General features: G+C 42.2%; 1 protein-coding gene across 1 annotated transcript; it reads right to left on the reverse strand.

Moving 5' to 3' along the window:
• Positions 1-20,593: 20,593 nt before the first annotated feature.
• On the reverse strand, positions 20,594-118,770 carry LOC134333195 (teashirt homolog 2). Its single transcript, XM_063015058.1, has 2 exons — positions 118,449-118,770; positions 20,594-24,376 (listed from the first exon to the last, which is right to left on the reverse strand). Exons 1-2 carry the CDS (start codon positions 118,486-118,488, stop codon positions 21,351-21,353), a joined length of 3,066 nt encoding a protein of 1,021 aa, XP_062871128.1. The 5' UTR covers positions 118,489-118,770; the 3' UTR covers positions 20,594-21,350.
• Between the last annotated feature and the right edge of the window lie 25,409 nt (positions 118,771-144,179).

Here is a 144,179-nt window from a genome sequence, read left to right on the forward strand (position 1 = left end):
ATGATTGACCGTGTCTGAGGGTGGTGGTGGTGGTGGTGGTGGTGGTGGGGGGGGGGGGGGGGGTCGAGTTGCATCAAGGGGAACAACATGAACAAGAGAAACTGAGAAAAAAAGATATCACCAAAATCAGACACTAAAGAAACATTTATAATAACAGAAATGATTAATTCAGATTGAGAAAGTATAAAATCACCAGTGTACTAGTTTTGTGCACATGGGTTTAAAAAAAAATAACAAAAAAATGTAAAACCTACTCTAAAGATGCTTTAAAATGATGTATTTTCCCTTCCCTTAGCAATAATACACAAACCCCCACCCTGAGATCATTTCTGGTTTTTATTTAAGAAAGATTAATGTTCGGTAATGGTCTCTGAAAATGAAACCATTACACAAGCATTGCGTACTACAATAATCCCTGTACGGAGTATGCACAGTTTGACGATGGCTAATATTGGGAAAATACACTGCTGTGAAATAATCCACTTGGTCTGCAGGAAGCGGCCAATCAAAAAAGAAAAATGAAGACGTGTGTCTGCGTTTGAAATGTATTCCGTGGCCTAGGTTTGAACTTGCTGACCATGTGACACGTGATTTACACACAAAAGGCTACAGATTTTTTCCAGTGACATATGTCAGCTTTAGTCCAGTCTGACCGTGTCCTGACATCTAATCTTTCTCTTTAAATGCTGATATAGAGACAGATAATCAAAAGCTATAGTGATTTCCCTCTTATTGCACATCCATTATTTTCTCTGCCTTTTATCTGAGCGTAGATGAAATGGATCAGAAGTGCAAGTAGTCAGAATGTACATTTTATATTCATTTATGATTTTTTTTTACTAAAGCTGCAGTGTGTCCAGTAATATTTGTAAAAACATGCACGAGGCGGGGATATGCTCTGATGATTAAAACCAGGTCCCCAGAGCTTATGCTGTTGTATGAACATATCTTACCAGCTGTGCTTTAGTCCTGTGTAGTCCTGTGTATATATAGTATTAGTAGTAGTAGAAGTATGGATATACATACATACATATATATTGTAGCGTCGGCGTCGAAGAGGACGTTAGGAAACAGATCTTTTAGTGAACATGTGGACAAACACCCATTCACACACATAGACATTCATACCACATTCACACAGCTGGTTATGTATTTCTCAGCATAGCCAACCCATTCCCAGCGCTGAGCAACCTGGTCACGGTAGATCTTGATACCACAGCCGCAAGTCCTTCTGGGTAAAGCTCCGGCCCCTTCTAGTCCACAGCAGCGGGTCGCTACAATATATATACTTCTACTTCTACTTCTACTACTACTACTACTACCCGCCTTAATTACTTAATTATATATATATATATATATATATATATATACGGTATAAAAAAAACATATATATAAATATATATATATATATATATATATATATATATATACTTCTACTACTACTAACACTACTACTACTACTACTACTAATAACAATAATAATAATAACAGTAATAATGATAATAGTAATATTAATAATAATAACAACAACAACAACAATAATAATAAAAATAATAATTCAGGTAATAATAATTCAGGTACTACTACTACTATTAATAATAATAAAAAAATACTATTAATAATAACAATAACAATAATAATATAAAAATAATAACAATAATAATAATTAACATACTACTACTACTACTATACTACTACTAATAATAATAAAAACAATAATAACAATACTGTTAATAATAATGATAACAATAATAATAAAACAATAATAATAATTAATGTACTATTACTACTATTATTAATAATAACAATATTAGTAATAACAATAATAACAACAATAATAATAATTAAGGTACTATTACTACTATTATTAATAATAATAATAATAATAATGATTACGGCACTACTACTACTATTATTAATAATAACAATATTAGTAATAATAATTAAGGTACTACTAATACTACTATTATTAATAATAACAATAATAAGAATGATTAAGGCACTACTACTACTACTACTATTATTATTAATAATAACAATAATAGTAATAATAATTAAGGTACTACTACTACTACTATTATTAATAATAACAATAATAGTAATAATAATTAAGGTATTACTTCTACTACTACTACTGTTAATAATAATAATAACAATAATAATAATAATTAAGGTACTACTACTACTATTAATAATGATAATAAAATAATAATAATAACAATAATAATAATAATAATAATAATAACAATAATAATATGTACTACCTCAGCACATTTATCAAACCATTTATCAAGAGATTTATGTTTGTTCAATTTAGCTGCTTTCATATTAATATAGTTAATCTAATATCAACATGCCCGCCTTAATTACAGCCTTTCTCCTCCTTTCTCTTGTCTGCAGCTGGGTGCACTGAGCAGAAGCAACATAAAATAAGTGCCTTTAATTCACCCACCCATGGTGAAACAAAAATAATCATTCACAATAAAAAGATTTACAACAGTTACAAATAATGTAATTTTCACAAATTACAGATGAAAATACCTGATTGGGCACAATTTTTAGCACTGAGAGTGCTAAAACAAAGCTAGGCTGTTCGGCCATGGTCGTGTCTGTGTACATGCCTGACAGGCTGTTCGGCCTTGGTCATGTCTATGTAGATGCCTGACAGGCTGATAGTGGGTTAGCATGATTTTACAGCTGTGCCGCCCAAGTGCTTATACAACCCCAAATCAGAAAAAAGTTGGAACATAATAAAATAAACACTTACATTTACTTTGACTTTTATTTCGTTGCAGGACTGCAGGCAGGCCAGTCCAGTACCGTACCCTCTTCTTCCACAGCCATGATTTTGTAATGTGTGCAGTATGTGGTTTTGCATCGTCTTATTGAAAAATGCATGGACGTCCCTGGAAAAGATGACGTCTTAAAGGCAGCACATGTTGCTCTAAGATCTCAATGTACTTTTCTGCATTAATGCTGCCATCACAGAAGTGTAAATGACCTTTGCCAAGGGCACTGACACAGCTCCATACCATGACAGACCCTGGCTTTTGGACTTGTTGCTGGTAACAGTCTAGATGGTCCTTTTGGTCTTTGTTCCATTTTTTCCAAAAAAAAACAAAAAACCTGGAATGCTGATTCATCTGACCACAATGCACGTTTCCACTGTGTAATGGTCCAGCCCAGAGAAGTCGACGCCGCTTCTGGACATGGTTAACATAAGGCTTCTTTTTTGCACAGTAAAGTTTTAGGGGGTATTTGTGCATGTAACTCTGTATTGTAGTGCTTGACAAAGGTTTGCCAAAGTAATCCCTCGTCCATGTGTTTATATCAGCTATTGTTGAGTGGTGGTTCTTGATGCAGTGCCGTCTGAAGGATGGAAGATCACGAGCGTTCAGCTTAAGCTTGCACCCTTGGCCTTTACGCACTGAAATTCCTCCCGATTCCTTGAATGGTTTAATGATATTATGCACTGTAGAGGGAGAAATATGCAAATCCATTCTAATCTTTCTTTGAGGTTCATTGTTTTTAAACATTTAGATAATTTTCTCACGCATTTGTCGACAATATGGAGATCCTCTGATCATCTTTGCTCATCAAAGACTCAGCCTTTCCTGGATGCTGCACCTGTTGACGTCACCTGTTTGGAATCGCATCATTATTTAGTTTTGCACCTCTTTACTAGCCCTAAATTGCCCCAGTCTCAACTTTTTTTGGAATGTGTTGCAGGCCTGAAATGCAGGAATGGAGGTATATTAACAAACGAAATGACGGTGACCAGGCAAAACATGAAATATCTCAGGTTCATCCTGTCTGCAGTCAAATAAAAGTCAAAGTAAATGTAAAAATATATGTTAGGAAAGCACATTACAATTTAATTCATTTATTTAAGTGGTCTTGTGCAAGAAATTGTTGCAGGAAAATGTTTAAAAGCATTTTAATTTTGTAAATCTGCCTGTGACATTATTCCTGTTATTCATTGTCCACTGCGTGTAAGACTTTCAAATAGCTCATGTCAGTCTTCTTTCCTTAAAAAGGAAAATCACAGTTTCATTGCTAAATTAGAGAACGCTTACATTACTGATTACCCCAGTTAGCAACACTGATGCCAAAATGCATTTGCAAATCATGTCAATCTATTATTAAACCTAGTCTTTAATAAGGATATGTCCAGCTTCTCGCTGTTCCGTCTGACGCTGATGTGCTATAATGGGCCAAATGAGCATTGAAATTTGCCTGCTTCAATACATTCGAAACATCCTCTGTCTGCTTCGCTGTTTGTTGTAAAGCTTGATGAGAATGCACTGTCGTAAACTAACATTCAGACTGGCACACTGTTTTGTCGAAAGTATCTGGACACCTCTGCTAATTACTTTCAATTCATTTCATGTTTTCTGGAACAGAAATGGACCATAGGTTTCTGGAATCCCTTCTTTTAGACATAGGGTGTGTTCGAAAACCTAGGGAGCTACCTTGCCTACATAATAATATAGCATCTGCCTCAGTAGAAAGAATTCTAATAAGTCATGGACTTATAATTCAGGTTATTATGGGATTGCCTTCGCCGCTAAGGCAGCATCGGATGCTCACTCGTTCTACAGGTATTTTAAGGTATCTTACTAGACAGCATATTAAGGCATCTAGGATTTCAAACAGCCTCCTTCTCGGGGTCACGCATAGAATGACATAAAATGCTGTCTATGTAGAGAGCGCACTAGGTTTTTGAACACACCCATAGTCAATTACGTCCGTATGTAGATGCCCAACTGGCTGATAGCACCATTGGTAACAGCTTAGGTTAAAATGCCTTAGAAGGTCCATAACAACATGTATTGCTGAGCCTTGACCTCAACACCTTTGGGATCAGTTGGGGCATTGATTGTAAGCCAAGGTTTGATTCACTGTGTGTTGAAAATGATCTGCAATTTGAGCTACAGTATTTGAGGCCTTCTGTTGGTCAGTACCAGGTGCCATAGTTAAGGCTGTCTGAAAACCTAGTGAGCTGCCTACTGCCTACCTAGTGGAGAGGATTCTAATAAGACATTGAACTTATATGGTAGGTTATTTAGACGCACTACTTAGACAGCTTACTATCCTTACTAAGCTAACACAGTTAGCCTCAAGCCATTCAAACCAATGGGCTGCGGTGGCACAACCCACTAGCATACCAGCTAACATCTTCCTCTGTGTACCATTATTGGTTAAATTGTCTCTCACATGCTCGAATTTGGTAATAAATGACACTTGTACACCTTTATACAAAATGAAAATCAAAACTTTATTCACCCTGTAAAAGAATTTGTTCGTTGCTCTGTAATCAAAAATTTTGAAAATTTGTGCCGCAATGAATGCTGGGATTGCCTTCACCGCTAAGAAAGCATTGGAGGCTCCCTTGTTATTTAGTCAGATTATCTCATTAAGGCACCTCAGTAGGCAACATTTGATGGTATCTAAGAATGCCATTGTTTATGCATTTCCTCCTTTTTTCTCCCGACTTCAGCATATCCAGTTACCCAATTGCATTATGCTTTCTCTCTACTGATGACAATCCCCGCCCTGATTGAGGAGAGCGAGACTGACATGCCCCCTCCGACATGTGTGCAGTAGCCAACTGCATCTTTTCACCTGCACAAGCTTATATGTGGATCAGCTTTGTGTACGGAGAGCCACACCCTGATCAATGCATTATCTCTTGACTCTGTGCAGGCGCCATCAATCAGCCAGCAGAGGTCGCAATTGCCTCAGCCATGAGGATACCCTATCCGGCTCTCACTCTGTATGAACAACAGCCAATCGTTGTTCATGTAGCCGCCCAGCCCAGCAAGATGGCAGAGCTGAGTTTCGAACAGGCGAGTTTGAAATGTCAGCTCTGGTGTGCTAGTGTGCTGCCTTCTTCTCAGAAGTGCATAGGATGACGTCTACTCAGGAGTGCATAAGATGACGTCTATGTGTAATGTTGTCTATGTAGAGGGCTCACTAGGTTTTCAGACAGACCCTAGACCCTAGAGTCTTGGTCATCAAACATCCTGTCTGTGATTTGTAGCTTGTCCCTCCTCAGATCACTGTCTGTGGGTACTCACAACGACTGCCTGTGAGCACCCCTTGCTGTTTGATGCCAGACAACTTCAACTCAGTCGTCTGGCATCATTGATTTGGTCCGAATCAGAATCACTCAGGTTTTAATTCCTGATCAAACTATGAGTAATTACCATGAGTTCAGTATTTAATGTATCTCAACTGTCACATGTACAGCTGTTAAGGAATATTACCATTTTTGATGGTGGTTACAATGTTTTGGCTCATCAGTGTACAATATATGGCTAAAAGTATGTGAACACCTGACTATGAGCTTGCTGGACTTTCTAGTCCAAAATGATGTTGCCTTATTCAATATCCCCTTTGCTGTTTTAACAGCTTCCACTCTTCTAAGAAGAGTTTTGCACCCATCATTTGCATGCCACTGAAGTTCCTCCATAACAAACTTGTCAAACTATGTCTATGTAGACCATACACAACCATACAAGAACCTAAAACCTAGAATTTACTATATCATTTATTTAGACACTTCTTAGCAATGTGTGTGGCTGTAAAACTCTAAAGCCAGTAATGGTGTTTTGGCCACATAGTTTAACCATCAACGTCCAACCCACCTTACTCATCCAATAAAGTGTTTTTCTAACAGCTCTTCTCGATGCTAAGTGTTCGTGTTGTTAAACTTACCCACAGCGTCATCATTTTTTGCTGTTTTCCTCTTTTCCGTCTCCCTTCTGGTGAGCTCTGTGTGTAATGGCCATCTTTAATTATTCATCGTGTTTCATTTCTACGTTCTTCTTTGGGCTGCCTGAGAGAAGACAAGCTCAATGTATTTTACCTTCAAGAGCGTTTAAAAGACATCAGTCAATTTGAGTCATCTTTCAAGCATAGGGCACGGAAAGCGTTTTGCACTGTCAGCAACGGAACAAAACGCCAAGCAGCACAAACAGCAACAACATAAGAGATGCTAGTGGTTTCTAAAATAGTTAGTAGAGTTTATTTTATTATTATTGTCGGGAACAACATGGCAACCTGGTGTCTATATGGATGGTGATTGGCTTGTCTGCAGGTGGGATTGCCAGGTTGAGGGGAAGTGCAATTCCAATTCTAGCTGTTTAAAGGCACCTGTACAGAGACGGGGAACGGGGCCGAGGGAGTAATGGAGATTGCATTTCAGTTAATACCAAAGGTGTTGGGGCATTGGGCATGGTCAGGGCAAACCATGTCTTTATGGACCTCATTTTGTGCAGAAATTCTTGTGTAAATTATAGATTTTGGAGTGTTCCTGTAGGAATGTATGTCCTTTTAGTCACATTAGCATTTGAATGGGTTTGCTATGGGTTTCAGTTCATTTGTTCATTCATTCATTGTCTGTTTTATCCTGTTCATCCTGTTCAGAACCAGGGGTCACCAACTCTGAGGGTTCTCAGCGATCCAGTGATCTTGATCTCAGTGATGCTATCTCCCAGTCAGGCATCTACACAGACATGACTGGAAACCTGCAGCATGTGGAGGGCAAGATGGATTCAATCAAGTATCAGAAAGTCCTAAGAGAAAATGTCATACCTTTTGCAAGAAGCTTGGACATCATTGGACCTTCCAACAGGACAATGAGCCCAATCATACCTCAAAGTCCATTAAGGCTTGGAAGATTCTGAAATAGGCATTTGAAGATGGCAATTGCAGCATGCAAAGAATAATGCATTCAAGAATATTAGTAAACTGGGGTTTTCAGCAGATTTGTATTCTTGGACTGTTGTCTTTTTAAACTAGACTAAGGTAATGTTCACTATGGAAGCACTTTTGTAAGCTGCTCTGGATAAGAGCGTCTGCTAAATGCCGAAAATGGAAATGGAAATGGAAATGTTAGCAACAGGTGTGGCGGAAACACCTGAACTCAATGATTAGGAGGGGCGTCCACATACACTATATTGCCAAAAGTATGCACTCGTCTGCCTTCACACACATATGAACTTGAGTGACATCCCATTCTTAATCCATAGGGTTTAATATGATGTCGGCACACCCTTTGCAGCTATAACAGCTTCAACTCTTCTGGGAAGGCTTTCCACAAGGTTTAGGAGTGTGTTTATGGGAAACTTTGACCATTCTTCCAGAAGCACATTTGTGAGGTCAGATACTGATATTGGACGAGAAGGCCTGGCTCAAAATATCCACCAAACTTGACACAACACTTGGCACAATGCAGTCCGACAAGTACCATTCTCTTGGCAACCGCCAAACCCAGACTTGTTCATGGGATTGCCAGACGGAGAATTGGATTCGTCACTCCAGAGAACACATCTCCACTGCTCTAGAGTCCAGTGGCGGCGTGTTTTACACCACTGCATCCGACGCTTTGCATTGCGCTTAGTGATGTAAGGCTTGGATGCAGCTGCTCAGCCATGGAAACCCATTCCATGAAGCTCTCTACACACTGTTCTTCAGCTAATCTGAAGGCCACATGAAGTTTGGAGGTCTGTAGTGATTGACTATGCAAAAAGTTGGCGACCTCTGCGCACTATGAGCCTCAGCATCCGCTGACCCCGCTCTGTCATTTTACGTCTCCTAACACTTCATGGCTGAGTTGCTGTCGTTACCAACCGCTTCCAGTCTGTTATAATACCACTGACAGTTGACTGTGGAATATTTAGTAGCGAGGAAGTTTCACGACTGGACTTGTTGCACAGGTGGCATCCTATCACGGTACCACGCTGAAATTTACTGAGCTCCTGAGAGCGACCCATTCTTTCACTAATGTTTGTAGAAGCAGTCTGCATGCCTAGGTGCTTGGTTTTATACACCTGTGGCCATGGAAGTGATTGGAACACCTGAATTCAATGATTTGGATGGGTTAGTGAATACTTTTGGCAATATAGTGTACATCGTGCCTACCAGTGGAAATTCTGCGACCTGCAGGCTGGAATTTGACACAGCAACAAGTGCACTGTTTTTTTCATATAAAGATTAAAGATCTTAAAGACATATTTCTACACCAAGCCTCGCTTTTCAGCTACAGCGCAGACACAGTATTACATCAGATTGCGACTGGAGTGCTAATATTCCATCTGGAAAGCAGCAGATAGCAGAGCGAAGGCATGCTGATAGCACAGACGAACACCGCTGAGCGTGGAAGTCTACTCAGACTGGATGGAGCTGAACTCCCACTTGATTGCCAGCAGTTCATCAACGCGTCTCTCAGATGTGTCGGTGTTCCTAGCCCGAGGCGCACCGCCGCCTCTGATTGAAGCTGACAACGCCCAAATATGAAAGCAACAAATCATACTTTTTCCGTTTGGCCCTGTAATCTCCCGGCCGAGGCCCCTGTGCTGTCGTCAGCACAATCGTGACTGCCACAATGAGCTGCGCCGAAGCCCGCAGCTCTCCAGATGCTCCCAGCCAGCGGAGCGCGGAGCCGAGACGAGGCCTGTTGCCATACGCAGCAGGGCTGTTCCTGCAGAATACTCCCAGTACAATTACTTACTCTTTAACTCCAAATCCTCAGCGGTAATAAGGGTGTGTTTTTTTTAGGGTTGGACCAATATGGAATAAATAAATACATTATTTAATCTAATTCACTTGATTGGGAGGCACGATGGCTTGGTGGGTAGCACGGTTGCCTCACAGCATTAAGGTCCTGGGTTTGATTGCCAGGCGGGACGGTCCGGGTCCTTTCTGTGTAGAGTTCGCATGTTCTCCCCGTGTCTGCGTGGGTTTCCTCCAGGAGCTCCGGTTTCCTCCCACAGTCCAAAGACATGCAGTCAGGTTAACTGGAGATACCAAAATTGCCCTAGGTGTGTGTGTGTGTGTGTGTGAGAGAGAGTGTGTTTGCCCTATAATGGACTGACGACCTGTCCAGGGTGTTACTGTGTGCCACACACACACACACACGCGACCCTGTTTGGATAAGTGGTTAAGAAAATGAATGAATGAATTTTCTTGATTGGGTGGCACAGTGGCCCGGTGGGTAGCGCTGTCACCTCCCAGCATTAAGGTCCTAGGTTTGATTCCCAGGTGGAGGAGTCCGGGTTCCTTCTGTGTAGAGTTTGCATGTTCTCCCCATGTCTGTGTGGATTTCCTCCGGGTGCTCCGGTTTCCTCCCACAGTCCAAAGACATGCAGTCAGGTTAATTGGAGACACTGAATTGCCCTATAGGTAAATGGGTGTGTGTATGTGTGTCTGCCCTGCGATGGACTGGCGCCCCGTCCAGGGTGTTACTGTGTGCCTTGCACCCATTGAACAGCTGTGATAGGCTCCAGCACCACTCCCTCCCAACCCGGCAACCCTGTTTGGATAAGCGGTTAAGAAAATGAATGAATGAATTAATATCCTTGATTGGGTAGCACTGTCGCCTCACAGCAAGAAGGTCCTGGGTTCAATTCCTATGTAGAGCAATCTAGGTCATTTCTCTTTAAAGTTTGTATGTTCTCCTTTCGTCTGTGTGGGTTTCCTTGGGGTGCTCCGGTTTCCTTCTACAGTCCAAAGACGTGCAGTCAGGTTAATTGGAGTGTGTGTGTGTGTGTTTGCCCTATTATGGACTGGTGACCTGTCTGGGGTGTTTCCTACCCTTCGCCCAGTGAATTACTCCCACCCTGACCCTAAATAGTATAAAGCAGTGGAAAAACAGACACTGAAATAATGAATTCCCTTTACTGTGTTCTGGGGCGTGGTTGGTCCAGCGCCATACAAATGTACAAGGGCACAAGGCAGAAAGACCTATTCACTCATTCATTTCTGTCTGGGGGGTATTAAAAGCACCCGTCAGCATGTTTTGGGGGTGGAAGGAAATGAAAGTACCACAGGTGCTTTTAAGCTACTCTCACTCGTCTGAAATAACAGATTTTGTAGTGTTCCTGTAGGAATTTATGTCCTTTTAGTCGCATTAGGTGATGTTGAATGGATTTCAATTCATGCATTTATTGTCTGTTTTACCACCGCTTTATCCTATTCAGGGGCGCAGTGGGTACAATTCACTGGGCGATAGGCAGGAAACACACTGGACAAGTCACCCGGTCCATCACAGGACAAACACACACACACACACACACATACTTAAACACATCACAGTTTTAGTAGCTCCAATTCACTTCACTTGCATATCTTTGGACTGTGGGAGGAAACCGGAGCTCCTGAAGGAAACCCAGACAGTCATGGGAATTCCACACAGAAAGGACCCAGACTGCTCCAACTAGGGATTGAACCCAAGACCTTCTTGCTGTGAGGTGACAGTGCAACCCACTGAGCCACCGTGCCGCCCTGTTCCAGTAGGAGTTTGTGTCCTTTTAGTTAATTGTAGCTTGTAAGGGTCAGGGTCACAGTGGGTACAATTCACTGGGCAAAAGGCAGGAAAGGACCTGGACCTCTCCACCTGGGGATTGAACCCAGGACCTTCTTGCTGTGAGATGACAGTGCTACCCATCGGCAGTTCACAGGACCAAACTTGACAAACCCAATCAAATGTAGGTCTTTTTGGACCTGCAAGTGGGTGTGGCTAAAACAGCTGCTCTTCCATCCCTCTGCTGATGGCCGATGTTGGGCAAGCGTATTTAACTGCTGTACCACTTAAGCACCACTGGTGTGTTTGTTTAAACAATATCCAAAAGAACATCCTCATTCAGATGACCTGGTATCTCAGGTGAATGGTTTATATTGAAGTCAATTCAAAATGTAATATACTGCATAAGCGTGTGCTCAACACGGGCACGAACAGGGCATCGAGGCATCCCAGAGGGCTGTTGGTCTTACACGAGGCTGTAATAGCTTCGGCTGTCAATCTCCAGCCACCCCCCGGCTTATCCGCCACTCATTGTGACATGAATCAGTCCAGACCGCAGCAGATTTGAGTTGTTCCCTTTCGTCCTGTAAACACAACGAGGGTTCGTTGACCTTAAGCTCAAACACGGTCCGTCTGCCAGGCTGCAGCTGCCGTCTTCACGTTTCTCACCTCCAACCGCTTAGTAAGACTTGCAGCGCTGCTGTGTATGTCTAAAGTCAAGTCAAAGCAAGTCAGATGTATTTGATAGCACTTTTTACGAGACATTGTCTCAAAGCAACTTCACAGCATTCAGGACCAACAGACCAAAAACCCCTGTTGAGCAAGCCGAGGGCGACAGTGGTGAGAAAAAACCTTCCTTAAAATTATAGAGACCTCCATCCTGCAACAAATCATACAATCCCAAATCAGAAAAAGTTGGGACAGCATAGAAAACGCAAATAATAATTTAAAAAAAAGACATTTACATTTACATTATATTGCAGACAGGATGAACCTGAAATATTTCATGTTTTGTCTGCTCAACTTCATTTCATTTATTAATAAATATCCATTCCTGCATTTCAGGCCTGCAACACATTCCAAAAAAAGTTGGGACAGTAAAGCATTTACCACTTTGTAACGTTGCTATTCCTTTTCACCACACTTAAAAGACGTTTTGGCACCGAGGAGACCAAGTGCTTTAGTGTTTCAGCTTTTATTTTGTCCCATTCTTGACAAAGGTTCGCCAAAGTAATCCCTCACCCATGTGGTTATATCAGCTATTGTTGAGTGGCGGTTCTTGATGCAGTGCCGTCTGAGGGATCGAAGATCACGGGCGTTCAGCTTAAGCTTGCACCTTTGTCCTTAATGCACTGAAATTTCTCCAGATTCCTTGAATGGTTTAATGATATTATGCACTGTAGAGGGAGAAACATGCAAATCCCTTCCAATCTTTCTTTGAGGTTCATTGTTTTTAAACATTTCATGCATTTGTTGACAAACTGGAGATCCTCTGATCATCTTTGCTCATCAAAGACTCAGCCTTTCCTGGATGCTGCTTTCGTACCAAACCATGATTAACATCACCTGTTTAGTTTTTCACCTCATTACTAGCCCTAAATTGCCCCCGTCCCAACTTTTTTGGAATGTGTTGCAGGAATGGATGGTTATTAACAAATGAAATGAAGTTGAGCAGATAAAACATGAAATATCTCAGATTCATCCTGTCTGCAATCAAATAAAAGTCGAAGTAAATGTAAGAAACACTGCATTTTTATTTTATTTGCATTTTCCATACTGACCCAACTTTTTCTGATTTGGGCTTGTATATAAATCATACAAAAATAATTTAAACCAAACGTTATAATTAGTGAAAAGAAAGAAGAATTCGAGTTCTTCATTATTCAGTTTATTCTGATTAATTGAAGCATTTATAGGCATTTGTAGCCTAGTGGTTAAGTTACTGGACTAGTAATCAAAAGGTCACTGGTTTAAGCCCCACCACTGCCAGGTTGCCAATGTTGGGCTCTCAATTGCTTAGAATGTCCCAGTACTCCAGTCGCTTTTCGGTCCTAGGGGTTGAAACCAGGTGTAGCCAAAATGTAACAAAACAAACCAACTGCGCTCTTCACTTCCCTCCTGGCAGGCTTTGAGTTTAGGAAACCGAGTTTGGATTGAGAAAGGATTTGTAGGAGCGAGAGCTGTAATCATAGCCATAATGCGAAAGCGAGTTTTCAGCTGGCGACAGCGTTGTGATGAGAGCACGCAAAGATGGAAAAACATTCGCAGTAATTGACAGGCAAGGTTAAACAATAAGAGCGACTTTGCTTCTGTCTGGAGGAATATGTAAAAGCCGCCGAAATGTCCTAATAAAATCATCCGCTTCGTACATCCCTCTCCGGGTTCTCCCTATTATTTTGCTGCTCATTTGACATGTGACACTTAACCGCTAGGTGACATTTCTCCTCATAAATGTGCGTATTTTCAGGCCAGTTATTTTCAGCGAGGTTAAAATGTTTCATATTTTGGACGGTTTGAAATCGAGATGCACTCGGAACTTTCCAGCACTGGGACTTAATTAGGTGACGGATTGACACTCTTCAAGCAGAAGCCTGACGGGATCAACACAGGTCTGGATATTAAAGCATACTAAGTACATAAAGATTTTAGTATGCAGAGAAGAAGAGGGCATTTAACTGCTGCGCTGTGTTCTGGACCACATCTGTTATTGTTATTGTTATTTTAATACCGTGGCTCGGTGGGTAGCACTGTCACCCTAAAGCAAGAAGGTCCTGAGTTCAATTCCCAGGTGGCACGATTAATAAATAAATGAATCCACCATATAAATTAATAAATTCATATAATTTACTTGATTGGGCGGCACAGTGTCTCTGTCGGTAGCACTGTCGTCTCACAGCAAGAAGGTCCTTGGTTCGATGCCCAGGTGGCTTGGTGGGTAGCACTGTCGCCTTAAAGCAAGAGGGTCCTGCGTTCGATTCCCAGGTGGCACGATTGATAAATAAATTAATCCACCATTTAAATTAATTAATTAATTTAATTCACTTGATTGGGTGGCACAGTGTCTCTGTCGGTAGCACTGTCTCACAGCAAGAAGGTTCTTGGTTCGATGCCCAGGTGGCTTGGTGGGTAGCACTGTCACCTCACAGCAAGAAGGTCCTGGATTCCCAGGTGGCTTAGTGGGTAGCACTGTCTCCCCAAAGCAAGAAGGTCCTGAGTTTGATTCTCAGGTGGCTTGGTGGGTAGCACTATCACCTCACAGCAAGAAGGTCCTGGATTCCCAGGTGGCTTAGTGGGTAGCACTGTCACCCCAAAGCAAGAAGGTCCTGAGTTTGATTCTCAGGTGGCTTGGTGGGTAGCACTATCACCTCACAGCAAGAAGGTCCTGGATTCCCAGGTGGCTTAGTGGGTAGCACTGTCACCCCAAAGCAAGAAGGTCCTGAGTTTGATTCTCAGGTGGCTTGGTGGGTAGCACTGTCGTCTCACAGCAAGAAGATCCTGGGTTGGATTCCCAGGTGGCTTAGTGGGTAGCATTGTTGCCCCAAAGCAAGAAGGTCCTGATTTTGATTCCCAGGTGGCTTAGTGGGTAGCACTGTCGCCCCAAAGCAAGAAGGTCCTGAGTTTTATTCCCAGCTGGCTTGGTGGGTAGCACTATCACCTTACAGCAAGAAGGTCCTGAGTTTGATTCCCAGCTGGCTTGGTGGGTAGCACTGTCGTCTCACAGCAAGAAGATCCTGGGTTGGATTCCCAGGTGGCTTAGTGGGTAGCATTGTTGCCCCAAAGCAAGAAGGTCCTGATTTTGATTCCCAGGTGGCTTAGTGGGTAGCACTGTCGCCCCAAAGCAAGAAGGTCCTGAGTTTTATTCCCAGCTGGCTTGGTGGGTAGCACTATCACCTCACAGCAAGAAGGTCCTGAGTTTGATTCCCAGGTGGCATGGTGGGTAGCACTGTCACCTCACAGCAAGAAGATTCTATGGGCATTCTCTTAGGGCATTTTAGTAGCTTCAATTGGTCTGACTGTATGTCTTTGGACTTGTGGGAGCAAACCCATGCGGAAACCCGGCCCCTCCCCTTTTTGTGTAACATGCATTGGTTATTATATTTGCATACATATATTTAAATGCATAAGTACATATTTAATCATTGAGTGCTTCTGTGTTGGTGGGGGGGGGGGGGGGGGGGTGCAAGGGCTATTACTGGTTGTTGATCAATTTACAATAAAATGCACGGATACGGACGAGAATGCGCCGGTGCTTAATCTCAAACTATTTAGCTTTACAAAGATTACTTTCTCAAAATGCAGCATTAATAAAAGTGTTTTATTTGCCGAGCATAACGACAGCGTAAGTATCCTAATCAGCACTTTCATTTGTTTATTGTCTCTTTTCGTTCCCCCCGTGTCTCTTGCGCAAACATACACCGCACAATTAATTAATTGTTGGGTTGTTTTAGCTCATGATCGTGCATCCGATTCGAGCTCGCCTCTAATGTGGCAATAAATCTTTAATGACTTTGAATTATCGGCCTGAATTAATATTAGAAACGGCTAATTTCCTAGCCCCGAGTACACCGACGAAAGGATTTTCTCGCTACGGCCCTAATGTGAATCACTGACATCGAGCTGCTACCTCGAGAAAGCCATTTCAGATGCCCTCATGCCGCAAATGCCCATCTACTAGTACGGTCATTTAAAATTTCCCCATTAAGCACAGAGGCTAAATGACTCTGCCGTGACTTACTGCAAATAGCAGCACACTTCCATCTGACGAGCCACTTCAGAGACCCTCGGTTTTAATTAAGAGACACAAATGGCCGGAATATCACATTCAGTTTGTCGTATTATTCAAGCATTTCTTAAATCATCCTCTGGCCTGCGTTCGAAAAGACGTGGCTATTCCGAAGCATAACGCCTCCGACGGAGGGGGAATTGCGGATCCATCGGTGAGGAAAGGCGCTAAATAATTTATGGCTTTAATCTGTGCACTGAGGTGTGGGATCTATGCCTGCAATTATAAATGCAGGGCGGAATTATTGCCGAACACTAGAACTGCATTAGGAGTCGTGAGATGAACAAGCGTGATTGCCTGCTCGTTTTCAACAATGGAGGGTGGGTTGGTGTCAGGACGCTCAAATCACTCCACCGCGCTGATGCTTTCTCCAATCGAACGTCAGATTGCACTTATAAAACAGATAGGATAATGAATAGTAATTGAGGACTTGACTGTGATGGGAGAAAGAAAAGCACTAAATGTTTTTTTTAATGTATTTAGATGGTAATTATTCTTTAATAGCTCTGAGATGAGAGAAGCTGAGGGAGATATTTTTAATTGTTGTGATATAGCCGTGGTTCAAAGCATATGCAATTATGAAATGAAAGTTCGTTAGCATATGGAACATATGGAAAGAAAAATTCACTGTCCATTTTATCAGCTCCACTTACCATATAGAAGCACTTTGTAGTTCTATAATTACTGATTGTAGTCCATCTGTTTCTCTACATGCTTTGTTAGCCCACTTTCATGCTGTTCTTCAAAGGTCAGGACGCCCACAGGACCACCACAGAGCAGGTATTATTTGGGTGGTGGGTCATTCTCAGCACTGCAGTGAAACTGACATGGTGGTGATGTGTTAGTGTGTGTTGTGCTAGTATGACACCTCACTGTCACTGCTAGACTGAATATAGTCCACCAAGCAAAAATAATATACAGAGTCCTGTGACCACTGATGAAGGTCTAGAACTCAAACAGCAGCAATAGATGAGCGATCGTCTCTGACTTTACATCTACAAGGTGGACCGACTAGGTAGGAGTGTCTAATAGAGTGGACAGTGAGTGGACACAGGATTTAAAAACTCCAGCAGCGCTGCTGTGTCTTATCCACTCATACCAGCACAACACACACTAACACACCACCACCATGTCAGTGTCACTGCAGTGCTGAGAATGATCCACCACCTAAATAATACCTACTCTGTGGTGGTCCTGACCATTAAGGGACAGCATGAAAGGGGGGCTAACAAAGCATGCAGAGAAAATGGACTACAGTCAGTAATTGTAGAACTACAAAGTGCTTCTATATGGTAAGTGGAGCTGATAAAATGGACAGTGAGTGTATAAACAAGGAGGTGGTTTTAATGTTATGGCTGATCGGTGTATATATATATATATATGCAGTTAAGCAAGCTGATTAAACATTTTGGTTGTTGGTCCAGCACATTTCACAGATGCTCGATTGGATTGAGATCTGGGGAATTTGGAGGCCAAGTCAACACCTCAAACACGTTGTTGTGCTGCTCAAACCATTCCTGAACCATTTTTGCTTTGTGGCAGGGCGCATCATCCTGCTGAAAGAGGCCAAAGATATCAGGGAATACCGTTTCCATAAAGGGTGTACATGGTCTGCAACAATGCTTAGGTAGGTGGTACGTGTCAAAGTAACATACACATGGATGGCAGGACCCAAGGTTTTCCAGCAGAACATTGCCCAAGGCATCACACTGCCTCCACCGGCTTGCCTTCTTCCCATAGTGCATCCTGGTGCCGTGTGTTCCCCAGGTAAGCGAGGCACACGCACCCCGCAATCCATGTGACGTAAAAGAAAACGTGATTCATCAGACCAGGCCACCTTCTTCCATTGCTCCGTGGTCCAGTTCCGATGCTCACGTGCCCAGTCTACGGCTATGCAGCCCCATATGCAACAAACTGAGATGCACTGTCACACCTTTCTATCAGAACCAGCATTACCTTCTTCAGCTATTTGAGCTACAGGAGCTCATCTGTTGGATCAGACCACCGTATCTAATTACCCAGCTGTATCTCCTCTACTGCCGCAGACTCCTACCCTGACCGTGGACGGCGGTACCTAACACACGCTCCCGTCGACACGTGTGCAGTGTGTAATTAATAGGAAAGGTGATGTAACACAGTGGTAAACAAGCCTCTGTCTCAACTTTTTAAGTGTGTTGCAGACATGAAATGTGGTGCAGGCTTTAAATTTGGCATTTAACATATTTTTTGTACTTTTGTCGGTTGAATACAGTCTCAAGAAAATTAAATCACAGATTCAGGTTTTTATAGCATTTTACAAAATGTCCCAACTTTTCTGGAAATTGGATTTGTACACCACACCTATGAATAATTTCAAATTTCTGATTTTTTTGTGTTTTAAATAGTAAATCAGAGGGGAAAATAGAAGGAAATCCAAAGATTACCAAGACTTGCATGCTCTCTATGAGTGTTTATTATAAATTGTAACATTTGTCTTCAGCTGTAGCCAACTAAACATCATGTTAAATAAATACAGATTCAAAGTATAAAAAGTGCCTGAGCTTGCTAGTGTGGCAGGTATATGGTGAACCAGACAAAAAAATTGAACAATAAAATGGTTGTTTCTTTTTGAGATTTATTTTTCTGGTCATGATTCTTCATTTTTTTTTTCATTCGTTTTTGCTACTGCAAATCAAATTAGGTGTATGCAAACCTTTATAAGTGTTATATTATTTAATAACATAAATACAATTAATATACATATATAGTTTAAACTTACTGTCCTCTTTATTAGGAACACAAACCCGGTTAACCACGGAAACTAGAGCTGTTTTAATTATTACTTAATTAATTAATTACTATTATTTTGCAGTGTGTGTGTGTGTTTACCTTGTGTACACTTTCTGATCACAGGACGCTCTTCGCTTTACATATTCGATTGGAGTACCATACCACCAGTATTATCGACAATGAAGTGTTTAAACATCCCAACAACACTGCTGCACCTGATACACTCATACAGAACACACACTACGACATTATTACCCTGTTAGAACGGTCCACTGTACAAAAATCCTCAGGTCAATGTGTTCCTTTGGGGGTTCCTTTCCATGTATATGGATATGATATACACCGATCAACTACAAAATTAAAACCACCTCCTTTTTTTCTACACTCACTGTCCATTTTATCAGCTCCACTTACCATATAGAAGTACTTTATAGTTCTATAATTACTGACTGTAGTCCATCTGTTTCTCTGCATGCTTTGTTAGCCCACTTTCATGCTGTTCTTCAATGGTCAGGACTCCCACAGGACCACTACAGAGCAGGTATTATTTGGGCGGTGGGTCATTCTCAGCACTGCAGTGACAATGACATGGTGGTGGTGTGTTAGTGTGTGTTGTGCTGTTATGAGTGGATAAGACACAGCAGTGCTGATGGAGTTTTAGACAATAGTCCACCAACCAAAAAAATATCCAGCCAAAAGCGCCTTGTGGGCAGCACCTGTGACCACTGATGAAGGTCTAGAAGATGACCAACTCAAACAGCAGCAATAGATGAGCGATCGTCTCTGACTTTACATCTACAAGGTGGACCAACTAGGTAGGAGTGTCTAACAGAGTGGACAGTGAGTGGAGACGTGTTTAAAAACTCCAGCAGCGCTGCTGTGTCTGATCCACTTATATCATACCAGTCCAACACACACTAACACACCACCACCATGTCAGTGTCACTGCAGTGCTGAGAATGATCCACCACCTAAATAATACCTGCTCTGTGGTGGTCCTGGGGGGTCCTGACCATTGAGGAACAGGGTGAAAGCAGGCTAAAAAAGTATGTAGAGAAACAGATGGCCTACAGTCAGTAATTGTAGAACTACAAAGTGCTTCTATATGGTAAGTGGAGCTGATAAAATGGACAGTGGGTGTAGAAACCAGGAGGTGGTTTTAATGTTATGGCTAATCAATACTGCACCTGATGCACTCATACAGAACAACACACACAAGAATGCACCGCTGAGAATGGTCCACTGCCCCAAAATCATCTGGTCAATGTGTTCCTTTGGGGGTTCCTTTCCATGAATAAATGAAGTAGAGGGAGGAGACCAAGTACACAGATTGGCTACAGTTAGTATATGTATACCCACAATTGTATGGTAAATATTAAATGTTAATTGGATAATCTATGAATAAACGTACCAAATAGGTGTTCCTAATAAATTGGATGCTTTGAGAAAATTATTACACCTCCTCAGAAGGTCATCAACATAGAGTCTCCCAAACTCTTCCTCCTCCCTTAGAGACTAAAACTGTTGGATGAGAAGGCCTGGCTAACAACTGATGCTCCGATTCATCCCAGAGTTCTTCTACGAATGAAAGTCAGGGTTCTGTGCAGGCAACTAGAGTTCCTCCTTACCAAAGACGCTTTGTGCACCAAACTATTGCCCCAAATCTGAAGCATTTCCCCCCCTTCCCTTGTTTGTAATGGTTGTGTCCCATAAAATATTCACAGAGACAGGTAGAAAATGTTAATGCTTTATTTGTACTGGTATAAAAGGTGCCGTATTTTCCGTCTCACTCCCGTCATTCTCATGACGAGACAAGTTTTTTTCATCGAGCTGCTATATTTACACTGATGTGAGACATTTTCCCGTCGAACTCGTCTAAATCCGTCATCACACACACTGAATCTGAGCCTACACCGGTGATTAAACATTTATTAAAGTGCTTTTCTTATCTATCATTGCAACACATATTTTACAGAGTAATAATGGACTGTACATTTTATGTGTGTTTGTGAATGTAAATGTGTGGACTTTGGCCACATGTCCGTTCAGGTGCGTCATCAGAGCTTGGAATTAATGCATCGACTGTCTTCTCGTTAAAGGTATTACAATTAAAACTTGCCATACCATACAAATAAATAGTCATAGCCGGAGCTATCGCATGCAAACATCAGCAAGTATGCGTCAAGCAATAATACAGTTTGTTTCCGGTGACGTAGCTGAGCCGAGTGCAAAGACGTACGTCAGTGTATTCATTAAAAAAATGCTTTTTTTTCTTCTTCTTCCAAATTGTAGTTACTTAAACATCCTTCTAATTTAGCCAGTGTGTCCATTCCGTCTTCAAATATTTGATAAAATGTTAAAATAAGCCTACTACAGGATGCTACTCGAAACATAATAAAAAATAATAATAATTTCACCCGTATTTTTTCGTATATAAAAGCAGAGCAATTACAGTTATTAACGACAAAACTACAGATCGTAAAAAGCAACCTACTCCTTGTCCATCTCGACAAACTGTGAATGATTCTCCGGAGACTTGCTGTGAGTTTTACTCAAGTGGAGTTTGACCGCGTGGTTGCTGGCGAATGTCCGACTGCACAGCTTGCATTTGAATTTCGAGTCGACGTCTTCCTCCGACAGGAGGGCGTCCGTCACCTTGCCGTTAAAAGCCCTAGCCAGTTCGGGCTCGGCCACCTTCGTCTGGTGCTCCGCCGGCAGTTTGCTCATGTCTTTCATCTGAAAACCCAGATGGGATTCGAGATGCGAGATGAAAGCCGACGGCATCCTGAACTGGGACGCGCAGTCGTTGCAGTAAAAGACCGGATGCCCCGTGTCCATGTTCTTTAGGAATTTGGTCCCGCCGGTCTTTCTGAGTTGATATTTTACGTTGGCTAGCCAGTGGCTTATGGTAGTCATGGACAGTCCGGTGAACTTGGAGATGTGCATGCGCTCTTGAGGGCCGAGGTCGGACAGGAGATACTTGCCGTCTGAGGTCTGAAAGAGACTGGAAGCAAACTGGGCTTGAAGGATGAGTAGGTGCTGAGGGTTCCAGTTAGACTGCCTGCCTTTGCGCTTGTGGATGGAATACACGTCGCTGGAGACGTCTTCGAAGCGTCTGACGTCCGACTCCAGTTTCATAGCGGGCACTCTCGATGGCATTGAGGGTTTTGGTGTCGTGGCTTTGGGAAGAACCTTTACCATGTCTGCAATGTCAGACAGTGCGTGTTTCTGAGGCATAGGCGTAGACGACTGCGTCGAAACAGAGGAGCTCAATTTATGTTTGTTTTTTGTTAAATCTATGGGCTGGTCGTTATTTGTAAACATGAAGCTGTTGGCCCTGATGCCAGCGGATGACTTAAGTAACGAAGCCGTTTTTTCCAGGCCCCGGCTCAACTCTGAGTATACGGACCGGCTACGTTGTGGCAGAATCCCCTCCTGCTTTGGCTTATTCGCCTTCCCCAAATGATTGTTCAGGACGGACTGTAGTGCACTTAGAGGGTTGATGCTAAGGACGTCCTGAGAGTCGCTGACAAGCTCTGAAGAACTGCTGTGCCCGTTGCTGACAGGAGGGCTCGGCGATAGGTTGGCCGTGTCAGAGAAAGCCGGGCTCAACTTCCCTTTGATCGTCTCATTCCCTTCACTTACGCAGTCTGCATCCAGCTTTGAAGAGGAAGACGAATCGTCTTGACAATCACTGTCATCGTTCTCCGCTAGATCAAACTTGCAGTTCTGGCTCTCTTTGTCGTCGGATGTGCCACTCCTCTCTTTTTTGATGTCCGGATTGTGCTGCCCCTGGAAGCTCTTGAGTCCTCGAAGTCCCCGATAAAACTTCCCCTTGGGAGCAATGAGCCTCAGTCTCTGGCTGGGACTCTGCTTTAGCTGGATGGGGGGTGAGGCAGACAGAGGGGCACTCTTGATCATGCCCGATAGTTGGTAGGCTGCGTGGATGCTGGGATAAGCACTCCAACTGGGTGTCCCGGTTTGAGCCTTGTTTATTGCTGTGGCCACTGTGTTAGCTAAGGACTTGAGTATATCCCCTCCTGCGCTGGCTCCTTGTTCGAGGTCCTCCTCCCTCAGGTATGGATATTTTGAGCTGGCATCAGCGGGTTTTTGATCTGCACCATCTTCCTGGTCATCTTTCTCTTTCTCTTTGTCAACACGGTCAGGTTTCTTTTCTTTTTGGGAAGCTTTTTGAGAATCCTCAGAGGCTGTGTTATTTGGGGAGGCTTTCTGCCCTTCGCAGTCGTTAATGTTGGGCTCCGCTAGTGCCTGCATCTTCTCTATTGCTGAAGGATCGAGGGTCAACTGTTTACCCTTCTTGGAAGCTGAATTCGTCACTTTGATGAAGTGACCAGTGACCATCATGTGAGTGGTAAGCTGTTGAAGAGTATCATGCGAGCTTCCGCATTCCATGCATTTAAGAATCTGAGATTTGCACGTCTCAAACTGCCATGTGTAGCTAGCGCCGTTCTGATAGCCGTATCGGTTGTTGGGGACATTCGCCAGGCCGGAAGACCTATGAGCCTCATTGTAGCTTATAGCACCAGTGGTGGAGTCAGGGGAACAAGGCCTTGTGGATTCGAACGCACGCTTCTTTGCTGGTGGAAGTAATTTACGAGTGATTACTGGAATAGGTTCTTTTAAAGGCACTTTCTGGTAATGTTTAGTTTTAATCATGTGGACACTTAGATCTTGGAGAGAGTCGAAGGAATGGCCGCAAAACATGCATTTCAGGACTTTCTGTGCGTCCTCTTTGCCCTCCATGTCTTGCAGGTTCCTCTTTCGGCTCTTGGAAGATGAAGTCGAGGCGATGCCTTGCCTGTTGTGGTTGTCATCATGGTAGTGACCGCTCTTGCTCATATGAACCGTCAGCTCTACCAAGGTGTCGTACGCGGCGCTGCAGTCTTTGCAGCGAAATCGACTGGCCCCGGTAAAGACCGAACCCCCTGCTTTGGTGCTTTGCCTATACAGATGGACAGAGCTGAACAGGTTGGGTTTGGACAAAGATTTCGGGGACAAGGTTTGCTGCAAGGTCTTAGACAGCGCATCCTGATGCCAGTCGAACTCTCGCTTGGTGCTTGCATTGGTACTGTCACAGTTTGCTTTGCCGCCAGTGTTGTCGACCTTAAATTCTAGTCCTGGATTCGTCCAGTAGGAGTCTGAGAGGAAGTTGACGTAAGTGGCTCTCATTTTCTCCAGGCTACTGTACGTCTCGTCTTTCAGTTTGGAACTGTGTTTCTCATTGTCCTTTAGGCTCTCGGGTGGAGAAGCTGCCTTGAAGTCGGACAGTCGGTCACTGCCGTCGCTCAGACGAGACTCCAGTTCGACCTCCTGGTTGGACAAGACACTGACGGGAGAGTTTTGAAAGCTGTAGTTGCTTTTGTTGTCTGTTTCCTTGTCCTCTGCAACTTTAGGGCTTATCTTTTCCGAGCCATCGTCTTCGGTCGGGATGTCATTCCCTCCCTCCTCCTCAGCCATTGGTTCTGGGACACCACCATCATCGTCTGGGTCATAGACTGAAAAAAATCAAAACAGAAACACAATTATTAATCATTTTACAGATTTAAATGAGGCACACACAAACTTGCAATGCACTGGTTGTGTAAAATACCAAGCACACGTTTCTAAATACATCGCTGTAATTTAAAAGGCTTTATTGACAATAAACGAAGCAACGCTCCTCCACCATGGTGCAACTCAGAACAGGACCTAAAGAATAAAGGAGACGGGACCAAAAGACAAGTGTGGTGATTGGCCAGTACATGCTACTGAGTAAATGTGGAGGGACACAAGTGCTTTGACATTAACCTGACTAAACACCTTTAGGTTGAATTGGAATGTCAAGTCAAGAGACAGGCCTTCTCACCCAACATCAGCACCTGACCTTACAAACTCTATTTCAACTGAATGGCCACAAATTCCTCATATACCAAAACCAGCGTAGAAACAAGGAGGTGGTTTTAATGTTATGGCTGATTCTATAAAAGGCTACAGGCAGACCAGCATTTAGTTAAATATACATGGATCCTAACAGCCCAGACCAGGCAACTGCATTACCTGTGCTTAATATTCCTTTTTGAGCTACACACACTCAATGTGAAGAACTGTCAATTGTGAGCTTTAGAAGTACTTCCCTGTATAGCCCCACCAGGCTTTCAGCCTTCGAATTTTGAAAATAAGCCCTTTTTTATCAATATTTCAGAGGTGCCTCAAGAGGAAGCCTGGAGGTGAACTGCTGCCAGCTAATGGATGAAGATGGAAACAGGATTCAGCTTCTCAAAACAAACATGGAGAACGGAAGCACGTGCGTGGTGACCTCGATTCAACACCATTATGGTTTTACAAACAGCTAACCAAAATACTTTTTGGATTATGTTTATCTCCTTCCAGCACTAAAAACAGATGTGATGGTAGACAGAGGTTTGGTTACACTTTATTTGTTGTCCACTTTATTATGAACACCATACTAAGTAGGCACCAACTCAAAACCAACAAACAACCTCGGCTCTTCAGGAACAGGTTTGATTTGGTCCATGTTGACATGATCATACGTGGTGTCTAGCACGGGTTGGGCGGCACGGTGGCTAAGTGGGTAGCACTGTCGCCTCACAGCAAGAAGGTCCTGGGTTCGATCCCCAGGCTGGGCGGTTCTCCCCATGTCTGTGTGGGTTTCCTCCGGGTGCTCCGGTTTCCTCCCACAGTCCAAAGACATACAAGTGAGGTGAATTGGCCTAAAAATTGGCCTATAGGTGAATGGGTGTGTGTATGAGTGTGTGTCTGCCCTGCGATGGACTGTTAGATGTTACTGTGTACCTTGTGCCCATTGAAAAGCTGGGATAGGCTCCAGTACCATCCACCTCGCGCCCCTAATTGGATAAGCGGTTAAGAAAGTGGTGGTAGGAGACTTCTGGTCCACACGTCGAGTTCCAATTTAAGGTGGAATCCAACAGTTCAGGGTTTCATGAAGCAGCAAGAACTGGTTTCTCGCTTTAAAAAGGGGTTAAAGTTCAATACGATTGTAGGCCGCTCAGGTGGCGCAGCGGTAAAAACACACGCTGGAACCAAAGTTGGGATCTCGAATACATAAATACTGCCGGCTGAGGCTGAGCGGCCACATGAACAACGATTGGCCAGTTGTTCAGATATGGGCAGGACTAAGCCGGATGGGGTCTCTCTCTCATGACTTTCTCTCTGCTGGCTGATTGATGGCGCCTGCACAGAGATGAGAAAAGGAGATATAGGCCACTGAGCTACCGGCCCCGTCTCCGATCGAGGGGAACGAAGCTAACCCACGCCCCCTCCGACACGTGGGCAGCAGCCGTATGCATTTTGTCACCTACACCAGACGAGATCAACTGCGGACCAGCCCTGTGTACGGAGAGACACACCCTGATCTGCACTCTCTCCCCGTCTCTGTGCAGGCGCCATCGATCAGCCAGCAGAGGTCGTAATTGCATCAGTCATGAGAGAGACCCTATCTGGCTCAATACTCCACCCCTATATGAATAACAAGCCAATCGTTGTTCAATCGATGTATTCGAGATCTTAGCTCTGGTGTGCTAGCGTGTGTTTTTAAAGCTGCGCCACCTGAGCAGCCTCATCGTTTACATTTCTGTCATTTAGCAGACGTGTTTATCCGAAGCGATTTACAATTGTGACTGAATAAGATGCAAGCAACAGAAGGTCAAGGGCCTTGTTGGGAGGCCCAACAGTGGCCACCTGGAGATGGTGGGCCACTGAGCTACCATTGCCAATTTAGCAGACGTCTTTATCCAGAGTGAATTATGGAAGTGTTTTGGATTTCCCTTGGTAAACAATTCCTGACTACCAAAGATGCTACAGATCTATACTCGCATATACTCATTACCTGCACTTGAAGCAAATTCCAATTCTACCATTCAGGAACCATTCAATCAAAAATTTCAAGGCATTAAGAGCAAGATTACTATAAAGTCGCCACTGTTTCTAACACTGAACCACAGATCCTGAGCTGCTTTGCCACCAAAAGCACAAATTAACCCTATGCCATTTGTAACCAGCCTCTGATCTCTGCCAAGTGGCATGGTTCCCGAACCCAAGATCGAATGCAAGGGCACGGCCCCTCGAGACATCGAGAGTTAGGTCGGCCTGCCACGTTAAACTTGCTCCAGAGACGTCAAGACACAATACCCCGGCCGGGGTAATTACAGAGAAGTCCCGTGCTCCGACCATATTATCGATGTTCGGGTCAATAAAACAAGTAAAGCATAGCTTGAAGGAAGACAGGGGCCATTTGTATTCATTTTATCAATGCTCACTGTATATTAGTTTCATTTAGCTGAGCTGAGCTGTGCATACATAAAGGCAGCAACCTTATGTTTCAACCCTGTTGGCTCTCAGGTGAAGAAACGACCGGGGCCCGGTTTGAAACTCTGGGTTTTAAGCCTGCGTACGGTTTAACTGGCATAATGATGCTAAGATTTAGCATGTCGTAAACTCTCACAAAGCCTCCAATCTGTGTCAAAACCGATTTACATCTTCAGAGTGAGATGCGCAAAGGTCAAAAAATCTAAGGTGTCCGTCGTAAATCAGCAGCTAGAAGTGTTTAAGGAATTAAGCTGTTGGAACGGACTCCTGGCATGACGAGGCCCAGATTTCAAGAGCTGGCTGGTTGGCGGCCAAATGGTCAGCTGGGATTGGGTAGCACCCTTCTTATCTTATTTACACACAACGCAGATGAATTAGCGCTTTTTAAAAGTCAGCTTCGCAGTGGTAGCACACCAGAGCAGACGAGTACGAATCCGGGCACCTATCTGGCAAAAGTAGGTCATAATAATGTGATGACAGTGTATGACTGGCTATATTTGAGAAGAGGGGTCTTTGGTGGTAGGGCCAAAGCTTTGTGATGGATTGCTGCCCTGTGTAGGATGTTCCTGCCTATTTCTGCCCAGTGTTTACCAGTGGAACCAGACTTTTCAGGTTGGAACTGACCCTTCCGAGTGCCCAGGCGAACGTTTGCAGCTCCGGTATCCTAGGGCCTTTGTGAATATCGGAGGGGTAACACTATCTTCACGCGAGACACTCTAATCTCGAGGTGCCGCTGACAGGTCTGCACGTCCAGGGCACTTTCGCTCCGGCTCGCTCTCAGGCTACAGTTTTTTTTTTCCCTTCTCTTTCTCCTTTTCTTTTTTTTTTAACTTCACGCCAATCGATAGCTCTTTTTACTTCTCATTGATTGCCTAGCAGTGGGAGCGACCTAAGCAGAGGCTGTTATGACATATCTAGATTTCCCCCTGTCCTTGGGACAATCAATTACACGCACATAGCAATCAAAACCTCTTTGCAAAATGAACCTGCTCCATGACATTTTCATCTCCTGGATTTATGCCACGCTTAAAAAAAAAAAAAAAAAAAAGAGAGAGAGAGACACACACACACAGACAGACACCGAGAGAGGACGAACAGGACTGTTGTGTACACGCACACACACACACACACACACATATATATATATATATATATATATAAATACGATATGCATACACACACATACAGTATGGTAATGAATCAGGCCAGGCGAGAGCCGTAATCTCAGGTCTGTACACAGGCACGCTGCTGTCCGACACATAGGTTAGTTATTGATTGTTGTCAGAAGCTATGACATTCAAGACCGCTGTGGATATACCCGCCTGTGCCCTATAAAGAGTTCAAAAGTCTCAGAGCAGGCAGGGATGTAGCACAAGGAGACTTTGATGAATCGCAGCAGCTATGAAAAGCTCTCATTTATTCTGGCCTGTTTCTTTTCCCGCTATGTAGCCTAGAAAACATAACGAACGCAGAAGTGAGGTGCTGAAGCTATTCAAATAGCGGTGCCCAAGTTCCAGGGGTTCAAATCCCAGGCTGTATTTACAAATACAAAAATCATATAGTGTATTGTGAACCTAGACATTGGAGGGACACATCAGGCTTGCACCCTAAGTGCTGGTCCCAAGCCCGGATTAATATGAGGGTTGTGTCAGGAAGGGCATCTGACCTAAACACGATGCCAATTCATTTATGATCCGCTGTGATGACTCCTAATAAAAGCAGCCGAAAGGAACCATTCATTCACACCATATTTCCAACTTCTTAGCATGTAATGTCCTGAGAAAAGACCACAAGTAGACTAAGACTGGTCATCTATTAGATTTGACAAAGAAAAGGAGCAAGGAAAGGGTGGGGGATGCCTTTTCTGACTGAGCTGAAGCAAATATGGAGGGTCACAATACGCCTCATTTGTTCCTGTTGCGGCGGCAATGAGAAGAAACCCTATTATAATATATTAACATATATTAATAATATATAATAATAATAATAATAAATAATAAAATATAATAATAATAATAATACAAAATAAAAAAATATAATAATAATAATAATAATAATAAAATATAATAATAATAATATAAATAAAATAGAATAATAATAATAACAATATAATAATAATAATATAATATAAATATAATAATAATATAATAATAAAATATAATCAATAATAATAACAATATAATAATAATAATAATAATAAAATAATAGCAATATAATAATATAAATATAGTAATAATAATAATATTAATAATAATACATGTAAAAATGAATGTATGATTGAACAAATAAATAAAAAACCTTTAATACCAATGAATCAATTAGGCACTTACTAAAGATTCTGGTACAAAAGTCTAATTCCAAAAGGTTGGGTTCTATTATGCTAGGCCACCACTGCTAGGACTCGGGTTTGAACCTACAATAATATGATTGATTGTATCTAAGAGGGTGGTCCGGGTCCTTTCTATGAAAACATGCAGTCAGGTAAATTGGAGACACTGAATCGCCATATATGTGAATGTGTGTGTGTGTGTGTGTCTGCCCTGCGATGAACTGGCGCCCCGTCCAGGGTGTTACTGTGTGCTTTGCGCCCATTGAAAAAGCTGGGATAGACTCCAGCGTGTGATGAGATGAACAAGCTCTTAATCGTTTTACGGCTATGCAAACAATAAAAATATTAAGCTCTGTGTTTTGGAAAGCTTGAGCCGTTTCTATTATTTCCTTCTTCCATATGTATTTACGAGCTACTGTACTGCAGCTGTGCACTGATTCAGATGTGACGGAGGTGTAAAAAGCTGCAGTGTAGAGTACGAAGCATCTACAATCCCACAATGCATTTCCTTTTTGATCTTTCCAGAACTAAGCACCAGATCAGAGCTCATTTTTGTATGCATGAAGGAGACGTTCCTTTAAAGCGCATTACGTCCTTCGCTAAATAGAATCCGTTCATGTGGATAAATGACTGGCTTTCATACAACCACACGTGAAATATTTAACAGTCTAATAGAATCAAATTCAGGTTCCCAAATGAAACCTTGGTACTCTCATGCATTAACATAACATAACATAACATACATTTTTGTTTGGTGTGTTAGTGTGTGTTGTGCTGGTATGAGTGGATCAGATACAGCAGCGCTCCTGGAGTTTTAAATACTGTGTCCACTCAATGTCTACTCTATTAGACACTCCTACCTAGTCAGAGACGATCGCTCATCTATTGCTGCTGTTTGAGTCGGTCATCTTCTAGACCCTCATCAGTGGTCACAGGACGCTACCCATGGGGCACTGTTGGCTGGATATTTTTGGTTGGTGGACTATTCTCAGTCCAGCAGTGACAGTGAGGTGTTTAAAAACTCATCCACTCATACCAGCACACTTCAGTGTCACTGCAGTGCTGAGAATGATCCACCACCTAAATAATACCTACTCTGTAGTGGTCCTGACCATTGAAGAACAGGATGAATGGGGGCTAAAAAGTATGCAGAGAAACAGATGGACTACAGTCAGTAATTGTAGAACTACAAGGTGCTTCTATATGGTAAGTGGAGCTGATAAAATGGACAGTGGGTGTAGAAACAAGGAGGTGGTCATAATGTTATGCCTGATCGGTGTATATAAAAAAAAGTAAGCTTCTCTATACACGTGATCATCTCCGTGTAGTCTGAGCTGCGCCTCAAATGAACAAGCCGGTAAAGTATTATGCTCCCCATGGTTTGTCTATGTACAGTTCATTTCTTACTTTATGAACTCGGTGACACTAGGACCGCCTCAAAGCGCAAATTAAATAGTAAACATGAGGCACTTAAATGCTATGTGACACAAACAATTACGTATGACCAAAAGTATGTAGACACCTTTTCTAATAATGAGGTTCAAATGCTTCAGTCACACCCCGTTGCTAATGTGTTTGAAATAAAGAGAACATCAAAATCAAAGACACACTTCAAGATCATGAGTGGTGGAGTAACAGGAAGAGCATATTGTTCGTTGATAGAAATGTGCCTACTGGCACTTCATACTGAGGATTAAAAAGATCGTAATATCTCTGCTGTAAACGAACAATCGCTGCTTTATATCATTTTAATAAAAGAGAAATGATCAAGCACGGCAGATGACAGAGAGTTTTTATTCATACGAGACTCCTTATTAACCCGTTTAGGGTTTAATTAAAATAGATGCCCATCTGTCTTGTGAACATATGGTTTTTAAAAGAAATTTAGACTGTAGTCTTATCTACCACTTCGCCATTTTTCCTCAATCGGTACTTACTGGGGGGTTAGGGGTGTAAGATCCATGCGAATACGCTCGCTAACCCAGTACTACTGTTTTCTTATTAACATACAGTAAAACACTACACTGCAAAGTATTTACTTCAGGAGAAAGACACATGATTTACTAAGTGGTTGCTTCCCTAAGGTCAGTTTGTAGAAGTTGAATCATGCCCCCCTGAGACACCATGGCCAACATTAGGTGGCATTCGGTACAGCTGACTGTCAAGTGACATTTTCTTCAATCAGGCAGTCTCTGCGCCTCATCAGCGTTATTCTGATGCAGCTGGGAGAGTCCTTTAAATACCGGCTTCGCTGGCCGCCACATTGTGTGTTATTATTGTGTGTCAGTATTCTTTGATCGTCTCTCAGAGGAACCCGGACAGTGTTGCGCTGACTCGGCTGCCTCGAATGGGCAAACTGCCTCCAGGGGCAAAGTTATGCGGCACCTTTTTGAGCAGAGCCTCACAGATGGATCCATCCGGTGGAGTGGCTGCTGTGATCTTTTATCAAACTGGTGGAGCAAGTAGCTGGCATAGTGGTGACTCCGTTTTTACGATTCTCTTCCATCTACCTGTTTTTACTTTCCTGTGTGGTCGTGCTGAGGGCTTATTGCTGATGCCTGTGTGGTTTTTTGACAGATGTTTGCCCCAGTCAACTAAAAATGTAGGCTACCCCCATTGAACGTCCTTGAGTCTATCTGTCACATCTCTGCTTGGGCTGCTGAGTTCTTTTATTTCTAGGTTCTACTTTATTTAAGTATCCAGCAATTGGGTTCATGTGTTACATTTTCACAGGTGTGCGGCTTTACCTGGCTACCATCCTTTCTAATTATCAAAGGCAATTCTGTGGATAACTGAACCTGCAAGTTTGGAACCCTTGGAACCAAACACTGAGGGACAACTGTACCAACTTTGGCTGCTTACCTAAACAGGAAAAAAAACAGTGGTCACAGGACGCTGCTCACAGGGCGCAGTTGGCTGGATATCTTTGGTTGGTGGACTATTCTCAGTCCAGCAGGGACAGTGAGGTGTTTAAAAACTCCAGCAGCGCTGCTGTGTTTTATCCACTCATACCAGCATGACACAGAATGATCCACCAGACACAGAGAATGATCCATCACCCAAATAATACCTGCTCTGTAGTGGTCCTGACCATTGAAGAACAGCATGGACGGACTACAGTCAGTAATTGTAGAACTACAAAGTGCAATGTGTGTAGAAACAAAGAGGTGGTTTCAATGTTATGGCTGATTGCTGTATATTGAATAAGCAATTGATGGTTAACGGCCTTGCCAAAGGGCCCAGCAGTGACAACCTGGCAGTGTTGGGGCTTTAACCAGTGACCTTTTGATTGCTAGTCTTGATTGGATTTGTATCCCAGTTGGACCAAATGGGATTGGATTTGTGTCCCAGTTGGGCCAGTTAACCACCCCACCCCCATGTCCACTGAATTGGTTGGGAGTTTTCCAAACTCAGTTACTCGAGTAGCGCTTTTAGTTGCTTTAGAGTTCGACATCTTGGACAATTGACTAACCGATTACTAACTGAATTGCCGTAGTATCGCCAGTGTAACAGATTTCTCTGTAATATAGTGGTCTGACAATGTTTGATGTATGTACTTCCATATTGAGTACATTTTGTCCCTTTTGGGATTCCATAATCAATAGAAAAGTAAGCTTCTCTGTCGCTCAGGTGGCGCGCTGGAACCAGAGCTGGGATCTGGAATACATCGTATCGAATCTTGGCTTTGCCTGCCGCCTAAGGCTGAGCGGCCACATGAACGACGACTGGCCTGTTGTTCAGATATGGGCGGGACTAAGCCGGATGGGGTCTCTCTCTCATAACTGGTGCAATTACGACCTCTGCTGGCTGATTGGTGGCGCCTGCACAGAGATGAGAAAAGAGTGCTCTCAGGGTGTGTCCTCTCCTTACACAACGCTGAGCTGCACTGCACTCGTCAAAGTGTAGGTGATAAAATGCATACGGCATGCTGCCCACAAGTCGGAGGGGGGTGTGGGTTAGCTTCGTTCTCCTCAATCAGAGCAGGGATCAGCATTGGTGGAGAGGAAGGATGATGCAATCGGGCAATTGGACGCGCTAAAAATAGGGAGAAAATGCATAAACCAAAAAACATAGGAATTGCAATAAATAAGTAAAAAGTTAGTAAATGGGTGAGTAAATCCACTCCTACAGCTATATTAAGAAATTCAACAAAAAACAGAGTGACAGGCCTGATTTTGTTTCTGGCCAATCTCCCATAAACTTCCTTAGAATCAGTTTCAGTTTTTCCTGTAAACTGAGGCCTGTGCTGGGACTTGCCCTTCTCAGCATCAACCGACTGTGTAACCCAAGCTGTAAATGATGACCCAACTGTTTCTGACACATTCCACGGACAGAGATTCCTGGTTACTTTTATCCGAATGAGTATGAGTAAGACATCCTTCTTGGAAATGCAAGCCTTGTCGACATCATTCGAAAACATTTCCCATCCCAAGTTCCCAGTCGGCATCCAGACCTTGTTCCAGAAAAGCAAAAACAGTGTGCAATGACATTATACCATTAAAACCACCTCCTTGTTTCTACACTCACTGTCCATTTTATCAGCTCCACTTACCATATAGGAGCACTTTGTAGTTCTACAATTACTGACTGCAGAACATCTGTTTCTCTGTATGCTTTGTTATCCCTCTTCAATGCTGTTCTTCAATGGTCAGGACTCTCCCAGGACCACTACAGAGCAGGTATTATTTAGGTGGTTGATGATTCTCAGCACTGTAGTGACACTGACAGACTTTTTCTCCCCCTTTAGCGCGTCCAATTATCCAATTTTGAATCGTGCTTCCTCTCTGCCTAAGCCGAAACCCTGCCCTGACCGAGGAGATCAAAGCTAACCCATATCCCCTCCGAAACATGAGCAACAGCCGCCTGCATTTTTTAACCTATACATACACGTTGACGAGTGTTGCGCCACCTAGCGTTGCATGCGGAGAGACACACCCTAAGAGCACCCCTACCTCATCTCTTTTGCAGGCGCGTCTAATCGGCCGGCAGAGGTCGTAACTGCACCGTTCTGACAGAGAGAAACCCACTTCCGGCCCCTTGTCCCGCCCCCCAGCTGAACCACCGGGCAATCGTTGTTCATGTAGCCACTCAGCCTCGAGCCGGTAGGGCAGAGCTGGATTTGATACCATGTATCCGGAATCCAGCTCTGGTTGCAGCGTGTGTTTTTACCGCTGCGCCACCTGAGTGGCCCAGTGTGTGTTGTGCTGGTATGAGTGGATCAGACACAGCAGCGCTGCTGGAGCTTAAACACCTCACTGCTGGACTGAGAACAGTCCACCAACCAAAAATATCCAGCCAACAGCGCCCCGTGGGCAGCGTCCTGTGACAACTGATGAAGGTCTAGAAGATGACCAACTCAAACAGCAGCAATAGATGAGCGATCGTCTCTGACTTTACATCTACAAGGTGGACCAACTAGGTAGGAGTGTCTAATAGAGTGGACAGTGAGTGGACACGGTGTTTAAAAACTCCAGCAGCACTGCTGTGTCTGATCCACTAATACCAGCACAACACACACTAACACACCACCACCATGTCAGTGTCACTGCAGTGCTGATTCTGAAAATGATCCACCACCTAAATAATACCTGCTCTGTGGTGGTCCTGGGAGAGTCCTGACCATTGAAGAACAGGGTGAAAGCAGGCTAAAAAGGTATGTAGAGAAACAGATGGACTACAGTCAGTAATTGTAGAACTACAAAGTGCTTCTATATGGTAAGTGGTGGTCATGTTATGCCAGATTTTCCTTTATTTCAAATTCCTCGTTATCCACCTTTGTCAAGCTTTGAAGGCCAACAAAACCCCTGAACCTCCTCTCTCTTCTACTTCTCCTTCTCACCCACACCTGACCAGTCAAGCAAACAGGCCCGCTGCTAATAAAAGCCCATCTTGCTTCGCTTCCAATTTCCCTGATCGAATGTCACTCAGGAATGTTTGCATGGCTGAGCGACAAAAAGCGTTTACCTTACCCAAGCCAGATTAGCTCCCCTTTTTTTTTTTGCTGAGCAGCACCGGGGTTTACAATGCGCCTCACGACACCTGCAGAGAGGATTATACAAACACGAGCACCTCAGCGCAGGCTAATGCACCGTCTGCTGTTTTACTTGATATTTACCTATAGATTTTCCACCATCCGCTAAGCTCTGGAGTTTCGGAGTTCTGACGGGACCTCCGAGGCGGGTGGCGTTTCCGAAACCAATGTAAACATCTACGGTGCGAAGCTATCCGAAACTGATCAAGCCAGTACTCCATCATGACATTATCAAATGCCACACCATGAGGAGAAAGACGCGAGTGTCCTCGACGAGCTCAGATTCAGAGCGGGACGGGACCGCTGGCGGAAGCGGATCCGCTGGTATGCCATCGTATGTCCTTTGCGCTTGATATGAGACGAAACTCTCAAGTGGCCTTTGTCTCAGTCACCTTGCCTGACACATATAAATTTGGATGTACAGATGACTTTTAAACACAAAAGTAGGGTATCAAAGAACGTCGCAACCACGCGTAAAAGTATGCAATGTGGCCTGAAGTATGTAGACACCTCTTTAAATGATAGAGTTCAGGTACTTCCATCCTAACGGCAATGGTTGGGAAAAGGTCTGTTCCTGTTCCAGCGTGGCTGTGCACTCTTGCACAAATCAAAGTTCATAAAGATATAGTTTGCTGATTTTAAAAACCTCAACCTGGATAAAAAAAAGCCTGGATGAAAAATAAAGAAATAAATAAATACAAATAATAAAGCAATAAAAATAAATAAATAAATAGACAATTATAATGAAAACATAATAAAACAATAAAAAAATTAATGATAATAAATGAAATGAAAAACAATAAAACTAAAAATAAACAATAATAATGAAAAACAAAAAACACTAAAAATAAAAATAAATAAATAAATATGATAATAAAAACATAATAAAACAATAAAATAAATAAATAATGATAATGAAAACATAAAACATTAAAAATAAATAAATGATAATAATGTAAGAAATAATAAAACATTAAAAATAAATAAGTAATAATAATGAAAGTATTGTAGAAGTATGAAGATACCCGTCCAAATTATTGAGTTCAGATACTTCCATCCAAATAGAAAAACCCCCAATCCTGTTTCAGAAATGACTGTGCACCCTTGCAAAAGTCCATGAAGACATAGTTTGCATAAAATATAAAATATAAAAACAAATAAATAATAATAATGAAAAACAATAAATAAATAAATAAAAGTAGGGTTGCTTCTGAAAGGGTATCCGGCTTAAAACTGTGTGCAGACTAGAATGATCTGTGGTGGCCACTAGGTAAAAAAACAAAACAAAAAAAAACATTAAATAAATAAATATAATTAAAAAATATTAAACATTAGAACCAATAAATAAAACAGGAATAAATTAACCATTTTTGGTCATTGAAGAACTTTTGTTCTTGGGGACGAACAAGCTTTTGATTGTGCCTCAAGACATTCAGTAATAAAAAATATAGCATCAAACTCAAGTCATAAAGGATCAATAAAAGATGCATTATGCAAAAAAAAAAAAAAAAAAAGGAAGATACCCCTCCAAATGATCCAGTTCAGGTATTTCCACCACAACTGTTACTGACAAGTGTAAAAAATCAAGTAAATGCTTCTAACTTTGTGGCAATGGTTTGGAAAAGCTCTGTTCCTGTTCCAGATGACTGTGCATCCTTGCACAAATCATAAATATCATCATCAAGTCCATAAAGATACAGTGTGCTAATTTTGAAAGCCCCAACCTCAACTCAGTCAAATACCTTTAGAATGAATCTGAAAATCAGTGGAGGTCATGTGACATAGGCACAGCATACGCTAGAAATACGCTCACTGATGCACATATCTAGGTACTAAGCTCAGCTGTGCTATCGACCCATCGGGGGTCTACGTACAGACATGATTGGCTAAGTCTGGAGGGAATGGGAGGTGCATTTGTCAGTGTGCTCTAGAGCCAGTCCCAAGCCTGGCTAAAATAATAATAATAATCATAAATAAATAAATATATGGAAAAATAATAAAAAACAATAAAAAATAAATAAATAAATAAATTAATTAATTAATAAACTAAGGTGATCACATACTGTCATCATTACGTATTGAATCACAGCCTAACCATTTCCAACTGCAAGAATCTGTTGGCCTTCATCTATCGAGGATGCGATTTGTGATTTTCGCACATTTGATGTTATCTGTAAGTGTTAACCGATGTGGATAGACATGGATAGTGTTGACAGTCTCCACACTGACAGGCTATGACAGCTAAAGCAAAACTCTGTCACTCTGCATGAGCGAAAGTTTTGACATCTGTCTGCTGTTACGTAGACGACTAATTAACATTCACTATATGAGGGTGATCACAATGCTAACAAACCATATGGGGGGAAAAAAGTATGTAGACATCCCTTCTAATTATCGAGTTTAGGTGTTTCAGCCACATCCTATGCTAACTAGTTTGAAGAGTTTGAAAGCCCTGAATTCAATGTATTTAGACTTTGGATGAGCTGGATCATCTTGTACAAAGCTTGATCTCACAAGTGGTCAAAGTCCTGCAGAAACACTGGAAGATTGGGACTAAGCTACATTCAGTTTGAACTGCTGAGGTCATGAAATCCTGATGGCAAAACAAGCCAGCTCTTTTCTCTCAACTTCTTTTGTGACATTGCTCCAATAAGCAGTGTGTACTGGAGAAAAAACATATATATATAATAATCCGACTGCATGTCTTTGGACTGTGGGAGGAAACCGGAGCTCCTGAAGGAAACCCATGCAGACACAGGGAGAACATTCAAACTCGGACACAGAAAGGACCCGGACCGCTTTACCTGGGAATCGAACCCAGGACCGTCTTGCTGTGAGGCGACAGTGCTACCCACCAAACCACAGTGCCGCCCAATAATAATAATGAATAATTATTAATAATAATAAATCATTTTTTATTATTTTATTTATTTATGTTAGGATTTTAACATCATGTTTGTGCCACACACCAAGCCACTGTGCCGCCCAATAATAATAAGTGTAACAATAATAATAACAATGATAAAATAATAATAAAAAATAAAATAAAAATAAAATAATAATAATAACAATAGTAATAATAATAGTAATAATAAAATAATAATAATAATGATAATAATAATAATTAATAATAATAATGGTAATAATAATCTTTTTTACTCATTATATTTCTTAGGATTTTAACGTTATGTTCGTCCTACCCGCAAAGCCACTACGCCACCCAAAAATAATAATGATAATAATAATAATAATAATAATAATAACAATAATAGTAATAATAATAATAATGATAATAGTAATAATAGTAATATTTTCTATTTATTTAATTTGTTAGGATTTTAACATCATGTTTGTGCTACCCGTGAAGCTACTGTGCCACCCAATAATAATAAAAGTAATAATAATAATAAAATAACAGTAATAATAATAATAGTAATAATAAAAATAACAGTAATAATAATAATAGTAATAATAAAAATAATAAATAATAATAATAATAGTAGTAATAATAATAATAACACAAATAACAGTAATTATAATAATAATAACAATAACAGTAATAATAATAATAATAATAATAAAAATAAATTAATAATAATAATAGTAATAACAAATTAATAATAATATTAATAATAAAGTAATAATAATAATAATAAAATAATAATAATAATTTTATTATTTTATTACTTATGATTTTAATGTCATGTTTGTGAGACACACCAAGCCATTGTGCCGCCCAGTAATAATAATAATAATAATAATAATAATAATATTTAACAATTAACAGTGAATCATTCATGAACAGTTTTGGAATGGGATGTCCAACATATCATGGTGAGGTCCACATACTTTTGACCATGTAGGATATTTTGTGCCATCTGCATATCCTCTTTCATCAGGTCCAGTCATATAAAAAAAAAAAGATTATTATAACAATCTGTATCTTTCCTGACTCGCTGTGCCTCCAAACCCTCGGTGGATCTTTCATTAGATTCTGGCCCGGCTCCAGACACCACTTTGCCTTATCCAAGCATTTTTGTTCGTTTTTCAGCAAAGACGGCATTTTTTCATATTCTTACTTCATTAATAAGGGATTGCCACATTTCCCCCTGCATTCATTAAACACAATACGGCTCGCAGGTAAACCTGCGCCAAATGTGCGGCGCTGTCAATTCATGAAGGGACCAAAGGCTGTTTGGTGACATGGATGGAAAGAAAAAGAAGGAAGACCGCCCCGCCAACGTAGCTATTAAGCTGGTACTACTGAAGAGGAGAAAAATGCCTCCCGAACACCAACGTCTTCACCGGCGGATAATTTTAATGGCAAATTTGTTGCGAGCTGTTGTCAGACACCCTAGGCGTAATGATTAGGACCCGCTAGTCAGAAGCACTAACTTCAGGATTCGCCTGGTGAGCATTGTCACTCTGTGACAGCGCACAATGCCTGCCCGAATGGTGAGATGGGTTGCCAAGCTCATCCCTGGGAAAAAGAAAAAAACTAAACAAAAAAAAAGCTCCCTCCTCATCTTCCTAAACGCTGCATTTGTGCTGTTGGTGGATATTTTGTCATGTTGATATTAGGTTGATTGGAATAAAATAGGAAGAGAGTTGGTTGAAAGGATGAGGAGCTTTTGGCAGCAGTGTGGAAGGCTGGCAGCTTGTTTGTAAGTTAACTATTCACTACTTTTCTGCTTATCGGAGCAAACTCATATATGACGTTGAGAGAAAGGAGCTGGCTTGTTTTGGCGTCATGATTGCAGGGATAACTTTTTATATATAAAAAGGTATAAACTGAATGTAGTCTAGTGCTTTATAAGCACGGATGGATTTAGACAAGCAAGCAAATGCAAGGATATTAGGTATTTTACCCTCTACAGTGCATAATATTATTAAAGGATTTAGGAAACTTGAAGAAATCTCTGTCTCTGAAGGGCAATGCCAAAAGTCACCACTGCCACTACTGAATAAATGCGACGTTTAATCCCTTAGACCAGGAGTTCCCAACCTTTTTGGGTCAGCTAACCCCAACATAAACTTAAGTTCTCCAACCCAGTCTCCAACTCAGTCTCAGTCTCCAACCCCGGGCCTAGTCATTTCTCATGATGACTCCCAGATCAGACCATCTGATAAAATACGAAGCCTTGGTGTTGTCCTGGATAACCAGCTGACCTTCTCTCCTTACATAGCCAACATGACAAGATCGTGCCGGTTCCTCCTGTACAACATCAAGAAGATTCGACCATTTCTCTCCAGGGAAGCTACCCAGATTCTGGTCCAATCACTTGTAATCTCACGGTTGGACTACTGCAACTCCCTCCTGGCAGGAGTTCCCATGTCCACTATTAAACCCTTGCAGCTCATTCAAAATGCAGCTGCCCGTCTGGTTTTTAACCAGCCCAAACACTGCCACATCACCCCACTGCTGCGTTCTCTTCACTGGCTTCCTGTAGCTGCACGCATTCAGTTTAAAACACTGATGCTCGCCTACAAAGCCAAAAATGGACCAGCCCCAAGCTACCTTCGTGGTCTAATCAAACCCCGCTCTGTACCACGCAACCTCCGAGCCTCTAGTCTCGCTCGACTTGAGCCTCCACCCAGGACTAAAGGAAGACAAGCATCAAGGCTCTTCTCTGTTCTAGCACCCAAGTGGTGGAATGAACTTCCTCTGTCTGTCCGAACATCTGAGTCTCTTGCTGTCTTTAAAAAACGATTAAAAACCCACCTTTTTACTAAACACTTAAGCTGACCTATACCTATTTACTAACATTTTTTTTTTCCATTTCCAAAATAAAATAAAAAAAACACTTTGGTTCTAACAGGTTTCAGCAGATTTGTGTTCTTCGACTATTGTTTACTAAAACTTGAGAAATGAAATGTTCACTATGGAAGCACTTCTGTAAGTCGCTCTGGATAAGAGCGTCTGCTAAATGCAGAAAATGTAAATGTAAATGTAAAAGTTAATTAATAAACAAGATACATAAACTTAAGGAAATAAATAATATATTATTATATATAACTATTATATATAGCTATGCAGCCCAATATGCAACAAGCTGTGATGCACTGTGTATTCTGACACCTTTCTATCAGAACCAGCATTACCCTCTTCAGCAGTTTGAGCTACAGTAGCCAGCCTTCGCTCCACACGTGCATCAGTGAGCCTTGGCCGCCCATGACCCTGTCGCCAGTTTACCACTGTGTTTTCCTTGAACCACTTTTGATAGGTACTGATTACTGCAGACCGGAAACACCCCACAACAGCTGCAGTTTTGGAGATGCTCTCACCCAGTCATCTAGCCATCACAATTTGGCCCTTGTCAAATCGGCCACTCAGGTTATACATTATACATCGTATCGAATCTCAGCTCTGCCTGCCGGCTAAGGCTGAGCGGCCACATGAACGACGATTGGCCTGTTGTTCAGATATGGGCGGGACTAAGTCAAATGGGGTCTCTCTCTCTCTCATGACTGGTGCAATTATGACCTCTGCTGGCTGATTGGTGGCGCCTGCACAGAGATGAGAAAAGAGTGCTCTCAGGGTGTGTCCTCTCTGTACACAACGCTGAGCTGCACTGCACTCGTCAAAGTGTAGGTGATAAGATGCATACGGCATGCTGCCCAAGTGTCGGAGGGGGCGTGGGTTAGCTTCGTTCTCCTCAATCAGAGCGGGGATCGGCATTGGTGGAGAGGAAGCATGACTCAATCGGGCAGTTGGACGCGCTAAATAGGGAGAAAATGCTTTCTTTACGCTTGTCCATTTTTCCTGCTTCTGACACATCAACTTTGAGGATAAAATGTTCACTAGCTGACTAATATACCCCCCCCCCCCCCCCCCCCCACTAACAGGTGCCGTGATGAAGAGGTAATCAGTGTTATTCACTTCATCCGTCAGTGGTCATAATGTTATGCCTGGTCGGTGTATCTTAAAGCCAGGTGTCGAATGGATAACGATCCCGTCATTGCCTCCAGAGTCTAAACGCTCGTCGTTATTTTAAGTCTGGTTTCGACACGATGGATTGTTCAGATTCAGAACATAAATGACTAATCCACCTCGCTGATGTTTTGGCAGCAGAAAAACACATTATTTGTCCTGTGGCCTTCAATCTGCGTGGCGGTGAGAGGTAAGTCGTCGTGTTGTAAAGGACACGTGCTTAATCACGGGTACATTATGCTGCGGTGACTAATTCATCAGACCGGGACCCTCGGAGTGAAATCGGACACTTTGCCATTATTAAAATTAGACTGATGTCTTACATTAGAGTCAAAAAATATATGGAAGGCGTTCTTTGTTTTAAATGGAACATGCATGCTTGGTCTCATTATGCTTGGTGACAGTGTTTCTTGATGGGGGGGCAAGATGGGGTAAAAAAATATGCAAACACGGGCCACAGACTCTTGTAATAAAACAAATACAAATACAACAGACCTACTTAAATAATAACAATTAGACTTTATTTTTATTTGACTAAGATTTATTTATTTTTTCCCTTTTTCTCCCCCTTTAGCGCATCCAATTGTTCGATTTGCATGGTGCTTCCTCTCTGTCTATGCCGAACCCTGCCCTGACCGAGGAGATCGAAGCTAACCTACATCCCCTCCGAAACATGAGGGGCATCTTTGCCACCCGCACATTGATGAGTGTGGCGCCACCCAGCGTTGCATTCAGAGAGACACACCCTAAGGGCACTCTTCCTCATCTCTGTGCAGGCGCCTCTAACCAGCCGACAGAGGTCGTAATCGCATTCTGACAGAGAGAGACCCACATCCGGTTCTTTGTCCCACCCCCCAACTGAGCAACCGGCCAATCGTTGCTCATACAGCCGCCCAGCCTCGAACCGAGGAGGCAGAGCTGGATTTGAAATGATGTACTTCCAGCCCTGGTTGCAGCGTGTCTTTTTACCGCTGCGCCACCTGAGCGGCCATTTGACTTTGGTAGAAGATTTTACCAATTTTACTCACTGGTTTATAATCCTAATGGGAAGATTATTATACGTCTTTAAATTAAACACACCCACTTCCCTCTGAACGCAGTAAAAAATCTTCAGCATTCGGTGTCTAGTTTTTGTTTCTTTAGAGCCGCTGTGTGTATCCTAAAGCTCAGGAAAGTTAATCCAGGTGTAACGTTAATGTTTTAGATTTTGTATGCAATAGCGACACCCAAATACAGTGGTACCTAACTCGAAATCCCCTAAACTCAAAATCTTTGGAAATTTGTACCCCTAAACTCGACGTGTGTGCGACTACAACTTCATTCAGCACTCAGCCTGAGTGGTGCGGCAAGATGTCATCGAAGTGTGAATATGAGACGAATCTGCATCTGTGTGATATAAATGTCAAATTCACTCTGAAAGCTCCACATGTATCTGTGTTTATCTGGATTTTTCTTATGTTTCACTTTTAAACTTGTGTTATAGCTCGAGGTTCTGAGAAATCATAAGAACCAGCTTTTCAGAGAGTCTAAAATGCTTATCATTTAAAAAAAAAAAGCTTAATGTGACTTAATGTATTAACAAAAAGACACATAAACACTAAACCTCTCTTAATTATTACTGATCATAAGTTCCCGCCACTTAAGAAATTCCTCGTTCGTTGTTTTAGTACAATAAGTCACGTTAAGCTTTGTGCACCAGCACACTCTATATGAAATAACGGCACAGTCAGCGCAAAAGTGATTTTGCCGCTTCTCATGTGAATGCGCCTTTACTGAACTCGCTGAACTGAAGGAATACAGTATTCCAAGATCAAGCATCTCCACAATTAAGGAGCATAAGGAAACAATAAAGAAGTAAAGGTAAAGTGCAGGTTTTATTGTATTTTTATATTGATTTTTAACTGTTTTTCAATTGTATTTCAGTGTTTTTTATATTATATTTGTGTTTCAAGGGACCAAAGAACACATTAAAAGGTTTTCCATACATCCTTATGGGAAAAAAATACCTTTAAACTCAATGACACTCCCAGAACCAACTGATGCTGAGTTTCAAGGTACCACTGTAGAATTAAGTTCTATAGCTCTCAAGGATTGGCTAGCAAATTAAACTAGCTTAGAGGTGGTTTGAGCTGATTTAGCCGACTGTCCAGTTGACCTATTAGAAGGAGAATGCCTTTATTAGTCTTATGTACATGTACACATGTACGGTTCAATGAAATTCTGTTTCCGCATCTTCAAGTTTGTTTGGAAGCTGGGGTCAGAGCACAAGGTCAGCCATTGTACAGTGCCGCTGGAGCAGACAGGGTTAAGGGCCTTGCTCAAGGGCCAAAAAGTGGCTGCATAGCAGAGCCTGGATTTGAACCAACAATCTTCTGATTGATAGGACAAAGCTCTACCCACTAAGCTACCACCGTCCCAACTGATAAAGCAGCAATTGGCATTTCAAAACAAAACACACTTATGCTTTGGGGACAGTGGTAGCCTAGTGGGTAGAGCTGTGGGCTATCAACCAGAAGATTGGCGGTTCAAATCCAAACTCTGCTATGCATCCACTGTTGGGTCCTTGAGCAAGACCCTTAACCCTGTCTGCTCCAGGGGCGCCGTACGATGGCTGACCCTGCGCTCTGACCCCAGCTTTCAAACAAGCTGGGATATGCGAAGAAAGAATTTCATTGTACTGTACATCTGTATATGTATATTTGACAAATAAAGTATATCTTCTTCTACAAAAGATGGAAAAAGTTGTATTTTTTAACGCAGTATTTCTCCACACGACACTTTTTCTTCAGGAGCCTCTGTCCTGGACAGATTATTGAGCCGCGTGCTCGTCCACAATCTGTAATTGAGTGGGAGGTGGGAGGAAGCACCTCTCATTAGCCCCAGCGCAGTACAGCCCTTCTCTGGCTGAAACCGGTTAATTTATGGAAAACAGGGAGGGCGAACGAGGCAGCGAGGTGGAACAGATACCCCGCAATGGCTCACGGCGGTAAGACAAGAGAAGAGAAAGAGTAGAAAGAAAGAGAGAACGAATCAGAGAGGGACAGAGAGAGAGAGAGAGAGAGAGAGAGAGAGAGAGGGAGGGACAGGGGACCGGCTAATGGAAATGAGTGACAGGCTTTCAGAATGATTTACAACGGGCGGCTGGGCGGCGGAGCCTCGGCGCTTTTGATGGATGATCCTGAAAGACGGCGCACGACCATAAATCATGTCTTTGAATCATTGACAGAGATAAAGGAGGGGGAGAAAAAGCAATGGCATTGATGCTCATTCTTCCAATAATGTACATTGACGAGTTACACTAGCGAGCCTTAATTAAAAAGTGAACATGTGGTCCTCGTTCTTTCTTCTCTCTCTCTCTCTGTCTCGCTCTGTCTCGCTCGCCCAGCTCTGGGTGGTGATGTCGGTGGCAGTGCAGTGCAGCTTTTTTCTCAAACTATGAGAAGTTGGCATGGGATTGGATCAGAAAAATATAACCAAAAGGAAAAAGGTTTTTGAGAAATGGTCAAAAGTATGTGGACAGCCTCAGTCCCTGTCCTGTTCCAAAAGGACATATGGTGTCCCTGTGCACCAAAAATCACCATCCTTAAGGACATGGTTTGTCTCATCAAACACAAGTGCCTGACCACACAAAAACTCTGATGGAAGAGATACAAATTCCCACAGACACATTATTATTTCTATAACAAGCCTGGCGGACGAGCTCTGGGTGGTCATGTCGGTGGTAGTGCACTGCAGCTCAGAATTTGATCAGAAATAAAGGCGTTTGAAAAATGAAACTCAGTGATAATCAGTGATGTTTTATGGTCAAAAGTATGTGGACAAGTGTGCTTGTCAAGTGCCTGACCACACAAATTCCCACAGACACATTCAATATTTCAATGAGAAGCCTGGCCACGATGGTGGAGTCTGGAATAGCTGCTAGATATTAATGCCCATTGTTTAAAAAAAATTATTTTCTTATCCGCTTATCCAGTTAGGGTCGTGGGGATGGGGGGGGGGGGGGGGTGTGTGGAGCCTATCCCAGTTTTTCAATGGGCGCAAGGCACACAGTAACACCCTGGACGGGACGCCAGTTCATCGCAGGGCAGACACACACACACACACACACCCATTCACTTATAGGGCAATTCAGTGTCTCCAATTAACCTGACTGCATGTTTCTGGACTGTGGGAGGAAACCGGAGCTCCCGGGGACACGCGGAGAACATGCAAACACCGCACAGAAAGGACCCATACCGCCCCGCCTGGGGATCGAACCCAGGACCTTCTTGCTGTGAGGCGACGGTGCTACCCACTAAGCCGCCCTATGTCCAGCACAGCAAGCTCATATAGTCTAATATGCAACCTCTCACATCCAGGTTTGATTAGAAAAAAGGGTTTTGTCATTCAGTGATAATATATGGTCAAAAGTATGTGGACAGCCGTTTAGGAAAGTCCCTGTCCTGTTCCAGCATGACTGTGTCCCTGTGCACCAGAAATTACGATCCTTAAGGATGTGATTTGACGTGTCTGGCCTGCTCGTCTCAGTAAACACAAGTGCCCGACCACACAAATTCCCACAGATACATTCAGTATTCCTATGAGAAGCCTGTCCACGATGGTGGAGTCTGGTATAGCTGCTAGATATTAATGCCCATTGTTTAAAAAAAATGAGATGTCCAGCACATTCATTCATTCATTTTCTTATCCGCTTATCCAATTAGGGTCCCAGGGGGGTTGCTGGAGCCTAGCCCAGCTTTTCAGGGGGCGCAAGGCACACAGTAACACCCTGGACGGGATGCCAGTTCATCGCAGGGCAGACACACACACACACACACATACACACACTCATTGACCTATAGGGCAATTCAGTGTCTCCTATTAACCTGACTGCATGTTTTTGGACTGTGGGAGGAAACCCACACAGACACTCGGAGAACATGCAAACCCAGCACAGAAAGGACCCAGACCGCCCCGCCTGGGGATCGAACCCAGGACCTTCTTGCTTTGAGGAGACAGTGCTACCCACCAAGCTCATATAGTCTAATATGCGACCTCTCACATACGAGTTTGAATCTCAGAGGTGCTATGTGGCAGCCCAGCTCTGGGTGGTGATGTCGGTGGTAGTGCACTGCAGCTCAGCTCTCAAACTATGAGAAGTTGGCATGGAATCTGATCAGAAAAAAAGGGGTTTGTGAAATGAAACTCAGTGATAATCGGTGATGTTTTATGATCAAAAGTATGTGGACAGCCCTTCTTATTAAGTCCCGGTCCTGTTCCAGCATGCCTGATGCTTAAAGACATCTCGTCTCACACACAAATGCCTGACCACACAAAAATCTGACTGAATGGATACAAATTCCCATAGACACATTCAATATTCCTATAAGAAGCCTGCCCACGATGATGGAGTTTGGTATAGCTCCTAGATATTAATGCCCATTGTTTTGAAATGGGATCTCCAGCAAATCAAGCTCATATAGGTGTAAGAGTAGGAAATCCTAGGCTGGCAAAGTGGTCTAATAAGTCTGCCCACCACCTCTGGGATGCGGGTTTGAATCTTAAGAGACATGATATACAGACATGATAGGGTATGTCTGGAGAGGGGGTGAAGCCCTGTAACAGATTGACGCCTGTCTAGGGTGATCTTGCCTTGCGCCCGGTGTTTCCCGGTGGAACCGGACCCGCCCCCGCCCCCGCCCCGGACATTAAATTACAACCACACACGCACAAAGACGTGGCCATTTCTCAGTCCTTTGTCTCAAAAGTGAGAAAGCAGAGACAAACAAAGAGATAAACACTGAGGGTGCGAAAACAGAAAAGGACGAGCGCAGCAGGAACAGCGGCAGCCTGAACGCCTGGCATTCTGCATCAGCTGAGCTTTTCCAAACTGCATACAATAGAGCAGCGAGGTGAAAGTAATCCTGAACATCTGTCCCCGAGCTCAACACGCTCGGCCTGTTTGTTCCATCGGAAGATAAACCTGTGCTTTCATTATCAGAGAAGATGAGGCTGGAAATATGGACAGTACAAGTACAAGCAAAAATGACTAGTTAAATAAATAAATAAATAAACTAATTTATTAATTAATCTGTTGGAGAAAGATGGGCATTAGAGAGAACTGCATTCATTCTCCAAGCAGATGAGACTAAAGATGTGGACAAGAGCACAAGCAAAACCACTAGTAATAATAGATAATAGATAAATAAATATATTAATAAATTAATAAATTAATTAATTCATTCATTGGAATCAGACGGGCATTACAGAGATATAAACCCGTGCTTTTATTTTCAGAGGAGATAAGGCTGAAAATATGGGCAAGAGTACAAGCAAAAATACTAGTGAAAACAGATAAATAAATAAATAAAAAATAAAGAAACAAATAAAGAAATAATATAATTAATTCATTAATTTAGCAGTTGGAAAAAGACAGGCAATAGATATATACTATCTCGTGTATTCGTTCTCCAAAGAGATGAGGCTAAAAATATGGACAAGATTACTAGCTAAAAGACTAGTAAATAAATAAATCAATAAATATATTTACTAATTAATTCATCCATTGGAGAAAGAATTGGAGACATTTCAACCCCAGTATTAATTCTTCAAGGAGATGACACTAAAAATATGGACTAGAGTAAATGCAAGAGGACTATTTAAAAAAAAAAATTATTAAACTAATTAATTAATTAATCTGTTGGAAGAAGGCAGGCATTAATTTACCAAGGAGATGAGGCTAAAAATATGGACAAGAGTACAAGCAAAAAGACTAGTGAAAATAGATAGATAAATAAATACAAAATAAATAAACCAATAAACTAATTAATTAATTAATTTAGCAGTTGGAGGAAGGTGGGCATTAGAGAGCTACCGACTTGTGAACTCGTTCTCCAAGGAGGTGAGGCTGAAAATATGGACAAGAGTACGAGCCAAAAGACTAGAGAAAAAAAAACAACAACTAATAAATAAATAAATAAATGAAATAATTAATTAATCTGTTGCAGGAAGACGGGCATTAGAGAGATATCAACCTGTGCACTCATTGTACGAGGAGACGAGGCTGAAAATGTAGACAAGAGTACAAGCAAAAAGACTAGTAAATAAAATAAATAAATAGATAAACATAGTAATTAATTAATCTGTTGCATGAAGACGGGCATTAGAGAGGTATCAACCCGTGCACTCGTACGAGGAGACGAGGCTAAAAATATGGACTAGAGTACAACCAAAAATAAATAAATAACTTAACGTAAATCAATAAATAACAACGTAAATGAATAAATAACTTAATTAATTAAATAATTCATTCATTCATTGAAGTCAGATGAGCATTACAGTGATATAGACCCGTGCTTTCATTTTCAAAGGAGATGAGGCCGAAAAAAAATAAAGATGAGGCTGAAAATATAAATAAATAAATCAATAAATAAATAAATAAATAAATAAATGAAAAAATGAATAAATAAATAAATAAAATAATTAATTAATTAATTGCAGTCAGACAGGCATTAGAGAGATATAAACCCGAGATGAGGCTGAAAATATGGACTGTACAAATACAAGGAAAAAGAATAATAAAGTAAAATAAATAAATAAAATAAATAAATAAATAAATATACAGTAGTCAAGGACAGAATAATCCTAAATGTAGATGCATGCTCATTTCTTGTATGTATGTATGTATGTTCTGTATAAAAATAGAAAACACACTATATAGCTAAAGTTTGTGGGTGGGGCAACTACATTATTAAAGAGTTGCCCCGCCCCATTTGTGACTACGAAAGTAAAAGCTATATTTTCCTATTGTAAGAGTGTAACAATAAGAGAACACGGTACAGCGCAGCAGTAAATCCAGCTAGCACACTACGGCTAAGACCCGGGGTTCGAATCTAAGCGGTGCGATCAGCCGGTGGGCGTCTACACAGATGTGATTCGTTCTCCCTTGACGATACAAAAGCCTGCCCACCACTTCTAAGATCAAGGTTCAAATCTCAGCCATGTTATTGACTATAAAGATGTTGGACAACCCATGACAAAACTATATGCATTAATAAGGAGTTGCCCCGCCCCCTTTTGCAACTACAAAAGTAGTCCGATTTTAAGAGCAGGGTTCGATTCTCATCTCAGAAGGTGCACTTGTCAGTGCGTTCTCAGTGCTGGTCCCAAGCCCAGATAAAATAAAGAGGGTTGCATCAGGAAGGGCATCCGGCGTAAAAACTGCCCCATAAGTAACGCCGACCATGATTGGCTGTGGCGACCATCTAAAACCAAAATGGTTGTCACGGCAAATTGTGCATCATGATAAACCTTACGTCCAAAAGTATTCGGACACCTTTCCTAATAACTGAGTTCAGTGTTTCTGCCATACCCATTGCTAACACGATAGTCACAACACCATAAACACTTGGTTTGACAAGTCTGGTGTGAAGGAACTCCAGTGGCCTGTGCGGCACCCTGACCTCAAGCCTTTTAAACATCTCTGGGATGAATTGGAATCAGGCCAGACCTTAGAAATGTCCCAAAATAAAGGCTGTTACAGCTGCTGAAAGGGGGCAGGTATGAAGTACCGTGCAACTGAGCTACTGAAAGTACACGGTGCCAATCGTTTAAAGATAAACACGCCAATCCCAACCAAAGCCTAAAGATGTTTTTCTTCGGAATCCCAATTGAAATTCCCGACGGCGCTTCCAAGCAACCGCGGGGTGACAAACCAACTTTAGACAGACCGTTCTGAAGTTTGAGAAGCGCAGAGTCTTAGCTCACCCGCTCTGGCTTTTCTCTTGATGATGGGTGAATGTAAACAATGCGGCGTTGGCTTTTCTGATCCGTCAGTCCCACCGGCCTCGGCGGTTCTCATGCCGGCGTCGTCAGCTGTCGCGCTCTCTAAAGAAAGTGACATGAGCTTTGCGTCAGAAGCCAGACCTCCTCTCGACTCGCTTTCACACTGTAAGTTGTTGTGTCTTGGATTGTAACCTTGTACCACGGCGCTGCGCTGCACGGCGGGCGTGCGTGCGTGTGGCCGGTCGCTGAAACCCCGTTACAAAAAACGGGATCCATCCAGCTGGACTGTGACATTTTTGGCTGTTCGAAATGCATCTGAGGAAACGAAAGCACTCCTGCTGAGGAATGCTGGGACACACACACACACATACACACACACATACACACAATGCTGAGGCCTACTAGGACTGTAAAGGCCCAATACCACTGATATTTTGCCTGTGGTGCTACCAGCCTGGCTGGTTGTATAACAGACACAATTAGCCGTGTCTGATGGATGGAAGGTCGGATGGGGTATCTTCTTAAGGGCTCAACTCTGACTATGCTGTCTGGTCGACAGGTGCTGTAGAGATTTGAGTGCTTTCACTGTGCTGTGCCGTTGGCACTTCTACTACTCTTAGCTTTCGTTGCGCAATGCCCACCGTTGATGACGCATGCTTGGCTCCCAATAACTGGTGGACCACCAACACCAAAGTTCGAGGAAACCCGAACAGAACCGGTTCAAGAACCAGACACAAACACACCTACCTACAAACACACACACCTACAAACACACACACACACACACCTACCTACAAACACACACACACACACAGTCAAGGCCTGGTGTGAATGCAAGGTACTGATGTAATACAAAAACACACACACACACCTACCTACAAAAACACACACACACACACACACCTACCTACAAACACACACACACCTACCTACAAACACATACACACACACACACACACAAACACACCTACCTACACACAAACACACCTACCTACAAACACACACACCTACCTACACACACACACACACACACCTACCTACAAACACACACACCTACCTAACTAACTACACACACCTACCTACACACACACACACACACACACACCTACCTGCAAACACACACACACACACACACACACACACACACCTACCTACAAACACACACACACACACACACACACAAACACACCTACCTACAAACACACACACACACAAACACACCTACCTACAAACACATACACACACACAACCTACAAACACACACACACACACACACCTACCTACACACACACCTACCTACAAACACACACACCTACCTAACTACACACACCTACCTAACTACACACACACACACACATACACACCTACCTACACACACACACCTACCTACAAACACACACACACACACACACACACACACAAACACACTTACCTACAAACACACACACACACACACACACACACACCTACCTACAAACACACACACACAGTCAAGGCCTGGTGTGAATGCAAGGTACTGATGTGATGCACACACACACCTACAAACACACACACACACACACACACACACACTTTCCGCACCGTTGGGATGAGTAATTATTTTCTGCATATTGTGAAGTTGTACATCTATCATGTCTGATCCCATACTGACATTTTCAAACACGGCTTGATGGACACCTGAAGTAATTACTTGTCATTCTTCCGTTTGAGGATTTTCATGTCGCGCCGCTACGTTCCCAGCATCACTCCGCCGCCCGCTCTCCGCCAGCGCAGCCGGCTGGTATTTCCAGCAGACGACGGCGTCTCAAAATAAACCGCCGCGTAAGATCCAGAAATCTGCCCGAGACAAAAGGGACGGGTTCGATCAGACGCCTCGCGCGCCGGCGACGGACCTGAACGAACCGGGAAGCTCGATAGACTTCAAAGCGGTTTTGTCTTGGCGTGCTCATTATTTACTCAACTCGGGACCCTGTGATCTTAAACGGTCTTAAAAGATGATCCATACGGTAATGAAGTCGGCTCTGCAGCTGGCTGAACGCCCGAGCGCGATGGGGATCGGAGCCAGACGATTGGTGGCGGACGGGCAGACGTTACTTTGATTTCTTTGAGCTTCGCCCACCGGATTACTGGTGTGTAAATGACCCTTGACGCACCTCTGGATTTATTTATGGACAGTGGTAGGCTTGTGAGTAGGGCTTTGGGATATCAATTGAAAGGTTGAGAGTTTGAATCCCTTAATTCTCTCAGCTCCAGGGGTGGCGTACAATGACTGACCCTGCGCTCTGACCCCAGCTTGTCCTGTACACCTTATTTTATATGGGCAAGTCATAGCCTAGTGGTTAAAGAACTGGACTAGTATTCAGAAGGTCGCTGGTTCAAACCCCACCACTGCCAGGTTGCTACTGTTGGGTCCTTAAGCAAGGCCCTTAACCCTCAATTGCTCAGACTGTATACTGTCACTGTACTGTAAGATGTTGATTCCCAGGTGGAGTGGTCCGGGTCCTTTCTGTCTGGGGTTTGTATGTTCTCCCTGTGTCTGTGTGGGTTTCCTCCTACAGTCCAAAGACATGCAGTCAGGTTAAATGGACCTTAACCCTCAATTGCTCAGACAGTATACTGTCACTGTACTGTAAGTCGCTTTGGATAAAGGGCGTCTGAACCTCACCCATCTCACCCTCTGCAGACACAGCCTGTCTATGTCACGTCTATATGTAGACACCCGACCCGACAGCAAAAGATTTGAACCCTTGATCCCAGCAGTAGTTGGCTGGCGTTATGTACCGCTGTGCCACCCGAGCGCCCTCACTCACTCACTTTCTTAACCGCTTATCCAATTAGGGTCGCTTGGGGTGCTGGAGCCTATCCCAGCTTTTCAATGGGCGCAAGGCACACAGTAACACCCTGGACAGGGCGCCAGTCCATCGCAGGGCAGACACACATACACACACCCATAAGGCAAGTCAGTGTCCAAGTGTTTTTGGACTGTGGGACGAAACCGGAGCTCTCGGAGGAAACCCACGCAGACACGCGGAGAACATGCAAACCCCGCACAGAAAGGACCTGGACCGCCCCACCTGGGGATCGAACCCAGGACCTTCTTGCTGTGAGGCGACAGTGCTACCCACCGAGTCCTATTAAAAACATGATCCCTATCTACCAACATTAAAAACTACACCTACATTTTCCCATTTGCCATGCCATATCAGCAGACCCCAATAATGATCTTTGCTAATCGAGGGTCTGTCTGAAAACCTAATGAGCCCTCTACATAAACAGCATTTTACGTCATCGTACGCGCTCCCGAAAAGAAGGCTGTCTACATTCTTAGATGCCTCATTTTGAGTGATACTGAATAACGAGGGAGCATTCAATAATTCCTCAGTCGTAGGGGCAATCCCAGCGTTCAGTATTGGGTGTGTCAGTGACAATTTAACAGGGGACAGGCTGCCCGTTGGTTTGAATAGTCTGAGGCTAACCGTGTTAGCTTAGTAGGCGGGGACAATGGATGATGTTATCTGTGTCTAGGTAGTGAGTCTCAATAGCCTGCAATCTAAAGTTCCTCTCAACTTAGGCGGCTGCCAAGGTTTTCAGACAGACGTCTTTGTGGTACTTTCCAAGCATTCTCGCTTTCAGTATTTTGGCTGTGTCCCAAACCACATCCACTGTACACAATAATAATGATTTTAGGATTTTTTGGCAATATGAAGTGACCTGTACATGATCCAGGAGGAAACGTGCTGGGTTGCTAGTTACGTTTACATTTACGGCATTTAACTGGACTAGTAATTGAAAGGTCACTGACTCAAGCCCTGCCACTGCTGGGCCCTTGAGCAAGGCCCGTAAGCTTCAATTGCTTACACAATACACCGACCAGGCATAACATCATAACCACTGACAGGTGAGGTGAATAACACTGATTATCTCTTCATCACGGCACCTGTTAGTGGGTGGGATTTGAGCGAGTTTGACAATTCAAACAGCTTAAATTGCTGAAGAAGTTAATGCTGGTTCTGATAGCAATGTGTCAGAATACACAGTGCAGCACAGTTTGTTGCGTATGGGGATGCATAGCCACAGACCAGTCAGTTAGGAAAGTGGTCATAATGTTATGCTTGATTAGTGTATACTGTAAGCCTCTTTGGATAAAAGCGTCTGCTAAATACTGAAATACAAGTAAATATATCCAAAGATATACATACAATTCGAGCAATTGAGGGTTGAGGGCCTTGCACAGGGGCCCAACAGTGGCAACTTAGCAGTGATGGGGCTTGAACTGGCAACCTTCTGATTTCTGGTCTTGTAATACCACTGAGCTACCACTGTCCAGGCTACTTGGTCACAAGTGATCTTCTACTTTCACTAGTTATCCCTACAGACATAGGCAGTTGTGTCTGTATGTAGACACCTGATTGGCTGATAGCACCTCTGGGGATTTAAACCCTGGATCACAGCAGCAGTAGTGGGCTAGCTTATGTTACTGCTTGACACTTAATTTTGAATTTGTGATGCAGCTGGTTCATTATGGGGCAGCATCGTGGCTCAGTGGAAGAAGGTCCTGGGTTCGTTTCCCAGTCGGAGGAGAGTTTGAATGTCCTACCAAGGTCTGTGTGGTGCTCATGTCCAGATGCTCCACTTTCCTACTGGCTAGTAGAAATTGCCGTGTGTAGCACTGTCACCTCACGACAAGAAGGTCCTGGGTTCGATCCCCAGTTGCATGTTCTAACCGTGTCTGTGTGGGTTTCCTCCGGGAGCTCCGGTTTCCTCCCACAGTCCAAAAACATGCAGTCAGGTTAATTGGAGACACTTGAATTGCCCTACAGGTGAATGGGTGTGTGTATGTGTGTCTGCCCTGCAATGTATTGGTGCCCCGTCCATGGTGTTACTGTGTGCCTTGCGCCCATTGAAAAGCTAAGATAGGCTCCAGCACCCCCCTTGTGACCCAGATTGGATAAGCGGTTAAGACAGTGAGTGAGTGAGTGAGTGAGTGAGGGTGTTTGCCCTGTGATAGACTGGCGACCTGTCTGGGGTGTTTCCTACCTTTGGCCCAGTGAATCGGACCCACCGTGACCCTGAATAAGGTAAAGCGGTGGTAAAACAGACATTAAATGAATGTATAGTCCATTATGGCTCATCGTGGAGTTTAGATATGGCTTGTTATACCTTCCTGTTTTGGTTTTACTTGGTAATAGAAGGAACTTTTTTAACCCTAACCCTAACCTTAACCCTAACCTTAACCCTAACCCTAACCTTAACCTGAATAAACATTAAGTGTTGTAGTTGCAGACTACCATCACACTCCTTCGCAACAAAACAAGGTGACCCCCAGTACACTCTAGTACACTCTAGTCCACGAGTCGGTCAGACCACCCTGCTCGCAAAAAAAAAAAGAGACCAGACTCCTTTGCTCACGTTCCGCGCCGTCTCGTTGTTCTTGGACGATCGTGAAAGCAAACAGCCGCTTCAAACGGCCCTCCTTTTACCATTGGTCAAAACCAAAAAGCCGTGAAGCCATTCATCAAAGGGCCAGACAACCTGCTTGTCTGCCTACACACACACAGACTGTCCACCCTTTGGCATTGGCCATCTCCCCCATCTCTGGATTTTAAGTAGGGCTCCGCTACATTCCAGAAATGACAAATGATACTTATACCTCTGGCCTGTGCCGAATCAATAGGCATGCAGAACGGCTATCCATCTTGTGAGCTATTGACAGCTTCTGCTCGACATTGGAGGGAGAAAGAAGCGCCTGGTGGCTTTATTCAACAGTAAGACACAGCTAATGGCATTTTTTCCCCTTTTTTTTGTAAATCGACTGTTCCACTTTCCAAACTTTTTCTTTCCAGGCTTTTGATTCCAGTTGCACTGGTACTGGTACACCAATTTATTATACTGTAAAGACTTTATGGCCGGATTCCACAACGGATGCCACTCTTGACCGGGGAGCACAGAAAGGGTCGACTAGAATGCGGCAGAAGAAATTTGGATAGGCCTGTAAAATCCTCGAGCATATATATATACAGTGTATCACAAAAGTGAGTACACCCCTCACATTTCTGCAGATATTTAAGTATATCTTTTCATGGGACAACACTGACAAAATGACACTTTGACACAATGAAAAGTAGTCTGTGTGCAGCTTATATAACAGTGTAAATTTATTCTTCCCTCAAAATAACTCAATATACAGCCATTAATGTCTAAACCACCGGCAACAAAAGTGAGTACACCCCTTAGTGAAAGTTCCTGAAGTGTCAATATTTTGTGTGGCCACCATTATTTCCCAGAACTGCCTTAACTCTCCTGGGCATGGAGTTTACCAGAGCTTCACAGGTTGCCACTGGAATGCTTTTCCACTCCTCCATGACGACATCACGGAGCTGGCGGATATTCGAGACTTTGCGCTCCTCCACCTTCCGCTTGAGGATGCCCCAAAGATGTTCTATTGGGTTTAGGTCTGGAGACATGCTTGGCCAGTCCATCACCTTTACCCTCAGCCTCTTCAATAAAGCAGTGGTCGTCTTAGAGGTGTGTTTGGGGTCATTATCATGCTGGAACACTGCCCTGCGACCCAGTTTCCGGAGGGAGGGGATCATGCTCTGCTTCAGTATTTCACAGTACATATCGGAGTTCATGTGTCCCTCAATGAAATGTAACTCCCCAACACCTGCTGCACTCATGCAGCCCCAGACCATGGCATTCCCACCACCATGCTTGACTGTAGGCATGACACACTTATCTTTGTACTCCTCACCTGATTGCCGCCACACATGCTTGAGACCATCTGAACCAAATAAATTAATCTTGGTCTCATCAGACCATAGGACATGGTTCCAGTAATCCATGTCCTTTGTTGACATGTCTTCAGCAAACTGTTTGCGGGCTTTTTTGTGTAGAGACTTCAGAAGAGGCTTCCTTCTGGGGTGACAGCCATGCAGACCAATTTGATGTAGTGTGCGGCGTATGGTCTGAGCACTGACAGGCTGACCCCCCACCTTTTCAATCTCTGCAGCAATGCTGACAGCACTCCTGCGCCTATCTTTCAAAGACAGCAGTTGGATGTGACGCTGAGCACGTGCACTCAGCTTCTTTGGACAACCAACGCGAGGTCTGTTTTGAGTGGACCCTGCTCTTTTAAAACGCTGGATGATCTTGGCCACTGTGCTGCAGCTCAGTTTCAGGGTGTTGGCAATCTTCTTGTAGCCTTGGCCATCTTCATGTAGCACAACAATTCGTCTTTTAAGATCCTCAGAGAGTTTTTTGCCATGAGGTGCCATGTTGGAACTTTCAGTGACCAGTATGAGAGAGTGTGAGAGCTGTACTACTAAATTGAACACACCTGCTCAATAAGCACACCTGAGACCTAGTAACACTAACAAATCACATGACATTTTGGAGGGAAAATGACAAGCAGTGCTCACTTTGGACATTTAGGGGTGTAGTCTCTTAGGGGTGTACTCACTTTTGTTGCCGGCTGTTTAGACATTAATGGCTGTATATTGAGTTATTTTGAGGGAAGAATAAATTTACACTGTTATATAAGCTGCACACAGACTACTTTTCATTGTGTCAAAGTGTCATTTTGTCAGTGTTGTCCCATGAAAAGATATACTTAAATATCTGCAGAAATGTGAGGGGTGTACTCACTTTTGTGATACACTGTATATATATATATACACTGATCAGCCATAATAATAAAACCACCTCCTTCACTTTGTAGTTCTACAATTAGTGACTGTAGTCTATCTGTTTCTCTACATGCTTTGTTAACCCCCTTTCATGCTGTTCTTCAATGATCAGGACTCTCCCAGGACCTCTACAGAGCAGGTATTATTTGGGTGGTGGATCATTCTCAGCACTGCACTGACACTGACATGGTGGTGGTGTGTTAGTGTGTGTTGGCCTGGTATGAGTGGATAAGACACAGCAGCGCTGCTGGAGTTTTTAAACACCTCGCTGTCACTGCTGGACTGAGAATAGTCCACCAACCAAAAACATCCAGCCAACGGCGCCCCGTGGGCAGCATCCTGTGACCACTGATGTAGGTCTAGAAGATGACCGACTCAAACAGCAGCAATAGATGAGCGATCGTCTCTGACTTTACATCTACAAGGTGGACCAACTAGGTAGGAGTGTCTAATAGAGTGGACAGTGAGTGGACACGGTATGTAAAAACTCCAGCAGCGCTGCTTTGTCTGATCCATGTTTTGGTTTTACTTGGTAATAGAAGCAACTATTCTAAGTTTAACCCTAACCCTAACCTGAGTGTCATTGTAACTGCAGTGCTGAGAATGATCCACCACCCAAATAATACCTGCTCTGTGGTGGCCCTGTGGGGGTTCTGACTACTAAAGAACAGGGTGAAAGCAGGTTAAAAAGTATGTAGAGAAACAGATGGACTACAGTCAGTAATTGTAGAACTACAAGGTGCTCCTATATGGTAAGTGGAGCTGATAAAATGGACAGTGAGTGTAGAAACAAGGAGGTGGTTTTAATGTTATGGTTGATCGGTGTATATACATGGTGGAAGAGGATTTTGGATATATCGCCCATCCCCATTTCAAACGAGGGGCAGAGTTTCCAAATTTGGGCAGCTTTCTTTCAGTAGCCTAAATCTATCCAGATGACTGGATTTGGCTCCCTCACCCAGTCATCCATCAACATCAGACGAGCGCCGTATTCAGTACGAAAATGAAACAAGCTCGAACAATGGCCACGGCAGCGCGCTTCTCTCATGCTAAGCTAGAGCGCGTCATCCCAGTGACCCCCTCAGCAGGGACGTGGGTCGTGCGCTGAGCTAAGCTCGCACCTGCGCATGTTTACAAGGCTCGCGGGCGCCGCCGATACGTGTGCGTGCGTCTCGGCAGCTGACAGATAGCACCTCAGCCGGGCTTTAGCCGCACCTCCCCTCCAGGGGACGTGATTGATGACTCTCGCCGCCACCTAGATCCGTTCGCCCTCGCTCTTCCTCTCTTCCTCTCTCTTTCAACGCAGTACTAGTGCTTTTAGGCTAAGCGTGCCGCTCGTTTCTCAGACGTCTTTCGAATGCTTTTTTTTTTTTGCATTTACAAACGTGTGTCACGCTGGGAAACATGGAAAGACGGACGAGTACACAATCAACGTCGGGCCAGACTGGAACCAAACAAAAGCAGCCTTGGTCTCATTTACATTTTCAGCATTTAGCAGAAGCTTTTATCCAAAGCGGGTTTGAACCATCGACCTTCTGGTTTCTAGTCCAGTACCTTAACCACTAGGCTACAACTGCCCAGGGCTGAACGTACTATGACAGTATTCTGTCTAAGCAAATGAGGGTTAAGGGCCTTGCTTAAGGGCCCAACAGTGGCAACCTGGCAGGGAAGTTGTAGACAAGTGTTTAAGGTACCGGACTAGTAATCAGAAGTTTTCTGGTTCAAGCCCCACCATAGCCAGGTTGCTGCTGTTGGGCCCTTGAGCAAGGCCCTTACTGTAACCTAATGTAAGCTGCTTTGGATAAAGGCATCTGCTAAATGCTGAAAATGTAAATATGTACATGAAGGCAATTGAGGGTTAAGGGCCTTGCTCAAGGGCCCAACAGTAGCAACCTGGCAGTGGCGGGGTTTGAACCAGCGACCTTCTGATTGCTAGTCCAATACCTTAACCACTAGGGTACAACATTCTTAAAAGTTAGGACGTGAATCTGGTGCAGTGTGCCTTTTAAGAACTAGAAGCCCGAGCCATCCGTTTTAACGATGCAACCGTAAACGTGTTAATGAACACTTAGCCCAGCCATCTGGAAGACAATTACACGGGAACAAACACACCAGCTCAGCAACTAAAGGTTGGGTCATCAATCACAGACAATTGTCACAAATGAGATGACTGTTTTTCAGCCGAGGGCCCGGCCTCGTATCTCGCTACGGCATTAAGTCTGGGGGAAAACAGCTTTCCGTTCGGAGGCTTCAACACGGTAATGCAGGAGAACAAAGGAAGGCTTCACCCATTTAACCATTGTGTTAAAGACAATCCACCTTATTAAGAGTATTGGCTTCCAAACATGGATACAGCTTCACTTACCACATAGAAGCACTTTGTAGTTCTACAATTACTGACTGTAGTCCATCTGTTTCTCTGCTTGCTTTGTTAGCCCCCTTTCACCCTGTTCTTCAATGGTCAGGACTCTCCTAGGACCACCACAGAGCAGGTATTATTTGGTTGGTGGGTCATTCTCAGCACTGCAGTGACACTGACATGGTGGTGGTGTGTTAGTGTGTGTTGTGCTGGTATGAGTGGATCAGACACAGCAGCGCTGTGCCTGCTGGATTGAGAATAGTCCACCAACCAAAAATATCCAGCAAACGACGCCCCGTGGGCAGCGTCCTGTGACCACTGATGGAGGTCTACAAGATGACCGACTCAAACATCAGCAATAGACGAGCGATCGTCTCTGACTTTACATCTACAAGGTGAACCCACTAGGTAGGAGTGTCTAATAGAGTGGACAGTGAGTGGACACGGCGTTTAAAAACTCCAGCAAGATTGCTGAACACACACTAACACACCACCACCATGTCATTGTCAGTGCATTGCTGAGAATGATCCACCACCTAAATAATACCTGCTCTGTGGTGGTCCTGTGGGGGTCCTGACCATTGAAGAACAGGGTGAAAGCAGGCTAAAAAGGTATGTAGAGAAACAGATGGACTACAGTCAGTATTTGTAGAACTACAAAGTGCTTCTATATGGTAAGTGGAGCTGATAAAATGGACAGTGTGTGTAGAAACAAGGAGGTGGTTTTAATGGTATGGCTGATCAGTGTATGTAATAATAATAATAATAATAATGAAGTGTCTGTCCTAAAACGTGTCCTCTAATCAGGCTTAGTCCAATCTGTCTCTCCTCTCCAAGCGGTCTAATTAATTACCATTTTTTAATTGTAATCACGTGCCTCTTGGGAAGTCATCGCAAACTGTAATTGCAATTAAACTAAACATAAACGAGTTGGTAAAACGATGTCAACACGTTCCGTTCATTTGTGGAAATGAAAAGTGCGGACATTAATACACAGGGTGTTTCGGTCACGCCCGTTTTTGAGTCCGTCAGGACATTGTTGGTTGATTTTTGTGTGAGCAAATCCCTGACTCCACCCACACTGCACACCTTTGGGATACATTTGACAACTCAAATGCTTATCAGACTGAAAAAAGCTTTTAAAAGTGGAGACTGTTATTACTGCAAGGAAGGAGGTGACTCTGTATAAATGCCCGTGGCTTTGGAACGGGATGTCCAATAAGCTCAGGATCAGATGTGTACATACGCTTAGCCAGTTAGTGTATCTATTAGGTCTGTTTTCATTTTGTATATCATTGATATCCGAATGTGACGGGCCCACCTGCCGTGGTGCTTGACTGAGGGGCTTGGTTACAGTATCGTGTCCTTCTGCCTTGCCAAATATGGCCGGAAAGAATGAATAGGGTATAGATGCACAGACAATTGATGTACTGGTTCCCCTAAACTGACAGTAATCTGTTCTGTATTAATTCGCTCCAGGTGGAAGTGTTTCTATATATATGACGGTTTCTCTCTCACTTCTTATTTCTGCCTTTCCTCTAAAACCATGATGCCGAGTTTGATCTGGTCCGTGGGCCGTGCCAGTTGATAGGTGGTGTGCCGCTTGTGCATTGTTGTCCCGGCTTGTTCTGGGATTCTTCTACCTTGGTTAAATTCCTGAAGATTCGTGGCACTTCTCTAGCAAGGCGTGACCCACCCATTTACATCAAGTTTCTTATATTACCCACACTAAGGCCTGTCAAAATTATTACATAACTGCTGCGCCCAGGTGGTGTAGGTTGATATTTCCCTAACACACCAGTGTTGGGATTCCAAACTCCCTGAGAGAATTTCAGTTCTGCTACCGGTCGACTGGGTGCCCCAAGCAGGCACAATTGGCGGTGCCTGCAGCAGACAAAATTGGCCACTAGTCTGCTGGGTGGGAAAACATCAGACATAAAAAGGGCGTGGGGTCTTGGCAGCTGTGTAAGGACTCTGGTTTGTAGCCTGAGGCGCCTGTACAGAAGTGGAGAAACGTGGAGATCAGTGAGTGACTCACCAAATGAGCAAATACACCAAATGAACAGTACAGGCATCCGTGTACCAGTTGTTTCGGTCACGCCCATGTGTGAGCAAATCCTTGACTCCACCCACACTGCACACCTTTGGGATGAAGTTGACGTCTCAGATGCTTATCAGACAGAAAACACTTCAAATTTTTGTGGCGTTTATAGCCAATATTACCCGCAATTAGGCTCGTCACAATTATTACATAAGCGCCCAATACCAGTCGGCTGGGAGCTCTCAAGCAGGCACAACTGGCCACTAGTCTGCTGGGTGGGAAAGACCGGACTAAATAGTGAGTGGGTTCTTGGAAGCTGTGTAGGGACTCTGGTTAGTAGCCCGAGGTGCCTGTACAGAAGTGAAGGAACGTTGAGATCAGTGAGAGACTCTCCATGTGCAAGACTGGCCTCACACATTAATCCAAAAAAGTATGGGCCAATAAGAAGGGGTCAGTACGGTGTGTGCGTTGGAGGGAGCCTGTGTCAGGTGAATATACCCTCCTCGGACGCGATCGGGGTAATTGCCTATGCTAAACTGGCAGAAAGGAAACAAATGCCACAGGAACAGGAACCACTACCACCAAACCAGTGCTCTATTCTATCCTAGGCATGTACGCTACACTCATACACCACAGTATGAGGTGGGAATGTGGCTCTATTTTTTTCCCCTGCTGGAAACTCAAACCTCAACATATTTTTCGTGGCAGGTCGAGAGAAAGCTGCTGACAGTGCATCAGAAATCATTTTATGTGATCAACATGTATGGAATGTGAGGAAAGCGTGTGTTGATGACAGGGAGTGTCAGCAAATGTGCTGTGTTTGATAGCGTCTGCTGTTTCTCATTAGGCAGATGCTACTTCGCGGAGAGCCGTGCAAACTGTTGGACGCGCAGCGTGATCCTCGGCGGGGTTTAATCTTAGCGCGGATCTTAAATCGATGCTTATTTAATCAGGAGTATAATCTGGAATGAGACTGTATCGGGGAGGCGCCGGTTTTCCATCGTTAGACACGTGTACTGTAATACAGTTAGCGTTTGCTTGAAAATAAAAACAATAAAATGACGTGTGTGTAAATGTGTGTGTGTGTGATTGGCACTGCAGTAAGATGTCAGCATAAACAGCTACGTCTGCATGGTATGCTTGGCCCCTGGTCAAAAAGAGAAACATTTACAATGAGTACTTGTGTACAGTACAACTAGTGAGTTGTGATAGACTTTAGAATGGTTCTAACCCAGCAAACTGATATAAAGCAAGTACCTGGTGCTAATCAATCAGCCATAACATTAAAACCACCTCCTTGTTTCTACACTCAGTCCATTTTATCAGCTCTACTTACCATATAGAAGGACTTTGTAGTTCTACAATTACTGACTGTAGTCCATCAAGTTCTTTACATACCTTTTAAGCCTGCTTTCACCCTGTTCTTCAATGGTCAGGACTCTCCCAGGACCACCACAGAGCAGGTATTATTTAGGTGGTCTAAGACATGGTGGTGGTGTGTTAGTGTGTGTTGTGCTGGTATGAGTGGATCAGACACAGCAGCGCTGCTGGAGTTTTTAAACACCGTGTCCACTAACTGTCCACTCCTACCTAGTTGGTCGACCTTGTAGATGTAAAATCAGAGACGATCGCTCATCTATTGCTGCTGCTTGAGTCGGTCATCTTCTAGACCTTCATCAGCGGTCACGGGACGCTGTTGGCTGGATATTTTTGGTTGGTGGACTATTCTCAGTCCAGCAGTGACAGTGAGGTGTCTGATCCACTCATAGCAGTACAACACACACTAACACACCACCACCATGTCATTGTCATTGAAGTGCTGAGAACGATCCACCACGCCAATAATACCTACTCTGTGGGGGTCCTGACCATTGAAGAACAGGATGAAAGCAGGCTAAAAAGGTATGCAGATAAACAGATGGACTACAGTCAGTAATTGTAGAACTACAAAGTGCTTCTATATGTTAAGTGGAGCTGATAAAATGGACAGTGAGTGTAGAAACAAGGAGGTGGTTTTAATGTTATGGCTGATCGGTGTAGATAGATCAGGGATCTGCCACAAATGACATAAGTGCACATACAGTGCATCACAAAAGTGAGTACACCCCTCACATTTCTGCAAATATTTCATTATATCTTTTCATGGGACAACACTATAGAAACGAAACTTGGATATAACTTAGAGTAGTCAGTGTACAACTTGTATAGCAGTGTAGATTTACTGTCTTCTGAAAATAACTCAACACACAGCCATTAATGTCTAAATAGCTGGCAACATAAGTGAGTACACCCCACAGTGAACATGTCCAAATTGTGCCCAAATGTGTCGTTGTCCCTCCCTGGTGTCATGTGTCAAGGTCCCAGGTGTAAATGGGGAGCAGGGCTGTTAAATTTGGTGTTTTGGGTACAATTCTCTCATACTGGCCACTGGATATTCAACATGGCACCTCATGGCAAAGAACTCTCTGAGGATGTGAGAAATAGAATTGTTGCTCTCCACAAAGATGGCCTGGGCTATAAGAAGATTGCTAACACCCTGAAACTGAGCTACAGCATGGTGGCCAAGATCATACAGCGGTTTTCCAGGAGGTTACAGGTTCCACTCGGAACAGGCTTCGCCAGCATTGCTGCAGAGGTTGAAGACGTGGGAGGTCAGCCTGTCAGTGCTCAGACCATACGCCGCACACTGCATCAACTCGGTCATCCCAGAAGGAAGCTGTTGCACAAGAAAGCCAGCAAACAGTTTGCTGAAGACAAGCAGTCCAAGAACATGGATTACTGGAATGCCCTGTGGTCTGACGAGACCAAGATAAACTTGTTTGGCTCAGATGGTGTCCAGCATGTGTGGCGGCGCCCTGGTGAGAAGTACCAAGACAACTGTATCTTGCCTACAGTCAAGCATGGTGGTGGTAGCATCATGGTCTTGGGCTGCATGAGTGTTGCTGGCACTGGGGAGCTGCAGTTCATTGAGGGAAACATGAATTCCAACATGTACTGTGACATTCTGAAACAGAGATTGATCCCCTCCCTTCGAAAACTGGGCCTCATGGCAGTTTTCCAACAGGATAACGACCCCAAACACAACCTCCAAGATGACAACTGCCTTGCTGAGGAAGCTGAAGGTAAAGGTGATGGACTAAACCCAATTGAGCACCTGTGGCGCATCCTCAAGTGGAAGGTGGAGGAGTTCAAGGTGTCTAACATCCACCAGCTCCGTGATGTCATCATGGAGGAGTGGAAGAGGATTCCAGTAGCAACCTGTGCTGCTCTGGTGAATTCCATGCCCAGGAGGGTTAAGGCAGTGCTGGATAATAATGGTGGTCACACAAAATATTGACACTTTGGGCACAATTTGGACATGTTCACTGTGGGGTGTACTCACTTATGTTGCCAGCTATTTAGACATTAATGGCTGTGTGTTGAGTTATTTTCAGAAGACAGTAAATCTACACTGCTATACAAGTTGTACACTGACTACTCTAAGTTATATCCAAGTTTCATGTCTATAGTGTTGTCCCATGAAAAGATATAATGAAATATTTGCAGAAATGTGAGGGGTGTACTCACTTTTGTGATACACTGTATATGAAATCCCTGAAAGTGTTTGGACACAGTACAGATGACGTGTCTTTAAATTTTGTACAATACCTGCCTTCTACTTGCTGCCACCTCTAATACCGCATTAAAATCTCTATTCATGAAAAAAACGGCTGTATTTAAATCCACGACTTAACATTTCTGCACCTCAAAACAACCAGACCCCCTTTTTGACACAGATGGATTGGTGCAGCCAATAAATTACAACACACAAAAAAAAAAGCCACAGCACTCTCTCACATCCCCTCTCTCATTTAATGATCCCCCACTAAGGAGTATCTGCCATGCGCGTACACCTCCGAAAGAATTCAAATCCCTTTTCCCACAACCTCTTTCAGGCCGTGTGATAAATGACACCCGTCATTCCACCGTTGCCAAACAGCTCGGTGGGGAATTGTACTGATATATGATTCACAAGAACAGGAAATAAACTCTCCCTCTTTTTCCTCTCGCACTCGCTTGCCAACTGAGGCGGTCCTGTACGGCGTCATGGCAGGGCCATCTAAGAGCGGCGGGGTTCACTCGGCCTTGCCTCTGAAAGAGAGAAAAAAGGAAGAGAGGAGAAAAGATTCGAGGCCTGATAAGAGACGAGATATCGGGGCAAACGTGTGCAATTACCACAGAGGGGGAGGGGAATCTCAGCGAATGAGAACCCTTCATCTGCCCCCAATTATAATAAAGTCAGCGAGGCTAATTACTAGCCCTTGATTATCTGAGCGGTGGAAAAGAGGAATAAAAGGGAAGAAAAAACAGAAATAGAAAGAACCTGAGTCGTTTAGACATGTTTTTAATACATGTACAAGTCCACCAGCACCATCATTAAGCCTGGCGAGTGGCTACACATGTACGTGAAGTCTGGACATTAAAGTAAGAGGAAGAAAGACACTAAACTGCTAAAAATCTCATAGAGGAAGATGATCACCACTGAGCGACTGTACAAGACGTCCAGAACAGAAACAGAGCCACTGAACTACATTAAATCCCATAAGTCCTGTCCTGTCCAGATATCCTAGCCAATTTAATCCTATTCTGTCTTCTCCTGTCCTATCCTGTCTATTTCAGGAGTATCCTATTGTATCCTGTCCTGTCATATACTGTCCTGATATCCTGTCCACATATTCTATCCTATTCTGTCCTATTCTGTCCAGTTAGCCTGCCCTGTCCAGATATCATATTATATCCTGTCCTGATATTCTATCCTATTATGTCCTATCATGTCCTGATATCCTATCATATTCTGTCTCGTCCTATCCTGTCCTGATATCCTGTCCTGTCCAGATGTTCTATCCTATTCTGCCTTGTCCTATCCTGTCCTGTAAAGATATCCTGTCCTGATATCCTATCCTATCTTGTCCTCTCTTGTCCATATATCCTATCCTGTCTTCTCCAGATATGCTGTCCTATCCTATCCTATCCTATCCTGCCCTGTAAATATATCCTGTTCTGATGTCCTATCCTGTCCTATCCTGTCCAGATATCTTGTCCTGTCTTGTTGATATCCCGTTCTATCCTATCCTCTTCAGATATCCTATCCTGTCCTCTCCTGTCCATATATCCTATCCTGTCATGTCCAAATACCCTATCCTATCCTGTCCAAATATCCTGTCTTGTCCTGTCCAGATATTCTATCCTATCCTGATATCCTATCATATTCTGTCTTGTCCTATCATGTCCTGATATCCTGTCCTGATATTCTATTCTATTCTTTCCAGTTAGCCTGCCCTGTCCAGATATCATATTATATCCTGTCCTGATATCCTATCCTATTATGTCCTATCATGTCCTGATATCCTATCATATTCTGTCTTGTCCTATCATGTCCTGATATCCTATCATATTCTGTCTTGTCCTATCTTGTCCTGATATCCTGTCCTGTCCAGATGTTCTATCCTATTCTGTCTTGTCCTATCCTGTCCTGTAAAGATATCCTGTCCTGATATCCTATCCTATCCTGTCCTCTCTTGTCCATATATCCTATCCTGTCTTCTCCAGATATGCTGTCCTATCCTATCCTGCCCTGTAAAGATATTCTGTTCTGATGTCCTATCCTGTCCTCTCCTGTCCAGATATCCTATCCTGTCCTCTCCTGTCCAGATATCCTATCCTGTCCTGTCCAAATACCCTATCCTATCCTGTCCAAATATCCTGTCTTGTCCTGTCCATATATCTTATCCTGTCCTCTCCTGTCCAGATATTCTATCCTATCCTGATATCCTATCCTATCATATCCTGTCCAGATATCATATCTTGTGCTATCCTGTCCAGATATTCTATCCTATTCTGTCTTATCCTATCCTGTCCAGATATCCTGTCCTGTATTGTCCATATATTCTATCATATTTTGTATTGTTCTATCCTGTCTTTTCCAGATATTCTATCCTATTCTGTCTTGTCCTATCCTGTCCTGTAAAGATATCCTGTCCTGATATCCTGTCCCACCCTGTCATCTCCTGTCCACATATCCTATTCTGTCTTGTCCAGATATCCTGTCCTATCCTATTGTGTCCAGATATCATATACTGTCTTGTCCTTTAAAGATACCCCATCCTATCCTGTCCAGATATCATGTCCTGTCCTGATATCCTGTTCTGTCCTGTCCAGATATTCTATTCTATTTTGTCCTATCCTGTCCTGTAAAGATATTCTGTCCTATCCTGTCATGATATGCTATCCTTTCCTGTCCCACCCTGTCATCTCCTGTCCATATATCCTATCCTGTCTTGTCCAGATATCCTGTCCTATCCTGTCTTGTCCATATATCCTGACCTCTCCTGTCCAGATACCCTATTCTGTCCTGTCCGATCCTGTCCAGATATCCTGTAATGTCCTGTCCAGATATACTATCCCCTCCCATTCGATCCAGTCAAAAGAGCATTTGTATGACTGGGCAGTGATGTTGGTCAAGAAAGCCCTAACAGATGCTCCAGTTCATTCCAAAGCTGTTTGTTGAGCTTTGAACATGGCTTTTCTTTATGTCTCTATAGACTTTGCTTTGTGCACAGGGACACGATCATGCTGGAACAGGGAAGAGCCTTCCCTAAACTATTGCTTTAAAGTGTATGTTAATAATAAATCATTGTTGTCTGTTTTCATTCACGATTGTTATATTGTCCCAAATGATTTGGAACTGGTGTGGTAAGAAATAAATAATAGTGAGTGGTTAAGGTACTGGACTAAATCCGGCCGATGCGTATCGTAATATTGACGTATCTGTGAAGTTTTGATACTCTCGGACTAGCCCGTGTGTACGTGTTTGTGTGTGTGGCCTCCCGCTCGGGGACACGCCGAGGGCCAGGACGAGAGGCTTTTAATCACTCCGACAGCGACATCCTTTCGCCATCACCGTCACGGGGGCCTCTGCGAGGGGGGGAACGCGGAGATATTTATGTGTGGAGCGACTGCACCAGTGTGATATACAGCTGTGCAGTTCATCTCCTGCTCGTTTTTTTTTTTCACCCCACGGAGGGGCTGCTGTGAGCCTTTGCAGGAGCCGGCTAATGCAGGGAGCAGACGCGAGTGTCCGGTCCTGAGGCGGCGTCAGGCACCTGGTCTGGAGTTATATAATCAGAGGTTGGATGGTGAGCGAGACTCTGGAGACGTTGGAATTGCGTCTGGTTACACGCGGCGTTCCGTGGACTCGAATTGATTCACTGATCTGTGGACGGAGGTGGGAACGAGACTGCTGAGAGCTGCAAACGTACCTGGAACGTCCATAAAATATAATTTTAGATGATTCTTCTATCTATATTGGACGATTGGGGTCTCGGGTCTGAGGATACGCTGTGTACAAAGGAATGTCCCTTTGAATGTCCCCCCAATATGTGCTGGGGACCCCGACGGCGTCCAGGCAGGGTGTATATTTGCCCTGACACACACTCCCTTTAATGTGTGTACAGTCCACCAATCCCATGCCCCAATCTCTGCACTCCTCCACTTTCTGTACAGGCACCCTGGGCAACCTAAAACAGCACTGATAACCCCACCTTTAGTCCGGTCTTTCCCACTCGGCAGACTGGAGGCCAATTTTGTCTACTGCAGGCATTGGCCAATTAAGTAGAAAGTGCCCAGCCACCTGGGTGCCCTACCAGGTAATGTTCTCATTGGTCCGTATGAGTGAGAATAATTTCCAAGCACTTTATTAGGCATCATGTAGTCATTGATGTTCTGTTCATTAGAAGCCATACAGACCAAATGTGCGGGTATACAATCACTGACTGAAGCCCATCTACCCGCATTCTTCTCGGACCCTTATAGGAACCCCATTGACCGCACCTCATTGACGTTTGGACGCTGGATCATTCTAAGCACTGCAATATTACTAATGTGTTTCAGGTGCAGCAGTGTTGTTGGGTATGTGGCCCTAATAAAGATGCCAGTATGTTTAAACAGTATTCACTCACTCACTTTCTTAACCGCTTATCCAATCAGGGTCGCGGGGGTGCTGGAGCCTATACCAGCTTTTCAATGGGCGCAAGGCACACAGTAACACCCTGGACGGGGTGCCAGTCCATCGCATGGCAGACACACACACACACACACACACACCCATTTAACTATAGGGCAATTCAGTGTCCCCAGTTAACCTGACTGCATGTTTTTGGACTGTGGGAGGAAAACGGAGCTCCCGGAGGAAACTCATGCAGACATGGGGAGAACATGCGAAGTCCACACAGAAAGGACCCGCCTGGTGATCGAACCCAGGACCTTCTTGCTGTGAGGCGACAGTGCTACCCACCGAGCCACCCTCTAATAAGACATTGAACTGAAATGATGTATGTAGAGAGCTTACTAGGTTTTCGGACAGACCCAATAACTACACCCGTGTTCTTTCTAAAACCTACATCCAGCAGACCAGTCTGACTTCCCGTCTCTTCAAAAAACAATACCCACAGAAGACGCGCATCAGATCAGATTAAGAAATCAATTGGAAATGGTTTCGGATTGTCGCTGAAAAGCATCGAGGCGGTTTCTGCACCACGAGGGGTTTCTTACCTCAGGCACGAGCAGGATTAAAAGGAGCCATAAAAAAGCTTAGTACCAGCATCTGTAATGTTTCATCGCTATTAAAACGGCTGGAAAAACATCTGCTTTGCATTTTCCACTCCCTCACCTCTTATTTATCGACACAACTTTTTCAGCCTACCCCTCATCTTCAGGGTTTTCACCTTGTTCTCCTTAAAAAACAACATATTTAAAACTTAATGAAAGTTCTGAGTCGTCTATCATGGTTTCCGACCTGCTGATTTAATGACTGGTTTCATCAGAGTCTGAAATATTATTTGGCATCCAACAGGGTCGGTCCTTGAGCATTTTTTTTTTCAAAATCTGTCTGTTTAAAGTCTCTTGCTGGCTGTGTTTATTAAAGGAAATCATGGTTCTAGTTTCTGATGTTTACTAAATCTGGGACTGCAGAGTAACACACACAAAAACACTGAGTATCAGTACTTTACTGTATTTTTATATAAACAATAAAAATAATTAAATGAACAAATAAAAGAAAACGCATTAACGTGTATGGCTGGTGTGTTTATACCACTTTATCAGCAAGAACATGTCTCATACCCCGCATCCAACAGACCAGCGTGACTTCTAGGACTGCAGAAATTAACAAAATGTTTTTTTTTTTATTAAAAAATAATAAAGAAAATATTAAAATAAATAAAGAAAAAAATCAGAAAAAAAGAGTATCAGTACAGTCCAGCTGTGCATCTGGGAGGTGATTTGAATTCATGCCTTCATACGAGCCTTTTGGGCAACACAATCTCAAAAAATAAATAAATAAAGAAATAAAAATAAAGAAATACATAAGTAAAAATAAATAAGTGAATAAAATAATAAATAAAATACATAAATAATTAAAAAAATAAATAAATAAATTGTGTGACTTCTAGAACTGCAGAAAGTAACAAAAATAAATAAATAAATAAATAAATAAATAAATAAATAAATAAATAAATAAATAAATAAATAAATAAATAAAATAAAATAAAAAGCGTGTCTCATTCCTCACATCTGGTAGACCAGTGTGACTTCTAGGACCGCAGAAAGTAAGAAGAATAAATAAATAAATAAATAAATAAATAAATAAAATAAAATAAAAAAGAGCGTGTGTCATATCCTTCATCTGGTAGACCAGTGTAACACAGAAAAAAAACAACAAGGATCAGTACTGTCCAGCTGTGCATTTGGGAGATGACCGTTACAATAAGCGACATTCAATCACAAAAGTGTTTTTGACGAAACTAAAAAAGTGAAAAGAAAAAAAAAGTGTGTGTACTAATATGGTGGAGTCTATTTATCGCACTGGCAAGTATCAGTACTGTCCAGCTGTGCATCTGGGATGTGACCGTTACAATGAGAGACTTTAATTCATGCTTTCATACAAGCCTTTTGGGCAACACAATTAAAAAATAAATTTAAAATAAATAAATAAAATAAAAAGTAAATAAATAAATGAATAAAGCCTAAAAATGAATAAATATAATAAATACATACAAAGAAAAATAAGTAATAAATAAATAAAAAGAAAAATAATAAATACATAAAGAAATACAAAAATAAATGAAAACATAAATGTGTATGTCTGGTGTGTTTGTGGGGAGTCTATTTATACCACTTTATCGGCAAGAACATGTCTCATACCCCACATCCGATATGTCTCTCCAAAAAACAATAACCGCAGATGACGCACCACAGATCAGATTAGGAAAACAAGCTGTGTGACTGGGAGGTGACTTTCATTCATGCCTTCATACAAATGTGTGGGGCAAAAAATAAAATAAATAAATACATAAATAAAATAAAATAAGATAAAATAAGATAAAATAAAATAAGAAAAAAATAAGAATAAATAAGATAAGATAAGTAAAGTAAATAAATAAATAAAATAAGATAAAATAAGATAAAATAAAATAAGAAAAAATACAATAAAATAAATACAAATAAAATAAAATAAAATAAAATAAGAAAAAATAAAATAAGTTTAAGATAAGATAAGATAAGATAAGATAAGATAAGATAAGATAAGATAAGATAAGATAAGATAAGATAAGATAAGATAAGATAAGATAAGATAAGATAAGATAAGATAAGATAAGATAAAATAAAATATCCCAAGCGGGGCTAACAGCCGGGTACATGTCTACATACAGACATGATTGGCTGTGTCTGAGCATGACGGGCATAGACTGTGATCTGAAATCCCAGGAAAGACAAAGCGTTTTCAGTCCTAGCACGTTCGTTTTTTTACCCAGCTCAATAAAGCGAGCCCTGCTATATAAGGATCATATTTATACAGACGGACGACAGCGTCGAGTAAACAGTGCCGCGGCTTTACGGGTGAAATCCGGCGTTCCTTTCCCGAGCCAGATCCTGCAGCGATCTCGGCCTGGGCTTCATTAGGGTTATTCCAGTGCGTATGAATGACTGCTGCCAGTCAAAACGAGCCGTTCCTAGCCTGCAATTACTCGGGCGCTGCATAATCAGGAACTTTTTCAGTCAACACCCGTCGACGTGCTCAAGGAGGACATTCACCGGGAGCCAAAACGGGAGTGGCGCCGGGTTTTTTTGTGGCATTAGAGCTGGATGGCACTGAAACAAAGTTTCTTTTGTTTACACCTAGTGAGGCCTGGAGATTACAGGGACATGATAATGACTTGGAAATGAATGTATGTTGTTTTAATGTGGAAATAAAGTAAACGCGGTGAAAAATCCACAAATTCCTCCATCATACTGGGGACATTCTCAATTTATCACATCTTGCTTACACCAGGTCTACAGACTTCCCCTCAGCTTTGAAAGCTTTGAATGTCTTTTCTCTCTTGTTTACCTTCTTTAAAGCTACGCCCCTGCACATACACTGAGCTCCATTGATAGCTGAATCTTTGTGGTCTGACCAGCCATTATGGGTGGAAGGTCGTTTTGTTTAATGGCCCCAAAACTGGCCGTCTGTAACCGTGTCTGGCTGAATGTCCGTCTCTGTTCTGCTTAGAAGACACTGAACTGAGAGAAGAAGGTAAACACATTAACCTCTTGTACTTCTAATATTAGTATTAATAATATCACACTTTTAAAACATACAGACTGTAGACTAATGATTGCAATTTTACATTTAGACGCTACACTCACTGAGCGCTTTATTAGGAACACCTAGCTGGTATTACATTTACATTTTCGGCATTTAACAGACACATTATGGCTTAAGGGCCTTCCTTAAGGGCCCAACAGTGGCCACCTGGCAGTGGTGGGTTTGAACTAGTCCAGTATCTTAACCACTAGGCTACAACTGGCCTAGAGAAATGTTTCCCAGCTTTTGCTGCTCTAACAGCCTCTATTTATGTTGTTACATTTTCAGCATTTATCAGACGCTTTTATCCGAAGCGACTTACAGTATACAGTCTAAGGGCCTTGCTCAAGGGCCAAACAGTGGCAACCTAGCAGGGGTGGGATTTAAACCAGCGACTTTCTACTTACTAGTCCAGTACCTTAACCACTAGGCTAAAACCTAACAGTGTTTGAATTAACAGTGGTAGCCTAGTGGGTAGAGCTTTGGGCTATGAATCAAAAGCTCTGCCTTGCAGCCACTGTTGGGCCCTTGAGCAAGGCCCTTAACCCTCCAGGGGTGCTGTACAATGGCTGACCCTACGCTCTGACTGCAGTTTCCAAACAAGCTTGTATACACAACTGTACATGTGCATACGTATATATGACAAATAAGGACATTCTATTCTATTCTACATAAAAAATTGAGGGTATACAATGACTAACTGTTGCCAATCTGTTGCACCCTATTTGTACCCTACTTATCAGTTCATGACATTTACATTAACTGTGCTTTTTAAAAGGCGCTTTATTCAAAGCTATTTCCGACTGTGACTGAATACAATCCAGGCAAGCACTTGGTGGTGGTGGGGCTTGAACCAGCAACCTTTCAATTACTAATCCAGTACCCTATCATTACCAAATTGTAGGGATTCCCATAGGAATGACCGGATGTCATTTACGTGGTGGGCGGTTCTGAGCACTATATTGGATCTAACATGGTAATAACATGGTAGTTCGTGTTGTTCTGGTGTGAGTCTATCAGATGCAGCAGTGTTGTTGGGATTTTTTAACACCTCACTATCAATGCTGGCAGAATAACGATGCTCCAATCAAAAAGAAAAAGCTCTAGTCTTCAATTCTATGCCTACAACAAGTGCTAACAGGGTATGTATTCCTAATAAAGAGGCCAGCATGCACAGTGTTTAGAAATCCCACCAACACTGCTGCACCTGATGCACTCATTCTAGAACAACACACACTACCTTATTATTAACATGTTAGTAGCATTGCAGTGGTGGCAGGTCAGTCTCATGGGGTTCCCTTAAAATGAATGAACGGGGGTACAATGTAGAGAGCAATAGGTGGGCTACAGTCAGTAATTGTACAACCACAATGTTTATTTTCCTTTTTTTAATTAACCGTTTTATCCTGGTCAGGATCAATGTGGGTCCAGTTCCACAGGGAAACACAGAGCTTTCATTTTGATTGATAAATGAGGTACCGACCATTCAGGCTACAGTCAGTAATTGTACAACCATGATCATTTGATTTGATTGTTTGATGTGTTTTATATATATATATATACCAGCACAACACACACTAACACACCACCACCATGTCAGTGTCACTGCAGTGCTGACAATGATCCACCACCTAAATAATACCTGCTCTGTGGTGGTCCTGACCATTGAAGAACAGCATGAAAGCAGACTAAAAAAGCATGCAGAGAAATAGCTGGACTACAGTCAGTAATTGTAGAACTACAAAGTGCTTCTACATGGTAAGTAGAGCTGATAAAATGTACAGTGAGTGTAGAAACAAGGAGGGTTTTAATGTTATGGCTGATCAGTGTATGTATTATATATATATATATATTTATGGGTCCGATTCCACAAGAAAACACTGGGCACAAAGCAGGAATATACCCTCAACAAGGGGGTAATTAGCCATTCCCTGTCTTAGACATAGACAATCATGGCTAGCATGGCTAGGCTAGCATGATAAAGTGCTTGAGAGTGATTGTTCCCAGATTACCTGTTCTGAACTTAAGATAGCGTAATACCTGGCAACCGTTCCTCTTGGTTTTACCGATTTGACAAATCAACATTCCAACACCCTGTTAGTACAGAAGATACTTAATGAGACCTGTTCCGTTATCTCTCCAGCGTATGGGTGCGCTGTTACTGTGCTGCACTACTCGATGTGATACAGAAGAAAAAAAGATGAAGCGAAGCAGAGAGACAGAGATACGAGGAGGGCAAGGTGCTGGATGGCGTTCGGCAGCGGTAATAAAGTCGGTAATATCGCTATCTCGCCCTCCTCTCCGAAGGATCGCCGTAAACCTATTCGGAAAATTGCACCCATATATTAGCGTGAGACGGTTAGCTCATCCCGGTGACGATGCAAACTTTTAGGGTGAATTATGCCCGTGTCATTCGGGAGCGTTTATCAAAACGGGTCAATTACACGGGACCGGATTTCCACCCGGTGCTTTTGCTTTAGCTGACTTACATAAAAAAAAGATATAGCATATACGATATATACGTATGATAGTAAATACACTGTATGGCTGTCTGGTGGTTGCGCTATGCCATCACTGCTGAGATTCGGGTTCGAATCTCAGAGGCGTTATCAATCGGCTGAGCATTTAAACAGTCTGTGAAGGGTGGTACAGATACAAACAAGTATGTGTGTAAGCAGTAGTGTATCTATTCTTATAAACAATATACAGACATAAAGATAAAAATATAGTTATAGGTATAAATATACACCGATCAGCCATAACATTAAAACCACCTCCTTGTTTCTACACTCACTGTCCATGTTATCAGCTCCACTTACCATACAGAAGCACTTTGTAGTTCTACAATTACTGACTGTAGTCCATCTGTTTCTGTACATATCTTTTTAGCCTGCTTTCACCCTGTTCTTAAATGGTCAGGACCACCACAGGACCATCACAGAGCAGGTATTATTTGGGTGGTGGATCATTCTCAGCACTGCACTGACACTGACATGGTGGTGGTGTGTTAGTGTGTGTTGTGCTGGTATGAGTGGATCAGACACAGCAGTGCTGCTGGAGTTTTTTAAATACCGTGTCCACTCACTGTCCACTCTATTAGACACTCCTACCTAGTTAGTTCACCTTGTAGATGTAAAGTCAGAGACGATCGCTCATCTATTGCTGCTGTTTGAGTTGGTCATCTTCTAGACCTTCATCAGTGGTCACAGGACGCTGCCCACGGGGCGCTGTTGGCTGGATATTTTTGGTTGGTGGACTATTCTCAGTCCAGCAGTGACAGTGAGGTGTTTTAAAACTCCAGCAGCGCTGCTGTGTCTTATTCACTCATACCAGCACAACACACACTAACACACCACCACCATGTCAGTGTCACTGCAGTGCTGAGAATGATCCACCACCTAAATAATACCTGCTCTGTAGTGGTCCTGTGGGAGTCCTGACCATTGAAGAACAGCATAAAGGGGGATAACAAAGCATGCAGAGAAACAGATGGACTACAGTCAGTAATTGTAGAACTACAAAGTGCTTCTATATGGTAAGTGGAGCTGATAAAATGGACAGTGAGTGTAGAAACAAAGAGGTGGTTTTAATTTTATGGCTGATCGGTGTATATATTATATTGGTTATAGGTGTAAGTATATACAAAAGGAGCAATAATATACACTATGTTTTACAGGTATTTTGATTGTCATCAACTACTAACCTGGTCAGGGTTGTGGCGGGTCTGGTTCACCTGTAAACACTGGGCGCAAAGCAGGAATTCATTGGACAGGGTGCCAATCCATCGCCTTGCTTTAGCCACTATACAGACATATCAAAGGAAAATAAACCCAACGTGACGTCATTCAGCACTAAGGGTGGACCGATGCGCCCTGCAGTGGCTCTTCATACTGTAATTGTGAGCCCAGCACCGGGATTCGAACCCCCCCAGTCAGGATGCCAATCCACTGCCAGGCTTTAGCCACTATGCAGACATATCAAAGGAAAAAAAAAACAACGTGGCGTCATTCAGCACCAAGGGTGGACTAATGTGCCCTGCAGTGGCTGTTCCTACCCCCCCGAAACTGAGATCACAACCCGTTCAGGATGCCAATCCATCACAGTGTGTTTGACCACCCCTACCGTTAGACATAGCCGATCTTGTCTGTGTAGGCATTTGCAGCCTCATTCCTCTGTTTGATGCGTATGTGTGAATGCGTGGTTTAAACCCGGAAAGAAACGTGCCCAGAGTTAATACCCCACACGCAGTCTGCGGTCTCTGTGAAGCCCGACGGAGGGATTAACTCGTCTCTTGAAGGACGCAGACTCAAACAGTCCGGCATCATCAAAGCGCTCTGGTAATTACAGCGTTAAAGCCATGTGACTTCTTTTCATCCCTCTTCTTTCGCTTTTCTCTCGTGGAGGAGCCGTAAGAGATACGCCCACCGCTTTAATCACGGGTTTGATTCGCTTTAATTCGGCTAATGCGACGGTATCATCCGGGCCCGCGTTGCCTCGCCTCGTGTCTCTCTTTTGATGGGAATGACAGACGCTCAGAACGGTGCAGATCAAAGGCGGCCCGGGGACAAAGCTGTTTCCAAAAGGCATGTCGGAATAATAAGGCCGGGGTACGTACGTGACTCGTGTTAGCTCAGCTCGAACTGTGAAAGTGTAAATGGCTGTAAAATCGATCTGTCGGCTTTCCATCACGTCTCGGCCGGATCTGTTATTGTGACGTGTGTATTTACGCTCCTGTAAAATTGCAATCCCATTAACAGCTAAGTTAAGGGTCCATAAGGACGAGTGGTATTGTGATTATATTGCTACATATTGTTAGTGTTATATACCTTATACTCTATTACACCAACATTACACAGACTAATATACTGTATATATATATTTATACCCATCCAACTATCTATCTACCTACCTACCTATATAAATGTATATACACACCGATCAGGTATAACATTATGACCACCTTTCTAATATTGTGTTTGTCCCCCTGACCCTGAGGCATGGACTCCACTAGACCCTTGAAGATGTGCTGTGGTATCTAACACCAAGATGTCAGCAGCAGTTGTGAAGTGGAACCTACATGGATGGGACTTGTTTGTCCAGCACATCCCACAGATGCTCGATTGGATTGAGATCTGGGGAATTTGGAGGCCAAGTCAACACCTCAAACTCGTTGTTGTGCTCCTCAAACCATTCCTGATGGGTCACAGCCATCAGGGAATAGCGTTTCCATGAAAGGGTGTACATGGTCTGCGACAGTGCTTAGGTAGGTGGGACGTGTCAAAGTAACATCAACATGGATGGCAGGACCCAAGGTTTCCCAGCAGAACATTGCCCGAAGCATCACACTGCCTCCGACGGCTTGCCGTCTTCCCATAGTGCATCCTGCAAGTAGGACTAACAATTTTGCAAACTGATTTATTACGTGATTGGAAAGAATTTGCACGTGTCTAGAAAGTGTGTGTGTGTGTGTGTGTACGCATACACAAGTATGCCCATCCACTGAGAGGAAAAGACTTCATATAAGTATGTGTGTGTGAGTTTGAGAGGTAGCAGCCACTGTCCAGACACCTCCTTCAGGGAGCTCATCAGGCCTCGTGTTCCTATCCCCTCGCGCCTCAGGCCATCCATATTCATTTCCTGCACTGATTTAGTGGAGATGAAGAGAGAAGGCTGGCTTTTTCTCTCCCTCCCTCCTCCCCGGTCCTGCCTTTGCTTTCCGCTAGCTTGCATGACAACACAGTAATTGTGTCGGATTAATATGACGGCTCAGAAGACCCGGGTCAAATACCTGTTTACAGGAGCGGCATTCCGGCGTGAATTATTCCGGGCGTGCGCGCCGCACCGCCTGCTGCCCTTTAGCTGGAGTACGGGGGTACAGCGGTCGCTCTCAAACTTTACACCACCTCTGTTTAACATGCTTAACTCTTAACTGGAATTATATTAAGAGCTTCTCTTTGTGTGGTCTATATTTATTTCATTTTCATGGTTTAGCCTCACTTTGTCCCGGACAGGGTTGTGACTTCTCCAGAATTACTGGGTGCAATGCAGTAACACAGCCCGGACATGACGGCAATCCATCACGGGGCCTGGGCCATCCTCCCTGCTTAGACATAGCCAAATTATCTAAATTGAAGGTAGACGTTCGACAGACTGATAGCACCGCTATGGATTTAAGAACCGGATCCAGACAGTAGTGGGCTAATCTGTCTGTCTATGTATTTATCTGTCTGTCCGTCTGTCTGTCCGTCCGTCCGTCCGTCCGTCCGTCCGTCCGTCCGTCCGTCTACCTACCTACCTATCTATCTATCTATCTATCTATCTATCTATCTATCTATCTGTCTGTCTGTCTGTCTGTCTGTATCTATGTGTCTATCTGTCTATCTATCTCTGTCTCTCTCTCTCTCTCTCTCTCTCTCTGTCTGTCTGTCTGTCTGTCTGTCTATATATCTATATGTCTGTCTGTCTGTCTGTCTATCTATCTATATATCTGTCTATCTATCTATATGTCGGTCTGTCTGTCTGTCTATCTATCTATACAGGATGGACTGTATTTGTATACATATACAGCAACCCACCGCAACCCTGACCAGCATGCAGCACGTTGACTGGCCTGCAAACACACAGCTCCAAACATAAAAGGAATCAGTGCACTGTATGTTGTAATACAATTTCAGCCTCTCTGTAGGGCGTACCAGATGCCTTCAGGTCCTCTACCATCAATGAGTCTTGGTTGCCCAAATATCTGTCTGCAGTTTATATATATATCCAGCAGCGCTGCTGTGTCTGATCCACTTATACCAGCACAACACACACTAACACACCATCATCATGTCAGTGTCACTGCAGTGCTGAGAAGCATCCACCACCTAAATAATACCTGCTCTGTAGTGGTCCTGTGGGGGTCCAGACCATTGAAGAACGGTGAAAGCAGGTTAAAAAAGTATGTAGAGAAACAGATGGACTACAGTCAGTAATTGTAGAACTACAAAGTGCTTCTATATAGTAAGTGGAGCTGATAAAATGGACAGTGAGTGCAGAAACAAGGCGGTGGTTTTAATGTTATGACTGATCAGTGTATATATATACAGTATATGGCGGCGAATGCATCATTCATAGACAAATGAATACATAAACACACACAATGACACACCACGGAGTCAGAGCAGGGTGACGGCGGCTCAGTGGAGGGGCATCAGGCAGGTGCTGAGGAGGCCACATGTGCGCAGTGACAAGAACACATAAATCTGTGTGATTGATCAGCTGGAGCCGAGCAAACCGGAAGCAGCAGGTCATGAATCAGGGCCTCGGGTGGCCCCGCGGGTCCCACCAAAACAAGGGCACAGAGGCCACAGGCAGGTCGAAAATAACAGACACATCCATCCTCTGTAAAGAACGTGCTGAGGTGGTGATTTGGAGAACACTCGGTTTGTCTCGGGCACCAATAATATTTGATATTTTTTTCTGCGTAAATTAAATTAAATACAAAAATTTAATATTAAAATGTATAAAAAATTAAAAAAAAATTAAATACAAATAATTAATTAATTAAACTTTCAAAAGAAAGACCACAGCACCCTTAAAAATCCGCTAGTTCATTATCAGTGACTGCTTTTTATTTTAGCATTAATTAACACATACACAGCTAGATGAAAATGCTGATTTCATATGTTTACGTTGCATTGAACAGTGAAAACTGATCACGTTTTCATCACTACCTAAACATGCATTGTGATCTTTTGTTGTCTATAAATAAAGCACTCAGACCAAACAGCTGTTGTGTCATGTAATATTCAGTAGAACATTATTAATCTGACAAACGTGATTAACGTATAAACTTCCATTAAGATTTATTGTGAAAATCCATCTTTAATTGTTTTGCTGCTAATTATAAATTATATGTGTAAATAATTAAAAACTTAAATCAATTTTAAGATCGTCACGCATAATCCCACATGGTGTTTTTTCATTTATCTATTTTTTAATATATTTTTTTAAATGAATTGATTCATCCATTTGTTTAATTTTAATTTTTAATATAGATATTCCATCTTTATATGCTTTGCTATAAATTATATGTGTAAAATATACTGGCCAGGCATGCCTTTTTACCCACCGATATTTACCTTTTTTTTATTCATTTTTTCTTATTTTCCACATTCCAACAATTTTTTTAACCCGTCTTACCCAGCTTTTTTATTTATTTTCTTTTTTTATTTATTTAATTTTATTTTTTATTTATTTATTTATTTTTATAGATAATCTATTGTTAAATGTTTTGCCACAAATTATAAGTATAAAAATATTTATTTAATTGTATTTTTTATTTATTTATTTTTATAGTCAATATTTAAATGTTTTGCTACAAATTATTAGTATAACAAACAATATTATTTTTTATATAAATTGTCAATCTTTTTTCAATGTTTCGCTACAAATTATTAGAATAAAAACTGTTTTTAAATTTTTTTATAGAAATTGTCAATCGTTTTTAATTTTATTTTTCATAAATTTTCAATCTTTAAATGTTTTGCTACAAATTATTAGAATAAAAAAACAATTTATAATTTTTTTATAAATTGTCAATCTTTAAATGTTTTGCTACAAAATACTGTTTTTTAATTTTATTTTTTATAAATTGTTAATCTTTAAATGTTTTGCTACAAATTCTAAGTATAAAAATACTGTTTTTTATTTCATTTTTTATGGCTATATTTTTTCCAGTTTGCATCCACAACACCCACACTGGTCGTGCATGTATTTCACCGCCTTTTTACCCACCCACATTTTACCTGTTTTGTTTTAGATAATCTATTTTTAAATGCTTTGCTACAAACTACATGTGTAAAAAAATCCACATTCCAATATTTTTTTGCCGTTTTTATTTCTCCCAATTTGCATCCACGACACCCACACTGGTAGAAACTGGTCGACTAGCGCTGCAGGTAGCGATTCCAAGGGAGAGAATCCAATTTACAGCGGAACACGACTGACTGCTGTGTCACAGTGCGGTACCTGCATCTGAGACATAACGTTAACTTCACTACACTAACTATGGGTGTGTGCCAAAGCACCTATTATTTACAAAATCATTGATGATCATTCATTTGAGTTTTTTTCCACCCTTTTCTCCCAATTTAGTCATACCCAGTTTCCAACTGCGAATCTGCTGCCACTTGCACAACCCCGATCTGACCGAGGAGAGCTGAATCACCATACTGAACCCCCGACACATGTCCAATCTGCAGCCACTTCTTATCACCTGTCAGTGTTGGGTTCCCAGACAGGGAGTCACGCTAGACTCCATGTAACACCCACCCCCCACTCACACAGGTGCCAGGACCGGTCGTGAAGATTGCATGTCGCAGCAGCAGCAGGAAGAGTTTGTGTGGTGTTGTAGCGTGTCAGACCACTACACACACACACACACACACACACACACATTAACACACACATCAAATCTTTTCTCAAATTCACGTTAAATTTCAAAACCGAAAAAAAACTGTGGCTGAGATGCACTGCTTACGTCACCCTCAGACCATCTGCTAGCAGGTTAGCACATGGTTGTGTGTATCTGCCAGATCAGCAGGAAGTCCTCCACTAAAACACAACACGCCTCCCCTCGCTCATCTAACGAAGCCTCGTGCCAGTGCAGATACTTGCATACGTTTTTACTGACAACAGCCTGATCCAGATCTCTGTCTCATACTGAGCCGCTATAAATCCTAACGTAAGGTGTTTTAGGCAAAAGTGTGGACACCTACAGACAAACTAGGTTTTGTAGATTTTTATCGTAAAATACAGACAGATACAGAATGCCTTTATTTAGCTATACATGTACAAGTGTACAGTACAACGAAATACTTTTTCCACATATCCCAGCTTGTTTGGAAGTCTGGGTCAGAGTGCTGGGTCAGCTATTGTACGGAGGCTGTATGGCAGAGCTGGAATTCAAACTCTCAACTCTTCAACTGAAAGCTCTACAATAGGCTACCACTGTCTCAACATCCACCACAGGAAGCAACAGTCTGCACATTTACTGCACAATCACAGTTGATTTAATGAATTTAAAATATACAACAACGACGTGACCATTTGATGACTGAATAATTGCTTCAACATGTTAAATTCAGCAAATTTGTCAAAAAAATTTGTGCATTTAACTGTTTTAACTGTAAACAACAACAAAATATAGGATTTCACAAGGTATGTCCAAACCATTGCCTGCGATTAATTTGATAAGAATTTAATTTATTTATGGATTTATTTATTTATTTATTTATTTATTTATTTATTTATTTATTTATTTATTTATTTATTTATTTATTTATGGATTTATTTATTTATTTATTTATGGATTTATTTATTTATTTATGGATTTATTTATTTATTTATGGATTTATTTATTTAGTTAGTTATGGATTAATTAATTAATTAATTTATGGATTTATTTATTTAGTTAGTTATGGATTTATTTATTTATTTATGGATTTATTTATTTATGTATGGATTTATTTATGGATTTGTTTATTTATTTGTTTATGGATTATTTATTTAGTTATGGATTTATTTATTTTTCGGCATTTACCAGACACTTTTATCCAAAGCGACTTACAGTACTGTGACAGTACAGTACATTGTCTAAGCAAGTGAGGGTTAAGCGCCTTGCTAAAGGGCCCAACAGTGGCAGTGGTGGGGTTTGAACCAGCAACATTTAGAGTATTAGTCCAGTAGCTTAACCACTAGACTACAACTGCCTTTATTTATTTATTTGTTTATGGATTTATTTATTGATTGATTGATTAATTTATTTGTTTATGGCTTTATTTATTTATGAATTTATTTATGTATGTAATTATTTATTTATTTATGGCTTTATTTATTTGTTTATTTATTTATTTATGGCTTTATTTATTTATGGCTTCATTTATTTGTTTATTTATGTATTTATTTATGTATTTATATATTTATTTATGGCTTTATTTATTTATTTATGGCTTTATTTATTTGTTTATTTATTTATTTATGGCTTTATTTATTTATGGCTTCATTTATTTGTTTATTTATGTATTTATTTATGTATTTATATATTTATTTATGGCTTTATTTATTTATTTATGGCTTTTATTATGGATTTATTTATTTATTTATGGCTTTATTTATGGCTTTATTTATTTATTTATGGCTTTATTTATTAATTTATGGATTTATTTATTAATTTATTAATTTATTTGTTTATGGATTTATTTATTTATGATTTATTTATTTATTTGATAATAAAGAGGAATCGACTCGCAAACAAAAAAGGGAACAAAAAAAACTATTATGTTAAAAGTGATGGCTTTCAACACGGAAGCAACAGACTGCTGTAAAGCGCTACTTTATGTTAAATAAACGCGAAAAGTATTCTTCTTAACAAAGTAAGGAGCGAGTGAACGCACACCGGCCAACTACCTTACTGACTGAGGTTGACTCAGTACAGAGCAGCACAGAGTTACAGATAACCAGTAAATTACACCTCGCTGGCTTAAATGTACATCAAAAACGCACAACAAGCAAAGCAGTATAAATTAGCATGAGCCGGTGACTGAGTGGGAAAGAAGGACCTGCACGTGGGGGATTCTCAGGGTGCTGCTCTTATGGGAGTTGTCCGGAACCGAACGAGGACCGGCGCTCATTTGCCTGTGATCTGCAACAAATCCGCCGGGCCTTAATGACTCCCTCCGGCTGCGTAATGGCGGGTATTAGAGCGCTTATCCCAGCAAGGCCTTCTCCTTTTTTTAGGACGGGCACACATGGCTCCACTCAAGCTAACAGGCCTCTGTGGTGGCCACTCCGACTCTGAGAGGACCAGCTGGTGAAGGGAACTGAGTGATGGGTCAAACGATGAGTATGCGAGAGCTCTGGGTTAAAAATGAAGGGGTAATGGGTGAAGCAGTGGACGTCTGATGTCGACGGAGGTTTAGGAGGCCCTGTGACGGGTACTGACCAAAAGTATTGGAACACCCTTTCAAATGACTTGATTCATGTATTTCAGCCACAACAATTGCTAACAAGTGTTATAAATCAATTGTATAATATAAATTATATGCTTCCAACTTCCAACATTATATGCAGCAACAGTTTAGGGAAGGCCTTTCCTGTCCCATCATCCCCCTGTACACAAAGCAAAGTCTATAAAGACATAAAGAAACTCTAGTGGCCTGAACAGAGCCCTGACCTCAGCCCAACTGAAGAGCTATGGAATGAACCGGAACATCAACTGAGACTTTCTTAAGACTTAATGAGCACAAATTCCCACAGACAAGCTTTCTCAGAGCAGTGCCCGACCTCACAAATGCTATTTTGACCGAACAGGCACAAATCTCCACAGACACCCTTTTGAAAAGCCTTTCCAGAAAAGCAAAGTCTGTTATAGCTGCAAATGACTTCATATTAATACCCATAGCTTAAAATCCGACCTCCAACAAGCTCATGATCAGGTGTCAACATACTTCTTGGTCTTTTTTCATTTAACACATCTGCACTGGCATGGGTGGAGTGGCACAATTACGGTTGTGACATTCAAAATCTGCCGATGCAGTGCTATTTTCAAAACCTCTTTGGCGTAAAATTGCAGCTGGCGAGACCCGTCCCCGGGATGTGCGATGCTGAATGCTGAAAACGCTGATTCCCTGAATTCGAGTGATTTAATCCTCCACATTACATGAACAAAAAAGAACATATTTTTTTTATTAACACTATTTAATTATTATTTAATAATAATAATAAAAATAATAATATGAAACACCTTATTTAATTACTATTTATGGTTAATAATAATAATAATAAGAAGAAGAATATAAAACACCTTATTTAAAAATAATAATAATGATATAAAACACCTTATTTAATAATAATAATAATAATAATAATAATAATAATAATAATATAAATCACCTTATTTATTAATAATAATAATAATATACAACACCTTATTTAATAATAAAAATAATATTAAACACCTTATTTAATAATAATAATATAAAACACGTTATTTAATAATAATAACAACAACAAACAGCAACAACAAAACAACAATAAGAATAAAAACACCTTACTTAATAATAATAATAATATAAAACACCTTATTTTATAATAATAATAATAATATAAAACACCTTATTTAATAATAATAATAATAATAATAATATAAAACACCTTATTTAATAATAATAATAATAATATAAAACAACTTATTTAATAATAATATAAAACATTATTTATTTATTAATAATAATAATAATAATAATAATACTAATAATATAAAACCACTTATTTAATAGTAATAAAATAAAATAATTAATTATTATGATCATAATTTAACAATAAGAAAATATTAATAATAAATGCATTATTTAATTATTATTTATTCATATACATTCATTTAATAATAATATTAATAGTAATAGCAATAATAACAATAATAATAATAATAAAACAATACATTGTGAAAGTATTTTTATTATTATTTAATAATAATAATAATAATAATAATAATAATAATAATAATGCAGGACAAATATGTGACAGAACACTACACTACAGGGTGCACTAATGGGGTGGATTGTATGGCAGGTAGCAGTAGGATGAGGGCAAAATATCTCTGTAAGCAATTTGATTCAATAATGTGACCTATGAGTCCAAGAAATGCATCACTAAATCCTAGTTCACACTTCATGATTTTTGCCATGATTTTCGCTGGCCAACAGGTTGGCCCTAGATGTGCCAGCTCTGAGGCAAATCGGCGTTCGTTTGGGCAAGCGTTCGCTCTATATGTAAAAGCTGGAGAAATTTGGTTGACATCATTATATTATCATGTGAATTCCTCTTTTATGGGCTTAATTAATTTCCTGCATCTAAATAATGTGTGCCTGGGCCTCTGTACTCTGTATAAATTCTGGCCTCGTTTAAGAAAATCCGTGTTATTGTAGCTGGTTTGTTTGTACGTCCTAATTCTTTCCAAGCTGAGGAAAAAATTAGGAGTGACGTTTATTTAACTGATGGACTGCATATTTTATTTGTGCCTTTTTATTTTTGCCTGCCACTGATCAGTGGTTTGAGGAGATGTCTTGCATTCAAAACAGCATATCGAGCATATGTTGACATTGTCGCTTACAAGAGCAGTTAAGACTTGTGATCATGTGATACCGCTTTTCGCTGGCTGTGCCACAGAGCGCCAAGCTTAAAAACAATACACAATATTGACTGATTGGTCTCCACATTACACAGCACAGTCTTCACCATCATTTTTCTCACAATGTCACGTTGAATCCAGCAGTTCAGGGTTTTGTGAAAGGATCTGGCCTTCACTTTTCACTAAGTCATATAAACACTCTGTCTCGTTGGCGGAGCTTTGAAAAGGTCAGCTGCAAACTGGGTCAGAGTTCAACCTAATTGAACGTTGAGAGCTACGGCAAGCGGTAAGCAGGACTGCCTCACTTCATAGGAAACAACTGCACATCATGTGACTGCAGCCTGATGTTCATTCTTTGAAGAGGGTATTTCATTCTATCTGCCAATCTTAGCATTTCCTTTGGAGTAAAAATTGTGCCCTTGATGCCAGCCTCTGTCCTTATTTGCCCAAACATAGTCTCATGGGGTATTCACTAACCCATCCAAATCATTGAATTCAGGTGTTCCCATCGCTTCCATGGCCACAGGTGTATAAAACCAAGCACCTAGGCATGCAGACTGCTTCTACAAACATTAGTGAAAGAATGGGTCGCTCTCAGGAGCTCAGTGAATTCCAGCGTGGTACCGTGATAGGATGCCACCTGTGCAACAAGTCCTGTCGTGAAACTTCCTCGCTACTAAATATTCCACAGTCGACTGTCAGTGGTATTATAACAACGTGGAAGCGATTGGGAATGACAGCAACTCAGCCATGAAGTGTTAGGCCACGTAAAATGACAGAGCGGGGTCAGCGGATGCGCAGAGGTCGCCAACTTTCTGTAGAGTCAATCGCTACAGACCTCAAAACTTCATGTGGCCTTCAGATTAGCTAGAACAAGAACAGTGTGTAGAGAGCTTCATGGAATGGGTTTCCATGGCTTAGCAGCCGCATCCAAGCCTTACATCACCAAGCGCAATGCAAAGCGTCGGATGCGGTGGTGTAAAGCACGCCACCACTGGACCATAGAGCAGTGGAGACGTGTTCTCTGGAGTGTCACGAATCACGCTTCTCCGTCTGGCGATCCGATGGACGAGTCTGGGTTTGGCGGTTGCCAGGAGAACGGTACTTGTCTGACTGCCTTGTGCCAAGTGTAAAGTTTGGTGGAGGGGGGATTATGGTGTGGGGTTGTTTTTCAGTAGTCGGGCTCGGCCCCTTAGTTCCAGTGAAAGGAACTCTTAATGCTTCAGCATACCAAGAGATTTTGGACAATTTCATGCTCCCAACTTTGTGGGAACAGTTTGGGGATGGGCCCTTCCTGTTCCAACATGACTGCGCACCAGTGCACAAAGCAAGGTCCATAAAGACATGGATGAGCCAGTTTGGTGTGGAAGAACTTGACTGGCCTGCACAGAGTCCTGACCTCAACCCGATAGAACACCTTTGGGATGAATTAGAGCGGAGACTGTGAGCCAGGCCTTCTCATCTAACATCAGTGTCTGACCTCACAAATGTGCTTCTGAAAGAATGGTCAAAAATTCCCATAAACACGGTCCTAAACCTTACTGGTCGGCTGGGTCCCCCTAGCAGGCACAACTGGCCACCAGTGTGCTGGGTGGGAAAGACTGGAGTAATAAGTGGGTGGGGTCTTCCATGCTGATTATCAGAAGTGGAGGATTGTGGAGATCAGTGAGTGACTCTCCCTGTGCAAGACTGGCCTCACAAATCCACCGAAGGGGGGAGCGTGAGGCAGGCGAATATACATACCCTCACCGGACGTAATTGGGATCCCCCAGTACCAGAAGACACCCCCCCCCCGGCACCCCAGTATATATTGTGATTATGGCCTTGACCATAGGTTTACACATCATATCACACTTGTACAGTAAACACAGTAAGAACGCTGCTTTGTTCACCCAAAAACATCCATTCCAGATTCCTGAGCTGTAAAAAAAATAGGTTGGTGATCCTTTTTTATCCTTCGCATTCCAGAAAGTACACCCACGCAGAGGTTACAGGAACCCTCCTCTTGCTGAGTCAAAACGAGAGGGAAGTGGAAGGCCTGGCATCGTGTTTTGTTTCAGACAGATACAGTTGGCCCACATCGAGGCATGCATCATCCTGTACAAAGGCTCCACTGTGCGCTATCAATCATGTGAAGCCAGCTCGGAGCCATAAATCCCTCCTTTGAGGAAATTCCCTCTTGCAGATGTACAAAATGGTGGTGGTGGTGCTGGTGGTGGTTTAGGGAAGAGAGAGACGTGCTTGATGAAATGTCAGAAGTCAGACGTTTTTGAAGGATATGAAGCCAGATGTGTGTGGTGTGTGTGTTGGGGGGGGGGGGATTTCTGGATCACAGGCAACCTTACTGTACGACAAGTACAGTTAAAAAGATAAATAATAATAATAAAAGTGATTTTTGGCAGCTTGATGATGTGAGCTTTATCAATTTCTGTTTCCCAAGTTGCAGCCAGTGTTACTGGAACGGGCTCTGCACCCACCACAGCCCTGACTATTACACAGTTCATACTAAAGCTAAATAAACAAACGTCTGAGTGAATCACTGGAACGTGGTTTTACACCCCGACAGAAGCCAAATCATTTCACAAGAATAGTTCAAAGATGATGAACACTTCCAAGAACCGACTTATTACAATGATGCTATATGGCCAAAAGTATGTGGACACCTGACTAGAGAAGCAAACTTCGCCAATTTCAGTAAGTAACAACAAAAAAAGCTTATAGAAGCTTCCTAATATTATGCTTGCTGCCAAAACAGCCCTGACCCGTTGAGGCATGGACTCCACTAGACTCCTGAAGGTGTGCTGTGGTATCTGGTACCAAGATGTTAACAGCAGATCCTTTAACTTCTCCTTTAACTTTAAATCCTTTAAGTTGTGAGGTGGGGCCTCAATGGAATGGACTTGTTTGTCCAGCACATCCTACAGATGCTCGATTGGATTGAGATCTGGAGAATTTGGAGGCCAAGTCAACACCTCAAACACGTCGTTGTGCTCCTCAAACCATTCCTGAACCGCATTATCCTGCTGAAAGAGGCCATGGTCTACACATGGTCTACAACAATGCTTAGGTAGGTGGGACGTGCCAAAGAAACATCCACATGGATGGCAGGACCCAAGGTTTCCCAGCAGAACATTGCCCGATGCATCACACTGCCTCCGCCGGCTTGCCTTCATCCCATAGTGCATCCTGGTGCCATGTGTTCCCCAGGTGTGCGACGCACACGCACCCGGCCATCCACGTGATGTAAATGTGAGAAAATGTGACCCATCAGACCAGGCCACCTTCTTCCATTGCTCCGTGGTCCAGTTCCGATCCTCACGTGCCCATTGTTGGCGCTTTTGGTGGTGGACAGGCGTCAGCATGGGAACGCTGACTGGTCTGTGACTATGCAGCCCCATACTCAACAAACTGTTTGTGTATTCTGACACCTTTCTATCAGAATCAGCATTCACTTCTTCAGCAATTTGATCTACAGTAGGTCGTCTGTTGGATCGGACCACACATCAATGAGCCTTGGCCGCCCATGACCCTGTCGCCGGTTTACCACTGTTCCTTCCTTGGACCACTTTTGATAGATACTGATTACTGTAGACCGGGAACACCCCACAAGAGCTGCAGTTTTGGAGATGCTCTGGAGATGACCCAGTCGTCTAGCCCTTGTCAAACCCGCTCAAATCCCACCCACTAACAGGTGCCGTGATGAAGATATAATCAGTGTTATTCACTTCACCGGTCAGCGGTTATAATGTTATGCACCTGAACCTGAGAATATCAGTTCAACACAAGTGTGCAAATCAGATCATGACCTTTCAATGTTGCTCCAACCAGCAACGGCTAAGTTTGGCATCGACACTCCACACTTATTTCCTCGCACTGTGCTGTTGTTGGGCACTGTGCACGCAGCCCAGCATTAATATGTTCGTCGAGTTCCCTTAATCAAGTTGTAAGTACAACTGAATTATTCTATATCCTACAAGGACACCTAAGCTGTCACTGCTTTTTAATGAGTTTCAATTAAGCTGCAGAAGAATGGCGCTCTGCACGCAGGCGAGCGCTCGAAGCCCAGCAAGGACATGCAGAAATAAGACGTTTTATTTACGCCGCACTTCAGCTAAATGACAGCTGGAACATGCTGTATCAAAAACACTGGGTACGAGGTACACATTCCCTGGATAGGGTGCTGATCCATCCAACTGTGTCGGGTTTAGATGTAGGGTTAGGGTTAGGGTTAATGATTATTAGGGTTAGGGTTAGGGTTAATGATTATTAGGATTAGGGGTGGGGTTAATGATTACTCCGCTGAGATTCGAACCCGTTGGGTGCTGCCCCACCACAGCACTGAACAGCTATACTGTTAAACATATACAGTATAGCCATTGAGGCCAGATGTTTTGGCCAAAGTTATTGGTATTTACTGCTGGAACATGTGACATCAATTCATTTTGCTTTCATTTTAATTTAATTTCCATTATCCGCTTTATCCTGGTCAAGGTCGCAGTGGGTCTGGTTTAACCAGTAAACACCAAACGCAAGGCAGGAATACCCTGGACAGGGCGGCAATCCATCGCAGGGTTTTGGCAACCTCAGATATGCCCATCCAGCCAAATGCACTGCTGAGATTCGAACCCAGATCAGCCCATAGCGCCACCCTTTGAAGATACAGCTTTGGCAACCTCAGATCTGCCCATCCAGCCAAAAGAACTGCCGAGATTCGAACCCAGATCAGCCCATAGCGCCACCATTTGGGGATACAGTTTGGCAAAGTCCGTGAGACATAATTAGCCAAGTCTGGTGTGGAGGAACTCCAATGGTGTGCAAAGCATCCTGACCTCAACCCTGCTGACCATCTTTAGGATGAACTGGAACACAGATTGTGACCCAGCCCCAGACACGCTCTACAATCTTCTAGAAAGCCTTCACAAGAGAGTCACTAGAAACTGGCTGTACAACAAGCTCATGTTCACATATTTTGAGCTGTACAGTGTATATGTTTCCCCCCGCAGTTCTAAGTCAGAGAATCAGATTCTCTGTGCAGCTTCAGAGTCACATTTATCACCGCGACATGAGCTACGCTGACATTTGAAGTGTATCAAGGTTCAAGTATATTGATATTTCATAGTGAATGGTGGTAGAAGGTTTGGCAGTAAAGATGGCGTGTCAAGCTAAGGTACTAACTCAGCACTCCTGACTGACAGAAAAAAATAATCTAAGCTAAAATGCTGGGATATCGTGAGTAAAATTTGCAAAATCCTTTATTACATACAGAATGATAGAAATAGGTAATGTGTAGTGCTATACAGGGACTATCTATCTATCTATCTATCTATCCATCCATCCATCCATCCATCCATCCATCCATCCACTGATGCCAACTTCCACCCCTGGTCGAGGCGAGTTCATATGGAGCTCAGTTTATATACACGTATATATACAAAACCACCTCCTTGTTTCTACACTCACTGTCCATTTCATCAGCTCCACTTACCACATAGAAGCACACATAGAATGCTTAGTTCGCCCCCTTTCATGCTGTTCTTCAACGGTCAGGACCCCCACAGGACCACTACAGAGCAGGTATTATTTGGGTGGTGGATAATTCTCAGAACTGCAGTGACACTGACTATTTGCTATATGGCTATTTGCTGTTGTCTTTACGGTTCCACAGATTTTACCCATCCTGGTTTTGTACTTAGTAGTTAGTTTTAGGGCTTTTACGACCATCCAGTTAACAAATAGTCCTTCCCTGTCAATGAGGCTCAACTTGTAATAACTATGTGTCCATTTTTGTTCCAATTTTTTTTGACCCACAAGTCAGTCTCTCAGGAACTCTTGAGCTGTTTTCACTTTTAAATCTTCCACATCTTTAAAGCTCACCGGTGCAGCTGTGTTTGTAATTGCGACTCACATCGCAATCAAGCTCCTTTTTCATTAGCGGCTATTATTTTATCCACCGGTAAATTTCTCTAATACTTAAATCCTTTTAAGCTGTTTAAAAGGTCAGACCGTCATCAGAGATGCAGTGAAAATGTGTGAGCTGAGCTCCCGTTGACCCCTGGGGGGGGGGGGGGGGGGGGGGTGGAGAGCACGAGATGACAAGGTCGGCCAGAACTGGGGAACGTCTCGTTGATTCATTAAATTAGTAAGTGTGTAATTGCGTGGTACGACTCGTCGTGAAACGTGTTGCCGATAAAGCTGTCCAGAAGCCATCAGCGGGCCTGGTAAATTAAGACGGAAGAAGAATGCAGGGGGTGGGGGTCGATTTGGACGACGGCCAGCGAGGTGGTCGGGATACTGATGGAGCACTCAAGATCCACCTAAAGAGCACTTTATTAGGTATAGCTAAAAAAGTACTGAATCTACCCCATGCACTACTCGGTGTACCCCTCTGTACCCCACTGATCAAACAGAAAAGATCAAACAGGACCATCACTTTGATTATTTCGGTGGTGGACGATTAGCAGCAGTGATTGAACCAATGACACTGTGCTGTTCAGGTGCAGCAGTGTTGTTGGGATTTGTAAATGCACTGGCCTCTTGATTAGGAACACATACCCTCTAAGCACTCATAGATCGCAGGACGCTGGTGGCTTTCCACTTTTGGTTTTTTGGTTGGTGCACTATTCTCATCCCAACACTTGCTTGTATAAGTATAGCAGGTGCAGCAGTGTTGTTGGGATTTGTAAATGCACTGGCCTCTTATAGGGAGGGAACTTATACCCCTGTAGCACTTGTTGTAGGTCGCAAGACGCTGGTGGCTTTCCACTTTTGGTTTTTTGGTTGGTGCACTATTCTCATCCCAACACTTGCTTGTATAAGTATAGCAGGTGCAGCAGTGTTGTTGGGATTTGTAAATGCACTGGCCTCTTATAGGGAGGGAACTTATACCCCTGTAGCACTTGTTGTAGGTCGCAGGACGCTGGTGGCTTTCCACTTTTGGTTTTTTGGTTGGTGCACTATTCTCATCCCAACACTTGCTTGTATAAGTATAGCAGGTGCAGCAGTGTTGTTGGGATTTGTAAATGCACTGGCCTCTTATAGGGAGGGAACTTATACCCCTGTAGCACTTGTTGTAGGTCGCAAGACGCTGGTGGCTTTCCACTTTTGGTTTTTTGGTTGGTGCACTATTCTCATCCCAACACTTGCTTGTATAAGTATAGCAGGTGCAGCAGTGTTGTTGGGATTTGTAAATGCACTGGCCTCTTATAGGGAGGGAACTTATACCCCTGTAGCACTTGTTGTAGGCCGCAAGACGCTGGTGGCTTTCCACTTTTGGTTTTTTGGTTGGTGCACTATTCTCATCCCAACACTTGCTTGTATAAGTATAGCAGGTGCAGCAGTGTTGTTGGGATTTGTAAATGCACTGGCCTCTTATAGGGAGGGAACTTATACCCCTGTAGCACTTGTTGTAGGCCGCAAGACGCTGGTGGCTTTCCACTTTTGGTTTTTTGGTTGGTGCACTATTCTCATCCCAACACTTGCTTGTATAAGTATAGCAGGTGCAGCAGTGTTGTTGGGATTTTGAAACACCTGAATGTCAAGTACATTACACACTACAATGTCATTACTATGTTAGTCCCATTGTGGTTCTGAAAATGCTCCACCACCCAAATAAAATCTGGTCGGCGGGGGTTCCTTTTGATTGATGCTTAGGGTACAGGGTGGTAACAAAGTGTACAGGTCAACAGATTGGCAGTTAGTAACTGTATACCTCAAAGTTCATCTTACGTCATCGTCAGCAATGTACATACCAGATAGGTGTACCTAATAAAGTGCCCACTGCGATATCCTAGTCAGGGTTGGGGTGGGTCTAATACCCACTGGAAAGGATTACCTCACACATAGGCAATCATGTCTGTAAGTAGAGGCCTGACCAGCTGATAGCACCGCTGGGGGTTTGATCCCAGTGGTAATGGGCGGTGGTAGCCTAGCGGTTAAAGTACTGAACTACTAATCAAAAGATTGCTGGTTCAAGCCCCACCACTGCCAGGTTGCCACTGCTGGGTCCTTGAGCAAGGCCCTTAACCTTCAATTGCTTAGATAATATACACAACTGTCACAGTGCTGTGCTTAACAACACAATAAAGCAGCTCAGCCCCTTGACTTTCTCCTCCGTGTGCGGTCTGCTGAAAGTTTGCCTCTCTAATCGTTACAGATTGCACCATTAGCAAAATATTGTCCTAGCTCCTGCACACACAGACGGTAGCAAGCAAGGGTTAATTTGCATAATAAATCTTAATTGAGTCTCATTAAGCGCTTGATTGGAAGCAAACCAGGTACACTGCGGATATTATTGTTTGTATTAATGAAGATTCAAGATGCGCCGTTCGATGCGCTGTTCGACCAGGAATGGAAGAGAAGCTGGAATTTAGAGAGGTTTCAAGGAAAAGAATGCAAGAAGCTAGAATGAATTAGTAAGGGCTCTTTGTTTACTCCATAGGACGAATACGTGCATAGAAGTGGACATGAACTAATAATTGATGAATCAATAACAGCTGTCAATGCTATTCTTAAATTCATGCATTCAATTATTGTCTTTTGAACCACCGCTTTATCCTACTCAGGGTTGCGGTGGGTACAATTTACGAGGAAAATGCTAGTCAACATCCTGAACAGGTTGCCAGTCCATTACAGGGCAAGCACACATACACAAATTGAAACGTAGGGCAATTTAGGTAGCTCCACTTAACCCGACTGCATGTTTTTGGACTGTGGAAGGAAACCCGAACTTCCAGGACCTTTTTGCTGTGAGTTGACAGTAGAGATGTACCGATCGGGGTTTTTGGCACCGATCCGATCTCCGATTCTCCTTTTCCGATGGGGGGGGGGGTTGCAAATTTAGCAGTAAAAGTACATCAAAAAATTATTTTTTTACCCACAGGAGACATATTTCATTAGTCTAACTGACCACACACACACGCAGGTTTAATGTTATCCAGTTCAGTCTGAAAAAACCTTAAAAAGAGCCTTACAGTGAAGATAAACCGGAGCAGTGTGTGTGTGTTTGTGCCTTTAAGAGAAATGATCTGTTCACTGTATCGCTTAAAGTGATTCACGAGTCGATTCATTTTTCGCGAAGCGCAAGTTTCTCTTCTCAGTTATCTCTCCGTGTTTACTGTTATTAATTAAATGTCGTGGTTTTAAATTAACACCAGCTACTACAGAACATTCTGTGTGACTCTCACATTAAAAAGCTCAATTAAAAAGCTTAATTAAACTGCTATTACCACAGATCTGTAACCGAGTCAGACTCGTTCCGTCTAAGGAGCTAAAAGTTCAGCAGATGATCCTGAACTAACGAATTTGGTAATGAATAAACTTTTGCCTCTGATTGGCTCTGTAACGTTTTCTGTTCTCATCTACATCACAAGCAAGAACCGCTTACGATTTACCAAAGTGAACCAGGAGTTTATATAACGTGCTGATAGAATCGACTCAGATGTGACCGTGTTGAATTATCTATTTAAAGTAAATATTTCAATCAGCAAAATTACATCGTATGTATGATGCACAACGTTAATTACGTTATTTTAGGTCATGAAGAGCTTTCACGATGGTTTCTGTACGATTGTTGATGAATTTTGATGCGATGGTTGGTGCTTTGTAGCTCAAAGTCTGGATCAATCCACTGAGCTGTTAAGCTTAACGTGGTCTTTTAGATATCACACGATCGGATCGGCTACTTTTAGGAAATATCGGCCGATCGCCGATAGCATATTTTGATTAAAAATCGGCCGATACCGATTCATAGCCGATCGATCGTCCCATCTCTAGTTGACAGTGCTACCCACCAAGCTACTGTGCTGTCCCTTAAAAGTCCGTTAATTTTCAAACGCTATCAATAGACATTTGAATCGAGAGCGGAGCCGAGACTGCCACCGTGCCGCCTCTCAAAAGAGTCTGTTAACAAAAGCTTATCTACAGATATTTGAACTGAGAGCGGAGCTGAGACTGCTAGTGCGGATATCATTTTGTCTTCCCTGTAACATATATTGATAACGGTGGGAGGGTGGGGGACAAAAACCGTTACAGTATATGACCACACATTTAAAGCAGTAACACCGTACTGTGTCAAAGGCGGCACAGGGAGCCAAAAAATAACGCCTGGGAATCGAACCCAGGACCTTCTTGCTGTGAAGTGACAGTGCTACCCGCCGAGCCACTGCCCCGCCTCTTAAAAGAGTCTATTAACAAAAGCTTATCTACAGAAGTTGATTTAATTTCTAAAAGATATTAGAACTCGGAGATGAGCTGAGACTGCTAGTGCCGATATAGCACAACGGCCCCAGGGTGACGAGCTGAGCCAAATGGCTGTTCTAAATTCTGACCGCCTGGAGGAATATGCCCGCTGCATCATACACTGGTCTGACTGCCAACCAACCTGGTAAAATGAACCTTGTGCTTACACACTGGTGCTTACACCATGGTGATATTAGTTATACTGGGACTGTACTGGGTGGAACTTTCAGATACTGGTTGCACGTGTCTACTGGTTGAATCCCGCTGGTCATCTCAACTCAATAATAGGGGTAAACAAGGACGTTCTTGCTGTGAGGCGGCAGTTCTGCCCACTGAGCCACTGTGCCGCCTCCTAAAAAAGTCAATTAATTTACAAAAGCTATCAATAGATATTCGAATTGAGAGTGGAGCTAAGACTGCTAGTGCGACGACACCTGGGAATCGAACCCATGTGGACCCAGAGAGAACCTTAAACACTAGGCTACAACAGCCTTGTGTAATTAGGCTGCACCATATACATGGATGGAAGGCCCAGCACGCAGCGAACTGGTGTTCTGTCCGGGGAGTACACAGGGTACGAAATGTTCCCTTTGTCCCCTGGTGACCGTGACACACATTTTAGCCCGGATGAAGCTTTGTGTTCATATCGGCGGGATCCTATCGCCGGGAACTGTAGTAAATATGACAGAAGTGGGAAACTTGATCCTAGCCCTCGGCACTTGTCCTCCATCTGAGATCCATCTGGAGCTGGAAACCTGAACCTACACTGATTGTTTTGAGCGACTCCGGAGCCATATGGCCTCCTGGGGTGGACCGACTATTAGGCTAGCGCAATAACGTACGTCTCCGGTTTCCCACCAAATCTTTGTTCCTCTCCGTTTTCTCTCTCAGGGTGGGAAGGGGTTCCCGAACAGCTGTTGAGAACTCTGGAAGGATCGCAGCCACTCTTTCAATTGGACATAAGTTGTCCAATTGTTTAGCGCAGACCATTTAAGTCTTGGAACTCTTACCAGTGATGGGATTGCAGAAGCCAAAAATACAACCCCAAATCAGAAAAAGTTGGGACAGTATGGAAAATGCAAATGAAATAAAAATGCAGTGTTCCTTACATTTACTTTCACTTTAATATCATTGCAGACAAGATTAACCTGAGATATTTCATGTTTTATCTGCTCAACTTCATTTCATTTATTAATAAACATCCATTCCTGCATTTCAGGCCTGCAAAACATTCCAAAAAAAGTTGGGACGAGGGCAATTTAGGGCTAATAATGAGGTGAAAAAACATTAATGTTAACAGGTGATTGTAATCATGGTTTGGTACAAAAGCAGCATCCAGGAAGGGCTGAGTCTTTGATGAGCAAAGATGAGAAAATGATTGAAATGTTTAAAAACAACAGTGTCTCCCCCTACAGTGCAGAATGTCATTAAACGATTCAAGGAATCGGGAGGAATTTCAGTGTGTAAAGGCCAAGAGCGCAAGCTTAAGCTGTACACCCGTGATCTTCGATCCCTCAGACGGCACTACATCAAGAACCGCCACTCAACAATAGCTGATATAACCACATGGGTGAGGGATTACGTTGGCAAACCTTTGTCAAGCACTACAATACAGAGTTACAAGCACAAATACCACTTAAAATTTTACTGTGCAAAAAAAGAAGCCTTATGTTAACCACGTCCAGAAGCGGCGTCGACTTCTCTGGGCTCGGAGGCATCTAGGATGGACCATCACACAGTGGAAACGTGTATTGTGGTCAGATGAATCAGCATTCCAGGTCTTTTTTGAAAAAAAATAGATGCCATAAAAAGGACCATCCAGACTGTTATCAGCAACAAGTCCAAAAGCCAGGGTCTGTCATGGTATGGGGCTGTGTCAGTGCCCTTAGCAAAGGTCATTTACACTTCTGTGATGGCGGAATGAATGCAGAAAAGTACATTGAGATCTTAGAGCAACATGTGCTGCCTTCAAGACGATGCAAAACCCCATGCTGCACACATTACAATACAAAGGCATGGCTGTGGAAGAAGAGGGTACGGGTGCTGGACTGGCCTGCCTGCAGTCCTGACCTGTCCCCAATAGAGAATGTGTGGAGAATTTTGACGACTCCGTACTGTTGCACATCTTAAGACGTGTTTGCAGGAAGAACGGGACAAAGTAAAAGCTGAAACACTAAATCACTTGGTCTCCTCGGTGCCAAAATGTCTTTTAAGTGTGGTGAAAAGGAACGACAACAGTACAAAGTGGTAAATGCTTTACTGTCTAATGAAAGTTGAGCAGATAAAACATGAAATATCTCAGGTTCATCCTGTCTGCAATGGAATAAAAGTCAATGTAAATGTATGAAACTGTGTTTTGTTTATTATTTGCATTTTCCATGCTGTCCCAACTTTTTCTGATTTGGGTTGTAAATAAATAAAGGTTTTGTGTTCGATTTCACCTCTGCTCAGTCGCTCGAGGAATCAACTTGTTTTCCTGCCTGCCTCAATCTTCCAAGGCTTTCTATCCCAGCAGACGGGGACAAACCGTCATTTTGTAATTTCCTTTATACTCGGGATGTCTTGCGGGAGTAATGAGTTTCAGCCCGGGCGCAATAAAGTCTTCCCCATCACCTCGGCATTGTTACGCTTAATGAGGAACAGGGAGAGAGAAAAAAAAGAGTAGCAAGAAATAGCTCTTTCTAGTTTTCACAGGGATGATCGTGCAGAAACATTAGCCAGTTCAATTGCCCCTGCCGGCATATCAAATCATGTCATTTGCCTGGAAACTGGCGCAGGTCTCTAAGGGAAGGCGAGGTGGTACGGGTGCGTCGCACCGCTACGCCCGCCTCGAGACCAATCAGGAGAGGGAGGTTTTTTTTCCTTCTCCCTATTCATAACCAGGAGTGGAGAATGGCACCCCCAGGGTACCCGAGTGTACTTTTTTCCCTCACCTAGACGCGAAGCCATCGTGTCTTTTTCATCGCGCCTCGCTCGGTCGCGTGCAGCCCGGGACTCATCGGGCGAGAGGAAATAGTATGACATCATAGTCGGAGAACAGGATGAGCTATTGTGTGGTTGAATAATGACACAAACAAATAAATAAATAAAACCGAATTCGTTAATGTAGCGTGAAGCGAAGCTGCAACCGATCAAAGCCAACAGCTCGCAGCACGGTTCAGAACAAGCCACCCTGAATTCTTCTTACTGGTGAAGCTATAAGCCTGTTTGTTTGTTTGTTTGTTTGTTTGTTTGGTTCTAGGATCACGTTAACAGCATAGAAAATGACCAGTCATCTGACAAAACCCACCAGAATTAAAGCACCATCTTACTGGCTCTGGATTTATGCTGTGTTCAAGTGCTATCAGGAATAAACACAAGAAGAACACACCTTAAAATGTTGCGGATGCTAATATACACCGATCAGCCATAACATTAAAACCACCACCTTGTTTCTACACTCACTGTCCATGTTATCAGCTCCACTTACCATATAGAAGCACTTTGTAGTTCTACAATCACTGACTGTAGTCCATATGTTTCTCTGCATGCTTTGTTAGCCCACTTTTATGCAGGTATTAATTAGGTTGTCAGCACTGCAGTGACACTGACACGGTGGTGGTGTGTTAGTGTGTTAGTGTGTGTTGTGCTGGTATGAGTGGATCAGACACAGCAGCGCTGATGGAGTTTTTAAATACCGGGTCCACTCACTGTCCACTCTATTAGATATTCCTACCTAATCGGTCCACCTTGTAGATGTAAAGTCAGAGACGATCCCTCATCTATTGCTGCTGTTTGAGTTGGTCATCTTCTAGACCTTCATCAGTGGTCAAAGGACGCTGCCCACGGGGTGCTGTTGGCTGGATATTTTTGGTTGGTGGATTATTCTCAGACCAGCAGGAACACTGAGGTGTCTGATCCACTCATACCAGCACAACACACACTAACACACCACCACCATGTCAGTGTCACCTCAGTGCTGAGAATGATCCACCACCTAAATAATACCTGCTCTGTAGTGGTCCTGTGAGAGTCCTGACCATTGAAGATCAGCATGAAAGTGGGCTAACAAAGCATGCAGAGAAACAGATGGACTACAGTCAGTAATTGTAGAACTACAAAGTGCTCCTATATGGTAAGTGGAGCTGATAAAATAAACAAGGAGGTGGTTTTAATGTTATGTATACCGGACCCTATGTGTCTCCGACCAGGACACGTTACACATTATATTACAATATAATTACCACACACACACACACACACACACACATTTTGCAGCTGTATGAAATGAAACATGTGTATTGAATAAATGTGTCCTGACTGATGAAAGAAAATGATACCTAATGTGCAGGACAGCTTTCCAGGACTGTTGTGGTCGCAAAAGTGCTGCATTTGATGCATTCTGTCTGAAGCAGTAGTTAAAAGTCTGGAATCGGTGTTACATTTCTACTCTGTGAGCTTCCTAATGAGATTTGACATCAGGAAAATGGTAATTGAATTTATTCTTTATCAATATACTTTTACATCCTGTAAATGCCCGAGTGCAGTCTGCCACTAGAAAGGGAAACTGTATGGGTATCTTACAAACACATGTATATGTATATATACAGTGTATCACAAAAGTGAGTACACCCCTCACATTTCTGCAAATATTTTATTATATCTTTTCATGGGACAACACTATAGACATGAAACTTGGATATAACTTCGAGTAGTCAGTGTACAACTTGTATAGCAGTGTAGATTTACTGTCTTCTGAAAATAACTCAACACACAGCCATTAATGTCTAAATGGCTGGCAACATAAGTGAGTACACCCCACAGTGAACATGTCCAAATTGTGCCCAAAGTGTCAATATTTTGTGTGACCACCATTATTATCCAGCACTGCCTTAACCCTCCTGGGCATGGAATTCACCAGAGCTGCACAGGTTGCTACTGGAATCCTCTTCCACTACTCCATGATGACATCACGGAGCTGGTGGATGTTAGACACCTTGAACTCCTCCACCTTCCACTTGAGGATGCGCCACAGGTGCTCAATTGGGTTTAGTCCATCACCTTTACCTTCAGCTTCCTCAGCAAGGCAGTTGTCATCTTGGAGGTTGTGTTTGGGGTCGTTATCCTGTTGGAAAACTGCCATGAGGCCCAGTTTTCGAAGGGAGGGGATCATGCTCTGTTTCAGAATGTCACAGTACATGTTGGAATTCATGTTTCCCTCAATGAACTGCAGCTCCCCAGTGCCAGCAACACTCATGCAGCCCAAGACCATGATGCTACCACCACCATGCTTGACTGTAGGCAAGATACAGTTGTCTTGGTACTTCTCACCAGGGCGCCGCCACACATGCTGGACACCATCTGAGCCAAACAGGTTTATCTTGGTCTCGTCAGACCACAGGGCATTCCAGTAATCCATGTTCTTGGACTGCTTGTCTTCAGCAAACTGTTTGCGGGCTTTCTTGTGCGTCAGCTTCCTTCTGGGATGACGACCATGCAGACCGAGTTGATGCAGTGTGCGGCGTATGGTCTGAGCACTGACAGGCTGACCTCCCACGTCTTCAACCTCTGCAGCAATGCTGGCAGCACTCATGTGTCTATTTTTTAAAGCCAACCTCTGGATATGACGCCGAACACGTGGATTCAACTTCTTTGGTCGACCCTGGCGAAGCCTGTTCCGAGTGGAACCTGTCCTGGAAAACCGCTGTATGACCTTGGCCACCACGCTGTAGCTCAGTTTCAGGGTGTTAGCAATCTTCTTATAGCCCAGGCCATCTTTGTGGAGAGCAACAATTCTATTTCTCACATCCTCAGAGAGTTCTTTGCCATGAGGTGCCATGTTGAATATCCAGTGGCCAGTATGAGAGAATTGTACCCAAAACACCAAATTTAACAGCCCTGCTCCCCATTTACACCTGGGACCTTGACACATGACACCAGGGAGGGACAACGACACATTTGGGCACAATTTGGACATGTTCACTGTGGGGTGTACTCACTTATGTTGCCAGCTATTTAGACATTAATGGCTGTGTGTTGAGTTATTTTCAGAAGACAGTAAATCTACACTGCTATACAAGCTGTACACTGACTACTCTAAGTTATATCCAAGTTTCATGTCTATAGTGTTGTCCCATGAAAAGATATAATGAAATATTTGCAGAAATGTGAGGGGTGTACTCACTTTTGTGATACACTGTATATATAATGGACGAAAATATATAATGGACAAAATAGTATGTATGTATATATACATACATACTATTTTAATCATTTCATTTTAATGTTATACCACTGCTTTATCCTGGTGTGGGTCGTGGTGGGTCTAGTTTCCTTGTAATCAGTGGGCACAATGTGGCGACACACCCCTGGACAGGACATCAGTCCATCATGGGGCTAGGCCACCCCCTCAGACTTAGCAAATCCTGTCTGTATTTAGACACCTGACCAGTCGATAGTACCACAGGGGATTTGAACCCTGGATCCTAGCGGTAGTGGGCTAGCTTTATTTATGCTACAAATTCGTAATGCATGTGTACACTGTTTACAAGTACCTTGACCATTCCTCAGACATAGCCAATCATGTCTGTGTTCAGACGCCTGACCGGTCGATAGTACCACTGGGGATTTGAACCCTGGATCCTAGCGGTAGTGAGCTAGTGTAATTTATGTTTGCGCCATCCAAGCGTCACAAGTTGTTCATGTATGATTACATTGTTTAGAAGTGCCAATAGACGTTAGCGACACAGCCAATCCTGTCTATATGTAGATGCCCAGCTGGTCGATAGCACTGCTGGGGATTCAAACCTTAGATCCTAGCAATAGTAAGTTGGTGTTATTTATGCGTGCGCCACCCAAGCGGCACAAACTCTTGATGCATGTGTACATTGTTTACAAATGCTTCAACCACCCCTCATACATAGTCAATCATGCCCGTATGCAGATGCTTAGCCGGCAAATAGCACTGCTGGGGATTCAATCCATGGATCCTAGCGTAATTTACCACTGTGCGCCTGGCTCAGCGGGATATTCCGAGTATATACCCTCGAGTTTGTATCTCAGCTCTGCTACCAGTTTGCTGGGCGACCTTTTGCAGACACAAATGGCAGTGCCTGCAGCAGACAAAATTGCCCACTCCTGGGTGGGGAAAAAACAGACTTATAAGAGGGTGGGGTCTTCAACGCTGTGTAAGGACCCGGGTTAGTACAGAATTGAAGGGACGTGGAAATCAGTGAGTGACTCTCCATGCGCGGGACTGGGCTCAAGCGCGAATCCACCAAAGTATAGGCGAATAAGAGGAGGTCGGTGGACTACGTATGCGTCAGAGGAGGTGAATATACGCAATCAGGGTGCCCAGCAGCGGAAGACTAATTGGCTACACCAAAACTGGGAGATAAAAGGAGAAAATCCTGGATTTACCTACATCACAAACGCTCCTTGAAGCCTGAATTGTAAATCTCCCAAACAAAGTAATTAAAACAAAACCAGCTAAAGAGAGCAGATGCGCCCATACCCCAGTACTGAGCACCAATTCTTCCTTCCAAGCCGAAATGGCTCTTAGGCAAATGACTGCACTGGACTGCCTCTTCTACCTCGACTCGACAAACAGCATCTGCCTTGATCCTCGCGTGTTTCCAGAGCGGACCACTTAGGAGGACTCGCGGCTAGCCAATTCCCAGAAGCCGCTGTCACTCACTTACTGGCACGGCAACACTTAATGCCTTTGTCTGTTCCTCAATTTATCTTGTTAAGAGCAAATTGGGCTAACGGTTCAAACCAGCAGCTATTGTAAAACCAATAAAAGAAAGCTGAGAAACAATGCGCCGGCTCTGGAAATTACAATTTTAACCCTGCTGTGATAAAATACAACCAGTGTGATGAGCTTATTATCGGCAGAAATGTTCAATGATTTCATTTATAACACGGTAACCAAACGCTCGTAGATTAGTAAAGGAAAAGGGGAAAATACTCCAACTAGGTTATTAGGTCAAATACCAAAAGACTATCTAAGTTTGGCTGGGAGGTATAGGATTCCATACAGAATAGACCAATGACCATTTAACAATTCTCCTGATGCAAAGCCCCACACGAAAACAAGACAAGCAAGTCTCAGGCATGTACACTTCCCACCCGTTTTCAGTTCCCAGAGTTTTAGCTCTGGTTTTTACACCTGTTTTAAGTCTATACATTTATACACCGATCAGCCATAACAGTAAAACCACCTTCTTGTTTCTACACACACAGTCCATTTTATCAGCTCCACTTACCATATAGAAGCACTTTGTAGTTCTACAATTACTGACTGTAGTCCATCTGTTTCTCTGCATACTGTTTTAGCCTGCTTTCACCCTGTTCTTCATTGGTCAGGACTCAGTGGGCCCAGGACTACTACAGAGCAGGTATTATTTAGGTGGTGGATCATTCTCAGCACTGCAGTGACACTGACATGGTGGTGGTGTGTTAGTGTGTGTTGTGCTGGTATAAGTGGATTATTTAAATATCGTGTCCACGCACTGTCCACTCTATTAGACACTCCTACCTAGTTGGTTCACCTCGTAGATGTAAAGTCAGAGACGATCGCTCATCTATTGCTGCTGTTTGAGTTGGTCATCTTCTAGACCTTCATCAGCGGTCATAGGACGCTGCCCACGGGGCGCTGTTGGCTGGATATTTTTGGTTGGTGGAGTATTCTCAGTCCGGCAGTGACAGTGCTGTTGTGTCTTATCTACTCATGCTGAGAATGATCCACGACCCAAATAATACCTGCTCTGTAGTGGTCCTGTGGGGGTCCTGACCTTTGAAGAACAGGGTGAAAGGGGGGGTAACAAAGCATGCAGAGAAACAGAGACAACAAAGTGCTTGTATATGGTAAGTGGAGCTGATAAAATGGACAAGGAGATGGTTTTAATGCTATGGCTGATCGGTGTATATTGTGGTATTCTGGCGACATAAAATTGAGTTTCGTTTCGGCCTCTCCTTCGTGATCAAACATGTCTGACCTTCACTATAACGCTGCCTCAAAGTCACACAGCAAATATTAATTGTGTTATTCAGCAGTGAGGCCTCCTTTCCCCCCGGTGAGTGCATTTTTACAATGTGGAACGATAAGCTGCAGAAAGCAGGCGTAATCCAATAACGGCCGTTTCACCCGGAGAGCCCCGTTATATCTTTACGGCTGGCACAAAAGAATCGAAAACGGGAGCGAGAAAGAAGAACGTCTTCTTTGCTCTTATTTTAATACCTCGCTCTCTTTGCCTCCTTGTTCGCCCCTCCACACATCATTAAGCATATTATTATAACATGAGTGTCAGGCTGCATCTCTCCCTGCTCCGTTCTTGCTCTGCCAGGTAATCAATTTGTCGTCACTCTCTATAACCCCAGTAAAGTCATCAAGCAAAATGAGTTACAGCTGCAAAAAGCCTTCAAGAATAAAGGAAAGAGAAGGAAGGGAGGAAGCTGGAAGAAGGGGGGGGTGAACGCAGGCAGAGAGAAATGACAACACGGGTCCGGAATATTCCGCCGCTGATAGCACATCCCAGGTCTTGAAGATGAAATATTAATGCACAATTTGTTTATCTGCGGGCCCACATCTCTCCTGCGCCGAGCTGTTAATTTTCTATCGGCGCAGACAACGGATCAGTCAGTCATGAACTCTTCACGGTCATTACCGGGAGACGTTTTGATTAAGTATTCCTAATGTAGTGGATAGGAAAGAATGAAAACACTCTGCCTGCCAACTTTTGATTGACCATTAAGCCACTGATGAATGTGCCTGTCAGAGAGGAGACAATTACCTCAACAATGAAGAAACTCTTCTGGAAGGCTTATTTCTCCATAGGGCTGACACATTTACCGGATTACGGGGAGAGCGGGGCCCGCAGCATGTAAAAAAAAAGATCGCTTAGGAATCTTCATGTAAAAAATAAAAAAAAAAGCAAAGTTCACCCCGTAATTGCGGCGCTTTTGTTAGAGAGAAGGGGCTTTTAGAGGGGGAATGATGTGTGTGTATACAAAGAGCGGTGGGAGGAAATGAGACACGGTTAGAGGGTCTTAACGTCACTAGGTGGGCTGAAGATTGCTGCCAACTCTCCGATCAGCGTGTACCAGCTGTGTTCGCTGCCATTATAAACAGATTAAACCTTTACTTGATGATCATAAACGCATCACAGGGTTTGGGGTCGATATGTCGACTTATTTGTTTGACTTTGCTGTTTGATGTGCTAGCTTTGCCTATTGGAAATTCAATACAACTATTAAGCAAACAGTTCTTTAAGCAAAAGTCTGTACAGTCGTGGTCAAGTTCCACGTTGGAATAATCTGGGTGACAAAGAAGCACAATAAGTCTGCACATTTTCATGCACAATTACTTTTGATTTGCTAAATTGAACATATTGGGGAGGGGTAGATATTAATTCTGGCTTATGCAGAACTTCTAGCACATTTTATGTTTTTTTTCCAACATGGTGCATTAAGCAAATAGGCAAAAATAGCATTAAAAAGCATATTTTTAGCTTCCTGAAGCAAATAAGTGACCTTATTTATACTTAAAACACTCAGCAAAACATTGATTTTGACCAGGGGTGTCCAACCGTTTGCATGTTATAGTAACAATAAATATGTATCTTATATTTATTGTAATAAAGTAATAATATATTATAATATATATTAGATAGATAGATCAAACAGATTCAAAACTGTATGTAAGCAATGTCTATCTATTTAAAGTCAAAAACATTTTACCTCGGTACTCAATTAACTATATTATAATATATGACAGACAGACAGACTAGATAGATTTCAAAACTGTATGTAAGCAACTTCTTTCTACTTAAAGTCAAAGACACAGAGACTGTCCTCAATTAACTATAATTTATAATATGTGATATTAGAGATAGATAGATAGATAGATAGATAAACAGACAGACAGACAGACAGACAAATTTCAAAACTGTATGTAAGCAATGTCTTTCTATTTACAGTCAAAGACATTTTACCTCTGTACTCAATTAACTACAATTTAATATTCTATAATACGATTGATTTATTAGATAAATAGCCTGGATAGATAGATAGATAGATAGATAGATAGATAGATAGATAGATAGATAGATAGATAGATAGATAGATAGATAGATAGATAGATAGACAGACAGGTAGACAGTCAGACAGACAGACTGATAGATGATAAACTATCCGTAATCCACATGTTTCTATTTAAAGTCAAACACATTTTACCTCTGTACTCAATTAGTTATATTACAAGATATCTATCTGTCTGTCTGTTTGTCTCTCTGTCTGTCTGTCTGTCTCTCTCTAATAAATGATATAATATAATTAGAGATGCATGAGTACCGATACTGGTATCGGGTATTTGCCCGATACCGCGCTCATTAACTTGTACTCGTACTCGCAAACGAGGCTCCGATACTAAACATCCGATACCGTGTACCTAGTGCACGTTGCTGCGTTATGCCTGGTTCACACTACACGATTTCTGCCCTGATTTTCGCTCGGTGACTGGGAGCAACTCGGCGTTCGCTCGGCGATCAAAACTCGGCTCTCGAGTGTGAACTATCCAACAACTCGATCCGACTGGCTCACCAAGCGCTCGGCGACCGGATCGAGTTTTCTAGCATGTCAGATATCTGATCCAATAGGTATTGGTATCGGTATCGGCAAGTACAAAAATACATGTATTTGTACTTGTACTCGGTTGGGAAAAAATGGTATTGATGCATCCCTAAACATAATATTAAATTGTAGTTAATTGAGGACAGTTTCTGTGTCTTCGACTTTAAATAGGAAGACGAAACATTTTGAAATCTGTCTGTCTGTCTGTCTATCTATCTATCTATCCAGGCTATCTATCTAATAAATCAATCGTATTATAGAATATTAAATTGTAGTTAATTGAGTACAGAGGTAAAATGTCTTTGACTGTAAATAGAAAGACATTGCTTACATACAGTTTTGAAATTTGTCTGTCTGTCTCAATTAGTTATATTATTAGATAGATAGATAGATCGATAGATAGATAGATAGATAGATAGATAGATAGATAGATAGATAGATAGATAGATAGATAGATTTCAAATCTATATGTAAGCCACATGTTTCTATTTAAAGTCTTATACATTTTACCTCTGTACTCAACCAACGTGCACATATTCTGCTACCTTAGAACCAAACTACAGTGGCTGCAGCGCTACTGCACCTTCATTTGTGCTTATTAAACCACATTCAATCAAGACAGCTGACATGACGGCTAAAAACGAAAACAGTAATTACGTGGTGCCAAGTTTACACAAAGCATCGCTGTTATAAATCACAGAACTTTTACAATGATTTCCACACCATATATTGCAAACATACTCCCATAAACGTGCATATTGCTTATCGTCAGCTCCAAAACGGTTTCTAACACATTAGCAGGATCTTTGTGTCTAGGAATATAGACAGAAGTAAGAAGAAATAAAAAAGCAGGGTTAGGTGGAGGGCTGTAGGGCATTTACAAGTTATTACATAATCAATCATATTTTAAACATTTGAGTTTATTGTAATTGTGTTATTATTCAAGATATCAGTGATTCATTTGTAAATTTATGTGAACGCATCAGCGAACTCACTGTGATAAAATGCCTTTGCTATTATATTGAAATCATTATTGTAGATCACTTTAAATTCTTCACAGAATCTGTGTATTTCACAATTAGATTTTGTTTTGTGTTTATATGTGTAAGTCTACTCTTTATAGGGTTTATACACAGTGGTCATTTACTGTGAGCTTTCTGGACAGCACGTTGCCGCAGCTGATAACTTGGTGAAGTAGGGCTGGGTCAGAAATTACTGTTTTAAAACGAATTATTCATTGGAATCGAATCAGGGAGCTGTGCTCTTATCTATGGTAAAGATTCATTAGTTTTTTTGCCGCTCAGGTGGCGCAGCGGTAAAAAAAAGTACGCTAGCACACCAGAGTTGGGGTTTCGAATACATCGTATCGAATCTCAGCTCTGCCTTCCGACTGGGTTGGGCGACTGCATGAACAACGATTGGCTGTTGTTCAGGGTTAGGGGTGTAAAAGTCGGATCGTAGGTCCTCATAACTGGTGCAACTGCGGCCCCTGCTGGCTGACTGATGGCGCCTGCCCAGGGCTGAGGAATAATGCTGATGGGGGTGTGGTCCTGTTGAGTTGAGAGGCGTCCTCAGTCAGCGATGAAGGGTCGAATCAGTATAGAGGACGCAATCAAGGTAATTGGACACGACTAGATTAGGGGAGAAAATTGGGGGGGAAATTAAAAAAAAAAAAATTATTCATTCGTTTTGCTAAGGTCAGTAAGTGCTTCTATATGGTAAGTGGAGCTGATAAAATGGACAGTGAGTGTAGAAACAAGGAGGCGGTTTTAATGTTATGGCTGATCAGTGTAAATAGCTCACAATGATAGTAAAGGATTCGTTTGTGTACAGCTCCCCATATGAAACCTTTTATTCATGTCTTGGTAACAATTACTTATAGCAGTACACACGTCAAAGACAGTATTTTGAAAACACTAAACACTGAGGATTGAGTGTGTACACCTAAGTGAGGACCAAATGTCCTCATAATGACATAAACGGATGGCGGGTTTAAGACTTTGAGGACTTTAAGATGGTATCCATAACAAAAGTGCTTTCAAGAAAATGAGCCAAATCCTTTTGGTTACAAAGATTAGGGGTATGACCAGATTTATGGTTGTCTGCTAGATTATCCAAGTCAAGAGTACCACACAAAGACAATAATCAGCCTGTGTGTGTGTGAGTGTGTGTGTTTGTGGGTGGGTCAGAAAGAACCAAATGTCTTAATAATGACAGGACATTTGGCAAGTCTCTATAAGCAAAAATAAACTACATATTTTAAAACATAGTTCATTAAAATAATGATAAAATAGAACTACAGTAATCATGCACGTCCCCTTAATGATGGAAATTCATGACAAATGTAAAATCTGGGTGGTCTATTTAAAAAAAAGTGTTTAAGATGCAGGAAAAAGGAGAAACAGACTTTATAATGGAGATGTGGAAATGTACTTTTTTTCTTATTCTCTTATTACTTCAGTTTGTATACACCGACCAGGCATAACATTATGACCACTGACCGGTGAAGTGAATAACACTGATTATCTCTTCATCACAGCACCTGTTAGTGGGTGGGATATATTAGGCAGCAAGTGAACATTTTATCCTTAAAGTTGATGTGTTAGAAGCAGGAAAATTGTGATGGCTAGATGACTGGGTCAGAGCATCTCCGAAACTGCAGCTCTTGTGGGGTGTTCCCAGTCCGCAGTTGTCAGTATCTATTAAAAGTGGTCCAAGGAAGGAACAGTGGTCATGGGCGACCAAGGCTCATTGATGCACATGTGGTCCGATCCAACAGACGAGCTACTGTAGCTCAGATTGCTGAAGAAGTTAATGCTGGTTCTGATAGAAAGGCGTCAGAATACACAGTGCATCACAAGTTGGTTGCGTATGGGGCAGCAAAAGGGGGACCAACACAATATTAGGAAGGTGGTCATAATGTTATGCCTCATCGGTGTATATACAAGGTATATTAGACACGACTGTTACTTAAATTACTTACACTATTTAAAAACATCATATTAAAAGTACAAAAGGCCATACTGACAAATTACGTTTCGTACTTTCATGTACCCTACAGGACACGTTTTTGAACTCATTTTTTATTTCTTGCTGCTTAATTTGGAACAACAGAAAGCCAGAACATTAAAGTCAATGCAGACTAGTGAAGACCGAATGTCCTCACAACTGACAGTAATAACGAACACTAAAAGAAGCATGACTTTATAAAGATAGTAGAACGTGTGTGTGTGTATGTGTGTGTGTGCGTGTGTGTGTGTGTTGATGAAGGAAATACAGAACAAATCTGTGAGACTGTGAGGACCCAAAAAAAAGCATGACTTTATAAGGATAGTAGAACGTGTGTGTGTGTGTGTGTGTGTTGATGCAGGTCTGATCTCAAACTAACAGAAATACAGAACAAATGTGAGACTGTGAGGACCCAAAAAAGCATGACTGTATAAAGATAGTAGAACGTGTGTGTGTGTGTGTGTGTGTGTGTGTATGTGTGTGTGATGCAGGTCTGATCTCAAACTGATGGAAATACAGAACAAATTAGAGACTGTAAGGACCTAGAGTCATTCCCGTTAAGTAAAGGTGTTTTCATTTCGAAGAAAGACATAAAAATGACCTCACAAAGAAAGTGAAACGTAATATATACTTGTACGGATATTTGTGTTGTCACATGTTTAAAGTGTATTTTAAGAGACGTGGAAGTGTGGAAAATACTTAATGAAGATACAAGAACTGGTGTGTTTTGATTTCAATTCGTGGGGATCAAATATATTCAAACTGCCAGGAATTAATTATAAATAAAAGACTGTAAAGACATTTGACTTTTACCCTTAAAGTAAAGCGTTACAAAAAAGTGTCACGTATGTATTGGGTATTGGTACAAGTTTGTGAAGACCAAATGTCCTGAAACTGACAGGAAAGCATTACAAATGTAAGACTGTACGGTCAAATATGGTTTTTAATTTTTAAGAAGAATAGAAAGTGGAAAGTGTGTTGGTGCAGGTTTATAGGGAATAAATGTCCTCAAACGTACAGTAATAAATCCCAAATTTGAGATTGTACAGACATTTGTGTTTTCAGAGACTTAATGAAGATACAAGAACTGGTGTGTTTTGATTTTAGTTTGTGGGGATCAAATACAGTCAAACTGCCAGAAATTAATTATAAATAAAAGACGGTAAAAGCATTTGACTTTTACCCTTAAAGTAAAGTGTAATGTATGTATTGGTACAGGTTTGTGAAGACCAAATGTCCTGACATGAAGCTGACAGGAAAGCATTACAAATGTAAGACTAGACGGTCAATTATTGTGTAAAAATTACTTCACAGAGAAAGTGGAAAGTGTGTTGGTGCAGGTTTATAGGGAATAAATGTCCTCAAACGTACAGTAATAAATCCTAAATTTAAGATTGTACAGACATTTGTGTTTTAGAAGACGTGGAAGTGTGGACAATACTTAATGAAGATACAAGAACTGGTGTGTTTTGCTCTCAGTTAATGGGGATCAAATACATTAAAACTGCCAGAAATTAATTATAAATAAAAGACTGTAAAGACATTTGAGTTTTACTCTTAAAGTAAAGCGTTACAATAAAGCGTAATGTATGTATTGGTACAGGTTTGTAAAGACCAAATGACCTGAAACTGACAGGAAAGCATTACAAGTGTAAAACTGTACGGTCGAATATGGTTTTTAATTTTTAACAAGCGTAGAAATTACTTCACAAAGAAAGTAAAAAGTGTGTTGGCGCAGGTTTATAAAGACTAAATGTCTTGAAACTGACAAGAACAAATCCCAAATTTGAGGTGTACAGACATTTGTGTTTTAAGAGACGTGGAAGTGTGGGAAAAACTTGATGAAGATACAAGAACTGGTGTGTTTTGATTTCAGTTTGTGGGGATCACATACATTAAAACTGCCAGAAATTAATTAAAAATAAAAGACTGTAAAGACATTTGACTTTTATCCTTTAAGTAAAGTGTTACAAAAAAGTGTCTGTGAAGATCTGTGAGAGATCTGTGAAGACCAAATGTCTTGAAGCTGACAGGAAAGCATTACAAGTGTAAGACTAGACGGTCATTTATTGTTTTTAATTTTTAAGAAGCATAGAAAGTGGAAAGTGTGTTGGCGCAGGTTTATAGGGAATAAATGTCCTCAAAAGTACAGTAATAAATGCCAAATTTGAGATTGTACAGACATTTGTGTTTTAAGAGACGTGGAAGTGTGGAAATTACTTGATGAAGATACAAGAACTGGTGTGTTTTGATTTTAGTTTGTGGGGACCAAATACATTAAAACTCCCAGAAATTAATTAAAAATAAAAGACAAATAAAAGACATGTGTCGTTTACCCTATAAGTGAAGTGTTTTCATTCTAAAGAAGCATAGATATTTCTTCATGAAGAAGTGTCATGTGTGTATTGGTACAGGTTTGTGAAGACCAAATGTCTTGAACCTGCCAGGAAAGCATTACAAATGTAAAACTCTACGGTCATTTATTGTTTTTAATTTTTAACAAGCGTAGAATTTACTTCACATAAAAAGTGAAAAGTGTATTGGTACTGGTTTTTAAGGACTAAATGTCCTCAAACGTACAGTAATAAATCCTAAATTTGAGATTGTACGGACATTTGTGTTTTAAGAGACGAAGAACTGTGTAAAATATTTCATAAAGATGCAAGAACTGGTGTGTTTTGCTCTCAGTTCGTGGGGATCAAATACATTCAAACTGCCAGAAATTAAATATTAATAAAACACTGTAAAGACATTTGACTTTTACCCTTAAAGTGTCATGTATGTATTGGTACAGGTTTGATGTAAGACTAGACGGTCATTTATTGTTTTTAATTTTTAAGAAGCATAGAAAGTGTAAAGTGTTGGTGCAGGTTTATAGGGAATAAATGTCCTCAAACGTACAGTAATAAATCCTAAATTTGAGATTGTACAGACATTTGTGTTTTAAGAGACGTGGAAGTGTGGACAATACTTAATGAAGATACAAGAACTGGTGTGTTTTGCTCTCAGTTCGTGGGGACCAAATACATTCAAACTGCCAGAAATTAAATATAAATAAAAGACAAATAAAAGACATGTGTCGTTTACCCTTTAAGTGAAGTGTTTTCATTCTAAAGAAGCATAGATATTTCTTCATGAAGAAGTGTAATGTATGTATTGGTACAGGTTTGTGAAGACCAAATGTCCTGAACCTGACAGGAAAGCATTACAAATGTAAGACTGTATGGTCATTTATTGTTTATCATTTTTAAGCAGCGTTAAAATTACTTCACAGAGAAAGTAAAAAGTGTATTGGCGCTGGTTTATAGGGACTAAATGTCCTCAAATGGACATTGAAGATTGTAAGGACATTGATGTTGTCAATGTGAGAATTTCTTGGAAGTTAAAAGTGAGGCATAAAAATTATTGTAGGCATGAAATGTGGGTGTTTTTAAATTGTGCAAGTTTCTAAGAACTAAATATGTTCAAAACTGAAAGAATACATTAAAATTTTAATTTTAAGGATTCTTGAAGTATGTTAAATTATGTAGAAATGACTAGTGTGTGTTACTGCAGGTTTGTGAAGACCAAATGTCCTCTTAGTGACAGGAATGAATTAAAAATTTGAGATTAAAAGGACATTTAAACTGTCTTGTAAAAGTGCTTTTATTGAAAGGAAATAAAAAAATAGAGAGAAAGTGGAACTTTTGTGTGTCGTGTATTGAGGACCAAACAAACCAACGTCCTCAAACTGACAGTAATATGTGGTTAAACTGTAGGAACAATGTGTTGGTGCTTTTATATAGGTTTTATTTGTAAAAAGGAATAATTTATTCGACGTTTTCATAAAGTTTAGAAAGGACAACCAGTGTGTGTGTGTGTGTGTGTGTGTGTGTGTGTGTGTGTGTGTGTGTGTGTGTGTGTGTGTGTGTGTGTGTGTGTGTGTGTGTGTCAGACAGATATGACGGGTTCATCCGAAGTTCAGCTAACACTCGGAACCGACCGACATAAACATCTAAAATATTGCCCAAATTTACTAACTTTTAACTCTTCGTCTTCTATTTTATTTCACTCATGGTAAATACGTGAAGTTTGAAGTACAAACTTTCCCGTGTGGCAAAGTACGAAGCTACAATTCCAACTTAAATAACGTATTTAAACTATAATGCTAAAATAATGCTATAATGCTAAATATAAACAACGAAGATTCCAGAATGTAAATAAAGCCGCGCGCTGTATGTTATCATTAGCTTAACCGGTTATTAAACACAACCCAGTGCTTAATTAACACTTTTCGCGACTTATATTCTTTATAAAACACACAAACAATTGAAGAAAGGTTTAAGTAAAATAAAAGCAGGTCAGGTTGAAATAAAAGTAAGAAAAAGGAGTAAATAAAGACGCAAAAGAATGATAGGTGTCAGTCCGACTTACCCGCAGCCCGCCTCGGCGCCTGCTGCTTCCTCCTCGGCATTCTTTTCTCTCTTTTCAACTTCAAATTCGAACCGACTCGTAGAAGCTCTGAAATAGTCCGTACAAGAAGCAAAACCAGTAGCCAGTCTTCTTTATTTTAGGAAGACGCTTTAAACCGCGTTCCTCTATGCCAGTACAATCCCAGTATCAGAGACGCTGTCTTGTCAAATCAGGTGTCAAGACCGGGGTGTCTGTTTCAGCTTCTCGGATCGGATATATGGCGGACCGTTTTTCCCTTTCTTCTGTTCTTTCTTCTTTGTCTTTGCGTTTCTTTTTCAACCGCTCAAAAGCCAAAAAGATGAGCGCTGTCAAAGCCGCCCGATCCGCTTAGTGAGCGAAACGAATGACGAGGACAGAAAGAAAGCGTTGGTGTGAAGAAGCAGGAGCTGGCGCTCGGCTCAGGCACGGTGAGGCGATGCCAGCCAACATCGATCCCGAGAACAAACTGAACATTATAAAAGTGCTCCTCCTCCTCCTCCCTGCTACTACTACTGCTGCTGATCCTGCTGGATCCCTCTCCTTTCTCTACCTGTTCATCATCATCATCATCATTGGGGAGGATGATGAGATCAAGGTCATGGATTGAACACTGAGGGGGGGGGACCATATACAGTCGTACCTTGTAACTCAAAATCTTTACAACTCAGTACCCTTAAACTCAACGTTTCCCTTAAACTCAACGTGCGACTGTTGCTTTGTGCGGTAAAACGTCATGCAAACATGAGACATTTACGTGTTCATTAACATTTTCGGTTGGCTAAGTGGGTAGCACTGTCGCCTCACAGCAACAAGGTCCTGCGTTCGATTCGGTCCGGGTCCTTTCTGTGTGGAGTTTGCCTGTTCTCCCCGTGTTCGCGTGGGTTTCCTCCGGGTGCTCCGGTTTCCTCCCACAGTCCAAAGACATGCAAGTGAGGTGAATTAGAGACACTAAACTGTCCATGACTGTGTTCGATATAACCTTGTGAACTGATGAACCTTGTGTAATGAGTAACTACCGTTCCTGTCGTGAATGTAACCAAAGTGTAAAACATGACGTTAAAATCCTAATAAACAAACAAAACGTTTTCAGCAGACGCCTTTATCCAAAGCTACTTACAGTACAGTATACAATCTGAGCAATTGAGGGTCAAGGGCCTTGCTCAAGGGTCCAATAGCAGCAACCTGGCAGTGGTGGGGCTTGAACCAGTGACCTTCCGATTACTAGTCCAGTACCCTAACCACTAGGCTACGGCGAATCTTCATTTGTGTTGAATAACCGTCAAATTCACTCTGAAAGCTCCACATGTATCTGATTTTCCCCCTGTTTCGCTTTTAAACTTGTGTTACAGCTCGGGGTGCTGAGAAATTGTAATAATCAGCTTTTCCGAAAGAGTCTAAAACGCTTATCATTAAAAAAATAGTAATATTAATTTCTGATTACTAGTCCAGTACATCGATCCCGAGAACAAACTGAACATTATAAAAGTGCTCCTCCTCCTCCTCCTCCTCCCTGCTACTACTACTGCTGCTGATCCTGCTGGATCCCTCTCCTTTCTCTACCTGTTCATCATCATCATCATAAGGAGGATGATGAGATCAAGATCATGGACTGAACATTGAGGGGGGGACCATATACAGTCGTCCCCTAAACTCAACATCCTTTGTCGAGAAATGTGTACCCTTAAACTCAATGTTTCCCTTAAACTCAACATGCAACTGCTGCTTTGCTCAGCGCTCGGCTTGAGCGGTGCGTTTGTGTGGAATAACCTCAAATTCACTCTGAAAGCTCCACATGTATCTGTGTTCAGCTGGATTGTTCTTTCTCTACCTGTTCACCATCATCATCGTAGAGAGGATGATGAGATCAATGTCATGGACTGAACATTGACTTACATTGACTTACAATACAGTTACAGTATACAATCTGAACAATTGAGGGTTAAGGGCCTTGCTCAAGGGTCCAACAGCAGCAAACTGGCAGTGGTGGGGCTTGAACCAGTGACCTTCTGATTACATGCATTGGAGATACTAAACTGTCCATGACTGTGTTCGATATAACCTTGTGAACTGATGAACCTTGTGTAATGAGTAACTACCGTTCCTGTCGTGAATGTAACCAAAGTGTAAAACATGACGTTAAAATCCTAATAAACAAACAAACATTTACATTTTCAGCATTTAGCAGACGCCTTTATCCAAAGCGACAGTACAGTTACAGTATACAATCTCAGCAATTGAGGGTTAAGGGCCTTGCTCAAGGGCCCAACAGCAGCAAACTGGCAGTGGTGGGGCTTGAACCAGTAACCTTCTGATTACCAGTCCAGTACCCTAACCATCAAATTCACTCTGAAAGCTCCACATGTAGAGTAACTGTGTTTAGCTGGATTTTCCCCCGTTTCACTTTTAAACTTGTGTTACAGCTCAGGGGGCTGAGAAATTGTAATAATCAGCTTTTCTGAAAGAGTCTAAAATGCTTATCATTAAAAAAATAATAAATAATGTAACTTAATGTATTAAAAGTACGACATAGAAACACTAAACCTTTCTTAATTGTTACTGCTTATTTGTTCTCTCGACTAATTAAGCAGCATAAGAAAACAATAAAGAAGTAAAGGTAAAGAGCAGGTTTTATAGTATTTTTATTGTATTATACTATCAAAAATAACCCCATTATTTTACATTAGCCTAAAGTATATGTCAGCAGAGTGACTCTGTTGGTAGCACTGTCGCCTCACCGCAAGATGGTCCTGGGTTCGATCCCCAGGTGGGGCGGTCCAGGTCCTTTCTGTGTGGAGTTTGAAGGGCGGCACGGTGGCTTAGTGGGTAGCACTGTCGCCTCACAGCAAGAAGGTCCTGAGTTCGATCCCCAGGCAGAGCGGTCCGAGTCCTTTCTGTGTGGAGTTTGCATGTTCTCTCCGTGGGTTTCCTCCCGGAGCGCCGGTTTCCTCCCACAGTCCAAAAACATGCAGTCAGGTTAATTGGAGACACTGAATTGACCTATAAGTGAATGGGTGTGTGTATGTGTGTGTGAATGTGTGTCTGCCCTGCGATGGACTGGCATCCTGTCCAGAGTGTTACTGTGTGCCTTGCAACACAATGCAAAAAATGCAACAGCGATGACCCCGTACTTAAGATGTGTTTGCAGCAAGAATGGGACAAATTAATACCTGAAACACACTAAGCAATTGAGGTTGAAGGACCTTGCTTAAGGGCCCAACAGTGGCAACCTGGCAGTGGTGGGCCTTAAACCAGCAACCTTTCTCTACTGTATTACTAGTCCAGTATCTTAACCACTAGGCTACAACTGCTCTTAATTAAATGGCAGTCCAATAAGGTGTACATTTATTTACATTCCATTAAGCAGACGCTTTTATGCAAAGTGACTTACATTATGACCGTATACATTGCTAGCAGTTGAGGGTTAAGGGCCTTGCTCAAGGGCCCAACAGTGACAGATGTGGGGTTTGAACCAGCAACCTTCCTATTATTAGCTCTTTACCTTAACCGCTTAGCTACCACTGCCCAAAGACATGCAGTCAGGTTAACTGGAGTTACTAAAGTCACCCTAGTTGTGTGTGTGTGTGTGTGTGTATATGTTGATTCCAATTGCCCATTTCTCATCGCTTATTCCCGTCCTGTAGTTTTTGTTTCCTGACCTCTCCCCATCTCTATCATGGAGGACACAGAGTTATAAATGGTTCGGCTATTACTCCCGGGATTTGCATGACCTCAGTGCACACCCCGACCCTCACCTATAGCTGTGTGTTAAATGATACTGCTGTCACACAGAGAGATGATACTGGCTTTGTTAATCCATTAAGAACTGACGGTACTGTTTCTCTCTCTCTCTCGTTCTCTTTTTCAACTTTCTTGCTGATATTAGCCATGTGGGTGCCAGTCAGGTTGGCATGGGAGAGACCTCCTGTGAACTTAAATTGAACCCAGACTATCTATCAGTACTGAGCTCCAACTTTGGCCTTAACTGTCTGCCAGCGTTTACCTGTTTAGTCTGTGTGTACAAAAGATTATTGTAGTGATAGATATCTGACATACTGTACATACACACATCCTCTCAGCATCATTTTTAAACTGTTTATTCTGCACCACTGTCACTTGTTCATCTCTCGTTGTCTGTGACTTTTTAGGGAAGGCCCTTTCCTGTTCGAGCACGACCGTGCCCCTGTGCACATGGCAAAGTCTATAAAGACATAAAGAAAAGCTTGGTTGAAAGAAATTCCAGTGACCTGCACAGAGCCCTGACCTCAGCCCCACCGAACAGCTTTGGAATGAAATGGAACATCAGTTCACGCTTTCTTAATAAACAAGATAGACAAAAAGAAGGATAGATAGACAGACAGGTAGATAGATAGATACAGACAGACACAAAGACAGACAAACACAAAGACAGACAGACAGATCGATAGATAGATAAAAACAGACAGACAGACAGACAGACAGACAGACAGACAGACAGACAGATAGATAGATAGATAGATAGAAGGATAGATAGACAGACAGGTAGATAGATACAGACATGGCTGGATTACTGACCGGGCCAGTGGGGCCAGCGCCCAGGGGCCCTTGAGGTCAGGGGGCCCCGGGGGGGCCCTGGCCCAAAACATTTTGCGATGCCTATCAACATTTATGATACAATATATTTTTATTTCCGAGGGCCCTCCATTTTAAGGATCCTCTGACTATTAGGGACTTTGACCCCAGGGCCTCTTGGGGGCCCTAGCCATGCTTTTGGGGCCCCTAGCCATGCTTTTGGGCCCTAGCCAAAATACTTCTCTGTTCTTCCACTCCAGACCTTGCTCATGTGGACCAACTTACTTTTATTTTCAGGTTTGTTAATAATGACGGACAACTCTTTGCCCAGGGGCCCAGACTATCCTTAATCCGTCCTTGGATACAGACAGACACAAAGACAGACAAACACAAAGACAGACAGACAGACAGATTGATAGATATATAAAAACAGACAGACAGACAGACAGACAGTTAGACAGATAGATAGATAGATAGATAGATAGATAGATAGATAGATAGATAGATAGATAGATAGATAGATAGATAGATAGATAGATAGATAGATAGATAGATAGACACAGACAGACAGGTAGATAGACAGACAGATAGATAGATAGTAAATAGAGACAGACAGGCAGATAGATAAATAGACAGACAGACAGACAGACAGACATAGATAGATAGACAGTCAGACAGATACAGGCAGGCAGGCAGGCAGGCAGGCAGATAGATAGATAAATAGAAACAGACAGACAGATAGAATTAGACAGACAGACAGACAGATATAATCAGACAGACAGATAGACAGACAGACATACATAGATAAATAGAAACAGACAGACAGATTAATAGAAACAGACAGACTGACAGATAGATAGAAACAGACTAACAGATAGATAGAATCAGACAGACAGACAGATAGAATCAAACAGACAGACAGATAGACAGACAGATTAATAGAAACAGACAGACAGACAGATAAATAGAAACAGACAGACAGATTAATAGAAACAGACAGACAGATAGAATCAGATAGACAGTCAGACAGATAGATAGACACACAGATAGATGGAAACAGACAGACAGATAGATAGAATCAGACAGACAGACAGATAGAATCAGACAGACAGACAGATAGATAGAATCAGACAGACAGACAGACAGACAGACAGACAGACAGACAGATAGATAGATAGAATTAGTGAATGAATGTATGTGCAGGGGAAGTGTAGTTTCAATATAGAAAGTAAAAAAAATTAAATGATTAAATGTGAATTATTAGATATGAAAAAAATCTAGTTCTGATGAGATGTTTAGCTTTGGGGGGGTTAATATTTCTAATTGTAACTATTTTATTACATACATTAAGACATGCTATATTAACATGCTATGTTTACAGCTTGTTTGAATTTTTTGATTGAGTGACACAAAACAACATTTTTCTTGCAAGTTTCCAATAAAAATGACACAGACCTCATTTACATGCCTGATTCTTTTTTTTACTGTTTAGTTTCACTCAAATCAGCCACACAAGGCCAAACGCTGGCGTGCTAATTAAAACGTGCTCTCCATGATGAAAGAGCCGAGGCCTGGGGATTCTGAACCTGCTTCTGATTCAAAGTTGAAATTTGATGGACAGGCGGTGATTGAAGTTTTGAGACTGGCAATTTTCAAAGTAGAACAACAACATATGCAGATTGTTAACAGCAGATGCTTAATTTGAAAATCTAATACATATAACCTAATTAAAAAGTAGAAACCATGAGAGGAATTTAATAGCCGGCCGCGGAGCTTTAATAGCTAAAATATTCAGCGCAAGCCTTGTTTGTGGTAATTTAAATAAAAGTAATACAGGGTCACAACAGACTAGGAACAGTTTTGGATGCTGTAAAATTTGGCTAGGATGTACCTTATTTGAGTCTTTTTTGAATGTCCTTCCAAAATGTGGCTGTTTGGTTTAAATATACTAAAATATACAGTACAACAACACTATTAGACCAGTAATAATTGGGAGAAGTTTAGTATCATTCTTTTAGTACATTAAGTGGTACAGAATCTTGGAGAAGCTGATTCTTACTGTTTCTCAGCACCACGAGCTATAACACAAGTTTAAAAGTGAAACAGTGAGGAAAATACATCTAGACATTGATATAAGTGGATGCTTTCACAGTGAATTTGATGGTTATTTCACACAAATGCAGATTCGTCTCATATTCGCACTTTGATGACATTTTACCGCACCACTCAAGCCAAGCAGATTGCGCCCAGGGTAGCGGTGAGCTAAGGGCAATCATTTAAAATGGTATCTGTGGGGTCATGGACTGATGCTGGATGAAAAGACCTTATGTCCCAATTTATTAGGGTTGAGGTCGGGGGTCGGAGGCCACTGAAATCTCCTCTTTTTTGACCAAACTGGTCAAATCCTGCCCTTATGGACTTCACAAAAATGCTATAACAGAGAAGCATCTTTCCCAAATTGTTGTTACGTATAATTCGTTCTATATAATAGCTTTTATGTACATGTAAGCAATGTGTGATGGTAAAACACTTAAAACCAATAATTAGGATGCGCGTCTACATACATCTGCCCACAGTGTATGTAAAGGTGTATCAGAAATGATAGCAGATACGTCTAGCTCTTTGTTTTGTTTTCGTTATATACTTATATTGTTCTGGTTTTTTAATCAGCATCAGCACAGAATACTGACCTTTACTTTTGCATAAATATAAATATTTGATTTAGAGTTAAAGCCATAGTCAAAGTAGCATGAAATTATTTAAAAGATTGGATGGGAACATCTGAGCCCATTTCATTAAAACATGACAGTAAATTAAACACATAAGCCATCCAAGGTTCCTGTGATTTTTTTAAAGGTCTGGCTAGTTTAAAAGATAGCACTTGAAAAGTATGTACAATTTCCAAAGACAGTAAAAAAGACTGTAGACACTTGACCACAAGTTTGTTTCTTTGTTTGAAACATCACTTAATTAGAACCTACACTATACTGCCAAAAGTATTCACTTACCCATCCAAATCATTGAATTCAGGTGTTCCAATCGCTTCCATGGCCACAGGTGTATAAAACCAAGCACCTAGGCATGCAGACTGCTTCTACAAACATTAGTGAAAGAATGGGTTACTCTCAGGGGCTCAGTGAATTCCAGCGTGGTACAGTGATAGGATGCCACCTGTGCAACAAGTCCAGTTGAGAAATTTCCTCACTACTAAATATTCCACAATCAACTGTCAGTGGTATTATAACAAAGTGGTAGGCCACGTAAAATGACAGAGCGGGGTCGCACATAGTGCGCAGAGGTCGCCAACTTTCTGCCGAGTCAATCGCTACAGACCTCCAAACTTTATGTGGCCTTCAGATTAGCTCAAAGAACAGTGTGTAGAGAGCTTCATGGAATGGGTTTCCATGGCCGAGCAGCCGCATCCAAGCCTTACATCACCAAGCACAATGCAAAGCGTCGGATGCAGTGGTGTAAAGCACGCCGCCACTGGACTCTAGACCAGTAAAGACGTGTTCTCTGGAGTGACAAATCACGCTTCTCCGTCTGGGTTTGATGGTTGCCAGGAGAACGGTACTAGTCTGACTGCATTGTGCCAAGTGTGAAGTTTGGTGGAGGGGGGATTAGGGTGTGGGGTTGTTTTTCAGAAGTTGGGCTCGGCCCCTTAGTTCCAACTTTGTGGGAACAGTTTGGGGATGGCCCATTCCTGTTCCAACTGTCAGCCAGGCCTTCTCGTCCAACATCAGTGTCTGACCTCACAAATGCACTTCTGGAAGAATGGTCAAAAATTCCCATAAACACGATCCTAAACCTTGTGGAAAGCCTTCCCAGAAGAGTTGAAGCTGTTATAGCTGCAAAGGGTGGGCCCACATCATATTAAACCATATGGATTAAGAATGGGACGTCACTTAAGTTCATATGCATGTGAAGGTAGACGAGCGAATACTTTTGGCAATATAGTGTAGGTATATACAGTATATATATATATATATATATATATACTGTATATATATATATATATATACTGTATATATATATATATATATATATATATATATATATATATATATATATATATATATATATATATATGTATTATATATTGTACATGCCACATGTATGTAACATGCCAATTCAACACAGAAAGGACCCAGACCGCTCTATTTGGAAATTGAACCCAGGACCTTCTTGCTGCAGGTCCTGGGTTTGATCCCCAGGTGGGGCATTCCAGGTCCTTTCTGTGTAGAGTTTGCACGTTCTCCTCATGCCTGCGTGAGTTTACTCTAGGTGCTCCGGTTTCCTCCCACAGTGGCAATCCACTATTTAAAAGTACTGGCTGCAGGGCAGGAATACACCCAGAACAGGGTGTAAATCCATCACGGAACATCACATGATCCCTCAACTTAGCACAGGGGCCAAGCAGTGGCCAGCAGGAAGACCGACAACCTTCTGATTATTAGTCCAGTACCTTAACCACTGAGCTACCATGGTCCTATGTTTAACACCTCACAGATATTTAGCCAAGGTGAGAATAAAACTCCAGGTCCCTGGTGCTAAAGTCTGTGCACCCGTGCCACCCATATCTTAGAAATGATGCTTTAAAATATTAATGTAAGCAGAAAGGCATTTTGATTTCATTCAGTGAGCATCCATGCTGGTGGGGCTTGACCCGTATCGCTTCATGTAATCTGCGGTTAGAGCGACCTGCTGCAAGGGTTTAATTATTCATGCCTGATTTGGAAACACGGCGCTTTAAGAACACGACTCCACGGGAGGATTGACGCTCGCGACGGCGCTCGTACAAGCACGCACACTGTGAGGCCCTCCGCTGGGCTCAGTCTGTAGGCCGCATTAACCCATTAGCCTGCTCTGAAGATAAATGCCCCTGTCACCTGGTTCTGTGATTGATTTTAAACACACAGAAACACACACACACACACACACACTCACACACACAGATGTGTAAATACAGGTTATCCCGCTTGGCTGCCAAACACTGGAAAGTGTTCAAATAAAATACAGAAATGAAAGACATTAAACTATGAGAGCACCTTTGAGGTGAATTCAAAGACAACACATTTAATATTAAAGCTTTTTATCCACTGATTTTAATGTACAACAGTTGGGACAGCATGGAAAATGCAAATAATTAAAAACACAGAGTTTCTTACATTTACTTTGACTTTTACTTATTTCATTGCACACAGGATGAACCTGAGATATTTCATGTTTTCCTGCATTCCTTCATTTCAGGCCTGCAACACATTCCAAAAAAAGTTGGGACAGTAAAGCATTTACCACTTTGTAATGTCGCCATTCCTTTTCACCACACTTAAAAGACGTTTTGGCATAGAGGATACCAAGTGTTTTAGTGTTTCAGCTTTTATTTTGTCTCATTCTTCCTGCAAACACGTCTCTATTGGGGACAGGTCAGGACTGCAGGCAGGCCAGTCCAGTACCCGTACCCTCTTCTTCCGCAGCCATGCCTTTGTAATGTGTGCAGCATGTGGTTTTGCATTGTCTTGTTGAAAAATGCATGGACGTCTTGAAGGCAGCACATGTTGCTCTAAGATCTCAATGTCACAGAAGTGTAAATGACCTTTACCAAGGGCAATGACACAGCCCCATACCATGACAGACCCTGGCTTTTGGACTTGTTGCTGATAATTGTCTTTGGTCCGAAGCACACAGGGTCCATTTTTTTTCCAAAAAAGACCTGATTCATCTGACCACAATACACATTTCCACTATGTGATGGTCCATCCTAGATGCCTCAGAGCCCAGAGAAGTTGACGCCGCTTCTGGACATGGTTAACACGAGGCTTCGTTTTTGCACAGTAAAGTTTTAAGTGGCATTTGTGCATGTAACTCTGTATTGTAGTGCTTGACGAAGGTTTGCCAAAGTAATCCCTCACCCATGTGGTTATATCAGCTATTGTTGAGTGGCGGTTCTTGATGCAGTACCGTCTGAGGGATCAAAGATCACAGGTGTTCAGCTTAAGCTTGCGTCCTTGGTCTTGACGCACTGAAATTCCTTCTGATTCCTTGAATGGTTTAATGATATTATGCACTGTAGAGGGAGAAATATGCAAATCCCTTCCATTCTTTTTTTGAGGTTCATTGTTTTCAAACATTTCAATCATTTTCTCACACATTCGTTGACAAAGATGCTGGAGATGCTGCTTTTGTACCAAACCATGATTACAATCACCTGTTGACATCACATGTTTAAAATCACATCATTATTTAGTTTTTTCACCTCATTATTAGCCCTAAATTGCCCCCGTCCCAACTCTTTTTGGAATGTGTTGCAGGCCTGAAATACAGGAATTAACAAATGAAATGAAGTTGAGCAGACAAAACAAGATGTATCTTGGGTTAAAACTGTCTGCAATTAAATAAAAGTCAAAGTAAATGTAAGGAACACTGTTTTTTTTTATTTTATTTGCATTTTCCATATTGTCCCAACTTTTCCTGATTTGGGGTTGTAATAGAAACTATATTACGCCCTTGTCCCACACATTTACATCTCCTCTCTCAGTCACCCTATATCTTGCGTTCTCACTGGATGTAGATCGGCACTGCACTCACTGCCAGTCACAACCTGATCGCAACACTTTTCACACTACAGGATTCTGAGTTGCTGACAAGTCCAGATATTTAGCATGCTAGATATTTTTCTCGAGTCGCTGAACATTTCACACGTACTTCGTATAAGTGTGAACTAGGCGTTAGTTAGGGCAGTGAGTATGACCCTTCACCTACCTTACATTCACACTGACCAAAAAACTGTCAAATGAAAATAAAAATCACCTGGGTTAGTTTATAACCTCTACAGTAAATCAACAACACGTATTAGGTGTGTACATCAGGACCCACGTTTGCATTTTTTAAAACAGTCTGTTTATGCACACTAGGCTCAAGTATTGCCATAAGATCCACATATTGCTGATTAGGCCTGGCATAAGTGCACCCCACCCTCTGCAACTGTCCACAAATTGCAAAAAAAGCCTGAGCCAGACGTAGCAACTGAGCGCCCTGCTCCTGATGGACAGGAGGAAGCGGGTCTTAAAGCATTCATCAGCATTTGTGTCCACACATACAAGTAGACAGGGCAGGGCTGGACAGACACTGACAAAGCTGAGGTTGGACACACTGTCGCTGCAGAACATGCCAGCGCAAAGGTATTGAGTGACGGGCCTTACCTCGGTGCGGTACGAGCGAGGAGAGAGGGAGTAGTGGGTAAATATGGAAGCATGATGGCATATGTCTATGTGGCATTCAGGATGATGCACATCAGTGTGAAAATACAAAGCCGAGAACAATCTGTGATTAGTTTCTCTTGAATCTTTATTTAACTTAAAATATAGAAAGAAAAGTTTTAATTTACTGATAATCAGAAAGTACATTGAGATCTTAGAGCAACGTGCTGCCTTCAAGACGATGCAAAGCCACATGCTGCACACATTACAAAGGCACGGCTGCGGAAGAAGAGGGTACTGGTGCTGGACTGGCCTGCCTGCAGTCCTGATTTGTCCCCAATAAAGAACGTGTGGAGAGTTTTGAAATTGCACATCTTAAGACGTGTTTGCAGGAAGAATGAGACAAAATAAAAGCTGAAACACTAAATAATTTGGTATCCTCAGTGCCAAAATGTCTTTTAAGTGTGGTAAAAAGAATGGCAATGTTACAAAGTGGTAGATGCTTTACTGTCCCAACTTTTTTTGGAATGTGTTGCAGGCCTGAAATGCAAGAATGGATGTTTATCAATAAATGAAATGAAGTTAAGTAGACAAAACATGAAATATCTCAGGTTCATCCTTTCTGCAATGGCCAGAGGTGTCAAATTTTGCATACAACTCTATGAACTCTCCAGAACCTGCCAACCGTCCTACATCTCTACAACTCCTTCCTTTTCTGCAAATGAATGCTACTCTATTTATCCCCCAGAATGTGATAAAAATCTACTGTTTATGTACATTGACGGCATGTTTGTTTCATTTTCAGAAGCCTGGAAAAAAGACTCAATCCCCACTTCCTTTTTAATAGCCAAGGAGAAGACTCCCATCCGCATCCTTCCATGTTTTAACGTTCCTTTTTAGGGGACGACTATGGCTTTTAATAAACATGTAATAAGAAAGAAAACAGCTGGTAGCCGTGTCCCAGATGGTGCTGTTCTTGGCATCTCTGAAGAGGGGACCACACATGCAGATGGCTCATTATTCCAGCATTTGGTTATGCATATTGCAAAATTTTATTCCAGTGCTTAACAACCAGTATAAGCAGTGCAGGTGTTGTTGCTTTGCTTTGCACTGGACTCATTCACATAATTTAGGCCTGTGTAATGAACAGACGTAAACATTCATACATGTTAAATAAGCTTGCTTGATATTTCTACAGGCATTTTTACCTGCTAGATTTTCTTTATATGCAACTTTAATTTTACCAGTGCCACATAACTACTGCAGACACATGCAGAAGTATACATACACTATATTGCCAAGAGTATTCGCTCGTCAGCCTTCACACGCATATGAACTTGAGTGACATCCCATTCTTAATCCATAGGGTTTAATATAATGTCGGCCCACCCTTTGCAGCTATAACAGCTTCAACTCTTCTGGGAGGTCAGACACTGATGTTGGACGAGAAGGCCTGGCTCACAGTCTCCGCTCTAATTTATCCCAAAGGTGTTCTATCGGGTTGAGGTCAGAACTCTGTGCAGGCCAGTCAAGTTCTTCCACACCAAACTCGCTCTTCCATGTCTTTATGGACGTTGCTTTGTGCACCGGTGCTCAGTCAGGTTGGAACAGGAAGGGGCCATCCCCAAACTGTTCCCACAAAGTTGGGAGCATGAATTTGTCCAAAATCTCTTGGTATGCTGAAGCATTAAGAGTTCCTTTCACTGGAACTAAGGGGCCGAGCCCGACTCCTGAAAAACAACCCCACACCATAATCCCCCCTCCACCAAACTTTACACTTGGCACAATGCAGTCAGACAAGTAGCGTTCTCCTGGCAACCGCCAAATCCAGACTCATCCATCGGATTGCCAGACAGAGAAGCGTGATTTGTCACTCCAGAGAACACGTCTTCATGAGAACACCCATTCCATGAAGCTCTCTACTCACTGTTCTTGAGCTAATCTGAAGGCCACATGAAGTTTGGAGGTCTGTAGCGATTGACTCTGTAGATAGTTGGCGACCCCTGCGTGTCCTCTGACCACGCTTTGTCATTTTACGTGGCTACCACTTTGTGGCTGAGTTGCTGTTGCTCCCAATCGCTTCCACTTTGTTATAATACCACTGACAGTTGACTGTAGAATATTTAGTAGTGAGGAAATTTCACGACTGGACTTGTTGCACAGGTGGTGTCCTATCACGGTACCAAGCTGGGATTCACTGAACCCATTCTTTTACAAATGTTTGTAGAAGCGGTCTGCATGTCTAGGTGCTTGGTTTTATACACCTCTGGCCATGGAAGTGATTGGAACACCTGAATTCAGTGATTTGGATGGGTGAGTGAATACTTTTGGCAATATAGTGTATATATTGCTTCACAGAGACACATCTGCTGAGGCCCTTTTCTCCCAATTTAGTGTAGTCAGTTTGTCTCCAACTGCTGGAGACTCCGGTTGTGTCAGAGGAGGGTATTTTATACTTTCTTTCTGTATAGGCGCCTCGGGCTACTAACCAGGGTCCTTACACAGCCTCGCAGACCACACCCACTTTTTTAGTCCACCCGGCAGACTTTAATGGCCAATTTTGTCTGCTGCAGGCACTGCCAATTATGCCTGCTAGAGGATGCCCAGCCGACCTTTGAACTTGGGATTTCAGAATCCCGGTGCTGGTGTACTAGAGGATTATCCCCCTGTGCCATCTGGGTGCTGCCTAACACTTTTAACATCAGTGTTTATTGGATGCTGTATGAGAAATCAACATATGATAGCTGTGTGTACTGTTTTGGCCCGGTCCTGGGGGTCTGGGGTCTTGGAGCTTCCCACCCGGACTATAGACAAAGGCGCAGAGCTTGGGGGTTCTAGGTCATAGAAACTTGTGGTGATCAGGGATGTTGGGTTGCTGTCGTTCTGCCTCTCTTGTCCGCTCGCTCAGGTTTGATGACGGTGGGGGAGGTGGGCGCTGATGTCCTGTGAAAGCTTCATGACTTTGTTACCTGCTCACTCTCCCTTTTAGTTATGCTGTTATAATTAGGGGTGCTGCAGAACTGATATTTTACTCGTAATGATTTCACATTTTAACTACATTTTCTGTTGTTTTACCCCGAGGTGGTTCTGATGGAAACCTGTTTACCCACCCGAGGTTGTCGAGACTGCCCTGCCAACAATGCTGCTCCTGCTAGATGTGACGGAAACCTGGAGTGTTGCACCAAAAATGTCAAGAACTCACTACAGACTTTATCACAGACTGGACTGAATAATGAAGAACTTTTAGTTCAATTTAATTTTGTGTATGTATGATTTGTGGCTTGCACAACAGCGGTTTTTGGTCTGTTGGTCCTGGAGTCTGTAAAGTTGCTTTGCCACATGAAATCATTGTAGTGTTTCTTCACATACATAAGTCTCACATTTCACCCTGGGACACTTTCCAGCTCATTATCTGATGACACGAGCTCGCACATGTTCCTTTACGTCCCCGATTAAGTGAGTGCTACTCGTGAGGAAGACTACGTGTCCTGTGTGGCCTCAAAGATCACTGGGATTTTCCTTCACTTCCCCTCACACTTGACACCTCACGTCTGCTGGAGCTGTCCTGTCTGATTTGTACCATGCGACAACATGACCTTTAATTCAGCCATAACCATAATGCACTTTAGCACATGCCACTCGGAGATCTGTGTGCTGTTAGAGTCACTTACTCACTGGGAATATGGGTACAGGGAGGTGCGACGTGTACAAGCGGATTTTCTTAAAGGCGTCCATACCGAATAATGCGCTGCTTTGTCTGGGATTGACACTTTAATGCATTTTATTTACAATTTCAAATCACAAAAAAATGGGACAGTATGGGAAATGCAAATAAAATAAAAATGCAGCATTCCTTACATTTACTTTAATGTTTATTTGATTGCAGATATTTCATGTTTTGTCTGGTCAACTTCATTTCATTTTTTAATAAACATCCATTCCTGCATTTCAGGCCTGCAACACATTCCAAAAAAAGTTGAAACAATTTAGGGCTAGTAATGATGTGAAATGCATATTTCTCCCTCTACAGTGCATAATATCATTAAACGATTCAAGGAATCGGGAGGAATTTCAGTGCATAAAGGCCAAGGGCGCAAGTTTAAGCTAAACGCCCGTGATCTTCGATCCCTCTGACGGCACTGCATCAAGAACTGACACTCAACAATAGCTGATATAACCACATGGGCGAGGGCAAACCTACGTTGGCAAACCTTTGTCAAGCACTACAAAACACAGTTACATCACAAATGCCCCTTAAAACTTTATTGTGCAAAAAAGAAGCCTTATGTTAACCACGTCCAGAAGCGGCGTCGACTTCTCTGGGCTCGGAGGCATCTAGGATGGACCATCACACAGTGGAAACGAGAGTTGTGGTCAGATGAATCTGCATCTTTTTCAACAAAACAATGCAAAACCACATGCTGCACACATACAAAGGTATGGCTGTGGAAGAAGAGGGTACGGGTACTGGACCCCAATAGGAATTTTGAAACGAAAAATGCGACAACGTCTTTTAAGTGTGGTGAAATGGAATAGCGACATTACAAAGTGGTAAATGCTGTGTTGCAGGACTAAAATGCAGGAATGGATGTTTTATTAATAAATGAAATGAAGTTGAGCAGATAAAACATGAAATATCTCAGGTTCATCCTGTCTGCAATCAAATAAAGGTTAAAGTAAATGTAAGGAACTTTGTGTCCATGCTGTCCCAACTTTTTTTGATTTAGGGTTGTAGAAAATTATGCAGACAAACGAATCAAATGTAAAATATTTGATATTTATTTTAATTATGGTCCAGAAACATCTTTACACCCTTTATTCTCATTGACAACTACGTTTGAAAATGACCTTCTGCTCATATTCAGTAGGGCTAGAAGCTAATAAATGACATTATATGAGATTCTGAACACCTTGGTCAGCTGGACGCCATCTAGCGACCATAATTGGTAGTGCCTGCAGCAGACACGTTTCTGCTAGGGCGGGATGACCGGACTATGTAGCAGATAGAGAGGCGCCTGTGCAGAGCGCATGGGTGAAAAAGGGTTCCGCTAAGGGCTGCACGTGGGTCAGAGGAGGCAATATACCCACCTCGACTGGAGTCGGGGATCCCCTAGCAGCGGAAAATCCAGTTAACACAGATACATGTGGACGCTTTCAGACTGAATTTGACGGGTACTCCTCACAAACGCAGATTCGTCTCATATTCGCACTTTGATGATGTTTTTCTGCACCACTCAAGCCGAGCGCTGAACAAAGCAGCAGTCGCACACAGGTCGAGTTTAAGGGTACAAGTTTCTCAACAAAGGGTGTCGAGTCTCAAATATTTCGAGTTTAGGTGACGTTGAGTACAAGGTACCACTGTATTTAATAAAATTACATTTTAGTTACACAATAATAAAGTTGGGATGTTGCATTTTACCATGATGTGTTCTGTAATTGTTTGGCAGCTGACACCAATGGATGCAAAATGTGTCTTGGCATTGTCTTGCTCAAATCAAAAGGGATGTCCCAAAAAAATACATCATCTAGATGGCAGCATATGTTGCTCTGAAATGTGTATGCACCCCTCAGCATTAATGGTGCCTTCACAGATGTGCAAGTTGGCCATGCCAACGACACCAAACACGTTCCCATATCATGACAGATGCTCACTTTTAAACCATTGGTACCAGTATTTTTTCCTATGGCCTGGAAAACATGAGGTCCCTTATTTCTGAAACATTTTACATTTTCAGCATTTTGCAGACGCTTTAATCCAAAACGACTTACAGTACAGTGACAATATACACTGATCAGCCATAACATTAAACCCACCTCCTTGTTTCTACACTTACTGTCCATTTTATCAGCTCTACTTACCATATAGGAGCACTTTGTAGTTCTACTGTACAATTACTGACTGTAGTCTATCTGTTTCTTTACATACATTTTTAGCCTGCTTTCACTCTGTTCTTTAATGGTCAGGACCTCCACAAGTTCACTACAGAGCAGGTATTATTTAGGTGGTAGATCATTCTCAGCACTGCAGTGACATGACATGGTGGTGGTGTGTTAGTGTGTGTTGTGCTGGTATGAGTGGATCAGACACAGCAGCGCTGCTGGAGTTTTGAAATACTGTGTCCACTCACTGTCCACTCTATTAGACACTCCTACCTAGTTGGTCCACCTTGTAGATGTAAAGTCAGAGATGATCGCTCATCTGTTGCTGCTGTTTGAGTTGGTCATCTTCTAGACCTTAATCAGTGGTCACAGGACGCTGCCCACGGGGTGCTGTTGGCTGGATGTTTTTGGTTGGTGGACTATTCTCAGTCCAGCAGTGACAGTGAGGTGTCCATCAGCGCTACTGTGTCTGATCCACTCATACCAGCACAACACACACCACCATGTCAGTGTCACTGCAGTGCTGAGAATGAGCTACCACTCAAATAATGCCTACTTTGTGGTGGTCCTGGGAGAGTCCTGACCATTGAAGAACAGCAAGAAAGGGGGCTAACAAAGCATGCAGAGAAACAGATGGACTACAGTCAGTAGTTGTAGAACTACAAAGTGCTTCTATATGGTAAGTGGAGCTGATAAAATAGACAGTGAGTGTAGAAACAAGGAGGTGGTTTTAATGTTATGGCCGATTGGTGTATATTGTCTAAGCAATTGAATAATAAGAACATTGCTCAAGGGCCCAACACTTGAACCAGCAACCTTTTGATTACTAGTTCAGTACCTTAACTGCTAGACAACTGCCAATGTGAACTTCAGACCACAGTACACAGTTCCACCTGAGCCCAGAGAAGCCATTCCTGGATGTTGTTGATATATGTTTTCACAGTAAAGTTGCACAACAGAGTCTTCGCTCTATACACAGTGATGAAATGTACTGACAAGGGTTTCTCTGCAGTAGTCCATATGGTTCTATTCATTACAGTTTTTCATGTCATGTCAGTTTTTAATGCAGTGCTGTAGCAGTTGCTCACAATGTGGAAGATCTCTACCCACCCTGCTAGTAAACGACTGAGTCTTTTGTTAATTCTGCATTTATACCCAATCATAGCATCAACTGCAAATTACGGCTGGTAATGAGGTGAAAAAAACTAAATAATGATGTGATTCCAAACAGGTGATTGTAATCATGGTTTAGTATAAAAGCAGCATCCAGGGAAGGCTGAGTCTTTGATGAGCAAAGATGGCCAGAGGATCTCCAGTTTGTCAACAAATGTGTGAGAAAATGATTGAAATGGAAATAGAAAGAAGTTTGGAAGGGATTTGCATATTTCTCCCGCTACAGTGCTTAATATCATTAAACCATTCAGAGAAAAGTGGCGTCGACTACTCTGGGCTCGGAGGCATCTAGGATGGACCATCACACAGTGGAAATGTGTATTTTGGTCAGATGAATCAGCATTAGAGGTCTTTTTTGGAACAAATGGACGCCGTGTGCTCCAGAACATCCAGACTGTTATCAGCAACAAGTCCAAAAGCCAGGGTCTGTCATGGTATGAGGCTGTGTCAGTGCTCTTGGCAAAGGTCATTTACACTTCTGTGATGCAGCATTAATGCAGAAAAGTACATTGAGATCTTAGAGCAACATGTGTTGCCTTTAAGAAGTGTTTGCAGGAAGAATGGGGCAAAATAAAACCTGTGGTAAAATGGTAAATGCTTTACCGTCCCAACTTTTTTTGGAATGTGTTGCAGGCCTGAAATGCAGGAATGGATGTTTATTAATAAATGAAATGAAGCTGAGCAGATAAAACATGAAATATCTCAGGTTCAAACTGTCTGCAATGAAATAAAATTCAAAGCCCCCCCCTCGAGGCTGCTCCACGCCCCCTCCGACACGTGCACAGCAATCGAACATCTTATCACCTACACTTGACGAGTGCAGTGCAGTGCAGTACCGCACTGTGTACAAAGAGCCACACCCTCTACCGCACTCCTTTCCCGTCTCCGTGCAGGCGCCACCAACCAGCCAGCAGAGGTCGTAATCGCACTAGTCTGAGAGAGAGTCCCCATCCGGCTTAATCCCGCCCCTATCTGAACAACAGGCCAATCGTCGTTCATGTGGCCGCTCAGCCTCAGCCGGCAGGCAGAGCCGAGATTCGATACGATGTATTCGAGATCTCAGCTCTGGTGAACAGCGTGTGTTTTTACCGCTGCGCCACCTGAGCGGCTAATTATTGTCATTTTAAGAACCATTGACTTTGTAAAATTATTATCGTCACCTATTGTTTTCTGTTTATGGCTTACGATGAATTTTCTGACTGTTTACCTCATCATCTCTGACAATTAGCAAGGTGATGTTGCACAAAACCATCTGGACTGGCACATTTCACACTGCTGAGGACGGCATTTTTTTGGCGTAACAAAATACATCTCAAGGTCAGACTTTTGACACTGAAAATATCAAACCGAAGGCACCAAACCGTGACTGTCACCCTCTTCCCCCCACCGAGTTCATTTAGACTCTAGTATTAACTTTCTTTTATTGTACTCATCCATTTCTTATCCATAATACTGTCTCACACACTGTCTTCAGCCAATTTCTTTGAAATATGTCATCTGTAAGCCAGGTACAGCTGGACAGCCAGGCTGGTAGATACAGATGTACTAAAAGATAAAGTAGTATTAAAGAAAGACCAAATAATATTCACATCTGTCATAATAATATTGACGTTCTGGAGGGAGTCCAGCGCTCATTTATTAGCGATTGTTGGCTCGGGCTGCTCTGCAGGGGGGTTGCGGAGGGGTCAGAAGCCTCTAGGAGATTACACTTTGGCAGTTTTACTACCACGCCAAATATGATAGACCTGACGTGTCATTTTTTTCCCCTCCGTGCGCACTCTCAGAATAACCGTAAATTATCGCGGGGGAGCGGAAAATTGATTCTCTCTCTCTGTACCCTGAAAATGTTCCCTATAAATATGCAGTGATGGGACATAGCTCATTTTATTAACTTGGCGTGGGAAAGTGGAGAGGTATTTAGGTGCAGCATCAGTGATTTTGGGTTATAACATTTCTAATGCAAATATACACTCTTCTCATTGGTCGGTTTATTAGGGTCGCCTGTACGTCTGCTCAGTCGTGTGTCAGCAGTGGAGTGCATAGGATCATACAGACACAGTCAAACTTGTTTGTTCCATATGAGCTGGTTTGGGCATTTCATAATATTTTACACACCAAATTCTGTTTATGCATAAAGATTTTAGAAAAAACATCCATTGAGCGGCAGTTCTACATGGAATTTGTTAAGAGAGGCCACGGGAGAATAGCACAATTATCTCAAGCTTGAGTTTTAGAATCCCAGAACACATGATACAATCTACCTTGAGGTGTGTCGGCTGCAACTTTTCCCAGTCAAGAACAGAAATTGGACGCTAATGAATCACGTTTTCTTTTACATCACGTGGATGGCCGGTTATATACAGTATATATAATGAAAACCGATATCTATTTATAGAATGAAACTGATATATAAAGAATGAAACCAATATAAATGGAATGAAAGCAATATATATGGAATGAAACTAATATATATGGAATGAAACTGATATGTATGGAATGAAAACCGATATATATGGAATACAACCCATACATATATGGAATAAAACCGATACATATATGGAATGAAACCGACAGATATATGGAATGAAACAGATATATATGGAATGAAAATCGATATATATGGAATGAACCTGATATACAGTATATGGAATGAAAACCGATATCTATATATAGAATGAAACTGATATATATGGAATAAAACCAATATGTATGGAATGAAACTGATATATATGGAATAAAATCAATATATATGGAATGAAACAGATATACAGTGTATCACAAAAGTGAGTACACCCCTCACATTTCTGCAAATATTTTATTATATCTTTTCATGGGACAACACTATAGAAATAATACTTGGATATAATTTAGAGTAGTCAGTGTACAACTTGTATAGCAGTGTAGATTTACTGTCTTCTGAAAATAACTCAACACACAGCCATTAATGTCTAAATAGCTGGCAACATAAGTGAGTACACCCCACAGTGAACATGTCCAAATTGTGCCCAAAGTGTCAATATTTTGTGTGACCACCATTATTATCCAGCACTGCCTTAACCCTCCTGGGCATGGAATTCACCAGAGCTGCACAGGTTGCTACTGGAATCCTCTTCCACTCCTCCATGATGACATCACGGAGCTGGTGGATGTTAGACACCTTGAACTCCTTCACCTTCCACTTGAGGATGCGCCACAGGTGCTCAATTGGGTTTAGTCCATCACCTTTACCTTCAGCTTCCTCAGCAAGGCAGTTGTCATCTTGGAGGTTGTGTTTGGGGTCGTTATCCTGTTGGAAAACTGCCATGAGGCCCAGTTTTCGAAGGGAGGGGATCATGCTCTGTTTCAGAATGTCACAGTACATGTTGGAATTCATGTTTCCCTCAATGAACTGCAGCTCCCCAGTGCCAGCAACACTCATGCAGCCCAAGACCATGATGCTACCACCACCATGCTTGACTGTAGGCAAGATACAGTTGTCTTGGTACTTCTCACCAGGGCGCCGCCACACATGCTGGACACCATCTGAGCCAAACAAGTTTATCTTGGTCTCGTCAGACCACAGGGCATTCCAGTAATCCATGTTCTTGGACTGCTTGTCTTCAGCAAACTGTTTGCGGGCTTTCTTGTGCGTCAGCTTCCTTCTGGGATGACGACCATGCAGACCGAGTTGATGCAGTGTGCGGCGTATGGTCTGAGCACTGACAGGCTGACCTCCCACGTCTTCAACCTCTGCAGCAATGCTGGCAGCACTCATGTGTCTATTTTTTAAAGCCAACCTCTGGATATGACGCCGAACACTTCTTTGGTCGACCCTGGCGAAGCCTGTTCCGAGTGGAACCTGTCCTGGAAAACCGCTGTATGACCTTGGCCACCATGCTGTAGCTCAGTTTCAGGGTGTTAGCAATCTTCTTATAGCCCAGGCCATCTTTGTGGAGAGCAACAATTTTATTTCTCACATCCTCAGAGAGTTATTTGCCATGAGGTGCCATGTTGAATATCCAGTGGCCAGTATGAGAGAATTGTACCCAAAACACCAAATTTAACAGCCCTGCTCCCCATTTACACCTGGGACCTTGACACATGACACCAGGGAGGGACAACGGCACATTTGGGCACAATTTGGACATGTTCACTGTGGGGTGTACTCCCTTATGTTGCCAGCTATTTAGACATTAATGGCTGTGTGTTGAGTTATTTTCAGAAGACAGTAAATCTACACTGCTATACAAGCTGTACACTGACTACTCTAAGTTATATCCAAGTTTCATGTCTATAGTGTTGTCCCATGAAAAGATATAATGAAATATTTGCAGAAATGTGAGGGGTGTACTCACTTTTGTGATACACTGTATATGAAATGAAAACCAATATATATGGAATGAAACTGCTATATATGGAATGAAACTGATACATATACATGGAATAAAACTGATACATATATGGAATGAAACCGACAGATATATGGAATGAAACAGATACAGTGTATCACAAAAGTGAGTACACCCCTCACATTTCTGCAAATATTTCATTTTATCTTTTCATGGGACAACACTATAAACATGAAACTTGGATATAACTTAGAGAAGTCAGTGTACAGCTCGTATAGCAGTGTAGATTTACTGTCTTCTGAAAATAACTCAACACACAGCCATTAATGTCTAAATGGCTGGCAACATAAGTGAGTACACCCCACAGTGAACATGTCCAAATTGTGCCCAAATGTGTCGTTGTCCCTCCCTGGTGTCATGTGTCAAGGTCCCAGGTGTAAATGGGGAGCAGGGCTGTTAAATTTGGTGTTTTGGGTACAATTCTCTCATACTGGCCACTGGATATTCAACATGGCACCTCATGGCAAAGAACTCTCTGAGGATGTGAGAAATAGAATTGTTGCTCTCCACAAAGATGGCCTGGGCTATAAGAAGATTGCTAACACCCTGAAACTGAGCTACAGCATGGTGGCCAAGGTCATACAGCGGTTTTCCAGGACAGGTTCCACTCGGAACAGGCTTTGCCAGGGTCGACCAAAGAAGTTGAGTCCACGTGTTCGGCGTCATATCCAGAGGTTGGCTTTAAAAAATAGACACATGAGTGCTGCCGGCATTGCTGCAGAGGTTGAAGACGTGGGAGGTCAGCCTGTCAGTGCTCAGACCATACGCCGCACACTGCATCAACTCGGTCTGCATGGTCGTCATCCCAGAAGGAAGCTGACACACAAGAAAGCCCGCAAACAGTTTGCTGAAGACAAGCAGTCCAAGAACATGGATTACTGGAATGCCCTGTGGTCTGACGAGACCAAGATAAACTTGTTTGGCTCAGATGGTGTCCAGCATGTGTGGCGGCGCCCTGGTGAGAAGTACCAAGACAACTGTATCTTGCCTACAGTCAAGCATGGTGGTGGTAGCATCATGGTCTTGGGCTGCATGAGTGTTGCTGGCACTGGGGAGCTGCAGTTCATTGAGGGAAACATGAATTCCAACATGTACTGTGACATTCTGAAACAGAGCATGATCCCCTCCCTTCGAAAACTGGGCCTCATGGCAGTTTTCCAACAGGATAACGACCCCAAACACAACCTCCAAGATGACAACTGCCTTGCTGAGGAAGCTGAAGGTAAAGGTGATGGACTAAACCCAATTGAGCACCTGTGGCGCATCCTCAAGTGGAAGGTGGAGGAGTTCAAGGTGTCTAACATCCACCAGCTCCGTGATGTCATCATGGAGGAGTGGAAGAGGATTCCAGTAGCAACCTGTGCAGCTCTGGTGAACTCCATGCCCAGGAGGGTTAAGGCAGTGCTGGATAATAATGGTGGTCACACAAAATATTGACACTTTGGGCACAATTTGGACATGTTCACTGTGGGGTGTACTCACTTATGTTGCAGCTATTTAGACATTAATGGCTGTGTGTTGAGTTATTTTCAGAAGACAGTAAATCTACACTGCTATACAAGTTGTACACTGACTACTCTAAGTTATATCCAAGTTTTATTTCTATAGTGTTGTCCCATGAAAAGATATAATGAAATATTTGCAGAAATGTGAGGGGTGTACTCACTTTTGTGATACACTGTATATATGGAATGAAAATCTATATATATGGAATGAACCTGATATACAGTATATGGAATGAAAACCGATATATATGGAATGAAACTGATATATGGAATATGGATATATGGAAAATTAAATTATAAAAATGTATCAATTATGTAGCATAATTTTACTGCCAAAACCTACAAAATGCTCTTGAATTCAGTGAACCATTTTTGATGCTGCAATTTCAAATAAATGTTTAAGCACAGCTGTGGCTTCAGACATTCACCATAACACAGAAAAGCCCAAACTGCCTCAAATCTGGAATGTGTTACTAATATCCGCTGTGATGTGAACAGATGTTTTTATTAGGGTAATATAAAAATGGAAGTAGTACAGGTCTAATGGAACTTATGCACCTGGAATTTGCAGTTGAATTATGACTATGAGAGAAACATGCACTGTCGGTGTGTATTTTGCACCGCCCATACCACCGAAACCCAAGTGATAAAACAGTATAACAGTTTTATTTGAATGTAATACTAATTAAAATCTGGCTTTGAATGCACTTAATGTGGCTTAATGTGAATAAATCTACACTATAAGGGCAAAAGTATGTAGACATAGCTGAGTTCAGGTGTTACAGTCACACTATAGGGCCTAGAATATGTAACAATTGACCATGAGCTTGTTGGGCACCAATATAAAACCATTGGTTATATTTAAGGCCCTACCTAATTCATGGCTGAAGATATGAGTCACAGACTGTGAAATGAGGCTGACTCACAGTCAGTGTTCCAATTATCAATAAGGTGTTCATTAAGGAATTTACACTGATCAGCCATAACATTAAAACCACCTCCTTTTTTCTACACTCACTG

Source organism: Trichomycterus rosablanca, chromosome 19, assembly GCF_030014385.1.
Source record: "Trichomycterus rosablanca isolate fTriRos1 chromosome 19, fTriRos1.hap1, whole genome shotgun sequence".
In the NCBI taxonomy this organism is placed as follows: Eukaryota; Metazoa; Chordata; class Actinopteri; order Siluriformes; family Trichomycteridae; genus Trichomycterus; species Trichomycterus rosablanca.

Excerpts from the sequence above, each read along its gene's own strand:
- LOC134333195 (XM_063015058.1), bottom strand. The coding sequence starts at position 118,488 with ATGCCGAGGAGGAAGCAGCAGGCGCCGAGGCGGGCTGCGG. Across the intron at positions 24,377-118,448 it reads GGCGCCGAGGCGGGCTGCGG|TCTATGACCCAGACGATGAT; the intron begins GTAAGTCGGACT and ends GATTTTTTTCAG.